Source organism: Oncorhynchus tshawytscha, linkage group LG07 (assembly GCF_018296145.1).
Source record: "Oncorhynchus tshawytscha isolate Ot180627B linkage group LG07, Otsh_v2.0, whole genome shotgun sequence".
Classification (NCBI taxonomy): Eukaryota; Metazoa; Chordata; class Actinopteri; order Salmoniformes; family Salmonidae; genus Oncorhynchus; species Oncorhynchus tshawytscha.
The window spans coordinates 21,802,211-21,936,657 of record NC_056435.1 but is presented as its reverse complement, the minus strand read 5'-3'; the positions used below and the strand labels follow the sequence as shown (position 1 = coordinate 21,936,657).

The window sequence follows — 134,447 nt, the reverse complement described above, 5'->3', positions numbered from 1 at the left end:
TTTAAACAGTTCTGGAAACAAAATTACTTCCAGAGTGCAGCAAACATGATTTAGACCTTGTTAATTAAAGTGGTTATTTCTGTATTTCAATGTTGCAACTTGCTGAAAATTGTCCACAGTGTACTAGTTTAAACAGTTCTGGAAACAAAATTACTTCCAGAGTGCAGCAAACATGATTTAGACCTTGTTTATGGTAAAGTGGTTATTTCTGTATTTCAATGTTGCAACTTGCTGAAAATTGTCCACAGTGTACTAGTTTAAACAGTTCTGGAAACAAAATTACTTCCAGAGTGCAGCAAACATGATTTAGACCTTGTTTATGGTAAAGTGGTTATTTCTGTATTTCAATGTTGCAACTTGCTGAAAATTGTCCACAGTGTTTAGACCTTGTTTAAACAGTTCTGGTTGTCCATTTCTGGAAACAAAATTACTTCCAGAGTGCAGCAAACATGATTTAGACCTTGTTTATGGTAAAGTGGTTATTTCTGTATTTCAATGTTGCAACTTGCTGAAAATTGTCCACAGTGTACTAGTTTAAACAGTTCTGGAAACAAAATTACTTCCAGAGTGCAGCAAACATGATTTAGAGTGCAGCAAACATGATTTAGACCTTGTTTATGGTAAAGTGGTTATTTCTGTATTTCAATGTTGCAACTTGCTGAAAATTGTCCACAGTGTACTAGTTTAAACAGTTCTGGAAACAAAATTACTTCCAGAGTGCAGCAAACATGATTTAGACCTTGTTTATGGTAAAGTGGTTATTTCTGTATTTCAATGTTGCAACTTGCTGAAAATTGTCCACAGTGTACTAGTTTAAACAGTTCTGGAAACAAAATTACTTCCAGAGTGCAGCAAACATGATTTAGACCTTGTTTATGGTAAAGTGGTTATTTCTGTATTTCAATGTTGCAACTTGCTGAAAATTGTCCACAGTGTACTAGTTTAAACAGTTCTGGAAACAAAATTACTTCCAGAGTGCAGCAAACATGATTTAGACCTTGTTTATGGTAAAGTGGTTATTTCTGTATTTCAATGTTGCAACTTGCTGAAAATTGTCCACAGTGTACTAGTTTAAACAGTTCTGGAAACAAAATTACTTCCAGAGTGCAATCAAACGTGATTTAGACCTTGTTTAAGGTAAAGTGGTTATTTCTGTATTTCAATGTTGCAACTTGCTGAAAATTGTCCACAGTGTACTAGTTTAAACAGTTCTGGAAACAAAATTACTTCCAGAGTGCAGCAAACATGATTTAGACCTTGTTTATGGTAAAGTGGTTATTTCTGTATTTCAATGTTGCAACTTGCTGAAAATTGTCCACAGTGTACTAGTTTAAACAGTTCTGGAAACAAAATTACTTCCAGAGTGCAGCAAACATGATTTTAGACCTTGTTTATGGTAAAGTGGTTATTTCTGTATTTCAATGTTGCAACTTGCTGAAAATTGTCCACAGTGTACTAGTTTAAACAGTTCTGGAAACAAAATTACTTCCAGAGTGCAGCAAACATGATTTAGACCTTGTTTATGGTAAAGTGGTTATTTCTGTATTTCAATGTTGCAACTTGCTGAAAATTGTCCACAGTGTACTAGTTTAAACAGTTCTGGAAACAAGATTACTTCCAGAGTGCAGCAAACATGATTTAGACCTTGTTTATGGTAAAGTGGTTATTTCTGTATTTCAATGTTGCAACTTGCTGAAAATTGTCCACAGTGTACTAGTTTAAACAGTTCTGGAAACAAAATTACTTCCAGAGTGCAGCAAACATGATTTAGACCTTGTTTATGGTTGGTTTTTTTTCAATGTTGCAACTTGCTGAAAATTGTCCACAGTTACTAGTTTAAACAGTTCTGGAAACAAAACATTGTTTCCAGAGTGCAGCAAACATGATTTAGATTTAGTTGTTTATGGTAAAGTGGTTATTTCTGTATTTCAATGTTGCAACTTGCTGAAAATTGTCCACAGTGTACTAGTTTAAACAGTTCTGGAAACAAAATTACTTCCAGAGTGCAGCAAACATGATTTAGACCTTGTTTATGGTAAAGTGGTTATTTCTGTATTTCAATGTTGCAACTTGCTGAAAATTGTCCACAGTTTAAACAGTTCTGGAAACAAAATTACTTCCAGAGTGCAGCAAACATGATTTAGACCTTGTTTAAAGGTAAAGTGGTTATTTCTGTATTTCAATGTTGCAACTTGCTGAAAATTGTCCACAGTGTACTAGTTTAAACAGTTCTGGAAACAAAATTACTTCCAGAGTGCAGCAAACATGATTTAGACCTTGTTTATGGTAAAGTGGTTATTTCTGTATTTCAATGTTGCAACTTGCTGAAAATTGTCCACAGTGTACTAGTTTAAACAGTTCTGGAAACAAAATTACTTCCAGAGTGCAGCAAACATGATTTAGACCTTGTTTATGGTAAAGTGGTTATTTCTGTATTTCAATGTTGCAACTTGCTGAAAATTGTCCACAGTGTACTAGTTTAAACAGTTCTGGAAACAAAATTACTTCCAGAGTGCAGCAAACATGATTTAGACCTTGTTTATGGTAAAGTGGTTATTTCTGTATTTCAATGTTGCAACTTGCTGAAAATTGTCCACAGTGTACTAGTTTAAACAGTTCTGGAAACAAAATTACTTCCAGAGTGCAGCAAACATGATTTAGACCTTGTTTATGGTAAAGTGGTTATTTCTGTATTTCAATGTTGCAACTTGCTGAAAATTGTCCACAGTGTACTAGTTTAAACAGTTCTGGAAACAAAATTACTTCCAGAGTGCAGCAAACATGATTTAGACCTTGTTTATGGTAAAGTGGTTATTTCTGTATTTCAATGTTGCAACTTGCTGAAAATTGTCCACAGTGTACTAGTTTAAACAGTTCTGGAAACAAAATTACTTCCAGAGTGCAGCAAACATGATTTAGACCTTGTTTATGGTAAAGTGGTTATTTCTGTATTTCAATGTTGCAACTTGCTGAAAATTGTCCACAGTGTACTAGTTTAAACAGTTCTGGAAACAAAATTACTTCCAGAGTGCAGCAAACATGATTTAGACCTTGTTTATGGTAAAGTGGTTATTTCTGTATTTCAATGTTGCAACTTGCTGAAAATTGTCCACAGTGTACTAGTTTAAACAGTTCTGGAAACAAAATTACTTCCAGAGTGCAGCAAACATGATTTAGACCTTGTTTATGGTAAAGTGGTTATTTCTGTATTTCAATGTTGCAACTTGCTGAAAATTGTCCACAGTGTACTAGTTTAAACAGTTCTGGAAACAAAATTACTTCCAGAGTGCAGCAAACATGATTTAGACCTTGTTTATGGTAAAGTGGTTATTTCTGTATTTCAATGTTGCAACTTGCTGAAAATTGTCCACAGTGTACTAGTTTAAACAGTTCTGGAAACAAAATTACTTCCAGAGTGCAGCAAACATGATTTAGACCTTGTTTATGGTAAAGTGGTTATTTCTGTATTTCAATGTTGCAACTTGCTGAAAATTGTCCACAGTGTACTAGTTTAAACAGTTCTGGAAACAAAATTACTTCCAGAGTGCAGCAAACATGATTTAGACCTTGTTTATGGTAAAGTGGTTTTTCTCTGTATTTCAATGTTGCAACTTGCTGAAAATTGTCCACAGTGTACTAGTTTAAACAGTTCTGGAAACAAAATTACTTCCAGAGTGCAGCAAACATGATTTAGACCTTGTTTATGGTAAAGTGGTTATTTCTGTATTTCAATGTTGCAACTTGATTTAGACTTGAAAATTGTCCACAGTGTAAAATTGTCCACAGTTTAAACAGTTCTGGAAACAAAATTACTTCCAGAGTGCAGCAAACATGATTTAGACCTTGTTTAAAGGTAAAGTGGTTATTTCTGTATTTCAATGTTGCAACTTGCTGAAAATTGTCCACAGTGTACTAGTTTAAACAGTTCTGGAAACAAAATTACTTCCAGAGTGCAGCAAACATGATTTAGACCTTGTTTATGGTAAAGTGGTTATTTCTGTATTTCAATGTTGCAACTTGCTGAAAATTGTCCACAGTGTACTAGTTTAAACAGTTCTGGAAACAAAATTACTTCCAGAGTGCAGCAAACATGATTTAGACCCTTGTTTATGGTAAAGTGGTTATTTCTGTATTTCAATGTTGCAACTTGCTGAAAATTGTCCACAGTGTACTAGTTTAAACAGTTCTGGAAACAAAAAATTACTTCCAGAGTGCAGCAAACATGATTTAGACCTTGTTTATGGTAAAGTGGTTATTTCTGTATTTCAATGTTGCAACTTGCTGAAAATTGTCCACAGTGTACTAGTTTAAACAGTTCTGGAAACAAAATTACTTCCAGAGTGCAGCAAACATGATTTAGACCTTGTTTATGGTAAAGTGGTTATTTCTGTATTTCAATGTTGCAACTTGCTGAAAATTGTCCACAGTGTACTAGTTTAAACAGTTCTGGAAACAAAATTACTTCCAGAGTGCAGCAAACATGATTTAGACCTTGTTTATGGTAAAGTGGTTATTTCTGTATTTCAATGTTGCAACTTGCTGAAAATTGTCCACAGTGTACTAGTTTAAACAGTTCTGGAAACAAAATTACTTCCAGAGTGCAGCAAACATGATTTAGACCTTGTTTATGGTAAAGTGGTTATTTCTGTATTTCAATGTTGCAACTTGCTGAAAATTGTCCACAGTGTACTAGTTTAAACAGTTCTGGAAACAAAATTACTTCCAGAGTGCAGCAAACATGATTTAGACCTTGTTTATGGTAAAGTGGTTATTTCTGTATTTCAATGTTGCAACTTGCTGAAAATTGTCCACAGTGTTCTCGTTTAAACAGTTCTGGAAAAAACATTGCATCCAGAGTGCAAGCAAACATGATTTTAGACCTTGTTAATGGTTATTTCTGTATTTCAATGTTGCAACTTGCTGAAAATTGTCCAAACAGTTCTGTAAAATTACTAGTTTAAACAGTTTGACCTTGTTTATGGTAAAGTGGTTATTTCTGTATTTCAATGTTGCAACTTGCTGAAAATTGTCCACAGTGTACTAGTTTAAACAGTTCTGGAAACAAAATTACTTCCAGAGTGCAATCAAACGTGATTTAGACCTTGTTTAAGGTAAAGTGGTTATTTCTGTATTTCAATGTTGCAACTTGCTGAAAATTGTCCACAGTGTACTAGTTTAAACAGTTCTGGAAAAAACATTGCATCCAGAGTGCAGCAAACATGATTTAGACCTTGTTTATGGTAAAGTGGTTATTTCTGTATTTCAATGTTGCAACTTGCTGAAAATTGTCCACAGTGTACTAGTTTAAACAGTTCTGGAAACAAAATTACTTCCAGAGTGCAGCAAACATGATTTAGACCTTGTTTATGGTAAAGTGGTTATTTCTGTATTTCAATGTTGCAACTTGCTGAAAATTGTCCACAGTGTACTAGTTTAAACAGTTCTGGAAACAAAATTACTTCCAGAGTGCAGCAAACATGATTTAGACCTTGTTTATGGTAAAGTGGTTATTTCTGTATTTCAATGTTGCAACTTGTTGAAAATTGTCCACAGTGTACTAGTTTAAACAGTTCTGGAAACAAAATTACTTCCAGAGTGCAGCAAACATGATTTTAGACCTTGTTTATGGTAAAGTGGTTATTTCTGTATTTCAATGTTGCAACTTGCTGAAAATTGTCCACAGTGTACTAGTTTATTACTTCCAGAGTGCAGCAAACATGATTTAGACCTTGTTTAAGGTAAAGTGGTTATTTCTGTATTTCAATGTTGCAACTTGCTGAAAATTGTCCACAGTGTACTAGTTTAAACAGTTCTGGAAACAAAATTACTTCCAGAGTGCAGCAAACATGATTTAGACCTTGTTTATGGTAAAGTGGTTATTTCTGTATTTCAATGTTGCAACTTGCTGAAAATTGTCCACAGTGTACTAGTTTAAACAGTTCTGGAAACAAAATTACTTCCAGAGTGCAGCAAACATGATTTAGACCTTGTTTATGGTAAAGTGGTTATTTCTGTATTTCAATGTTGCAACTTGCTGAAAATTGTCCACAGTGTACTAGTTTAAACAGTTCTGGAAACAAAATTACTTCCAGAGTGCAGCAAACATGATTTAGACCTTGTTTATGGTAAAGTGGTTATTTCTGTATTTCAATGTTGCAACTTGCTGAAAATTGTCCAGTGTTCTCGTTTAAACAGTACTAGTTTAAACAGTTCTGGAAACAAAATTACAAAATTCCAGAGTGCAGCAAACATGATTTAGACCTTGTTTATGGTAAAGTGGTTATTTCTGTATTTCAATGTTGCAACTTGCTGAAAATTGTCCACAGTGTACTGTTTAAACAGTTCTGGAAACAAAATTACTTCCAGTTTAAACAGTTCTGTTGCAAAAAATTGTCAAAAACAGTTCTGGACTTCCAGAGTGCAGCAAACATGATTTAGACCTTGTTTATGGTAAAGTGGTTATTTCTGTATTTCAATGTTGCAACTTGCTGAAAATTGTCCACAGTGTACTTTAGTTTAAACAGTTCTGGAAACAAAATTACTTCCAGAGTGCAGCAAACATGATTTAGACCTTGTTTATGGTAAAGTGGTTATTTCTGTATTTCAATGTTGCAACTTGCTGAAAATTGTCCACAGTGTACTAGTTTAAACAGTTCTGGAAACAAAATTACTTCCAGAGTGCAGCAAACATGATTTAAACAGTTCTTGCTGAAAATTGTCCAAGTGTACAAAACAGTTCTGGAAACAAAATTACTTCAGAGTGCAGCAAACATGATTTAGACCTTGTTTATGGTAAAGTGGTTATTTCTGTATTTCAATGTTGCAACTTGCTGAAAATTGTCATGTATTTCAATGTTGCAACTTGCTGACAGTGTACTAGTTTAAACAGTTCTGGAAACAAAATTACTTCCAGAGTGCAGCAAACATGATTTAGACCTTGTTTATGGTAAAGTGGTTATTTCTGTATTTCAATGTTGCAACTTGCTGAAAATTGTCCACAGTGTACTAGTTTAAACAGTTTAAAAACAGTTCTGGAAAAAAAATACTTCAGAGTGCAGCAAACATGATTTAGACCTTGTTTATGGTAAAGTGGTTATTTCTGTATTTCAATGTTGCAACTTGCTGAAAATTGTCCACAGTGTTACTTCCACAGCAAACATGAGACCTTAAACAGTTCTGGAAACAAAATTACTTCCAGAGTGCAGCAAACATGATTTAGACCTTGTTTATGGTAAAGTGGTTATTTCTGTATTTCAATGTTGCAACTTGCTGAAAATTGTCCACAGTGTACTAGTTTAAACAGTTCTGGAAACAAAATTACTTCCAGAGTGCAGCAAACATGATTTAGACCTTGTTTATGGTAAAGTGGTTATTTCTGTATTTCAATGTTGCAACTTGCTGAAAATTGTCCACAGTGTACTAGTTTAAACAGTTCTGGAATGAAAATTGTCCACAAAATTACTTCAGAGTGCAGCAAACATGATTTAGACCTTGTTTATGGTAAAGTGGTTATTTCTGTATTTCAATGTTGCAACTTGCTGAAAATTGTCCACAGTGTACTAGTTTAAACAGTTCTGGAAACAAAATTACTTCCAGAGTGCAGCAAACATGATTTAGACCTTGTTTATTTCTGTATTTCAATGGTAAAAATTATTTCTGTATTTCAATGTTGCAACTTGCTGAAAATTGTCCAAGTGTTGCTGAAAATTGTCCACAGTGTACTAGTTTAAACAGTTCTGGAAACAAAATTACTTCCAGAGTGCAGCAAACATGATTTAGACCTTGTTTATGGTAAAGTGGTTATTTCTGTATTTCAATGTTGCAACTTGCTGAAAATTGTCCACAGTGTACTAGTTTAAACAGTTCTGGAAACAAAATTATTTGCAGCAAACATGATTTAGACATGGTAAAGTGGTTATTTCTGTATTTCAATGTTGCAACTTGCTGAAAATTGTCCACAGTGTACTAGTTTAAACAGTTCTGGAAACAAAATTACTTCCAGAGTGCAGCAAACATGATTTAGACCTTGTTTATGGTAAAGTGGTTATTTCTGTATTTCAATGTTGCAACTTGCTGAAAATTGTCCACAAAATTGTCCACAGTGTGGTCATTTCAAAATTGGCTTCCAGAGTTTAAACAGTTCTGGAAACAAAATTACTTCCAGAGTGCAGCAAACATGATTTAGACCTTGTTTATGGTAAAGTGGTTATTTCTACTAGTTTAAACAGTTCTGGAAACAAAATTACTTCCAGAGTGCAGCAAACATGATTTAGACCTTGTTTATGGTAAAGTGGTTATTTCTGTATTTCAATGTTGCAACTTGCTGAAAATTGTCCACAGTGTACTAGTTTAAACAGTTCTGGAAACAAAATTACTTCCAGAGTGCAGCAAACATGATTTAGACCTTGTTTATGGTAAAGTGGTTATTTCTGTATTTCAATGTTGCAACTTGCTGAAAATTGTCCACAGTGTACTAGTTTAAACAGTTCTGGAAACAAAATTACTTCCAGAGTGCAGCAAACATGATTTAGACCTTGTTTATGGTAAAGTGGTTATTTCTGTATTTCAATGTTGCAACTTGCTGAAAATTGTCCACAGTGTACTAGTTTAAACAGTTCTGGAAACAAAATTACTTCCAGAGTGCAGCAAACATGATTTAGACCTTGTTTATGGTAAAGTGGTTATTTCTGTATTTCAATGTTGCAACTTGCTGAAAATTGTCCACAGTGTACTAGTTTAAACAGTTCTGGAAACAAAATTACTTCCAGAGTGCAGCAAACATGATTTAGACCTTGTTTATGGTAAAGTGGTTATTTCTGTATTTCAATGTTGCAACTTGCTGAAAATTGTCCACAGTGTACTAGTTTAAACAGTTCTGGAAACAAAATTACTTCCAGAGTGCAGCAAACATGATTTAGACCTTGTTTATGGTAAAGTGGTTATTTCTGTGGTTAATGTTGCAACTTGTAAAATTGTCCAATGTTGCAAACAGTTCTGAAAAAAATTGAGTGCAGCAAACATGATTTAGACCTTGTTTATGGTAAAGTGGTTATTTCTGTATTTCAATGTTGCAACTTGCTGAAAATTGTCCACAGTGTACTAGTTTAAACAGTTCTGGAAACAAAATTACAGAGTGCAGCAAACATGATTTAGACCTTGTTTATGGTAAAGTGGTTATTTCTGTATTTCAATGTTGCAACTTGCTGAAAATTGTCCACAGTGTACTAGTTTAAACAGTTCTGGAAACAAAATTACTTCCAGAGTGCAGCAAACATGATTTAGACCTTGTTTATGGTAAAGTGGTTATTTCTGTATTTCAATGTTGCAACTTGCTGAAAATTGTCCACAGATTTAGACCTGTTTACTATTTCTGTTTAAACAGTTTGTCTGGTGTACTAGTTTAAACAGTTCTGCAAAAAACATTTCATCCAGAGTGCATCAAACATGATTTTAGACCTTGTTTTATGGTAAAGTGGTTATTTCTGTATTTCAATGTTGCAACTTGCTGAAAATTGTCCACAGTGTACTAGTTTAAACAGTTCTGGAAACAAAATTACTTCCAGAGTGCAGCAAACATGATTTAGACCTTGTTTATGGTAAAGTGGTTATTTCTGTATTTCAATGTTGCAACTTGCTGAAAATTGTCCACAGTGTTCTCGTTTAAACAGTTCTGGAAAAAACATTGCATCCAGAGTGCAGCAAACATGATTTTAGACCTTGTTTATGGTAAAGTGGTTATTTCTGTATTTCAATGTTGCAACTTGCTGAAAATTGTCCACAGTGTTCTAGTTTAAACAGTTCTGCAAAAAACATTGCATCCAGAGTGCAATCAAACGTGATTTTAGACCTTATGGAAAAGTGGTTATTTCTGTATTTCAATGTTGCAACTTGCTGAAAATTGTCCACAGTGTACTAGTTTAAACAGTTCTGGAAAAAAAATACTTCCAGAGTGCAGCAAACATGATTTAGACCTTGTTTATGGTAAAGTGGTTATTTCTGTATTTCAATGTTGCAACTTGCTGAAAATTGTCCACAGTGTACTAGTTTAAACAGTTCATGGAAACAAAATTACTTCCAGAGTGCAGCAAACATGGAAACAAAATTACTTCCAGAGTGCAGCAAACATGATTTAGACCTTGTTTATGGTAAAGTGGTTATTTCTGTATTTCAATGTTGCAACTTGCTGAAAATTGTCCACAGTGTACTAGTTTAAACAGTTCTGGAAACAAAATTACTTCCAGAGTGCAGCAAACATGATTTAGACCTTGTTTATGGTAAAGTGGTTATTTCTGTATTTCAATGTTGCAACTTGCTGAAAATTGTCCACAGTGTACTAGTTTAAACAGTTCTGGAAACAAAATTACTTCCAGAGTGCAGCAAACATGATTTAGACCTTGTTTATGGTAAAGTGGTTATTTCTGTATTTCAATGTTGCAACTTGCTGAAAATTGTCCACAGTGTACTAGTTTAAACAGTTCTGGAAACAAAATTACTTCCAGAGTGCAGCAAACATGATTTAGACCTTGTTTATGGTAAAGTGGTTATTTCTGTATTTCAATGTTGCAACTTGCTGAAAATTGTCCACAGTGTACTAGTTTAAACAGTTCTGGAAACAAAATTACTTCCAGAGTGCAGCAAACATGATTTAGACCTTGTTTATGGTAAAGTGGTTATTTCTGTATTTCAATGTTGCAACTTGCTGAAAATTGTCCACAGTGTACTAGTTTAAACAGTTCTGGAAACAAAATTACTTCCAGAGTGCAGCAAACATGATTTAGACCTTGTTTATGGTAAAGTGGTTATTTCTGTATTTCAATGTTGCAACTTGCTGAAAATTGTCCACAGTGTACTAGTTTAAACAGTTCTGGAAACAAAATACTTCGAGAGTGCAGCAAACATGATTTAGACCTTGTTTATGGTAAAGTGGTTATTTCTGTATTTCAATGTTGCAACTTGCTGAAAATTGTCCACAGTGTACTAGTTTAAACAGTTCTGGAAACAAAATTACTTCCAGAGTGCAGCAAACATGATTTAGACCTTGTTTATGGTAAAGTGGTTATTTCTGTATTTCAATGTTGCAACTTGCTGAAAATTGTCCACAGTGTACTAGTTTAAACAGTTCTGGAAACAAAATTGGACATCCAGAGTGCAACAAACATGATTTAGAGCTTGTTTATGGAAAAGTGGTTATTTCTGTATTTCAATGTTGCAACTTGCTGAAAATTGTCCACAGTGTACTAGTTTAAACAGTTCTGGAAACAAAATTACTTCCAGAGTGCAGCAAACATGATTTAGACCTTGTTTATGGTAAAGTGGTTATTTCTGTATTTCAATGTTGCAACTTGCTGAAAATTGTCCACAGTGTACTAGTTTAAACAGTTCTGGAAAAAAAATTACTTCCAGAGTGCAGCAAACATGATTTAGACCTTGTTTATGGTAAAGTGGTTATTTCTGTATTTCAATGTTGCAACTTGCTGAAAATTGTCCACAGTGTACTAGTTTAAACAGTTCTGGAAACAAAATTACTTCCAGAGTGCAGCAAACATGATTTAGACCTTGTTTATGGTAAAGTGGTTATTTCTGTATTTCAATGTTGCAACTTGCTGAAAATTGTCCACAGTGTACTAGTTTAAACAGTTCTGGAAACAAAATTACTTCCAGAGTGCAGCAAACATGATTTAGACCTTGTTTATGGTAAAGTGGTTATTTCTGTATTTCAATGTTGCAACTTGCTGAAAATTGTCCACAGTGTACTAGTTTAAACAGTTCTGGAAACAAAATTACTTCCAGAGTGCAGCAAACATGATTTAGACCTTGTTTATGGTAAAGTGGTTATTTCTGTATTTCAATGTTGCAACTTGCTGAAAATTGTCCACAGTGTACTAGTTTAAACAGTTCTGGAAACAAAATTACTTCAGAGTGCAGCAAACATGATTTAGACCTTGTTTATGGTAAAGTGGTTATTTCTGTATTTCAATGTTGCAACTTGCTGAAAATTGTCCACAGTGTACTAGTTTAAACAGTTCTGGAAACAAAATTACTTCCAGAGTGCAGCAAACATGATTTAGACCTTGTTTATGGTAAAGTGGTTATTTCTGTATTTCAATGTTGCAACTTGCTGAAAATTGTCCACAGTGTACTAGTTTAAACAGTTCTGGAAACAAAATTACTTCCAGAGTGCAGCAAACATGATTTAGACCTTGTTTATGGTAAAGTGGTTATTTCTGTATTTCAATGTTGCAAAATTGTCCACAGTGTACTAGTTTAAACAGTGAAAATTGTCCACAGTGTACATGATTTAGACCTTAAACAGTTCTGTAAACAAAACAGTTCTGGAAACAAAATTACTTCCAGAGTGCAGCAAACATGATTTAGACCTTGTTTATGGTAAAGTGGTTATTTCTGTATTTCAATGTTGCAACTTGCTGAAAATTGTCCACAGTGTACTAGTTTAAACAGTTCTGGAAACAAAATTACTTCCAGAGTGCAGCAAACATGATTTAGACCTTGTTTATGGTAAAGTGGTTATTTCTGTATTTCAATGTTGCAACTTGCTGAAAATTGTCCACAGTGTACTAGTTTAAACAGTTCTGGAAACAAAATTACTTCCAGAGTGCAGCAAACATGATTTAGACCTTGTTTATGGTAAAGTGGTTATTTCTGTATTTCAATGTTGCAACTTGCTGAAAATTGTCCACAGTGTACTAGTTTAAACAGTTCTGGAAACAAAATTACTTCCAGAGTGCAGCAAACATGATTTAGACCTTGTTTATGGTAAAGTGGTTATTTCTGTATTTCAATGTTGCAACTTGCTGAAAATTGTCCACAGTGTACTAGTTTAAACAGTTCTGCAGCAAACATGAAACAAAAATTGTCCACAGTGTTACTTCCAGAGTGCAGCAAACATGATTTAGACCTTGTTTATGGTAAAGTGGTTATTTCTGTATTTCAATGTTGCAACTTGCTGAAAATTGTCCACAGTGTACTGTTTATTTCTGTATTTCAAGTGTTGCAACTTGCTGAAAATTGTCCACAGTGTACTAGTTTAAACAGTTCTGGAAACAAAATTACTTCCAGAGTGCAGCAAACATGATTTAGACCTTGTTTATGGTAAAGTGGTTATTTCTGTATTTCAATGTTGCAACTTGCTGAAAATTGTCCACAGTGTACTAGTTTAAACAGTTCTGGAAACAAAATTACTTCCAGAGTGCAGCAAACATGATTTAGACCTTGTTTATGGTAAAGTGGTTATTTCTGTATTTCAATGTTGCAACTTGCTGAAAATTGTCCACAGTGTACTAGTTTAAACAGTTCTGGAAACAAAATTACTTCCAGAGTGCAGCAAACATGATTTAGACCTTGTTTATGGTAAAGTGGTTATTTCTGTATTTCAATGTTGCAACTTGCTGAAAATTGTCCACAGTGTACTAGTTTAAACAGTTCTGGAAACAAAATTACTTCCAGAGTGCAGCAAACATGATTTAGACCTTGTTTATGGTAAAGTGGTTATTTCTGTATTTCAATGTTGCAACTTGCTGAAAATTGTCCACAGTGTACTAGTTTAAACAGTTCTGGAAACAAAATTACTTCCAGAGTGCAGCAAACATGATTTAAACAGGTAAAGTGGTTATTTCTGTAAACAAAATTGCTGAAAATTGTCCACAGAGTGCAAACAGTTCAAACAAAATGATTTAGACAGCAAACATGTTTATGTTTATGGTAAAGTGGTTATTTCTGTATTTCAATGTTGCAACTTGCTGAAAATTGTCCACAGTGTACTAGTTTAAACAGTTCTGGAAACAAAATTACTTCAGAGTGCAGCAAACATGATTTAGACCTTGTTTATGGTAAAGTGGTTATTTCTGTATTTCAATGTTGCAACTTGCTGAAAATTGTCCACAGTGTACTAGTTTAAACAGTTCTGGAAACAAAATTACTTCCAGAGTGCAGCAAACATGATTTAGACCTTGTTTATGGTAAAGTGGTTATTTCTGTATTTCAATGTTGCAACTTGCTGAAAATTGTCCACAGTGTACTAGTTTAAACAGTTCTGGAAACAAAATTACTTCCAGAGTGCAGCAAACATGATTTAGACCTTGTTTATGGTAAAGTGGTTATTTCTGTATTTCAATGTTGCAACTTGCTGAAAATTGTCCACAGTGTACTAGTTTAAACAGTTCTGGAAACAAAATTACTTCCAGAGTGCAGCAAACATGATTTAGACCTTGTTTATGGTAAAGTGGTTATTTCTGTATTTCAATGTTGCAACTTGCTGAAAATTGTCCACAGTGTACTAGTTTAAACAGTTCTGGAAACAAAATTACTTCCAGAGTGCAGCAAACATGATTTAGACCTTGTTTATGGTAAAGTGGTTATTTCTGTATTTCAATGTTGCAACTTGCTGAAAATTGTCCACAGTTTAAACAGTTCTAGTTTAAACAGTTCTGGAAACAAAATTACTTACAGAGTGCAGCAAACATGATTTAGACCTTGTTTATGGTAAAGTGGTTATTTCTGTATTTCAATGTTGCAACTTGCTGAAAATTGTCCACAGTGTTTAAACTAGTTTAAACAGTTCTGGAAACAAATTGTCCACAGTGTACTAGTTTAAACAGTTCTGGAAACAAAATTGCAGCAAACATGATTTAGACCTTGTTTATGGTAAAGATTACTTCCAGAGTGCAGCAAACATGATTTAGACCTTGTTTATGGTAAAGTGGTTATTTCTGTATTTCAATGTTGCAACTTGCTGAAAATTGTCCACAGTGTACTAGTTTAAACAGTTCTGGAAACAAAATTACTTCCAGAGTGCAGCAAACATGATTTAGACCTTGTTTATGGTAAAGTGGTTATTTCTGTATTTCAATGTTGCAACTTGCTGAAAATTGTCCACAGTGTACTAGTTTAAACAGTTCTGGAAACAAAATTACTTCCAGAGTGCAGCAAACATGATTTAGACCTTGTTTATGGTAAAGTGGTTATTTCTGTATTTCAATGTTGCAACTTGCTGAAAATTGTCCACAGTTTAAACAGTTCTGGAAACAAAATGTTTGCAACAGTTCTGTTTATGAAAAAAATTGCAACTTCCAGAGTGCAAACAGTTCAAACAAAATTTTCCAGACAAACTGTTTAGACCTTGTTTATGGTAAAGTGGTTATTTCTGTATTTCAATGTTGCAACTTGCTGAAAATTGTCCACAGTGTACTAGTTTAAACAGTTCTGGAAACAAAATTACTTCCAGAGTGCAGCAAACATGATTTAGACCTTGTTTATGGTAAAGTGGTTATTTCTGTATTTCAATGTTGCAACTTGCTGAAAATTGTCCACAGTGTACTAGTTTAAACAGTTCTGGAAACAAAATTACTTCCAGAGTGCAGCAAACATGATTTAGACCTTGTTTATGGTAAAGTGGTTATTTCTGTATTTCAATGTTGCAACTTGCTGAAAATTGTCCACAGTGAAAAGTTCTGTCCACAGAGTGCAGCAAACATGATTTAGACCTTGTTTAAAAAGTGGTTATTTCTGTATTTCAATGTTGCAAAAAACAGTTCTGAAAATTGTCAAAAACAGTTAAAATTACAGAGTGCAGCAAACATGATTTAGACCTTGTTTATGGTAAAGTGGTTATTTCTGTATTTCAATGTTGCAACTTGCTGAAAATTGTCCACAGTGTACTAGTTTAAACAGTTCTGGAAACAAAATTACTTCCAGAGTGCAGCAAACATGATTTAGACCTTGTTTATGGTAAAGTGGTTATTTCTGTATTTCAATGTTGCAACTTGCTGAAAATTGTCCACAGTTATTTCTGTATTTCAATAGTTTAAACAGTTCTGGAAAAAAAGAACAAAATTACAGAGTGCAGCAAACATGATTTAGACCTTGTTTATGGTAAAGTGGTTATTTCTGTATTTCAATGTTGCAACTTGCTGAAAATTGTCCACAGTGTACTAGTTTAAACAGTTCTGGAAACAAAATTACTTATTTCAGAGTGCAGCAAACATGATTTAGACCTTGTTTATTGTTTATGGTAAAGTGGTTATTTCTGTATTTCAATGTTGCAACTTGCTGAAAATTGTCCACAGTGTACTAGTTTAAACAGTTCTGGAAACAAAATTACTTCCAGAGTGCAGCAAACATGATTTAGACCTTGTTTATGGTAAAGTGGTTATTTCTGTATTTCAATGTTGCAACTTGCTGAAAATTGTCCACAGTGTACTAGTTTAAACAGTTCTGGAAACAAAATTACTTCAGAGTGCAGCAAACATGATTTAGACCTTGTTTATGGTAAAGTGGTTATTTCTGTATTTCTTGCTGAAAATTGTCCACAGTGTACTAGTTTAAACAGTTCTGGAAACAAAATTACTTCCAGAGTGCAGCAAACATGATTTAGACCTTGTTTATGGCATTTCTGTATTTCAATGTTGCTGAAAATTGTCCACAGTGTACTAGTTTAAACAGTTCTGGAAACAAAATTACTTCCAGAGTGCAGCAAACATGATTTAGACCTTGTTTATGGTAAAGTGGTTATTTCTGTATTTCAATGTTGCAACTTGCTGAAAATTGTCCACAGTGTACTAGTTTAAACAGTTCTGGAAACAAAATTACTTCCAGAGTGCAGCAAACATGATTTAGACCTTGTTTATGGTAAAGTGGTTATTTCTGTATTTCAATGTTCAACTTGCTGAAAATTGTCCACAGTGTACTAGTTTAAACAGTTCTGGAAACAAAATTACTTCCAGAGTGCAGCAAACATGATTTAGACCTTGTTTATGGTAAAGTGGTTATTTCTGTATTTCAATGTTGCAACTTGCTGAAAATTGTCCACAGTGTACTAGTTTAAACAGTTCTGGAAAAAAAATTACTTCCAGAGTGCAATCAAACGTGATTTTAGACCTTGTTAATGGTTATTTCTGTATTTCAATGTTGCAACTTGCTGAAAATTGTCCACAGTGTACTAGTTTAAACAGTTCTGGAAACAAAATTACTTCCAGAGTGCAGCAAACATGATTTAGACCTTGTTTATGGTAAAGTGGTTATTTCTGTATTTCAATGTTGCAACTTGCTGAAAATTGTCCACAGTGTACTAGTTTAAACAGTTCTGGAAACAAAATTACTTCCAGAGTGCAGCAAACATGATTTAGACCTTGTTTATGGTAAAGTGGTTATTTCTGTATTTCAATGTTGCAACTTGCTGAAAATTGTCCACAGTGTACTAGTTTAAACAGTTCTGGAAACAAAATTACTTCCAGAGTGCAGCAAACATGATTTAGACCTTGTTTATGGTAAAGTGGTTATTTCTGTATTTCAATGTTGCAACTTGCTGAAAATTGTCCACAGTGTACTAGTTTAAACAGTTCTGGAAACAAAATTGACAAAATTACCAGAGTGCAGCAAACATGATTTAGACCTTGTTTATGGTAAAGTGGTTATTTCTGTATTTCAATGTTGCAACTTGCTTTGTCCACAGTGTAATGTTTAAACAGTTCTGAAAACAAAATTGTCCAGAGTGCAGCAAACATGATTTAGACCTTGTTTATAAAAGTGGTTATTTCTGTATTTCAATGTTGCAACTTGCTGAAAATTGTCCACAGTGTACTAAACAGTTCAAAAAAATTACTTCCAGAGTGCAGCAAACATGATTTAGACCTTGTTTATGGTAAAGTGGTTATTTCTGTATTTCAATGTTGCAACTTGCTGAAAATTGTCCACAGTGTACTAGTTTAAACAGTTCTGGAAACAAAATTACTTCCAGAGTGCAGCAAACATGATTTAGACCTTGTTTATGGTAAAGTGGTTATTTCTGTATTTCAATGTTGCAACTTGCTGAAAATTGTCCACAGTGTACTAGTTTAAACAGTTCTGGAAACAAAATTACTTCCAGAGTGCAGCAAACATGATTTAGACCTTGTTTATGGTAAAGTGGTTATTTCTGTATTTCAATGTTGCAACTTGCTGAAAATTGTCCACAGTGTACTAGTTTAAACAGTTCTGGAAACAAAATTACTTCCAGAGTGCAGCAAACATGATTTAGACCTTGTTTATGGTAAAGTGGTTATTTCTTATTTCAATGTTGCAACTTGCTGAAAATTGTCCACAGTGTACTAGTTTAAACAGTTCTGGAAACAAAATTACTTCCAGAGTGCTATATGTTCTACATATAATTAAAGATACACTGGTTCTTAATGCAACCGCTGTGTCAGATTTTTTTTAAACGTTAGGGAAAAACCTAACATTGTAATCTGAGACGGCGCTCAGACGTAACAATATTTCTCCGCCATGTTGGAGTCAACAGAAATACGAAATTACAACATAAATATTCCCTTACCTTTGATGATCGTCCATCAGAATGTAGTGCAAGGAGTCCTAGTTCCACAATAAATCGTTGTTTTGTTCCATAATGTCCAATACTAGTGTCCAAGTAGCTGCATTTGCCATCACTTTCAGCGTGTGTCCAAAAACTGACTGCTGGTCCAAGATAACTTGCACGAAAACTTCCAAAATATATATTCCAGGTCGAATAAACTGGTCAAACTAAGTACAGAATCAATCTTCAGAATGTTATTATCATATATGTCCAATAACGTTCCAACCGGATCATACGTTTTCATCTGGAGCCAAATGGAACAGCGGTAGCAACCACAGAGAAATGCGCCACAGCAAAATGGCTTACTGTTGCGACACCGACTATTTTCCGTCCCATTAGGTCAAAGTTCACGGCAAATGCTCCATTACACTTTCTACTGAATGAGGACATCTAGTGGAAGGCATAGGAAGTGTTTGCAGATCCATATCATGTTGAAAAAGGAGATGATGTCAAAGTTGCCCAGAATTTCAGAATTTCAAAACTTGTTTGGAAGATTGCCTGCCCTATGAGTTCTGTTATACTCACAGACATAATTCAAACAGTTATAGAAACTTCAGAGTGTTTTCTATCCAATAGTAATAATAATATGCATATATTAGCAATCTAGGACAGAGTTTGATGCAGTTCACTATGGGCACGCAATTCAAGAAAATAGCTTGAATGGAATTGTTGGACATTTTTGGTCAGTATGTGCGAGAATATTTTACGATTTACAAGATGTGATATGGACAGATCATGCCTGCTTCAATGTTCCTAATATTTTTGGCAAAATTGTATTTGTATACTGTAAAGATAAGCTGAGCTTTGACTTAATTGTTTTTCATGACTGTATTGTATGTTCAATGTTTGTGTTCATTGCTGTGCTATTTTGTGTTCATTAAATTGCTTTGTGACAGTGAGGCCTTCACGATTTTACTGGAGGTCACTGGAGCAGAATGTACTGTTTTCTCTGATTGAAAAGTATATTGTCACACCCTGACCATAGTTTGCTTTGTATGTTTCTATGTTTTGGTTGGTCAGGGTGTGATCTGAGTGGGCATTCTATGTTGGATGTCTTGTTTGTCTATTTCTATGTCTGGCCTGATATGGTTCTCAATCAGAGGCAGGTGTTAGTCATTGTCTCTGATTGGGAACCATATTTAGGTAGTCTGGGTTTCACTGTGTGTTTGTGGGTGATTGTTCCTGTCTCTGTGTTTTGCACCAGATAGGACTGTTTTAGGTTTTCGCACGTTTGTTGTTTTGTTAGTTTATTCGTGTACAGTTTCTTTATTAAAGTACAATGAATAACAACCACGCTGCATTTTGGTCCGCCTCTACTTCACCTAAAGAAAGCCGTTACAATATTATTACACGGTAGGCACCTAAACTTACCACAAATGAGATAAACTAGAATCACTTGCCTCCAACCAAATAAATGTTACAATTTTAGTCAAGGCCAAGTGAAAAATTCGAATTTCATGTATTTTTTGTAACATTTTTTTGGGGGGGGTCCTGTTCAGTTGTAAATAATTAAAATACACGTGTGAACACCAACGTTTTAGAAAAAATAGTGAATCGTGCAAAATATTTGGCCGCAGCTGTATGTTAAAAAAATATAGAACTTTCCACACGATATAAAAATGTATCACTTTTGCATTGTTAATTGTCATTGATTGCAAATTAAAAGCAAAAACAGAAAACATTTCAAATTAAATAAAAATAACAACTGTGAACTCATTAATGGGAGCTGTGCTTATGTATGGAACTTAATCATATTAGGCCTCTTACCCTATTGTGCAGATGCAGTATTCTCTTAAGTAGAATATTTGAAAACATAGGCCTATGCAAAACAAGGAGAACTGAATATGCACTGAATGTACAAAACATGAGGAACACCTGCTCTTCCCATGACATAGACTGACCAGGTGAATCCAGGTGAAAGCTACGATCCCTTAATAATGTCACTCGTTAAATCCAGATTGAAGTGCCTTTTGAACGGGGTATGGTAGCAGGTGTCAGGCGTACAGGTTTGAGTGTCAAGAACTGCAACGCTGGTGGGTTTTTAATGCTCAACAATGTTCCGTATGCATCAAGAATGGTCCACCACCCAAAGGACATCCAGTCAACTTGACACAAATGGAGGAAACATTGGAGTCAACATGGGCCAGCATCCCTTTGGGATGCTTTCGACACCTTGTAGAATCCATGCATGCCCTGACTAATTGATGCTGCTCTGAGGGCAAAAGAGGGTGCAACTCAATATTAAGAATGTTCCTGTTTTGTACACTCAGCGTATGTATGATACTGATTATTGTGAACTGTTTCTTAGTACAGCAATATTCCAGTTGTTTTCTCATAAGTGCACATATATCTTAATTTGAACTGTAACATTTGAACCAATCAACAGTATGTCATAGAAATTAGAATTATGTCAAAGTTGATTTCAGGTATACCTTGCAAGCAGTTCAATTGCAATGGTCATGAGCAATTAGAATCCTAAAGGGTATCTCTGAGACAAGGAAAATGCATCTTATCAACAATTGCAATTCCATGTTGGCAGAGACTTAATTTCCCGAATTCCCTCATCTTCCAGTGCATAACTTGGACAATGCAAGGTCTCTGTATTATGTAGCTCTCCAATGTATCGTTGGAAGGGATAACATCCATGTGGAGGTACTTATGCTATGTTTATTGTATCTATCCAGTGTCGTGTTTGTCTCAATGAATTCACTTTTTTTTCTATAATGTAACAAAGGACTATTGATAAAGAACAAGTCATTTCATTACCAATTAGATTGAATGGTCTGCCTCATTAAAATGTCATTTTTCATTTAGTCTTGTCTATCAACACTGACTTCACTCCAGTTAGTGGATTAACATAGTGATATAAATTTATCCTTCCACCCACCACTCTTTGCACATGTACGCTTCAGTCCCTTGGCCTGCTTCATTTAACAGATTGGAAACTACAGGGGGTACTCTCACCAAATAAAATCTATCAATGTGAACAGGAGAGACTAATACTATGCACAAGGTTTTAAGATTCTGGGCCAGCTTTACTAAATCCTTGCACCCGATGCAAACAAACCAAAAAACATGAGCATGTCTTAATTTACACTTGCTTTATCAATCTTGTTCTTTCTGTAAAACCTTTCTTTAACCTTTTTCAATATTTAAGTCCCTTTAAAAAAACATAGAAAGCTTTATTTTTTCGATCCACTATCAACCTTTTTAAAGCAACACTGGATATGTACTGCTGTAAAGATCACATCTACCCATGGAAAACTGTCTGTTCCCTATAGGACACACATACAATAAGCAATAATCAGTGCTCAAAATATAATCTTGAAAATGGGTTAAAACCAAAAAGAAATTACACAGCATAATCATTGCATTTGTGTCTCTATGTTGGACAATTTCAACTGTTTTAAAATGACTGTTATTTAGTCTGGATCCTTATGACATTATATAAATAACGTAAAGCACACAATTTCTCTTAAAAGGTATTACATCTGAAAACATGAACCAGTCTTCAGCTACAACCAAGTAAGGAGTTAATATTGTGGTGTGTTGTGCTACCCTCTGGTGGCAAAGTCAGACACATTGAATACACTACAGCTTACCCTGCATGGCCTGCAGAATTTCAAACATTATCACTTGCAGTAGATGCATGGTGGTGTTTTGATATTTTGTCTTGAGTGATATTTTGACTTGCATGTCCATTATCTCATATGCTTATGTGTCCAAGAGTGAATTAAATTCCCACACCAGTAGAGATCTTATTTTTCAAGCTAGAAGACGATGGCCAGAGCTTACCCATGATGTTACAAAACAATTTAAGTCAATAGGTCATCGTTTTAGTCAAAGTACGATATATTTGGGCTTGAAGTGACACATCTGCCTACTTTATTCAAATCCATGTGAATGCGATATCTTTTCAAAAGATACAAAATATTTTGTATCTGGGTTTGGGCTGGGTTTATTTTAATTTTACCACCCATTGTTTATTAATCAGAAACATCTGCAAAGTTATTCTTTCCAAATGCCAAACACCCACATGGCCACCTGAGCAATGGAGAAAATTAAAATAGGGGGTGCAAACATGTTTTTGCACCCCCTATTTTGTTTTACCAGAAAATATTCTAATCCATTGGATAATTTTCACTTATATTTAAGCTACTCTGTATTAAAATATATCTGACCATTTTATAAATGTTATAATTGCATGATATGATAGCATTTTTCAAAGCTGCTCCCCCCCATCGCCCCAAGATGAATGGTTTGACCACTAAAGTTGTACTCCTCTACTTCGGTGTAACATTAACTAGAAACCACAAGTGTCTATCTAGAAAATTAAACATGCTTAGCAGCCTACCTACCAAAGGTTGCACCATGCCTATTACAATATAGAAAAATTTATATCAGCATATTTTTTACCAGGTAAGTTGACTGAGAACACATTCTCATTTACAGCAACAATCTGGGGAATAGTTACAGGGTTGAGGGATGAATGAGCCAAATGTCACGCCCTGGTCTAAGTATTTTGTGTTTTTCTTCATGTATTGGGTCAGGCCAGGGTGTGGCATGGGGTTTTTGTATTGTGGTGTGTTTTGTCTTGGGGTTTTGGTGTGTATGTATTGGGATTGTAGCTAGTGGGGTTATCTAGCAAAGTCTATGGCTGTCTGGAGTGGTTCTCAATCAGAGGCAGGTGTTTATCGTTGTCTCTGATTGGGAACCATATTTAGGCAGCCATATTCTTTGAGTTTGTCGTGGGTGATTGTCCTTAGTGTCGTTGTTCCTATCTCTTTATTTATTTACACAAGTATAGGCTGTTTCGGTTTTCGTTACGTTCTTTGTTTTGTAGTGTTTTGTGTTTATTCGTGTTTCACGTTGTTCATTAAACATGGATCGCAATCTACACGCTGCATTTTGGTCTGACTATCCTTCACACCTAGATAACCGTAACACCAAATGTAAGCTGGGGATGATTAGGTGACAGCTTGGGAATTTAGCCAGGACACCAGGGTTAATACCCTTACTCTAACGATCAGGGCCGTGGGATCTTTAGTGACCACAGAGAGTCACGGCACCCGTTTAATGTCCCATCCAAAAGACGGCACCCTACACAGGGAAATGTCCCCAATCACTGCTCTGGGGCATTGGGATAAAAAATGTTAGACCTGAGGAAAGAGTGCCTCCTACTGGCCCCCCAACACCACTTCCAGCAGCATCTGGTCTCCCATCTAGGGACCGACCAGGGCCAAACCTGCTTTGCTCCAGAGAAAACCAGCAGTGGGATATACTGCTGGTAAATCTTTCAATAGTTATCCGTATTACCAGCGCTTCATCTTATTATTTTGAACTATTTCTATGGTGGATTCGTGGCCGCAATGTATGTAAGATAGCAAAACTTTGGATATAGCAATAGATGGCGAAGTCAAAGATCCATCTATGGCAAAGTTTTCCATGGATCAACGATAATGATAAATCCAGTTCCAGAACCAGCCATAAAGCCAGCTGGCTAATCTTTTGAATATAGTCTAGTAAAAACAGCAACAACAGATAACATTTGCTTGCTAGATAAGGTTAGCATGCTAGCTAGCTACACTGACAGCTGTCAGTGGCCTGTTTGTTGATGTTTACCAACTCCATGTGGAAATTCACACACCCAATTGGTGAATATGTATAAGTAGCCTTCATCATTATTGTGAGGTGGAACCTAAATGTGCATTCCCTCTCTAGGACAGGAAATTGTGTCAAAATAGTGGCAGCAACTTCCTCTGGTAGGGTACTTTTAAAGAGTTTAAGACTGAGAGTGTGTGATATTAACAGGGCAGAAATTGAAGCTTTTACCCAGGCTACATTTGAAGTCTCAAGTGTAGCCTGTGAAAAAAATACTTTTTTGGTCTCATTTGCAGTGGCTCTCTTTTTCTGAACTCAATTATTTTAGAATCCCCCCACCCACCCACCCGTTCCCTCTTCCTCTAGAGGCACTGGACAGAAATCTAGGTTAGAAATCTAAGTCTTGCTCGTTTTTTAACATCACATCTTTGGTTTTGACTATGTGAACCCGAAGCACGCTATACATGAATTAAGTTGAGTAGTAACACTGTAATTACTATGTAACTATAGCGTAACTACACAGGAATAAGAACTAACAATTCTGCAGTTACTACATCAATTTTTAGACTCATAAATTGATGATATGTACCCCTTGATTCTTGAAAGAATATAACTTATAAATGCCTCATGAGCTTAGTTCAACTGGCGTACCCCATCAGAACCTAAAATATATGCTCGTATTACTCCAATGTTTGTAAACAATGTAAATGTAAACACACACACTGTATAGCCTAAAAACATGGTTAAACTATAATTTTGATATCATGGATGGTCAGCCCCATCCCTCAGCTTTATACTGTAACAAGGGCAGGGATAATGCTTTGTTATTGTTTCAACTGCTGATTGCCGCAATAATGTAAAGTGTTACCAAATAGAGTAGGTTTAAATTATACCTAATATACATTTCATTTGACATTTTAATAATTGAACAGACATTCTTATCCGGAGAAACTTACAGGAGCAATTAGGGTTAAGTGCCTTGATCAAGGGTACATTGACAGATTTTTCCCCTAGATGGCTCTGGGATTTAAACCACTGACCTTTCGGTTACTGGCCCAACGCTCTTAACTGGTAGGCTGCCAATGTATTACTGTATCTCCTACACCCACTGCACTACTGCCGTACACATGTACCGTCACCTCAGTGTGCTCCTACCCATAAGCCACTGCATTACTATAACATGGCCAGTCATCAATACATACAGTGTATTTGGAAGTTTTTGAGACCCCTTCCCTTTATCCACATTTTATAACGTTACAACCTTACTGTAAAATAGTTTAAATAATTTTTTCCCTCCTCAAGCTAAACACAATACCACATAATGACAAAGCGAATAGTCAGGTTTGCGGGTAAGATGAACGTAGCAAGTTTCAAAGATATCTTCAATGAAAACCTGCTTCATGGCGCTCAGGACCTCAGACTGTGGTGAAGGTTCACCTTCCAATAGGACAACAACCCCAAGCACAGCCAAGACAATGCAGGAGTGGCTTTGGAACAAGTATTTGAATGTTCTTGATTGGCCCAGCCAGAGCCTGGACTTGAACCCAATAGAACATCTCTGGAGAGACATGAAAATAGCTGTGCAGCGAAGCTCCTCATCCAACCTGACAGAGCTTGAGAGAATCTGCAGAGAACAATGGGAGAAACTCCCCAAATACAAGTGTGCCAAGCTTGTAGCATCCTACCCAAGAAGACTCGAGGCTGTAATCGCTGCCAAAGGTGTTTCAACAAAGTACTGAGTAAAGGGTCTGATACTTATGCAAATGTTATATTTCAGTTATTTATTTATGCAAACATTTCTAAAAATCAGAATTTGCTTTGTCATTATGGGTATTGTGTGTAGATTAATTAGGGGAGGAAAAAACGTTGTAATCAATTTTAGAATAAGGCTGTAAGGTAACAAAATGTGGAAAATGTCAAGGGGTCTGAATACTTTCCACATGGACTGTACATAACAACCCACTGGGCACAGACATCAGATCAATGTCTATATTTGATTTACATTTGGTTGAGTTGTCAACTAACGTGAATTCAACGTGAAATCAACAAAAAACAATTACCGTCATTGGATTTAGCTTAGAAATTGGGTAAAAAAAAAGACTTACGTTGGTGACTTTTTACAAATCCAAAGAGTTTTCTATGTTATTTCAACTCTATCTGTCACGCCCTGACCTTAGTTATCTTTGTTTTCTTTATTATTGTGGTTAGGTCAGGGTGTGACGAGGGTGGTATATGTGTTTTTTTTGTATATCGATGGGGTTTGGTATGTCTAGATAAATGTAGGTCTATGGTGGCCTGAATTGGTTCCCAATCAGAGGAAGCTGTTTATCATTGTCTCTGATTGGGGATCCTATTTAGGTTGCTATTTTCCATGTTGGTTTTGTGGGTTATTGTCTGTGTAGTTGCATGACAGCACTCGTGTTATAGCTTCACGTTCGTTTTGTTATTTTGTTTAGTGTTCTTCGTTTAAATAAAGAATGTATTCATATCACGCTGCTCCTTGGTCTCCTCGTTATGACGAACGTGACACCATCACATGCATTATTTTGTTGAAATGTTGGGAAATGTTTTTGCCCAGTGGAGGGCAGCTTAGCAACAGGCAATGCAGGCTTTCCAACTTTCCTGCAGGTGTACGGTCATAACCTCTGGTGAAAGACTGCCCAACAACATGCTTTTGACAGGGAAAGAAAGAGTTATGTTGGGCTCAAAGCCTTTTTCCAAAACACTCAGGAGGAGGGGGGGAGGGGTTGGGTGTTAAAAGAGTGCAGCTGTCCAGGCCTGTCACTGTCACCATCCCTGAATCTCCCGAGACCGGCGTCACAGGATTGGCAGACCCAAAGTAGCCGCCGTCCTCTGTGTCCCCATGCAGACACTGCAGACAAACAACAGCCTTCACACTTAGTCATCTTCAGCTCTATGCGTAAGTCTGCTCTCTACAAAATGTTCTGTATAAATTAAATAGAATTAATACAAATATAGAAGAAGCAATATATATCCACTGGTATTTAACACTATGTGATAGTGAGTACGGTACAATTAGTACTTTCTGGTATGGTACTTACTTACAAGAATTTGACACAATTGCTTACTATCTGGTATCAAATGCTGCATAGTTGTGCTTGTTTTAATGTATCCCAAAGAAGCAAAAGGTAAATAATAGTTTATTACAGTATAATGACCATTTTACCATGTGAACTCTTAGTAATTGCTAGTAATTTCTGTATTGTCAAATTCTGCAAATATATTATTTGATCATCTCCAAGACATGCTTCATGGATTTAAATATTCTATTAAATATCATTACCAAAAATTATGTAAGCTACATGCATGCCTTAAAATAGTGACATGACCATAAAACGTAATTGTGTCCCACATTAACTTTCTCAGACTGACAGCTTGATTTATATTAGCTTAATAATGAATGAACACGACTCCCATCATTATACCACACTGACTCTCTCCATGTAGCAGAAAGGAAAATATGTACTCTAACATACCGCAGATTGTGGCCGTGGCAGCAAAAAAATACAATAAGAGCATCTACATTACAGACAAACAAAGCATTTTCTCTTACGTAATGGTCTGATGAATTTCTGGACATTTCTATGTTGAGAGTTATTTCTGAACCAGTTTTAAATCTTTGTGTGTCTGCTCAGAGGCTATAGGTGAAAGAAATGCAAGCTATTTTGAGCATGGATGTGCTAGTGGCCCAGTTGTCCCTGTATTTAGTCATCCTGGGACGGTGGATGGCCCATTTCCAACACTTTGCCTGTTTCCCTTGTGGCTTAGACCAGGATTATACCACCACGGTTCCTAAGGAGGAATGATTAGCCTGGAAACTGAACAGGGATACTGTGCCCCTCTTCGAGTCTCTAGTTGTGTTTCTGCTTCCAATAACTTGCTTTATGTAAGGCATTAATTAATTCATCCATTCTTGTTCGGTAGTGGTGATGTATGGCATAAACGGGCTTGAAATAAATGCATTCACATTGAAAGACTGTTATTTACAAGGAAACTGCATCCTGATTGATGAAGCATTAATGTAAATATCCCACATTACACCCAGTGTCACGCCCTGGTCTTAGTATTTTGTGTTTTCTTTATTATTTTGGTCAGGCCAGGGTGTGACATGGGTTTATTATGTGGTTTGTTTAGTCTTGTTTTTTTTGTAGGTATTGGGATTGTGGTATAGTGGGGTTTTCTAGAAAAGTCTATGGTTGCCTGAAGTGGTTCTCAATCAGAGGCAGGTGTTTATCGTTGTCTCTGATTGGGAACCATATTTAGGCAGCCATATTCTTTGAGTGTTTTGTTGGTGATTGTTCCTGTCTCTGTGTTTATTGTCACCAGATAGGCTGTCACTTTGGTTTTTCTTTTTTCATTGTTTTGGAAGAGAAGAGAACGTGAGCCGAGTGCGCCATTCTCCTTGCGGAGATGGTGCTAAATCCATTAACACGGTCGGTCCCTGGGATTGGGCTGGCCAACACGATTCGGTTTGCTTGGAAGGAAAAGGAGTTGGAGCCTTTAGGACGGGAAACTTTTGGAAGGATTATATTGATGGGGAATCTAAAGCTGACGGTGAAGGACGTGTTTTGTTTCCAAGGCAACTCGTTGGAGGGAGCATACGACGTGGCACTATATACAGAGGAGAAACACGATGATATCCTGAGAAGGGCAAGAGCAGTGGGAGGTGAGAGGCCGATGAGCCACTATGAAATAACAATTCTGGCGAAGAACAACTTTAGGGTTGTAACTATCAACATTTACAACCCATACGTTAAGGACGAAGAGGTGAGGGCCTTTCTGGGGAGATGCATGGATAACGTCTCCTCAGCAAGGCACCTCAAAGACTCCCTTGGGTTTTGGAATGGGAGGAGAGGCATCCAGGCCCTCCTCAGGGAGGACCCAAAGGGACATGGTGGCTACCTCCATCCTCCTGCTATGTTCTCCCTAGGGGCTGACAGGGGGACGTTGTTTTATGCACGTCAGCCCCCATTTTGCAGGCGCTGTATGGCCTACGGCCACATATTCGCCTCGTGCAGTACAAGAAAATGCAGATTTTGTGGATCTGAGGAACACGAGGCGAGGGATTGTGACAAGCCTAAGGCGTGCCACAGGTGTGGCTCGTCAGCACACCTGTGGCGGGGGTGCCCGGATCGTCAGAGGTCATATGCGTCTGCGGCTGGGGGGGAGCAGGAGCGGGGGATGGGGGAAGAAGAGGAGGGGTATGGTGGAGGAGCTGGCGGGGGGAGGGTGGTATCTCTCCACTGCCGCCATCACCAAAGAAGAGAATGAAGAGGAGGGTGCGATTGGCCGACAGTGAGAGGGAGGGGATGGTCAAGAGAGTGATGGGGGTGGGAGAAACCTCTGGGTTGATGCTGGTTTCCCCAGGCCCTTAACTTCTGTTGGGTGGGGACACACCTAACAATACTCAGGACTGGGTACAGGAGGAGGTGGGGAGTTTTTTGTTTGGGGACTCAGCCTCCCCGATTTTTTTTCCAAACCAGCTGCAGCACTGGGGAGGGGGAGGAGTGTGGGGGTAGACCCAGGGTGCAGGGCACCCCGGAGCCAAACACTATTCCTGCATCCTGGGTTGGTGAGATGGAGGAAGAGGGGGGATGTCGGGAGTACGGATGGTGTTCTCACCGGTAGATATGGAGCAGGGGAGCATCGGGTGAGTCTCCTGTTTTTGTTTTTTTTCTGTCTGGGTTTAGAATTTGAGTGTATTACATGTTTTTATTTTATTCTTTCATGGGGTCTAATTTTACTTTTGTTAGTTTAAATGTAAGGGGTTTAAGGGATTTTGTTAAGAGGAGGGCGGTTTTTAGTTATTTGGAGGGTGTGGAGTTTGATTTTTATTTTTACAGGAGGTTCACCTGAGGGATGGAGGGGATGTTAGTAGGTTTAAGAGGGAGTGGGACAAGGGGGAGTCAGTTTGGGGTATTGGAGGGGTGCAAATTGGAGGATTCTTTTGTGGTAATGCAGGGGAGGGTTATAGGGGTGGATGTCACGATAAGGGATTGTAAATTTAGATTAGTGGTGGTGTATGGGCCACAGGTGGTGGCAGACAGGAGGGAGATGGTGGACTGTCTGACGCCCCTGTGTGTCACAAATAGGAAATTAGTGATAGGGGGGGAATTTAATACAGATTTAGGAATAGGGGGGGATAGCAGTGCAGGCGCCATTACCGGGCTAATGGCTTGCCATGGTCTGGTTGATGGTGGTCTACACACTACTCCGAAAATGGCCGGTCCTACATGGCGCAACTCCAGGGGGGGTTGAGCGGAGGCTCGACTATATTTTTGTACCCAGGTCTTTGAGTAAGTTGTCTGGGCGGCTGTTGCCTGTTTTCTTTTCGGATCACGACGGGGTGCTCCTGCAGGTGGGGTCGCCAGTCTGCCTCTTTGGTAGTTAGATCGGGATGTGCTGGAGGAGCAGGCTTTTGTTGACGGGTTTTATGGTTTCTTTTGGAGGCTTGAAGGCCTCCGGTCCATGTGCGAGGGGGTGTTAGAGTGGTGGGAATTAGTGAAGGTGAGGATTAGGGCTTTTATAATAGGGTATTGCAAGAGGAAAAAAAGGGAGGAGAGGAGGGAGGTGGATCGTATCCAAAGGTTAATTGAACTCGAGTACGAGGCAGGCAACCTCGGCGGGTCGTTTGACTGGGAGAGATCCGCTACCCTAAAGGCGCAGCTCAGGGAGTTGCAGGAGCGGAAGGCTCGAGCTTTCCTGGAGCGTGAGCATAGTGGCTTTCTAGAACACAATGAGACTTGTTCTGCTATGTTCTTTAAGTCGGTTAGGGCCAGACAGAGTAGGAAGGTAATGCATGGCGTTAGGGAAGAAAATGGTAGTATAGTTAGAGAACCAGAGGATATGGTCAGGGTGACAACTGATCATTTCCAAGGTTTATTTAAGGAAAGGGAAATAGATGTAGAGCAGGGAAATGTGTTTTAGAACACTTGTCCAGGCGGTTGCCGGAGGACATTAGAGAAGTGATGGAGGCCCAGATTTCACTAGAAGAGGTTGAGAGCGCTCTTAGGAGGATGGGAAAAGGGAAGGTGCCTGGGATGGATGGGCTGCCGGCTGAGTTTTATCTCAAGTTTTGGGGTATACTTGGACCAGTGGTCCTCGAAGTCTTGAAGGCCATCCTTGAGACGGGGTCCCGGGGGATCAATGGCTGTTGGTGTGCTGTCACTTTTATATAAGAAGGGGGAAGTAACAGACCTTGGCAACTGGCGGCCGTTGACCATGCTGTGCGTAGATTACAAGCTACTTGCAAAGGTTTTAGCAGACTGGTTGTGCACAGCCCTTCCCTACGTCGTCCATGAGGATCAGACGTGCGGGGTAGAGGGCCGCTCTATTAGATGGAACCTACAGTTAATCAGGGACTCCATCGCTTGGGTTGAAGATAGAGGACTGCCTTTAATGGTAGCAGCGCTAGATCAGGCGAAAGCCTTTGATCGCGTGAATAGATCCTTTTTATTTAGAGTGTTAGGTCGATTAGGATTTGGGGAGAAGTTCATAGGATGGATTCGTACATTGTATGTCGGAGAGGGGTGCCGAGTTAGTGTAAATAGTCACTTGGGTGACGTTTTTGACCTCTCGCCTGGGGTCAGGCAGGGGTGCCCACTCTCAGCTCTCCTCTTCGTTCTGTACATGGAGCCTCTGGGGGCTGCCATTAGGGCAGACACAGGGGTGGAAGGCTTGTTGATCCCTGGAAGTGGTGGGCTGCGTGTTAAGATGACGCAGTACGCCGACGACATGTCCTTGCTGCTGTGCAAGGACTCGTGCCTGACAAGGTCCCTTGCCATCTTTGGGGATTTCACCCGAGCGTCGGGAGCGGTTCTGAACCATGCAAAGTCTTCCGTCAAGTTTTTCGGAAGATGGCGCGGTAGAACGGATGTGCCTGGGGGGGTTATCTCTCTTTGAGGGGGCCCTGAGGATTCTCGGGGTCCATTTTGAGACCTCCGGCTCAGCGACGCTAAACTGGAACATGCGTATCGCAGTGGTACAGAGGAAGCTAGCAATGTGGAAGGCTAGGTATTTGTCTTTTTTGGGCAAAGTCCTGGTCCTAAAGGTGGATGTGTTGCCGTCTCTTTTGTATTTGGCATACATCTACCCATTGCCGGCTTGTCTGAGGAGGCCTCTAGTGAGGCTTGTGTTTCAGTTCATGTGGAGTGGCAGGTGTGAGTGGGTCGCCAGGGCACGCATGCTCTGTCCCATCAGGGAGGGAGGTAGGGGGGTACCACATTTCCCCCTCAAGCTGGACACAATTTTTGTTTCTTTCTTGTTAACGGAGCTTGCTCATCCAGTGATACACCCGTCCGGTTACCTCCTGCGGGTGTTCTTCTCGTATCAGGCGAGAAGCGTAATGGTGTGGTCTAACACGGGTCCTCGGGCGGAACAACCGAGGTGGTACTTTGGTCATGCGGCCAAGTGGCTGCGTGCGCACCCTGAGGTTGAAGTTGCCCGAGTAGGTTTAGATCACAGGCACCTGTACGAGGAGGTCAGAAAGGCAGGGAGTCCGGCGCCTGTAGTGGGCATCTCGGAAGTGGTCTGGGAGGGAGTGCAGGTGCGGGGTCTGGACAACAGGCTCAAGGACCTGAATTGGTTGAGCCTCCATAAGTGCTTGCCGGTACGTTCCATCATGTACCGGTATAGTTTGGTGCAATCCCCCAACTGTCCAAGATCCTCTTGTGGCAGGGAGGAGACTGTGCGCCATGTCTTTTGGGACTGTGCCTTTGCCGGAGTAGTATGGGCTAGGGCACGGGTGTTGTTAGGTTTGGTAAGGGGGGATTTTGTATTGACTTGGGCCAGGTTAGAGAGAGGTGTAGGGAGAGCGAGAGGGGCGGATAGGGACAGGTTTCTGCTCTGGCTTCTCATGAGTCTCTTTAAATGGGGGCTGTGGGAAGCCAGGCAGAACATGGTGAAGACAGGGAGAGATTGGGGGGTGGAAGGGATAGTGAGGAGGATGGAAGGAGATTTGAAGGGGAGGATGAAGAGGGAGGAGAGGAAGTGGGGGCAGCATGCTGCTCGGGAAAGGTGGAAGGGGGGTTTAGGGCTGGGTGTCATTTAGATTTGTAAGGGGATAGATTAGGGACGGGGAGATAGGGAAAGGTAGTTTGTAGGGTGACGGGGAGGAAAGATGCTCCCCTGAGGTTTTGTTTGGGGTTTTTGTTTAGTTAAATTAGTTAAATTAAAATACAATTATTTGAGTATGTATGAAAATTATGAGTTGTAAAGAATGAATGGTATTGAAGATAATAAATTATAAAAAAATTTAAAAAAAGTTTAGGCTGTTTCGGTTTTCACGTTACGTTTATTGTTTTTGTATTGATCGTGTTTCATCTTCATTAAAGATGTATCTAAATAACCACGCCGCATTTTGGTCCGACTCTCCTTCACCGCAAGAAAACCGTAACAGAATCACCCAACACAACAGGACCAAGCGGCGTGGTGACAGGCAGCGGCAGAAGGAGCAGCGATCACAGGACTTCTGGACTTGGGAGGAGATATTGGACGGTAAAGGACCCTGGGCACAGCCTGGAGAATATCGCCGCCCCAAAGAACAGCTGGAGGCGGCGAAAGCGGAGAGGCGCTGGCATGAGGAGGTAGCACGGCGACGCGGATGGAAGCCCGAGAGTCAGCCCCAAAAATGTATTGGGGAGGGGGGGGTTGTTACGGTTTTTACGTTTATTGTTTTTGTATTGATCGTATTTCATCTTCATTAAAGATGTATCTAAATAACCACGCCGCATTTTGGTCCGACTCTCCTTCACCGCAAGAAAAACCGTAACACCCAAGTTCAAACGTGTGTTTGTTGCTTTCTGTGTACATATAGCAATTACCAGGCACTCTTCTATATCAGCTTCCCACGGCACATTTAAATATAGCCTCCATTCTCCTCACCTTCATTCCATGTTTCCAATCTGCTCTCTAGAGGTAATAAAGGTAATATATGAGAGGGGTTACTGTGGGTAAAGAAATAAATCAACTAGATGGGGGTTTCTCTTGGGCTGCTACAGTACTCTGCATACCTGGAAGGGTATCTGTAGGAACCATTTCTGACTGCGTTTTTCATGACAAAATGTTTCCATGTGTATCAAGATTGGTCCACCACCCAAAGGACATCCAGCCAATTTGACACCACTGTGGGAAGCATTGGAGTCAACATGGGCCAGCATCGCTGTGGAATGCTTTTGACACCTAGTAGAGTCCATGGAACGAACAAATTGAGGCAGTTCTGAGGGTGAAAGGGGGCTGAATTCAATGTTCCTAATATTTTGTACTCTCATTGCGTAATACTGTATAATGTGTTGGGATGTTCTCATACAGTACCAGTCAAACATTTGGACACACCTGCTCATTCCAGAGTAGAGTGTGCAAAGCTGTCATCAAGGCAAAGTGTGGCTATTTTGAAGAATCTAAAATCTAATATATATTTTGATTATCACTTCTTTGGTTACTACATGATTCAATATGTGTTATTTCATAGTTGTGTTGTTTTCACTATTATTCTACAATGTAGAAAATAGTATAAATACAGAAAAGCCCTTGAATTAGTAAGGCTGTCCAAACTTTGACTGGTACTGCTTTTTGCACACTAGGTGTATAGGCCTACACATGTACACACAGGTGACCTGAAAATAGCACACACAGATATAAGATTTTACGTTTACCAGAATCACCACCTTGCACTCAAAGCAATTTTCGTCTGCACAAAAGTTGAATCTCATCCCAAACTCGAGTGGGTTATGCGAGTAGATTATGCTTAAAATTGGAGAATTTCGCATTTTTAAAACACCTGAAACAGCTTTTTCCTGCAATCGAGAGCCATTATCATTAAGTTTAACCCACTAGAGTCAATTGATGCACCGGCGTGTCAATCGAATTAACATAATGAAGAAAATTCCCACCAAATCAGTGAATTCAATCTAAATATATAAAATCATTTGCATAGGATGAGTCTCAATCTATCGCATCCACTTATGTCGCACTTCCGCATCTGTGGTGAAAGGTGGCAGAGCTAGAGCGGTGTTTTTCAGCCCATGAGACATCCTGAAAATCGGTCTTCTCACAAAAATGTCTTTATAGCATCCGTCCGGTTTGACTTACAAATGATTATGATCCCTCTATGGGAAGGGGACACCCTCACGAACAAGATGGTGTTCTCCATTTTGTGTCATGGGACTAGTCTGAAGGTAACCAGTCCCGGTTTGAAAAAATGTATGGAAGATGCCTACCCAAAAAAAGGGTAAAATATGTGTATAAAAAAAAATATATATATATATATATATTTCCTGAGCTTTCTTATATCTCCTAGACACTCTATAAGGACAGACATTTCAAAACCTTGTTTGTTATGATTTATTCTTTGATTGTCTTTTTTGCCATTTATGAATGTGTTATTCAATACGTTTCTCTGAGCTATAGTAGTAAAGGCTAAAAACAATTATTTATATATATATATATATATATATATATATAATAATTTATTTTTTAATACCTAAAGTTCAAAATGTGATAGCTAAATGATCCATAGTATGACCATCTTAAAACAATTCCATTTGTTAGCTTAGAACTCCCATCCCAGGGCTTAGACTTCGAAGAATTCATTCTTTATATCTAAGCATACCTCTTGAGCTGTCTGTATCCTCCTGATTGATATATTTTTTGGGGACTAAATATGCTTCTCTGCATTCATTCATTCATTAATTTAGTAATTGCTTGCTTTTGTAGAGTCTGCTAACCTTGCCAGCAGGCATGCCAGCTAAACAGGCATGCCCAAAAAACAAAAAAACAAGCTAGCTACTCTAACTTGATTGATAGCCTAAAATGTCTTCTTGGTAGCTAGTTATGATAGCTAGTTATCATACAATTTCTAGGTGGCTAGTAGTATTACAGAAAAACAAAAAAAACAAATTTCACAGACAGAAAAACATCTGAGGGGGCATGAGCCCCTGAGCCCCGTAATGGCATTTATGCCTCTGGATGTTTGGATAGGGTTGAGGTTAGGATATCCGTTAGTTTCGGTTTCATTTTGACTGACGCCTGACAGGAGGTGTGGACATAGGGATTGTTGTTTGTAGGGAATTTTGTTTGTATTTCTAAAGTTTGAAATGAAATGTCATAATTCTAGAGAACTTCTGGAGGTTGAGTTGATTAATCCATATTGCCTTCACATGAAGAATTGCTTTATATTTTTATTTCTGCAAATAAATGGGTAAACAACACTCAACCAAAAATTCTGGTTCAGACAGCGGTTGTATTTGGCTTGAACTTTTGAATGAATCAAATCAAATCAAATGTATTTATATAGCCCTTCGTACATCAGCTGATATCTCAAAGTGCTGTACAGAAACCCAGCCTAAAACCCCAAACAGCAAGCAATGCAGGTGTAGAAGCACGGTGGCTAGGAAAAACTCCCTAGAAAGGCCAAAACCTAGGAAGAAACCTAGAGAGGAACCAGGCTATGTGGGGTGACCAGTCTTCTTCTGGCTGTGCCGGGTGGAGATTATAACAGAACATGGCCAAGATGTTCAAATGTTCATAAATTACCAGCATGGTCGAATAATAATAAGGCAGAACAGTTGAAACTGGAGCAGCAGCACGGTCAGGTGGACTGGGGACAGCAAGGAGTCATCATGTCAGGTAGTCCTGGGGCATGGTCTTAGGGCTCAGGTCCTCCGAGAGAGAGAAAGAAAGAGAGAAGGAGAGAATTAGAGAACGCACACTTAGATTTACACAGGACACCGAATAGGACAGGAGAAGTACTCCAGATATAACAAACTGACCCTAGCCCCCCGACACATAAACTACTGCAGCATAAATACTGGAGGCTGAGACAGGAGGGGTCAGGAGACACTGAATGAAAAAAGCCTCTATTGAGTATAAAATGTGTTTGTTTTCATGCATGTAAAATTAATTTTGGCTCTGTACTGCATGGATGCCAATCTAACTAAACATTTAATATCATATGTGTCGGGTATAAAGAAAGAAGAGAATACAAATGTGTTTTGGACATTGCTGCATCATTGCCTATATTTCATTTTCCACATCTCTGCATTCTTAGACAGGCATTCACAAGCCTGTGGGTGCCCAGTCTATTATTACAACGTCTGTTTGAGGACACATGCATCTTGAACAGGTGTTCTCGCCATGTTTGAAGGAATTATTCAAGGTGTCAGGATCATCAACTGAGTCACTGTTTGAATGACTCATTGAAAACACTAGCAACTTTCATTTTTCATTTTTGCCTCATGCAATGCAAGATACACTGTAGTTTGTCTAATGAACACCTTTTCACCTCCCAGGGTGAATCCTTATTGTGGAACATAATGGCACTGTAAGAAGACTGAATAAAGATTTATGTCAACACCATGCTGATAATATGATAATGAATGATGTTATTTAGTAAATATAACACCTCTGTCATCCAGGTTGATTGTGAGTCACCTGATGAGACACTGCTTTCTGTGAGTCACCTGACGAGCCAGTAAACCGGATCTTTTATTTTCACAGTATCTCACGAGAATTTGTGACTTGAAGAATTTTTCTCATCCCGAGACATAAATGTTTTATTTTTTATTTTTTTTATTTCACCTTTATTTAACCAGATTGGCTAGTTGAGAACAAGTTCTCATTTACAACTGCGACCTGGCCAAGATAAAGCATAGCAGTGTGAACAGACAGCAACACAGAATTACACATGGAGTAAACAATAAACAAGTCAATAACACAGTAGGAATTTAAAAAAATTTTTTTTTTAAAGAGTCTATATAACATTATGTGCAAAAGGCATGAGGAGGTAGGCGAATAACAAATAATTACAATTTAGCAGATTAACAGTGGAGTGATAAATGATCAGATGGTCATGTGCAGGTAGAGATACTGGTGTGCAAAATAGCAGAAAAGTAAATAAATAAAAACGGTATGGGGATGAGGTAGGTAAATTGGATGGGCTATTTACCAATGGACTATGTACAGCTGCAGCGATCGGTTAGCTACTCAGATAGCAGATGTTTAAAGTTGGTGAGGGAGATAAAAGTCTCTTTGGCTTGAGTTGTCCTTGCGGTGGAGCATGGCGTTGGGGAAGCCCAGTCCATCTGTCTGAGAGTCCAGACTCCGACCACCGCCCGGATCACAGTCGATTTTTGCAATTCGTTCCAGTCACTGGCAGCAGAGAACTGGAAGGAAAAGCGGCCGAATGAGGTGTTGGCTTTAGGGATGATCAGTGAGATACACCTGCTGGAGCGCGTGCTACGGGTGGGTGTTGCCATCGTGACCAGTGAACTAAGGTAAGGCGGAGCTTTACCTAGCATGGACTTGTAGATGACCTGGAGCCAGTGGGTCTGGCGACGAATATGTAGCGAGGGCCAGCCGACTAGAGCATACAAGTCGCAGTGGTGGGTGGTATAAGGTGCTTTGGGAACAAAACGGATGGCACTGTGATAGACTGCATCCAATTTGCTGAGTAGAGTGTTGGAGGCTATTTTGTAAATGACATCGCCGAAGTCAAGGATCGGTAGGATAGTCAGTTTTACAAGGATATGTTTAGCAGCATGAGTGAAGGAGGCTTTGTGGCGAAATAGGAAGCCAATTTTAGATTTAACTATGGATTGGAGATGCTTAATGTGAATCTGAAAGGAGAGTTTATAGTCTAGCCAGACACCTTGGTATTTGTAGGTGTCCACATATAAGTCAGAACCATCCAGAGTAGTGATGCTACTGATGAGGATTGGTAGGATAGTCAGTTTTACTAGGGTAAGTTTGGCGGCGTGAGTGAAGGAGGCTTTGTTGCGAAATAGAAAGCCGATTCTAGATCTGATTTTAGATTGGAGATGTTTGATATGAGTCTGGAAGGAGAGTTTACAGTCTAGCCAGACACCTAGGTACTTATAGATGTCCACATATTCTAGGTCGGAACCATCCAGGGTGGTGATGCTAGTCAGGTGTGCGGGTGCAGGCAGCGAACGGTTGAAAAGCATGCATTTGGTTTTACTAGCGTTTAAGAGCAGTTGGAAGCCACGGAAGGAGTGTTGTATGGCATTGAAGCTCGTTTGGAGGTTAGATAGCACAGTGTCCAAGGAAGGGCCTGAAGTATACAGAATGGTGTTGTCTGCGTAGAGGTGGATCAGGGAATCGCCCGCAGCAAGAGCAACATCATTGATATATACAGAGAAAAGAGTCGGCCCGAGAATTGAACCCTGTGGCACCCCCATAGAGACTGCCAGAGGACCTGACAACATGCCCTCCGATTTTACACACTGAACTCTGTCTGCAAAGTAGTTGGAGAACCAGGCAAGGCAGTCATTAGAAAAACCGAGGCTACTGAGTCTGCCGATAAGATTATGGTGATTGACAGAGTCAAAAGCCTTGGCCAGGTCGATGAAGACGGCTGCACAGTACTGTCGATGGTGGTTATTATATCGTTTAGTACCTTTAGCGTGGCTGAGGTGCACCCGTGACCAGCTCGGAAACCAGATTGCACAGCGGAGAAGGTACGGTGGGATTCGAGATGGTCAGTGATCTGTTTGTTGACTTGGCTTTCGAAGATAGGCAGGGCAGGATGGATATAGGTCTGTAACAGTTTGGGTCCAGGGTGTCTCCCCCTTTGAAGAGGGGGATGACTGCGGCAGCTTTCCAGTCCTTGGGGATCTCAGATGATATGAAAGAGAGGCGGGTAATAGGGGTTGCGACAATGGCGGCGGATAGTTTCAGAAATAGAGGGTCCAGATTGTCAAGCCCAGCTGATTTGTACGGGTCCAGGTTTTGCAGCTCTTTCAGAACATCTGCTATCTGGATTTGGGTAAAGGAGAAGCTGGGGAGGATTGGGCGAGTAGCTGCGGGGGGGGAGGGGGGGGGGTGGAGCTGTTGGCCGAGGTTGGAGTAGCCAGGAGGAAGGCATGGCCAGCCGTTGAGAAATGCTTGTTGAAGTTTTCGATTATCATGGATTTATCGGTGGTGACCGTGTTACCTAGCCTCAGTGCAATGGGCAGCTGAGAGGAGGTGCTCTTGTTCTCCATGGACTTTACAGTGTCCCATAACCTTTGGGAGTTAGAGCTACAGGATGCAAATTTCTACTTGAAAAAGCTGGCCTTTGCTTTCCTGACTGACTGCGTGTATTGGTTCCTGACTTCCCTGAACAGGTGCATATCGCGGGGACTATTCGATGCTATTGCAGTCTGGCACAGCATATTTTTGTGCTGGTCGAGGGCAGTCAGGTCTGGAGTGAACCAGGGGCTATACCTGTTCTTAGTTCTGCATTTTTTTTAACGGAGCATGCTTATCTAAGATGGTGAGGAAGTTACTTTTAAAGAATGACCAGGCATCCTCAACTGACGGGATGAGTTCAATATCCTTCCAGGATACCCGGGCCAGGTCAATTAGAAAGGCCTGCTCGCAGAAGTGTTTTAGGGAGCGTTTGACAGTGATTAGGGGTGGTCGTTTGACTGCGGACCCATAGCGGATACAGGCAATGAGGCAGTGATCGCTGAGATCCTGATTGACGACAGCGGAGGTGTTGGTCAGGATAACGTCTATGATGGTGCCCTTGCTTACAGATTTAGGGTTGTACCTGGTGGGTTCCTTGATGATTTGTGTGAGATTGAGGGCATCTAGCTTAGATTGCAGGACTGCCGGGGTGTTAAGCATATTCCAATTTAGGTCAGCCAACAAAACAAACTCTGAAGCTAGATGGGGGCGATAAATTCACAAATGGTGTCCAGAGCACAGCTGGGAGCTGAGGGGGGTTGGTATAAGCAGGCGGAAACAGTGAGAGACTTAATTTCTGGAGAGAATAATTTTTTAAATTAGAAGTTCGAACTGTTTGGGTATGGACCTGGAAAGTATGACATTAACTTTGCAGGCTATCTCTGCAGTAGACTTCAACTCCCCCTTTGGCAGTTCTATCTTGACGGAAAATGTTATAGTTGGGTATGGAAATCTCAGCATTTTTGGTGGCCTTCCTAAGCCAGGATTCATACACAGCAAGGACATCAGGGTTGGCAGAGTGTGCTAAAGCAGTGAGTAAAATAAACTTAGGGGGGAGGCTTCTGATGTTGACATGCATGAAACCAAGGCTTTTTCGATCACAGAAGTCAACAAATGACGGTGCCTGGGGACATGCAGGGCCTGGGTTTACCTCCACATCACCCGCGGAATAGAGGAGGAGTAGAATGAGGGTGCTGCTAAAGGCTATCAAAACTGGTCGCCTAGAGCGTTGGGGACAAAGAATAAAAGGAGCAGATTTCTGGGCGTGGTAGAATATATTCAGGGCATAATGCGCAGACAGGGGTATGGTGGGGTGCGGGTACAGCGGAGGTAAGCCCAGGCACTGGGTGATGATGAGAGAGGTTGTATCTCTGGACATGCTGGTTGTAATGGGTGAGGTCACTGCATGTGTGGGAGGTGGGACAAAGGAGGTATCAGAGGTATGAAGAGTGGAACTAGGGGGTCCATTGTAAACTAAAACAATGTTAAATAACCTGAACAACAGTATACAAGGCATATTGACATTTGAGAGAGACATACAGCGAGGCATAAAGTAGTCACAGGTGTTGATTGGAAGAGCTAGCTAAAACAAAAGGTGAGACAACAACAGCTAACACAGCTAACACAACAACAGCTAACACAACAACAGTAGGTAACAGCAGGTAAAATGGCGATGACTAGGCAGAGATGGTCGGATTAACTACACACAGAGCCTGAGTTCGTGGCTGGGGCCGACAGATAAAAAATAAATAAACAGAATGGAGTAGTACCGTGATTAATGGACAGTCCAGTAGGCATCAGCTATGTAGCCAAGTGATCATAGTGTCCAGGGGGCAGCAGTAGATGGAACAGGGGAGCCCCACTACCCTAGCGACACGGCGTTTAAAGTTAGTAGCGTCTGCTCCGACGGAGGCCGGATGAAGGCACAGTGGATGGATTATTAGTCGGCAGACCAGTCGTGGTGGTGCGGCGGGGCGCCGTGTCGACAGAGAAACCAAGACAGACGGTGAAAGAGCTATTGTGGAATTTAGTTTGCTAGCCGGGAGATGTGCCTGGCTCACGGCTAACTGGTGCTAGCTTCATGGCAGTGGCGTTAGCCACTATATCCAATCGGTAGCAGCGGTGATCCGGTGCCAAGGTCCAGAGTTTACAGCAAGGATCCGGTGGAGTTTTGGGCTCTAGCCATGTATGAGTGGGGTTCGGGTGAAGAGCTGAGTAGGCCGTGAGGTGGGCCTCAGGGAATAGCTTCGGTACTAGGTGCCACGGTGAGTGAAAGCTAGTTGTGAGCTAGCTAGCTGCAAGCTAGCTGTGAAGATCAGAAGTAGTGGTCCAGGGATTCCAGCAGGAATCCGGCGTTGTTGTGGAGAGACAGTCCGATATTGGTAGACAAGTGATATTGGTAGACAGGCGAGTATTATCCAGGCTAAAAACAGGGCTGGTATCTGTGCAGAAGATAAAAGCTGCTAGCAGTGGCTAACAATGACTAAATAGCTTGTAGCTAATTAGCTGGTTAGCTTCTGGAGATTCTTGAATGTGTTCTAAAATTGAAAATAATAGCGATGCCGTATCACATTGGGTGAGGCAGGTTACCGGAAGGTATAATCGAATAAAAAAATCGAGAAGAGATTGAAAATAAATTGAAATATATATACAAAAAATACAAAAGTACACGAGAGGGCAAAACAAACATGTCTTCACTGCTACGCCACCTTGGACTAAATAGATACACGCATGCCAAAAAAAATGATATTCACAATGTTACCAAGCAAAAAAACTAAGAAAACATAAACATTCACTAAAATGTCAAAACGAAAGTTCAGTACCATTTGCTTGATTTTGCGGAATGATGGCTATGGTATATCGACATTAGCTAGCTAGCTAAGGTTAGCATTCTAGCAACGCTAGTCAGCATAGGCTACTACATGATAATCAGCTCACGTTAGCTAGCTAAATAGCCAGCTTTAGCTACCTAGTTAGCCTGCCTAGCAAGCTCTAATTCAATGGAAACTGATGCGACCATGCTGGCTAATGGCTAGCTAGATGACTAGTGGTGACAGTGAGGTCCTTATGAGATTCAAGGCTTTAATAAGTGCCAATGTGCAGAAATAACAAAGACAATACTGGTTGGTGAACTAGCTAGCTATCTAGCAAGATCGCTATGACAGTTACTAATGTACATGCAACAAATTAGGTTTGGCCAAATAGGGGCGGGGGCGGGGGCGTATGCCTTATGGCTAACGAGACATGGTGTGATGAAAGAAACATACAGGAACTCAAATCCTTCTGTTCACCTGATTTAGAATTCCTCACAATCAAATGTAGACCGCATTATCTACCAAGAGAATTCTCTTCGATTATAATCACAGCCGTATATATCCCCCCCCCAAGCAGACACATCGATGGCTCTGAACGAACTTTATTTAACTCTTTGCAAACTGGAAACCATTTATCCGGGGATTTTAACAAGGCTAATCTGAAAACAAGACTCCCTAAATTTTATCAGCATATCGATTGCGCAACCAGGGGTGGAAAAACCTTGGATCATTGTTACTCTAACTTCCGCGACGCATATAAGGCCCTGCCCCGCCCCCCTTTCGGAAAAGCTGACCACGACTCCATTTTGTTGATCCCTGCCTACAGACAGAAACTAAAACAAGAGGCTCCCACGCTGAGGTCTGTCCAACGCTGGTCCGACCAAGCTGACTCCACACTCCAAGACTGCTTCCTTCACGTGGACTGGGATATGTTTCATATTGCGTCAGATACCAATATTGACGAATACGCTGATTTGGTGTGCGAGTTCATTAGAACGTGCGTTGAAGATGTCGTTCCCATAGCAACGATTAAAACATTCCCTAACCAGAAACCGTGGATTGATGGCAGCATTCGCGTGAAACTGAAAGCGCGAACCACTGCTTTTAATCAGGGCAAGGTGTCTGGTAACATGACCGAATACAAACAGTGCAGCTATTCCCTCCGCAAGGCTATCAAACAAGCTAAGCGTCAGTACAGAGACAAAGTAGAATCTCAATTCAACGGCTCAGACACAAGAGGCATGTGGCAGGGTCTACAGTCAATCACGGACTACAGGAAGAAATCCAGCCCAGTCACGGACCAGGATGTCTTGCTCCCAGGCAGACTAAATAACTTTTTTGCCCGCTTTGAGGACAATACAGTGCCACTGACACGGCCTGTAACGAAAACATGCGGTCTCTCCTTCACTGCAGCCGAGGTGAGTAAGACATTTAAACGTGTTAACCCTCGCAAGGCTGCAGGCCCAGACGGCATCCCCAGCCGCGCCCTCAGAGCATGCGCAGACCAGCTGGCCGGTGTGTACGGACATATTCAATCAATCCCTATACCAGTCTGCTGTTCCCACATGCTTCAAGAGGGCCACCATTGTTCCTGTTCCCAAGAAAGCTAAGGTAACTGAGCTAAACGACTACCGCCCCGTAGCACTCACTTCCGTCATCATGAAGTGCTTTGAGAGACTAGTCAAGGACCATATCATCTCCACCCTACCTGACACCCTAGACCCACTCCAATTTGCTTACCGCCCAAATAGGTCCACAGACGATGCAATCTCAACCACACTGCACACTGCCCTAACCCATCTGGACAAGAGGAATACCTATGTGAGAATGCTGTTCATCGACTACAGCTCGGCATTCAACACCATAGTACCCTCCAAGCTCGTCATCAAGCTCGAGACCCTGGGTCTCGACCCCGCCCTGTGCAACTGGGTACTGGACTTCCTGGGCCACCCCCAGGTGGTGAGGGTAGGCAACAACATCTCCTCCCCGCTGATCCTCAACACTGGGGCCCCACAAGGGTGCGTTCTGAGCCCTCTCCTGTACTCCCTGTTCACCCACGACTGCGTGGCCACGCACGCCTCCAACTCAATCATCAAGTTTGCGGACGACACAACAGTGGTAGGCTTGATTACCAACAATGACGAGACGGCCTACAGGGAGGAGGTGAGGGCCCTCGGAGTGTGATGTCAGGAAAATAACCTCACACTCAACGTCAACAAAACTAAGGAGATGATTGTGGACTTCAGGAAACAGCAGAGGGAACACCCCCTATCCACATCGATGGAACAGTAGTGGAGAGGGTAGCAAGTTTTAAGTTCCTCGGCATACACATCACAGACAAACTGAATTGGTCCACTCACACAGACAGCATCGTGAAGAAGGCGCAGCAGCGCCTCTTCAACCTCAGGAGGCTGAAGAAATTTGGCTTGTCACCAAAAGCACTCACAAACTTCTACAGATGCACAATCGAGAGCATCCTGGCGGGCTGTATCACCGCCTGGTACGGCAACTGCTCCGCCCTCAACCGTAAGGCTCTCCAGAGGGTAGTGAGGTCTGCACAACGCATCACCGGGGGCAAACTACCTGCCCTCCAGGACACCTACACCACCCGATGTTACAGGAAGGCCTTATGGCATCAAGGACATCAACCACCCGAGCCACTGCCTGTTCACCCCGCTATCATCCAGAAGGCGAGGTCAGTACAGGTGCATCAAAGCTGGGACCGAGAGACTGAAAAACAGCTTCTATCTCAAGGCCATCAGACTGTTAAACAGCCACCACTAACATTGAGTGGCTGCTGCCAACACACTGACACTGACTCAACTCCAGCTACTTTAATAATGGGAATTGATGGGAAATGATGTAAATATATCACTAGCCACTTTAAACAATGCTACCTTATATAATGTGACTTACCCTACATTATTCATATCATATGGATACGCATATACTGTACTCTATATCATCGACTGCATCCTTATGTAATACATGTATCACTAGCCACTTTAACTATGCCACTTTGTTTACATACTCATCTCATATGTATATACTGTACTCGATACCATCTACTGTATCTTGCCTATGCTGCTCTGTACCATCACTCATTCATATATCCTTATGTACATATTCTTTATCCCCTTACACTGTGTATAAGACAGTAGTTTTGGAATTGTTAGTTAGATTACTTGTTGGTTATTACTGCATTGTCGGAACTAGAAGCACAAGCATTTCGCTACACTCGCATTAACATCTGCTAACCATGTGTATGTGACAAATAAAATTTGATTTGATTGAAAAAAAAATAGACAACTAGAATGGCATTCTAGTTCTGGTTGGACAGCTGAAGTTGTACTCTACACAACTTATTTTTATTTGCTAAGTAAGTCTAGGCATACTGTCTTTATAACAGCAGAAAATGTTTTGTCTTTGTAACACAAACACACCCATACATTTTATGTTGATATGTTGATAAATGTATATACACTCAAGCTGAGCAATGTTTGTGCAATGTCCACATGTAGCCTACACCCGTAGGGGTGTTAGTAGTTCTGGGATTTGTCCCCTGGGAAATATCTAACAGTGGAGAGAGACGAGACAAGACAAAACTAGCCAGTTATAGAATATTGTGTTGTAGGACAGCTGTGCCAACTGGAGACCATGGGCATTCAACTCACAGTTGATATCTTTTTCACAGTAGCATGTCTTCACATGACGTGATGAAAGTTGCCAGCTACCTTTGTAGCAAGGTGTTGTAGAACGAGTGTCTTATGAAACACATTCCAGGCACTGGTTCTTGGTATCTTGGCAAAAATGTGATTTGACAGAGAAATATCAGCTAGCTAGATAGGCTAGCCAGCTACAGCTATCCCCAAGCTATGCTTGCGAGCTGCTGTCAGCTTGGCTAAACACAAGGTCAGTGCAGGCTTTAGCTGAATTACTGAATTAACTGACCATCAAGGTGGCGAGTCAGGCAGGAGGTGAGATCTTCTAAACTTTTCTCCGTTTACTTCACTGTCACTGCTCACTTCTGCCCTTGTTTGTTGTGAACAAATGGCAAAGACACATGCAAGAAACACCCACATCAAACCACACCCCAACTCTTGTTTGGCTTAAGATAGGCAACTAGCATTTCTTAATGAGTGATATGAAAATCAGGAAGTTCAGTCCCCTTTTAAATGCCACAATATATGAGTTTGATGATATCAGTTTACCCTCAAAATAAATGTGGAAGTTATGAATACTGAAAAATAGATGTTCATTCAGTGTGGAACTTTGTATCCTAGGAATATCTGATAATGCATTATAATCGTCACAGGATCTCTGTGAAGTGTTACCTTAAGCCCTGAAAGAAATCAAACCAAATTGAACCAAACTAAAAGTTACACCAATTTAAGCCATGGCACAAGTGAAAGGAAGCTCAAATAACAAGAGACAGGTCTGATGATGGCCGGCTGTGAAATCCTTTGTCTGCTGTCATCTCTGACAGGAAGCTGAGAGTAGGGCAGTGTATTGCAGTGCGCACCAGAAAATAATCTCATCCAATTCTACTGACAAAGCAAGTTATAAATAACAATGGTGTATATAGTTCAAGGGCACTTTTTGTGGGTCAGGTTGCCTTGAATGCCTTCTAATAAGAGCAAACAGCTAATGATAAAAATTACTCCTGCTAAATTATGTCACCTGTACAATAATAACACCAATGATAATACTATAAGCTTAGGACCTTGTCATAATTAGAGTTACTATAGACCAATTAATTCACTGTTATCAAAACAGTTATTTTTATTGACCAACATTTTTTGCGGTTGCCCAGTCATTACATTCAATTACACTTTGTGGAGATTAAAGACAGTCCACTTCTAACCTTCTAAAATGGAGCTGTTAACATGTCCATAATATAATCAGTATCAGTGATGGTTAATAACAACAAGCTTGCATTAAAACTTAGGGATAGCCCCCTTTTTTTACATTTTCGCCTAAAATGACAAACCCAAATTCAACTGCTTGTAGCTCAGGACTTGAAGCAAGGATATGAATATTGTTGGTACCATTTGAAAGGAAACACATTTAGGTTTGTGGAAATGTGAATTGAATGTTGTAGAATATAACTAAATTGATCCGGTAGAAGAAAATACAAAGAAAAAAACAATACTTTTTTTGTATTTTTTTCTACCACAATCTTTGAAATGCAACAAAAAGGTCCCAGATCTAGCCATCCCTCTGGTTGTAATTCCAATTGTGTTCACAAGATGGAAGCAGTGTATGTGCAACTTTTCAGACTGATAACTTGTATGAGCAAGCTACATGACACAGTGTGAAGTCACCCAGGTACATTTGGGCAAATCGTGAAGGACACATTTACATTTACATTTTCTGCAAGAATATTGCCAAATCGGTATACTTGGACTTTGATTTAGGTTTTCCAATATTTGTAGCCATATTGTAAGTTCAACATTTGCAAAACACCCAGATTTCATAACTACAGCCCAGCTCATTGGCTATCTAGCTAGCTTTGTTTGACCCTGATTGGTGCTTATTTGACAAAGTCAATCAAGTGAAGACCGCCCGTGTCATCGGCACGCCATGAAGGCATTGCTCTCTGACCAAATGTGGTGTCCTATAGGATATACTACACTCCTAATGAGTGGGTTAGATTTTCACAGATTCCTTTCTTTGTAAATTGAACAATTGGAAATACAAAATCGATCGTACATGCTATATGGACCTTTTTAGGATATGAAAAAGGATTTTACCTAACAAAACTAGACGTTATCTCTGGGACATTTGGGATGATAAATCAGAGCCAGATTTCAGAATGTAAGTACACATTTCACCTTCAGAGGGGAATTTATTAAAGTATTTTGTTGTTAGGAGCTCTCCTCAAACAATAGCATGGCATTTTTTCACACAGCGCTGCCCCATTCACGGGATGCCTATCCCTAAAAAGTTTTAAGAATGAAGGGTATGATATACCAGACAGTGCAAAGTAAGTGACAACTACAACAAAAAGTGACAAAAAATGACTTTCAAGAGATAGTTATCCCAGATTACAAGATGATGTAACAGTTTCCTTACCCCGTTTAGCAGTATATGGACAAAGTACTGTTTTTGACAGTTGTTATGGACGGGTGTTATAGTCTCCAAATGCTAACCTCTTAAGCATGTTGTCCAGCAAACCAATGCAAGTCAACATCCCAATATTACAACAGCAATTTTTGCACTTCATGCTCAAATGATCTAAAAGTAACTTTATTGAGCTCACAATCACACTTTGAGTTGAATATGAATTTGGGTCAACTATCTCTTTCACTTATGCCAGTCCCCATTTGTATTTGTATTTATTATGGATCCCAATTAGCTGATGCAAAGGCAGTTATACATTTGAAAAACATTGCAATGCATTCAAAACAGAGATCTCAACATAGTAAGTGTGTGCCCTCAGTCCCCTACTCTACTACCACTGAAAAATAGGGGTAGGGTTGCAGAGAATGAAAGATGTCCACATTCACACACACGTCACACACATATCTGACCACTCATGGTTCAGAAAGCTGAGAATCATGTCCAGTGATAACTAACATTAACTATATGTTCCTGAAAGGAAAGAGGAGAAAGAAAACTTAGGCTATAAAACTGCTATAATATGAATGGCATGGCTGTAAGGTAAATATATAACAGCAAGGGCTATACACTACAGCAGGCATAAGGCCTACTGTAGTCAGACTAAACAGCCAATTGGACTAAACAGCTTATTGGACTTCTACACATGAAACTCAGTCAAATGTGCTAAACATTACAGTAATGTTGAAATATATACAAAATATAATTACAATGAGCACAAGTGATATACAGTACCAGTCAAAATTTTGGACATACCTACTCATTCCAGGGTTTTTCTTTATTTGTACTACTTTGTACATTGTAGAATAATAGTGAAGACATCAAAACTATGAAATAACACACTGAATCATGTAGTAACCAAAAAAGTGTTAAACAAATCACAATATATTTTATATTTGAGATTCTTCAAAGCAGCCACCATTTGCCTTGATGACAGCTTTGCACAGTCTTGGCATTCGCTCAACCAGCTTCATGAGGTAGTCACCTGGAATGCATTTCAAATAACAGATGTGACTTGTTAAAAGTTCATTTGTGGAATTTCTTTGAATCTTTGAGCCAATCACTTGTGTTGTGACAATATAGGGGTGGTATACAAAAGATAGTCCTGCTTGGTAAATGACTAAGTCCATATTATGGCAAGAACAGCTCAAATAAGCAAAGAGAAATGACAGTCCATCAGTACTCTAAGACATGAAGGTCAGTCAATCTGGAACATTTCAAGAACTTTGAAAGTTTCTTCAAGTGCAGTCGCAAAAACCGTCAAGCACTATGATGAAACTGGCTCTCGTGAGGGCCGGCACAGGAAAGGAAGACACAGAGGTACTGTCACTGCTGCTATGGAATCCTGACCCATTCGCCGGACGTGCTACCTGTCCCAGACCTGCTGTTTTCAACTCTCTGGAGACAGCAGGAGTGTTTGAGATACTCTTAATGACCGTCTATGAAAAGCCAACTGACATTTACTCCTGAGGTGCTGACTTGCTGCACCCTCGACAACTACTGTGATTATTATTACTTGACCATGCTGGTCATTTATGAACATTTGAACATCTTGGCCATGTTCTGTTATAATCTCCAACCGGCACAACCAGAAGAGGACTGGCCACCCCTCATAGCCTGGTTCCTCTCTAGGTTTCTTCCTAGGTTTAGGCCTTTCTAGGGAGTTTTTCCTAGCCACCGTGCTTCTACACCTGCATTGCTTGCTGTTTAGGGTTTTAGGCTGGGTTTCTGTACAGCACTTGTACGAAGGGTTATATAAATACATTTGATTTGATTTGTTGTTTATTAAATGTTTTACTCCCCGTCCTCTCCTCCTTCGTCTCTCCAGCGTCATCCCTTGTGACAGAATGCAGAAGCCATCACACAAAGCATCGGGGAGTTCTGGCGTTCCAGTTGGTATGGTCAGCTCTGGGTCGCCACTGATGGAACCGGGGGTGCCTAGCCAGCTCGTCGGAATTAGCTGGCTCGAGAGGTTTCCTTTCCCCGGTTGGCTCGGATGGCGCCCATCCCATGTCGGGCCTCAGCCGGATCATCAGTTCTTGTTCGCCCAGCCGGTCCAGAAGTATTTTTGTTTGTTTTCTGTTTTGTTGGTGACGTCGGGGTGGATTCCGCCGCCGATGGAACCGGGGGTGCCTAAGCTAGCCCTTCAGGCTTTCACGCCCTGGCTGGCTCAAGAGGTTTCCTTGCCTCGGTTGGCTCGGCAGCTTCCCATCCCACTTCACTCCACGGGATCGACAGGCGTCTTGCCTCAGCGGGATCGTAGGGCTTCCATGCCTCAGCCGGATCGCCAGGCTCTCACACTCCTGCCGGTTCGTTGGGCTTCCACGCCCCAACCGGTTTGCCCAGAGCCCATGTCTCGGCCGGTTCTCCCAGGTGGAAGCCGGGTGGCACCCCTAGAGGAGGGTACTGTCACGTCTGCTCTCCTTTACCCCCCGGCGCTTGAGGGAGCCAGGCTGCCCTGCATCACGCACTCCTATCATCCATTACGCACACCTTCCTTCCCACGTCACACACATCAGCAATATTGGACTCACCTGGACTCACTCATCACCTGTTATTACCTCCCCTATATTTGTCAAATCAAATCAAATGTATTTGTTACATACACATGGTTAGCAGATGTTAATGCGAGTGTAGCGAAATGCTTGTGCTTCTAGTTCCGACCATGCAGTAATATCTAACAAGTAATATAACCTAACTATTTCACAACAACTACCTTATACACACAAGTGTAAAGGAATGAATAGGAATATGTACATAAAAATATATGAATGAGTGATGCCCGAACGGCATAGGCAAGATGCAGTAGATGGTATAGAGTACAGTATATACATATGAGATGAGCAATGTAGAGTATGTAAGCATTATATAAAGTGGCTAGTGATAAATTGATTACATATATAGATTTTTCCATTATTAAAGTGGCTAGAGTTGAGTCAGTATGTTGGAAGCAGCCACTCAATGTTAGTTTGAGATAGGGGGCAGCATTTTCATGTTCGGATGAAAAGCGTGCCCAGAGTAAACTTCCAGCTACTCAGGCCAAGTTGCTAATATATGCATATTATTAGTAAAACTGTTTGAATGATGTCTGTGAGTATAACAGAACTCGTATGGCAGGCGAAAACCTGAGAAAAATCCAACCAGGAAGTGGGAAATCTGAGGTTTGTAGTTTTTCAACTCATTCCCTATTGAATATACAGTGTATATGGGGTCATATTGCACTTCCTAAGGCTTCCACTAGATGTCAAAAGTTGAATGAGAGCTGATTGAGTAAGAGGTCTACCCGAGTGGCATGAGCTGATCACACGCGCACCCGTGAAAGCGACCTGCGTTCCACTGCATTTCTAAAGACAAAGGAATTCTCCGGTTGGAACATTAATGAAGATTTATTTGAACCTCTTGGCGCACCCATCCCGTTAGCGGGATCATTTTCGTCAACATCTGCTGAATTGCAGAGCGCCAAATTCAAATTAAATGACTACAAATATTTAATTTTCATTAAATCACAAGTACAATATAGAAAAACATAGCTTAGCTTGTTAAGTCATGGCAACGTATGTAGAATTTCTGGAAATTTGCTTTAAAACTAAAAGGCTAATTTCACAATCTAAAGTGTTAGCTGACATGGCTAATTGAGAAACTGTCAGTGACTGACATGAGACAAAAATCGCTGATGCACCACAAAATTTCTTACTTGCACCTTGTGTATTCTACTATTCTAACTCTACCATGGAAAATGGGTAGAATTGCACAACATGTGCAATTAAACTGCAATTTTTTCTTTGTGCCACATGGAGAAATTAGTAGAATTCCATGAAATGTGTCGTAAAATTGAAAACATTTATCTCTGCACCATGGCATCATGTATAAAATTGCAAGAAATTCACTTAAGAACCTAAAAAAAATGTGCGCCTTCAAGAGGGGTTTATTGACAGTTTAATGAGAGATCAGCTGCCGGTACTCTATTGGCCGTCAGTGGTTGCAATTGGCCCATAACGTTTTTTAAAGTAGTGCACCTATGATAGTTATGACGGATGTGTATTATAATGTTTTATATTAATGTTGCATAACACTATACAAAATAGCATATTAACATATGTAGGGCATTAATACTCTATGTTTTATGAATGCTTTATGAATGCTGCATTATCACCACTCTAAATAAAGTGATACCGAATAATAGGAATTCACCTTGTTGGAATTATCTTTTCACTTAGAGTTTTCAATTGCCTTTGTTACAATATTCACACGTACAGTATGTGATAAATTCTAATAATGCTTAGTAATAAAACTCAAAACAGATCATCAAAAATGCTTTTGTTTCAAAACTCAAAAGTACACTCTCTCTTAGAGAGAGCCTCTGTGTTACGGCTTTCTTCCGTCGAAGGAGAGTCGGACCAAAATGCAGCGTGATTAAATCGAGACATCTTTAATGACGATAAATACGAAACATACAAAAACAACAAACGGAAATGTGAAAACCTAATACAGCCTGTCTGGTGACAAATAACACAGAGACAGGAACATTCACCCACAAAACCCACAGTGAAACCCAGGCTACCTAAATATGGTTCCCAATCAGAGACAACGAGAATCACCTGACTCTGATTGAGAACCGCCTCAGGCAGCCATAGACTATGCTCGACACCCCTACTCAGCCACAATCCCAATACCTACTAAAACCCCAATACAAAAACACAACACAAAATAAACCCATGTCACACCCTGGCCTGACCAAATAAATAGAAAACACAAAATACTAAGACCAGGGCGTGACACTCTGAGATTATTTCACAAGTTAGGTGCAAAAAAACTGAAAGCAGATTTACTTAACTCAGTGGAAATCCAAGGGATTTCCAAAGCCAGCCATCTCTGAGACCGGGTATGGTATCTCGTACATCTGTAAGTTAACAATAAAGTAAGGTATAGTGGAAGTTTGCGCAGGAGGTCTTTATAAACATAAAAAGTGCAACGCATCAATCTACGAGACTTCAAATAGGGACCATCCTACTTTCCGATACAGAATGCTGTAATCTGTGTTTCATCTAAAAACACATTTTTCACAATGCACTACAGTGCAGTATTCAGACCCGTTGAATTTTTCCACATTTTGTTACGTTACAGCCTTATTTTTCCTTATCAATCACACACAATACCCGCAATGACAAAGCAAAAACAGGTTTAGACATTTTTGAAAAAGTAAAACAAAATATATAAAAATACCTTATTTACCTTATTTACATTCAGACCCTTTGCTAGGATACTCGAAATTGAGCTCAGGTGCATCCTGTTTCCACTGACCACCCGTGAAATGTTTCAACAACTTGATTGGAGTCCACCTGTGGTAAATCCAATAAAATTGACATGATTTTGAAAGGCACACACCTGTCTATATAAGTTCCCACAGTTGACAGTGCATGTCAGATCAAAAACCAAGCCATGAGGTCGAAGGACTTGTCCGTAGAGCTCCGAGACAGGATTGTGTCGAAGCACAGATCTGGGGAAGGGTATGGAAAAGTTGCTGCAGCATTGAATGTACCCAAGAACACAGTGGCCTCCATCTTTCATACATGGAAGCAGTCTAGAACCACCAAAGAGTCTTCATAGAGATGGCCGCCCGGCCAAACTGAACAATCGGGGGAGAAGGGGGGTGACCAAGAACCCAATGATCACTCTGAATGAGCTCCAGAGTTCCTCTGTGGAGATGGGAGAATCTTCCAAAAGGACAACCATCTCTGCAGTAAATCCACTATAATCAGGCCTCCTCAGTTAAATGCACATGACAGCCTGCTTGGCATTTGCCAAAAGGCACCTAAAGACTCAAGATTCTCTGGTCTGATGAAAACAATATTAAAATCTTTGGACTTAATGCCAACTGTCACATCTGGAGGAAACCTGGCACAATCCCTACGGTGAAGCATGATGGTGGCAGCATCATGTTGTGGGTATGTTTTTCAGCGGCAGGTATTGGGAGACTAGTCAGGATTGAGGGAAAGATGAACAGAGGAAAGTACAGAGAGATCCTTGATGAAAACTTGCTTCACAGCTTCAGGACCTCAGACTGGGGCGAAGGATCACCTTCCAACAGGACAACGACCCTAAGCACACAGCCAAAGACAACGCAGGAGTGGCTTCGGGACCAGTCTCTGAATGTCCTTGAGTGACCCAGCCAAAGAAAAGAACTTGAACCTGATCAAACATCTCTTGAGAGACCTGAAAAAAGCTTGAGAGGAGCTCCAGAGAAGAACAGGAGAAACTCAAATTTTATTTTACTAGGCAAGTCAGTTAAGAACAAATTCTTATTTTCAATGATGGCTTAGGAACAGTGGGTTAATTGCCTGTTCAGGGGCAGAACGACAGATTTGTACCTTGTCAGCTCGTGGATTTGAACTTGCAACCTTCTGGTTACTAATCCAACGCTCTAACCACTAGGCTACCCTGCCGCCCCTTCATACTGAAGAAGACTCAAGGCTGTGATCACTGCCGAAGGTGCTTCAACAAACTATTGAGTAAATGCTCTGGATACTCCTTCTTGTCTTCGTGAGCAATGGAACACAAGTGACTACCATGAGGAAAAAGTGGGATCACAAAATGTCTGCTTGATGGACAGCTGATATATTCTGCTCTCATTCACTCCCACAACAACATAGAAGCCTCATTATAATTTCTATTGATGGTTGACATCTAGTGGAACCCCTAGGCAGTGCAACATCCTTCATATCTCAATGAGATTTCATTGAGGACTCTGGTGAATACATACAAGCTCACATTTCTGACTTCCTGTTTTGATTTCAACTCAGGATTTTGCCTGCCGATATGAGTTCTGTTATACTCACAGACATCATTCAAACAGTTTTAGAAATTTCAGAGTGTTTTCTATCCAATACTAATAATAATATGCAAATATTAGCAACGATGACTGAGGAGCAGGCCGTTTGAAATGGACACCTTTTTATCCAAGCTACTCAATACTGCCCCTGCAGCCATACAAAGTTAAGCATGTGAAATGTCAGAATAGAAAGAATAATTTATTTCAGCTTTCACATTCCCCAGTGGGTCAGACGTTTACATAGTTAGTATTTGGAAGCATTACCTTTAAATTGTTTAACCTGGGTCAACCTTTTCGGGTAGCCTCCCACAATAAGTTAATTTTGGCCCATTCCTCCTGACAAAGGTGGTGTAACTGAGACAGGTTTGTAGGCCTCCTTGCTCGCACACGCTTTTTCAGTTCTGCCACACATTTTCTATAGGCTTGAGGTCAGGGCTTTGTGATGGCCACTCCAATACCTTGACTTTGTTGTCCTTAAGCCATTTTGCCACAACTTTGGATGTATGAGGTCATTGTCCATTTGACAGACCCATTTGCAACCAAGCTTTAACTTCTTGGTGATAGGGGGCAGTATTTTCACGTCCGGATGAAATGCATGCCCAAATTCACCTGCCTGCTACTCATCCCCAGAAGATAAGATATGCATATTATTAGTAGATTTGGATAGAAAACACTCCGAAGTGTCTAAAACTGTTTGAATCATGTCTGTGAGTATAACAGAACCTATTTACCAGGCGAAACCCCGAGGACAAACATTCAGATTTTTTTCGGGGTTGTCACTCTCTTTTCAATGAGGTTTCATTGGGATTCCAGATTTCTAAGGGACCTTCTTGCAGTTCCTATCGCTTCCACTGGATGTCAACAGTCTTCAGAAATTGGTTGAGGTTATTCCTTTGTGTAATGAAGAAGTACGGCCATCTTGAACGAGGAACGTGACCAGAAAGCTAGCTACAGTTTGTTTTCCTCCTGTATTGAACACAGATCATCCCGTCTTCAATTTTATAGATTTTTTACGTTAAAAAAGACCTATAGTTGTATTACAAAAGTAGTTTGAAATGTTTTGGCAAAGTTTACAGGTAACTTTTGAGATATTTTTTAGTCATGTTGCGCAAGTTGGAACCGGTGTTTTTCTTGATCAAACGCGCCAAATAAAATGAATGCACAATAAAATGTTTTTAATGTAGGACTTGCTGCGTTACAAGTGTTACCAGTTTGGAGCTTTTTATTAAAAGTTTAGAAAATTCCACACTTACTTGGAAATAGCACCAAAGCGATTGACAAAAACTGTAGTATAATTAAGCAATAAGGCCCGAGGAGGTGTGGTATATGGACAATATTTTCAATAGCTAAGCTGTCCCCTGCATGACACAATGCAGAGTGCCTGGATACAGCCCTTAGCCATGGTATATTGGCCATATACCACAAACACTCGAGATATCTATTTGCTATTATAAACTGGTTACCAACGTAATTAGAGCAGTAAAAATAAATGTTTTGTCATACCTGTGATACACGGTCAGATATACCACAGCTGTCATCTAATCAACATTTAGGGCTCAAACCACCCAGTTAATAATGAATAATAGCATACATTGGACTGGATAAATGCTACTTTTTGAAAACAATTGATAACTATCCAGAAAAATGTCACCTTTGTGTTGTTGTATTTGTTTTTGCCAAGGCAGAAACTATTCTTCCTGGAGTCCGTCAAAATTAAGGCAGTTATACAATTTTAAAAGCATTAAAATACATTCCTAAACTTTTTCACAACACACCAAGTGTGTGTCCTCAGGCCCCTACTCTACTACCACATATCTACAACACAAAATCCATGTGTACGTGTGTGTATAGTAAGTATGTTATCATGTGTGTGAATGCATGTGTCTGTGTCTATGTTTGTGTTGCTACACAGTCCCTGCTGTTCCTTAAGGTGCATTTTTATCTGTTTTTTAAAATCTGATTCTACTGCTTGCATCAGTTACCTGATGTGGAATAGAGTTCCATGTAGTCATGGCTCTATGTAGTACTGTGTGCATCCCATAGTCTGTTCTGGACTTGGGGACTGTGAAGAGTCCTCTGGTGGCATGTCTTGTGGGGTATGCATGGGTGTTGTTAGTGTACACACAGCCAATAAGGACTCCTTGTCATGAACTATTCAAGCCCATATTTCCCATACTTATTTTTCTTCAAAACTCATTGAAACCAATTTTTTATATGCATACTAGATGACTGATAGGGGGCGCTGTGTTGAAGCCATCGTGACTCCGTCTTGGCACTCCACCACCGTTGTAAAAAAATATATTTGGGAAGCTATAAAAAATCCAATAATTAATAATGTCTACGTTCGTTTTTGCCATATTTATTCTGTTAGAGATACCTTAATTAATGCAACTTTTCAATTATATAATGTCAGTTAAATATCAACATAAATATCTATTTATATACATAAATATCCTTACGGTAAAATATACTTAAATGCATGTAATTTTGTCCCTCAAATATTTAATTGAAATACTATAGAATTCCATTCATTCCTATGGTGGACTGCTCCTACTGGGGAGTGCCAATTTGTATACATCATTGCTTGAGATATGATAAGAGGACAACAGAAGGCTGTTTCGACTTACTACACACTTCAAAGGAAATATGTGTCAGTCAGAGAGTAAGAGGAGCCAGCATATCTTACTAACTCTGATGTTAAAATCTGTTTAAGTACAACACACACCACCACTGTGAATCACTCTTCATCCATTCACAGATAAACCAAAATGAGCTGTGAACACCAATCAGGCTATTGTGAACACCAATCAGTTTATTTCTGTTTTGCAGTGCATACAGAATACATACAAGGCACTTGTGTGGAAGATTATGAAATAATATGAATCAAAAGGAAAATAATATAGACTGGTGGATTTAAAAAAAATCTTCACCACATGCCTTATGTCTGAATAACGGCTCAGTGAGGAAGATGAGCGATGCTTATTTTAAAAAACCTTAGTCAATCTAAATTGCACAATAAAAAAAAGCTCCATCAAAATATGTCTGTTTTAGCTAAGGATAAGATTTTTCCACCACATTCCACCCACGTCTCAATCCACCACATTTCCTTTTCGGGTATTATATAATTGATATATATAGATATATCTAGTGTAATTGTTGCATATTGATGGGTTCATGCAGGTCTCATCTGCGAAAGAGACCATGTTCTCAGCATGACTCCCTGCTTATATAAATGTTAAATAAAATAAAAATATAAATAGGCAGAGGTTTGGTCTTTCTCATCTGCGATGGAAGTGGGCAGAGCCGCAGCGGTGTTTGTCAGACCACAAAAACGTCTGACGCATCCGAACGGTTTGGGTTACAAACTTATATGACCCCACCATTGAAAGCTAAGACTCTCACGAACACGTTTTGCTCTACGACTCCCACAAGCCTCACAAGACTCGTCTAGGGGTAACCCGGTATTAATTGTAGTATGGAAGTACTTTAGTGCCAATAAAAGGGGTTAATAGGCGGGCGTGGGATTTCAATAATTTCCTGAGTTTTCTTATATCTCGGCTATAGGACAGACACTTCAAAAGATACTTCCTTTTGATGTATTATTTGACTATGTGTTTTGCCATGTATGAATATGTAATTCAATGCGTTTCTATGAGCTAATAGCAGTAAGGCCAAATTAAATGTTTCATCAAATAATAATAAAACATAATAATTTGATACCTACAGGTGTCCTAAAATTCTAAATCAAATAGGTAAATGATCCTTGGTATGACCATCTTAATAAAACAATTCCATATGTTAGCTTAGTAGAATGCTTAGAGATAAGACACCACTTTTATCATTGTAATCATGTTGATGTCATCTCCATGGTTTGTGGTGAGAGAGAAAAATTCCTCCATGGAGGCCCAATCTGTTCTCTCGCAGTCATACACTGCCAGGTTTTTTCCCTGTGTCCACGTTGAAGCTTGGCCGCCTTCTGTGGAGGATATTTTTACAACCATGCAAAGAACAAACAAGTAACAAGATCTCAATTCTGGCTCCCTTGAAGTGTACGGCAATGACTCATGAATTACATATTAAACAAATTTAAATGAAAGGACATGTGTGGAATGTGTTGTGAGAAATACATACAAATGGCAGTTTTGATAAAGGTGTTAAAACCAAATCATCTTTATTGCTCAATGGAAATCTTCCATTGATACGACCCAGATGATTGAAATATCAATTTATGGCTGTGAGTTTAGAAATATTAGAAATCCTTTGAAGCCTGTTATACTTTTCATATGAGTGTTGCACCTTCATGTCAGCGTTCATGTTAGTGCAAAATGTATCATCATAGGCACACTGATTGAGTGAGCAAATTTTCAAGTGTCTACCAAAGATTTATTTTTCAAGCAGACCTCATCAGAATTCATACACTGTTGATTTCATTAGATTTTTTAAACATTTTTTTTTTAAAGATTTTTTTTCTACAATCTTTGTTTCTGACACAAGTGGACTTTTTACAAACAACAAACACACAAAGGATATTGCACAAATATAATTAGATTTTTGGTTGCTGCGACAGAACTACAATATGTTTGATGGCCAGACAAAGCGGGCGTCCTTTTAGACCTGTGTGCGTCTCCCCAAAATAACCCAGCTCAAGTTCTCTGTCCAGACCCATGCATCAATCAGCAGTAACCTCGCATACACACTCCAGCAGGCTCGCTCCAAAATAGAACAACACAGCGAACTGTCAAGCTATATGCAACACTGCATGAAAATAAATTATAGCATGACCCAAAAGTATTGATATCACCATTTTAGCAGATGCTCATTATCCAAGACAATTAGTAGCTACGTAACACATATCCTCTATCAATGTGGGTTAAGCAGGAATTTGCCTTCAAAATAGAAATACAGCATTTATAAATCTAGCAAAAAAAATAAGAATGATGTATTCTTATGTTTGTGTGAGCAATTACTTTGTAGATCAGACACTCAAACGTAGGGATTGTTAGAGGTTTGTTTCATCATGTATTTTTGTGTATATGCGTACGAGGGCAGAACCCTTGTAGACTGTCATTCATTGCAGAGAGTGACCATCTGTTGCCTGGCTCTCTTGAGGGGAAATTCCACCAATGTTTTGGGGTCGTGGTAGGCATCCATGTACGTAGAAAAAAATGTCACACGTTCGGCCTGTGACTGCTCTCCACGACAGTTTATTTAAAGCGGAGCAAAGGCAGCGAAGGATTATTTCAACTCACTCACTCACTCACTGACTTTCCCTACAACATCAACACAATATCTTGTAAGCACAGGAGCCATGATGAGTACCAGCCAGGAGGATAGACCCTTTGTTAGGGCTGTGAGGAAGATCAAATGTGCCGCCATGGTCCACAGTCTTGCCAAGAGCTGGCAGGGCTGGGCCGACGAGAACTTGGTCAAACAAGAGACCATACCCTCTGGGTGGATGCCCACCTCCATCATTGAGGACGAAGAAAAGGAGAAGCAGAACGAGACAAAAATCCTAGTCAAGACACGTGTGGTCGAGGCGGACACCGACAGCGGCAGTCTGATCCGAACCAGTGAGGTGACCAAGAGCCACATGCCAAAGTACAGTGAGTACAGCACTGACCTGGTATGCTCAATCAAGGACAAGTTCCAGATGGCACCTGAGGATGCCAACAAGCCCTTCCTGGGCAACGAGTCACCCACCCGGAGACGTCTGGGTGTGAGAGCTCAGGTACATCTGGGTAGTCAGGAGCGGAAGATGGGCTCCCGTAGCAGCAGCCTGGACACAGAGGACAGCGGGTTGGGGGAGGAGGCCGGACTCAGCGACAACAGCGACCAGAGCGACCTGAACCAGCTGAAGAAACAGATCGATAGGCCCAAGGTACAGTACCATTCTTTTATTGGACCTTCATTTTGTGCGGCCATTCATAAAAATACTAAATACACAAATCAATGCAATACAGTAGACACACTTCAAAGGTAAACCCTCTTTTGTTTCTCAACAATCTTGCATGGGGGATATGATTTAACATCAGAATAAAAATGTTGATTTCATATTGGCAAAGTTAACAGGAAATGTGGTTGGCTGAAGAAAGGTACAACTCTAAAGTAAATTAAATAATTAGTATTGCTATTTTTGCACCATCACTAGTATCAACAAAACCACTGACTGTGCTTTTCAGATATTGGAATATCATCCAAAGACGTATTAGCAATCATGTAGGTGCACATCAGGATGTGTAAGTTTTGTAGATCATGGTTGGACTTGGGTAAAAATGTATGGGAGAGGAGTTCCCAGATCACAGGGGGATTTTCCCCCAAAACTACCCACTTAATTCCACAATGTTTGCCCTATTTTCATGCCTAAACATACTGTTATATTGCAGCTGCAGCCACTCTACCTGGTGATGTTCAGGAGACAATAAACAGGAGCAAACATTCACAGAGGCTGAGTTGAACTTAAAATATCTTTGCCTTTGTTATTGTGATATTGGGGAATGGACTTTGGTTCATATTGTCTGGCCTTCAAGAAAATACACAGATTTATAGGTATTGTATCTTCAAACTGTAGAATTTTTAGCAACTGAACAAGACCAATGAGCCCTCTGTTCACCCTAGCAAAGAGTTGCATAACTTGGAGGGATATAAGTCCTTAAAAAGGCATGAAAATGTATTTTAAAACTCCAACACCTATTCTGGAATATACAGTAAATAAATAAATATATTCACACATGCCTTCCCCCTGACCTTCAGGGATAATTACGAGGTATTGATATCCTTGGTCAGGTGCAAGATTTATAATGGTGTTCGTCACATTACTAATTTGGCTCTGGATGTGTAAGGCTTGGGCCTCAGGTTTCACAATGTGCATTCTCCATGGTTTAAATGACTCTGTTGTGGAAGATTCGCCTGCCAGGGACCTCTTTGGAAATGCCAAAGCAAGGATCCCTTACACCGTGTTATATTTTAATGGTGTGGCAAAATGTAGATTTCCACCTAAATAGACATACCAAAAATGTATATTTTTTAATGAGATGGTCATAAACAATAACTAGAAATGCGGCAAACTATAGTCTTGGCAAGTTGGTTAGGACATCTACTTTGTACATGACACAAGTAATTGTTTACAGACATATTATTTCACTTCTAATTCACTGTATCACAATTCCAGTGTGTCAGAAGTTTACATTCACTAAGTTGACTGTGCCTTTAAACAGCTTGGAAAATTCCAGAAAATGATGTCATGGCTTTAGAAGCTTCTGATAGGCTAATTGACATCATTTGAGTCAATTGGAGGTGTACCTGTGGATGTAATTCAAGGTCTACCTTCAAACTCAGTACCTCTTTGCTTGACATCATGGGAAAATCTTAAAAAATCAGCCACGACCTCAGTTTTTTTTTTTGGACCTCCACAAGTTTGGTTCATCCTTGGGAGCAATTTCCAAAACACAACAAAATTACCACAATCATCTGTACAAACAATAGTACACAAGTATAAACGCCATGGGACCACACAGCCGTCATACCGCTAAGGAAGGAGACGTGTTCCATCTCCTAGAGATGAACGTACTTTGGTGCGAAATGTGCAAATCAATCCCAGAACAACAGCAAAGGACCTTGTGAAGATGCTGGAGGAAACAGGTACAAAAGTATCTATATCCACAGTAAAATGAATCCTATATTGACACAACCTGAAAGGCTGCTCAGCAAGGACGGAGCCATTGCTCCAAATCCTCCATAAAAAAGCCAGATTACAGTTTGCAATTGCACATTGGGAAAATATTGTAATTTTTGCCGAAATGTCCTCTCGTCTGATGAAACAAAAATTGAACTGTTAGGCCATAATGACCATCGTTATGTTTGGAGGTATAAGGGGGAGGCTTGCATGCCGAAGAACACCATCCCAACCGTGAAGCACGGGGGTGGCAGCATCATGTTGTGGGAGTGATTTGCTGTAGGAGGGACTGGTGCACTTCACAAAATAGATGGCATCATGAGGAAAGAAAATGATGTGGATATATTGAAGCAACATCTCAAGACATCAGTCAGGAAGTTAAATTCACCCACCTTATTGTGGGAAGCTTGTGGAAGTATACCCGAAATGTTTGACCCAAGTTAAACAATTTAAAGGCAATGCTACCAAATACTAATTGAGTGTATGTAAACTTCTGACCCACTGGGAATGTGATGAAAGAAATAAAAGCTGAAATATCATTCTCTCTTCTATTATTCTGACATTTCAAATTCTTAAAATAAAGTGGTGATCCTAACTGACCTAAAAAAAAGATTTTTTTTACCAGGATTAAATTTCAGGAATTGTGGAAAACTGTGTTTAAATGTATTTGGCTCGGGTGTATGTAAACTTCCAACTTCAACTGTAGGTAGGGTAAGAGGGCTTTTCAATGTATATGCTTTCTAAATATACTATTACTAACAATCAAGTTATTAACAACTTATTTTAACATTTCACCTTTCTTATAACTGTTAAATAATAATTATCATATGTAGTGAAAATACAAATTTGGCCCCATTTCGTAACTGATGACAGAGCATTTTATACATTTTCTAAGTGTCCTCAAATGTCTGCAGACTTATAAATTCAGTTTTACATAGAAGGTGATTTCATCCCCCTGTGACCAGGTGGTCGTGTTTCAATTCTACAAAATTATTCCGTACTTTTTCATGTTGAGAGCTGGATTCGATCGACTTTCCCTTTTAACATGCTTACACCCAGGCTGAGCTACGTTGCTCAGGGGCAGGTGAAATCTTTGTCTGGATAGGCCAGAAAATGTGACACGTCACTCCCTATGCAAATATCACGTGTGAAACCTGACACTTCACGTCAGCTCAGCTGACACAGTGGTAGCGGAAAGCAGACAGATGGGGCTTCCTGACACTATAAGGCACTGGACCCTGCGACATTCACATAGCGCTTTGTACCCCAAAATGTCAGTAGGAACCGGTTCAGAACCATTCAAAGTCCCCTAAATAAGGGACTCGAAATTTAAGAGAGAAGTGGGGCTACTAATCAAAATAAATATGAGCCAGTTTCCTGGACTAAAAAGTACTGGAGATTCTCCATTGAGCATTAAATGGAGAATCTCCATTGAGCATGTTTTTTGGTCAAGGATTAGGCGTAGCCCTTTTCTGCAGTCATTGACGCTCTTTGGCCTCGTGGGTGGAATGTTATTCATATTTTTTATAATTTCATAATTATTCAAGATTATAAACAAAAAAACTGAAGAAAATCCGGTGTTTCTATCTCAAACAGTGTTGTTAAAACCTGCAGTAAAAGGTTAATATGGGTCCTGTGTCATTAATACATTGGAAAACTTGTAGTGTTTGTCGTGAATTTAGTAGTGTTAGTCGCGTAACTTTTCTTTGTGTTATTGTAATTTTACTTTCAGTGACAATCAAATGAAGAGATTGCCAATGCAAATAAACCCACTTTATAATCTGAGCTAATCTGACATGCCTTCCTATTCTGCAGATTAGAGTCACCACCATGGGTGACATCAAGAGCAGGTGGCAGCAGTGGTCCCAGCAGCACGTAGAAGGTCAGAAGCTCAACCCCTTCAGTGAGGAGTTTGACTATGAGCATGCCATGGCCCAGCGGTTGCAGAAGGGTGATGAAGGCTACGGACGCCCCAAAGAGGGATCCAAGACAGCCATGCGTGGCGACCGAGCCCAGAAACATGTGTACAAAGAAATGGAGGAGTTGTGCTGGATCGTCAAGGACATGGGCCTCAAGGACAAGAACGGAAAATCCTACATAACTTTCGGCAGGCTGTTTGACCGCTATGTCAAAATCTCGGACAAAGTGGTGGGCATAGTTTTGCGCTGCCGCAAACACAAAATGCTTGACTTTGAGGGAGAGATGCTGTGGAAAGGCCAGGATGACCATGTCGTCATTACTCTGAGAGATGTGAAAGAAGACTGAACCTGCAGATGATCTCGACTTTGACCTACACCTCTCTCCTCACAATTTACCTAGACCCACAAGTGCCTTTCATGTTCTGACCAGCAACAGTCCAGGAGTAGATGTCTTAAGCATTCTAACCATGATAGCCACTGGTCATGAGTTCAACCTCAGTAGGATATTCTAAACATGCTGCAGGCCATTTTTAAAAAATTACATGACAAAATAAAGTCAGAAAAAAATATGTGGTTTGTGGACACAATAGTGATGTGTGGGTTGACTCAAAACCCGCAGTCGATGCATTTATACAAAGAGAAAACAATACATTAAAAAATCCATAAATGTATAACTCTTGTGAAATTTATATCTATAGGCTACACTGAGTTTTTTCATTAGTGTGTAAGCCTAAGCTTTAGGACCTAACTGTTCGTGCTCCAAATAGCCTACCCTCCTTTCGCCAAATGCTTATGGTAACGGGCAGAAAGAGTTATTGTTGATCCACTGATTAAATAAGAGAAACGTTTGCGAAAATGGAGAGTTGAAAATAAAGAAGTGGTAAAAAAAATGGTGAAGTGGTAAAAGAGGATGAAAGCAGTGTTACTGTATGTTACTGTATGTCTGATGATTGTGAGGCGCTATACAAATTTGACAGTCACAAGACAGGTACTTATAAAAGGCCTATGGCACATCATGGGAACTGTAGCCTACTGTTCAGGTGGGTTAAATGGAAACTGAAATCTGGACACTGACTGTAGGTCTATAACCTTTGCTAGCGGTTAGAAGCATTGGGCCTGTAACCGAAAGGTCACAGATTCATATCCCAGAGTAGACTAGGTGAAAAATCTGCCGATGTGCCCATGAGCAAGGCAATTAATCCCAATTGCTCCAGGGTCGCCATCAATAAATGGCTGATCCCTAGCTCTGACCCCACTCTCATGGGGAGTAGGATACGCAAAAAAGCGAATGTCCAATTCACACGTGTGAAATAGGAAAAATGTGTACATTTTGATTCGGGAAGAGGAGTGGAGAAAATGATTTCTTTCAGGATCTTGAAAGAATTTCAATGTGTAGTTAGTGACCTTCTGTAGAGGTGCTACATAAAATGTGGCTCCAAGAAGAACTGAAATCTTATCAGTGTCAAATGACCAAATCTTATTTGGTCATTTTCACAGCTTTCTATTTCCTTACGAGCGTGCAATGGCCAAGAACATACTTCCATTTTATTGCATTTTCTAGATTGTAGCCTTCATTCTATCGATGTATTACATTATTCTTGTCACGCCCTGATCTGTTTCACCTGTTCTTGTGATTGTCTCCACCTCCTCCAGCTGTCGCTTATTTTTCCCAGTGTATTTATCCCTGTGTTTCCTGTCTCTCTGTGCCAGTTTGTCTTGTATGTTTTCAAGTCAACCAGCGTGTTTTTCCCATACTCCTGTTCTCCATTCTCTTTTTCTAGTCTTCCCGGTTTTGACCCTTGCCTGTTTTTTCTGGACTCCGTACCCGCCTGCCTGACCCTTCTGCCTGCCATGACATCTAGCCTGTCTGCCACTCTTTACCTCTTGGACTCAGAATCTGTTTTTGACCATTTGCCTGTCCACGACCATTCTCTTGCCTACTTTTGGATTAAATAAACAACAATGACTGCCAAAGACTAACCATCTGCCTCCTGTGTCTGCATCTGGGTCTCGCCTTGCGTCCTTATTGTACGAACTGGCCATGACAGACCCAGCAGACTTGGACCAGCTCCGCCACGCTGTCTCCCTGAAGGGAGCCACTATTGGGAGACATGAGGAGTTGTTACAGGATCTTCTGGAAGGGCTCCGTTCCTTGACGTAACTCCACGACCAAGGGTTTAAGGAGATTATGGAGAAAATCAGGGAGTTAGCTCAGAGGCTGCCTGGCACCTCTTAGAAACCCCAACCACCCAGTAATGTTTTTCCTAGTAGTGGTAAGCTTGATCAGCCTACCCCGGTTCACCGATAATCTCGCTTACCTCCTCTGGAGCAATATTCTGGTGATCCTGGTACCTGCGGGGTTTTTTTTCTCAGTGCTCTCCTATTTTTGATCTACAGCCATCTTCGTTTCCTTCAGACCGATCTAACCGATCTATGTTATTACGCTAATGTGGGGAAGGGCGCTCTCCTGGGCTACGGCAGTTTGGGAGCAACAATCCGTCATTTGTTGTCATCTGGAAGATTTCATGGCAGAAGTGAAGAAGGTATTCGATTCTCCGGTATCTGGGAGAGAGGCGGCCAGTAAACTTCTGGATTTATGTCAAAACTCCCATAGTGTGGCAGACTACGCGACTGATTTTCACACATTGGCCGCCAAGAGTGCCTGGAATCCAGAGTCTCTTTTCGAAACTTTTCTTCACAGATTATCTGAGGTGGTAAAAGATGAGCTAGCTGCTCGGGAACTACCAGTGGACCTTGACTCTCTCATTGTCCTCACCATTAGAATTGATGGACGACTAAGGGAACGCATGAGTGAGAGGACTTCTGGTCTCTGGCACACTCGTTCATCCGCAGTGGCTCGCTCACCTCCGAGGGAACCCAGAAGTCCCCGAGGATGGTTTTTCCAAGAGGATCCGAAGCCACCCGAGCTCATCGACGACGGGTGAATCGGATACACCAGAACCTATGCAACTGGGAAGAGCTAGATCCTGGTTGACGACATCCTGGTTTTCTCCCGTTTTGCCCAGGAACACGTTCTCCATGTGCGACAAGTTCTTCAGTGCATTCTGAAGAACCAGTTGTTTGTTAAAAACTTCTCAGGGATAGGCGCCCCATCAACGCGACAGTCGTAAATCATGCTGTTACGGTTTTCTTCCGTCGAAGAAGAGTCGGACCAAAATGCAGTGTGGTTAATTCGATACATGTTTAATGTAGACAAAACACGATCAATACAAAACAACAAACGGAACGTGAAAACCTATACAGCCTATCTGGTGAATACAAAACACTGAGACAGGAACAATTACCCACAAACACACAGTGAAACCCGGGCTACCTAAATATGGTTCCCAATCAGAGACAACGATAATCACCTGACTCTGATTGAGAACCGCCTCAGGCAGCCATAGACTTTCCTAGACAATCCTACTCAGCCACAATCCCAATACCTACTAAAACCCCAATACAAAAACACACCACAAAATAACCCAGGTCACACCCTGGCCTGACCATATAAATAAAGAAAACACAAAATACTAAGACCAAGGCGTGACACATGCAGAGCCTTTTGTCACCATTGCAGATTTTAGAGAAACAACAAATGTCGGTACATATAAATGTCTTATATCGGCTGAAAGCTTACATTCTTGTTAATATAACTGCACTGTCCAATTTCCAGTAGCTATTACCTCGGGGAAAAAATGCTATGCTATTGTTTGAGGAGAGCTCCTAACAACCAAACACTTTTTTTCCACCGCGATAGGGTTGATAAATTCACCTCTGAAGGTGAAATGTGTACTTAGATTCTGAAATCTTGCTCTGATTTATCATCTGAAGGGTCCCAGAGAAAACATGAAGCATTGTTTTGTTAGATTAAATCCTTTTCATATCCTAAAAGGTCCATATAGCATGCACAATCAATTTTGTATTTCCACTCGTTCAATTTGCAAAGAAAGGAGTCTGTGAAAATCTAACCCTAAACATTGTTTCAACCAGTCAAATCACGTTCGTATTTAGGTTGTTTTGTTCTTTGTATTTTCTTCTACCAGATATATTGTGTTATATTCTCCCATATTCACATTTCCACAAACATCAATGTTCTTCCTTTCAAATGGTATCAACAATATTCATATCCTTGCTTCAGTCCTGAGCTACAGGCCGTTAGATATGTCATTTTTGACAAAAATTGAAAAAAGGGGGCTATCCCTAAGAAGTTTTAAAGTGGAGAAGAGCAAGTTCCACCGCTCCACAATCACTTTTCCGGGATACATAATAAAACATCAATAAACCACCCATTTCATCCCTTTTCCTAAATTACCTTCCGCCAAGGAGACGGCCCAGCTCATGGTGCATGGTGCCAGGAACACTCTCCCCTGCTCGGGTACTGGACTATCCCCCTTCGAATGCTCCAAGGGATATCAGCCCCCACTCTTCCCAGTGCAAGAAGTGGAGGTCAACCCATCTTCCCCCCAGATGTTCGTCCGTCGCAGTCGGCGTACCTGGAAAAGAGATCCGACGGCTCTTCTCAAGACAACCTCCAGGTATCGTCCACAAGCAGATTGCCACCGGACTCTGGCTCCCCACTGTCGGGAGGGTATGGTTATCCACTCAGGACCTACCCCTACTGGTAGAATCCCATAAACTTTCCCCCCATTTCATTGGTCTCCATTCTCTTTTTCTAGTCTTCCCGGTTTTTACCCTTGCCTGTTCTGGTCAGCAAAGGTTAATTTTGTCTTCTAAGGCAACATATTATAACAGGAGAGATGCTGCATATATCTAGTTACAGACAAGTTGTCTAACAAATAGTCAAAAAATTGTTCTGCCGTCTCTGACTGTAGCCTACAGCGCATTTTCAATATTTCCTGGTTAGAGTCAGGTGCGGTAAGATTTTCACTTCGTCACATATAGTTGGGTGGTTGCGGAGGTTTATTAGCAAATGTGGGCGGGTGCAGGTGAACAATCAGCTGACACCACTAGAACACACGCTTGAACAAGTCACATCTGAAAAATGTCACGTGGATATTTTGTTTACATGAGTCAGACATGGTTTTCCTTGGTTTCACATTGATTTTCACATGTACATTTGTTTGTACACAAATAATCATTTGCAAAATGTTAACTATGCAAGCCATCATGCAAACAATGATAGCCATTGAACATGAGTAGAAAGATCAAGGGAAAGTCAAGTCTGAAATTTCAAAGTGGAAATTACAAACTTCAGAAGCCTTTTTAAACCTTAAATACACTACAAGTCAAAAATGTCCTGCATTGCATGAAAGTGCTCCTGCAACATTGTGATCAAATTAAGATCTGACATCTGTATTGGACATAAGTGGTTGCAGTTCCTGAGTTTCGATTACCATTTATGCTAGAAGCTGGTTTTGAATAGAGCCTAACGATGCTCTATTAGATATGGGAGGCAATATTGAGTATGCTGAACATGATATGCTAAACATTTAAAACATTATAAGATCATGTTACTGGAACGTACAATAAGCTATCAGCAATCAGTGTAGTTTTTTCATTCCATGATTGAAATATGATATGCAAGAAACAGCTCACATCTTTATATTAACAGGGACAGTTGCTTAACGTGAACATTTATTTCAAAATTAAAGCATGTAAGTCTTCTTACAGAAAGTCAATGTGTACATTTCCAGATGTGTATACAGTGATACAGGTTATTTATTTGTTTGTTCTTGACTGTATATATTTCCCCCAAACAGCTGTATTTATAATGAAAATATTTTTGTGTTATTTGAAATATGTTTTTGGTGGGAAAATGTTGGTTTCCCTCTCTTTGATCATCTTTGACTTGTGGGTGACAGGTCTTTGGTTGTGAGCCAAAAGCCCCTTATCTAAGAATTGTGTGTGTGCGTGGGTGCATGTCTCTATGTACGTACAGTACCAGTCGAAAGTTTGGACACACCTACTCATTCCAAGGGTTGATCTTTATTTTTACTATTTTCTACATTGTAGAATAATAGTGAAGACATCAAAACTATGAAATAACACATATGGAATCAAGTAGTAACCAAAAAAGTGTTAAACAAATCAAAATATATTTTAGATTTTAGATTGTTCAAATAGCCACCATTTGCCTTGATGACAGCTTTGCACACTCTTGGTATTTTCTCAACCAGCTTCATGAGGTCACCTGGAATGCATTTCAATTAACAGGTGTGCCTTGTGAATTGTCTTTCCTTAATGTGTTTGAGCCAATCAGTTTTGTTGTGACAAGATAGGGGTGGGATACAGAAGATAGCCCTATTTGGTAAAATACCAAGTCCATATTATGGTAAGAACAGCTCAAATAAGCAAAGACAAATGACAGTCCATCATTACTTTAAGGCATGAAGGTCAGTCAATCCAGAAAATTTCAAGAACTAACATTTCGTCAATTGCAGTCACAAAAATCATCAAGCACTATGATGAAGCTGCTCTCATGAGGACTGCCACAAGAACAGAAGACCCAGATTTACCTCTGCTGCAGAGGATAAGTTCATTAGAGTTACCAGCCTCAGAAATTGCAGCCCAAATAAATGCTTCACAGAGTTCAAGCAACAGACACATCTCAACATCAACTGTGCAGAGGAGACTGTATGAATCAGGCCTTCATGGTCAAATTGCTGCAAAGAAACCAGTACTAAAGTACACCAAAAAGAAGGGACCTTCTTAGGCCAAGAAACACGAGCAATGGATATTAGACCGGTGGAAATCTGTCCTTTGGTCTGATGAGTCCAAATTTGAGGTTTTGGGTTCCAACCGCCATGTCTTTGTTAAATGCAGAGTAGGTCAATGGATTATCTCCTTATGTTTGGTTCCCACCATGCAGCATAGAGGAGGTGTGATGGTGTGGGGGTGCTTTGCTGGTGACACTGTCTGTGATTTATTTAGAATTCCAGGCACACTTAACCAGCATGGCTACCACGGCATTCTGCAGCGATACACCATCCCATCTGGTTTACGCTTAGTGGGGCTGTCATTTGTTTTTCAACAGGACAATGACCCAGCACACCTCCAGGCTGTGTAAGGGCTATTTGACCAAGAAGAAGAGTGATGGAGTGCTGTATCAGATGACCTGGCCTCCACAATCACCTGATCTCAACCCAATTTAGATGGTTTGGGATGAGTTGGACTGCAGAGTGAAGGAAAAGCAGCCAACAAGTGCTCAGTATGTGTGGGAACTCCTTCAAGGCTGTTTGAAAAGCATTCCAGGTGAAGCTGGTTGAGAGAATGCCAAGAGTGTGCAAAGCTGTCATAAAGAGGAAGCTACTTTGAAGATCTAAAATATGAAATATATTTTGATTTGTTTAACACTTTTTTGGTTACTACATGATTTCATATGTGTTATATCATAGTTTTGATTCCTTCACCATTATTCGACAATGTAGAAAAAAGAACAAATAAAGAAAAACCCTTGAATGAGTAGGTGTGTCCAAACATTTGACTGGTACTCTATATGAGGTGTGTATAGTCGGGTGTGTGGATGAGTGTGACCTTACTGTACTACACACTAATCAAATCACAGGAAGTTGAAGCAGATCTTAAAAGAGACTGAGAGCCAGGAAGGCTCCCAGACACAAGCAGAAGTCTGTTGTGTTGACATTCACACGAAAAAGGACTAGAGGCCAAATTATTCCGTGACCTTCGGAGGTCTATTCAAACAATTCAAACAAATCAATTAAAAAAGTAAGTTCCCTATGTATGTTCATCCACTTCAAAGTAATTCCAGCATCCAAACTGCACTGTGCACTCACAGCATTTGATTTACTGTATGTAACAGCTCAAAAAGTGTAATGACATTCAGCAATTGTCTTTGGGTTTACACTCTTGTAGCCTGAAATAATTTATGTGTCTTGCTGACAAAAGGATATTTTTGTTGAAAGAAAAGTTGGGAAACCTGAAGAGGGGCTGAAATACAAGACTGTCCTGGGAAGACATGTGCAGCCACATGGAATTCATTTTTTAAAACCATGACACAGAGTAATGTGCACTCTGCAAAGGACAACCAACAACCAGGCTGTGCTCTGTCTATGACCGCCATGGAGTGCCCTATACAGTCTACAAATGCTGTAGGTAACTTTATTCCTCAGGCCAAGAGTCTGAAAATGCAGAAAATATGACTTTAGGCTAGGTTGCATTGTTTACATAATCCGTTCATAAATAATTAACATTGATGTATCGGTATAGATTTGATTGCTTACCATAATCTGTTGATTTCATGTTGTCTGTCAAAGATACACACAGGAATGTTCACAACATGTTGTTACAAATAGGAGTAAACTATTTTATTGACAGTTGGAATAGAATAATAATTCACCAAATTGTGCATTACTCAACAATTAGTTTGAAAGAATTTCAAATATTCATGTTATAAATTATTGTGAATAAACCAAGGATCCACATGTTTAACAGCATCAGAAAGGATGTGTTCCCCATTTCATCCCACACCTCTGCACAAGAAAATGATATGCTCTGGGTGTAGTTGAAACACCCCCATGTATTTCACGAACATAAAACAGTGCTTTCCTCTTTTAAATACCCAAACCCGCAAAGCAACAGAGACGCATGGGGCAAATGAAACTGTGACAAAATAAGCATTGGACAAAATTGAATTCAAAATAAGTTGAGACATCGAAGAGAAAAAAAACAGTTCACATTTTCACACTTTTTTTCCCCTTGAATTACATTTTAGGATTGTTAAGTCATCTGGTATGATTCTTGTGTTTTTAAGGCCTCTACTTGCATCACAATTGATGGTAATGAATTTAGATGTGCATGACAGATACGAGTAAAACAAAAGGGATAAGGATTCTGATGATAGCACATTTTTTTGTGTTTTTGACATTCTCCACCAATTAACCATATTGAAACATCTCATTACAACAAACTCAAAGTCACACACCACTGCATCAGACCCATGAATTAAACTGTTGGATAGGCGATATCATACCTCTATGGCTGAGATACAGTATATGAGACAACCACAAGTTAAATTTGAAATCGGGTTGCACTTGTAAGTAGTTACATGGTTAATATTTTGAGCATTCTTCAAACATTTCCTTCAATACCAATGTTTTTCATTCAATCATAACATTTATTTTTTATTATATCACAGTTAGTGAATTTTACAATAAACCATGTTCCATTCCATTTGGAAATCCAAAATGGTACACCGAAGTACTAAAGTAGGTGAATGACAACCATGCAATGTCAATATTATTTTCTTTTCTTAATTTTTCATATAGCTACTTTAAATTGATTTTGAAAGTAATGGAATAAGGAACAGAAGCCTGGAATCTATTGTCTTTAATTGATAAAGGTTATTCCTCAAACTAAAACCTTCCATCAGTTTTTGATTGGAAAATGACTTCAGTTTTAAAATGGAGATTATTTAATGCCATGTGTATCTTTCAGTTGACATGGTACTAAATAATATCAGTTATTTTTGAAAACATAGATTTTTCCCCAAAGGTTTGTTTTACATATAAAAAGAAAATATTTTGGCACAAAGAAATAAAAAATACAAAAACATTCCATTTAAGATAAGTAGATTGATTTGATCTATACATTTTTTCATGTGTGAAATGTACAAAATACAATCGTACAGTACAATGCACTTTTTTACAAATGTTTTAAATCCTTAACTAGTTTTTCCAATATTCTTTAATAATATGGCGTCTTTCTTTTCATGTCTCTTCTATATAATATGTTCAGGCTAGTAAAGGTTCAATCCAAATGTTTTCTTGTTTGATTGTAAACTTGGTACAATGTGGTAAATGAGTTTTCTGGTCAGACTATGAGTGAAACTGTTTCTCAACATATCACCAACTCTGTTTAATGTTGTCCTCTTGTCCTATTGGGCCATCCTAATGATGTAGCATTTGTCAGTTCAAACACATGCATACACTTATACACTCACTCACACAAATGCATGCATACATACATACATACAGTACATACATACTTTACACACTTATTGTCTACACTGGATTGCATATAAATTACTTACAGGTTGTATTAGCTTAATAATAGTTTTAGCCTTATACATCACACTTCGAGGGACATAACATGGAGGTTTGTTGTGGATTGTTGTGGATGGGTGCTGCGCTACTTATTGCTTTACAAAATTAAGATATTGGTTGGAAAAATACATGTTTCAAAACAGTAAGTCTTGGTATCATATTCCTGTACCAGTGCTACCTGCTCTAGTGAGCTCTTATCTTTATCACTTTGATGCTGTGCCTACAATTTAATGTTCATCTTAAGACTTGAATTTAGTCTTCAAGTTAATTCAGCATTTTCAAAATGTTGTCTCCATATTATTTTTATTTTTTTACATTTCATAAAAATTTGACTTAATACATTATACACAACATGTAGGCTCATTCTAGCTAGACCCAGGTGTTCTGTGTAGTACTTAAACGGACCAAATACACTTGTTTCTTAATAGTTAATACAGCTATTCTGTTTTCAACAGTAGCACATAAGTCAGAATTGCAATAATCTTCATAAATCTGAACTGAACTGCTACATGTTAAGGACAATACACAATGTTCCAGTGAATGGTTAAAAGCCTATCCCCTCTGACCAGAACATTGGCCATAATCTTCTGTTTATTTCCCGACCATTCTACAGGTTGAACCACTTTTAACTGTTCGTTGGCACTGTGTGTGTTTTGTCGTTTAGTTCCTCAATCAATTTACAATTGAGTTTTAACCAACTTGTGTTGTTTCACTTCCCCTTGTAATATCTCATGCTTACTATTATTATTTTGTGATAAGCTAATACGGTATTCTGTCATGCAGATGCTACCACCTAATGCTACAACCTTACTATGCTACCAAGTTCTGCGTCTCTGCCCTTTGAACATTAATCAAATAAATCAGAAAACACACTTTGGCTCACTCAAGACTAACATTCATAGAAAAACATCTATAATAAAGCGGCCAAATAAAATACATGTTATTTTCATTACCCTACAGCTCTACAATTTTCTGTAAATTCCTTTGATTTAATTATATATCTGTCATATTTCCTCTCAGACCTTTGTAGATGATGAAAAAATATATTTCAAGCTTTCCTCACTGCTTCACTTGTGGAGTTGTGTTAATCACTACCTGCTTTGACAGTGTCATAATGATCATTGTAATTTAAAAAAGGACAGCTCTAACTGAATCTTCAGTGCCCCTGTCACGAGCTGTAATCAGATGTTTCCTTTCCAAAATTACCCTTTTGAACAATGGCACAAGCCACAAAGTCAAGACACTTACTGGTAAATTGGCACAGTTGAAACTGTTAAAATATTAGACAAGCTTCAAAGACAATCTTAAATCTATTCAAACAACACTTAAGCTCAATTTAAATTTGAATTCTCAGCTCTTTATTTAATTGTAGAGAGAATCTGCTTTCCTTGGTGGTAGATGTCTAGAACTTGTGTTGGCTTATTTGCTTCTGTACCAGCTACATTACAACCATGATATTGCACATTTCCCTCTGTGTTGCAACCTTCAGCTTCAGACCCAATGGCTGCCACCAGAACACAGGAATGAAACATCCCCAGAGGAGGGTTGCAAACCTCTCTCTTGCTCCCATGACATGCATTGACATATTATCTGGGGCCATGTAAAAAAAACAGCCCAAGTCAAGAGTAAGAATAAGGAAATCCTATTCTCAAAGTCTTTCTAGAACTTTGGTGCCCCCTTTTTCTGCTTGTTTAAAAGATTTTTTTTTCTGAAAAACAGTGCAAGGCCAGTGTCACTAACCATCTCAGAGCAGTACACTATGGTCAATATATGTCCCTCTGAAGGGGTAGTGCATTTCTTTTGGGGGGCACACAAAGGGAAGGGTGTGTTCAAAAAAGAGCCTGTTAGCAAAGTTCTTAAGAGCGCTCAAAGGATGGGCCCACGGTGCTCTCCAAGGACAGTTGGGAAGAGTGCCGGATCAATGGTGCCATCGTGGGGTCCACCATGGACGAGGTGGGGAAAAGCTTGTACCAGCCAATCACCATGCTCGTCAAATCCAGCTCCTCCAATAAGATGCGGGCGACACCCATGAAGCATTTACGATCCATGCGTCCGTAGTTTCCCCAAACAATCACCTGTTGGAGAAATAAAATGGGAATGTCAGTGAGACAAACAGAGATGCTATTTCCTGCAGGACAAAATAATCAATGACCAAAATTGATTTCCTCTGTGACTCAGTAGACAAATCACTTCTACTAATGTCTCTCAATCTTTGGACGGAAGATTGTTTCCCTGCCTCGGCATCCACTACAAATATGGTTCCTCCTCAACCTCAGGTTTCCAGAGGACATTTTGCAGAGGGGCTGGGTTCTATTTAAGCCTATAATGTTTGTTATGACAGAAAGGAGTAAATGTTCTCCTCTGAAAATGTTATTTCAGATGAATGTTCAACATCCCCTTTCCTTTCTAATACCATAAAACCAGGCAGTTTATCCCTGTGTTCCCATGCCAAGTCTCTTAGAGGCAGAAATGTGTCTGAACAGAATGATAAGGAGGGAGGTGCAAAGATCTAATTATGCAGTGATAGGACACCAAATCATTGCTGGGATTATTCACAAGCTGTCAAGTAAACAGTGACTGTTTCGAAAGGCTATTAACCTCTCTGTTCTGTTCTAACCTGCTAGGGCATGACTTTAGTTAGCCATATCCATGCAGAGCCCTTTTGCGGCTTCAATAGAGAAACTAAACTTGGGAAATACAGAGCCTGGCTCAAATGGATAAGGCTATCAAAATATGAAAATAGGGCAGTCACTATACTTTATTCTTTCTTTGGCACAGTCACTAATGAATGTCGGTGGAGTAAACTCAGTATGCCTTCAGTCCTTCCATTGTGCTTGTTCTCATAGCCGAGTGGGCAAGCCTGATCCCATACTAATAGAAACGGATTTTGTATGTCTGTACTGCCACAGGTGTGTGTGTGAGAAGTAAACAGGAAGAAGGTGTGAAAGGGAGCAGGGAGGAAAGAATGAGTGGAGAAAAATCTCCCGTGGACTTGTATATCAGGCTTCCTGGAGCAATCGTCCAAATCATCACTTTTCATCGTCTGATTGCACCTTCGGGGCAAGGAATTTGTTCCACTGGTAATGGTAGATGGTAGCTGACGCTACACTTATAGATATACTTTACATGATGTTGTCTTTACATCTTTATAGGCTAGTCTACAAAATTAGACAACAACACTAGTTAACATTAGCCCGGTGTCCTGCATTTGAGGTTATCGTCAACAGGAGTAAATATTCAGAGATACAGTATCTTTGATTGCCGCAGTCACTGCCATTGTAATTATCGTAGAGACCACCAGGGCCATGTTCATTGGGCACCAAGCGGAAGAAAACAGATGGAAAAGGGGAGGGACTACCTGGACCTGGATACTCATGATCAAAACATTTTTAAACATTTTCCATTGCGTGCCCTTATGAACATGAAACTGATGAACATATGGAGTGAATAGTGACTGAAAGACTGAAAACTGTTTTACCTTACCTGAACGACTTTCGCCTGTGGACTCTCCGAGAACACCAGCACTTGGTTATACAGAGGGTCCAGGGATTTCCTAACCGACTTTGTCTTCTTTTTTGCAACACAGATCCCCTTTTCAAGTAGGTACACTTTAATGTAAGCCGCTGGCAACAAGAGAAGACAGGTATTATTGCATTGTGTGTCTCTGGGGAACGCGTAATACCTCAAAGCAATCAGATCACACAGATACGCTTTTCATCCCCCATTTCAGATTACAAGATTAAAGATTAGACTTTGACATCTTGAAATCTACCATGAGGAACAAGGTTTGCAGTGTCTCAAAAATTGTTTTGTTTCTTCCTCCACTGTAGCAATATATGGTTTATTTTGAGTTCTGATTGGATATCATCTCCCAGAGAACTAAAGGGATTAGATGATGGTTGCATCTCCTTGCTCACCTGGAGGTCCTTTGGATCCAGGTTTCTGTGTGAGTCCTCTGGCCTGCACAATCTCCACCTCCAAACCACCATTTCTCTCCAACAGGCCTATTTCAACATCACCTGGATAATTATAAACATATCTATGACTATAGTCACTCACTCACACTCACAAACTTTACTACTATTGAATGTTGGCTGTATGGTTCATACACATTACCTATTTTAATACATGTCCTAACTCATGAAACCACACAAATCTTTTTACTTTAAGACAAACAATATATATTTTGCTCATGTGGTGAAGTGTGGCCCCTTCTGTCCATTACTGCACAATATATCTGTCCAGTTAAATAAAGGTTAAATAAATCAAATCAAATCAAATCAAATTTAAGGGACTTATTTTGGCTCCAGAGCTATCTCAAGCACAGCGTTGTAACTCTCACCCAATGATGTTGTGGCTAATGTCTGTCGCCCAACAAACTGTGCAGGGCCCATCCCATCTAGGAAGTCACTGAATTGGGCGTCAGAGGCAAGGCACATCCCACTGTAATTTAGACTGGCAAAAAGGAGAAAGAAAAATAAATGGGAGAAACTGTTAGCTTCGCTTCTCTAAAGAGCAATCCTAGTATAAGGCTTTATTTAATTAAGCTTTGTTTTACAGCTCCCTGCCAGGTAGCTATGTAGGAATTACATTTTGGTTTCTTTGAGATTCTGTGACACAACTTTTGTTGAATTCTTAGTTAATAATACCTTGTAAATAAAAGATAAGTATGAGTAAGCACCAGTGTTACCCTTTATTTTATGAGTATTTCTGAAAAATCATCGGATGTTTTGGAATCAAAACATTACTGCACGTAAGGCGCCAATCTAAAGTGAGATTTTTGGATATAAATATGCATATTATCGAACAAAACATACATGTATTGTGTAACATGATGTCCTATGAGTGTCCATGATCCATGAATGTCCATGATGTCCTATCCTTGTCTGGAAAAAAGGCTGTTTTTTTTTACTTGGCTATGACCTAACATAATCATATGTTCTGCTTTAGCTGTAAAGCATTTTTGAAATCGGACATGATGGGTAGATTAAAAAGGATGTTTATCTTTCATTTGCTGTATTGGACTTGTTAATGTGTGAAAGTTACATATTTCAAAAAAATATTTTTGAATTTCGTGCGCTGCCTTTTCAGCGGAATGTTGCCGCTAGCGGAACCCCTGCACTAGAAAAGTTCAAACTTGTTTTTCAACCACTCCACAAATGTATTTTTGGCAAGTCGATTAGGACATCTACTTTGTGCATGACACAAGTCATTTTTCCAACAATTGTTTACAGACAGATTATTTCACTTATACTTCATTGTATCACAATTCCAGTGGGTCATAAGTTTACATACACTAAGTTGACTGTGCCTTTAAACAGCTTGGAAAATTCCAGAAAATGATGTCATGGCTTTAGAAGCTTCTGATAGGCTAACTGACATCATTTGAGTCAATTGGAGGTGTACCTGTGGATGTATTTCAAGGCCTACCTTCAAACTCAGTACCTCTTTGCTTGACATCATGTGAAAATCAAAAGAAATCAGCCAAGCCCTCAGAAAAGAATTGTAGACCTCCACAAGTCTGGTTCATCCTTGGGAGCAATTTCCAACGGCCTGAATTTACCATGTTCATCTGTACAAACAATAGTACGCAAGTATAAACACCATGGTTTACGCAGCCTTCGAGACCTATATCGACACAACCTGAAAGGCCGCTCAGCAAGGAAGAAGCCACTGCTCCAAAACTGCCATAAAAAAGCTAGACTACAGTTTGCACTTGCACATGGAGACAAATATCATACTTTTTGGAGAAATGTCCTCTCGTCTGACGAAACAAAAATAGAACTGTTTGGCCATAAAGATCATCGTTATGTTTGGAGGAAAAAGGAGGAGGCTTGCAAGCCGAAGACCACCATCCCAACCGTGAAGCACGGGGGTGGCAGCATCATGTTATGGGGGTGATTTTCTGCAGGAGGGACTTGTGCACTTCACAAAATAGATGGCATCATGAGGTAGAGAAATGATGTGGATATATTGATGCAACATCTCAAGACATCAGTCAGGAAGTTGAAGCTTGGTCGCAAATGGGTCTTCCAAAAGTACAATGACCCCAAGCATACTTCCAAAGTTGTGTCAAAATGGCTTAAGGACAACAAAGTCAAGGTATTGGAGTGGCCATCACAAAGCCCTGATCTCAATCCCATAGAAAATGTGTGGGCAGAACTGAAAAAGCATGGCGAGCAAGGAATGGGCCAAAATTGACCCAACTTATTGTGGAAAGGTTGTGGAAGGCTACCCGAAACGTTTGACCCATGTTAAACAATTTAAAGGCAATGCTACCAAATAGTAATTTAGTGTATGTAAACTTCTGACCCACTGGGAATGTGATGAAAGTAATTAAAGCTGAAATAATTTATTCTCTCTATTCTTATTCTGACATTTCACAGTCTAAAAATAAAGTGGTGATCCTAACTGACCTAAGACAGGGAATTTTTACTAAGATTAAATGTCAGGAATTGTGAAAACCTCAGTTTAAATGTATTTGGCTAAGGTGCATGTAATCTTCCGACTTCAGCTGTAAAATGTCTGCTAAATGGCATATGATAATTAGTTTTGAATAAAATTACTATTTTACTTCTTCACCCCCCTCACTCAATCACAGTGATTGGAGAGGCACCTGAGCTCTTATACTCAGCTCATCCCGATTTCCTTTGTATTTTATTCCGTCAGAGACAAAATGCTGCCAAAAATCACACATCAAGTAATTCCCTTAATTCTGCCTCCAGGCTGGTGGTTTAGCTGCTCCTCAGTGCTGGCCTGCCGCCAGAGGACCACTCTGTGCTGCTTCCTGCCATAGACAGGCCGCCCAAACTCCAGCCTCATTGTCAGACACCATTAAGCCAAAGCTGCCGCTATTATATAAGAGCACTGAGTTCCACTGCACCAATACAGTGGCAGTTCTCTATCGAATGTTTAATTGACATGAACCCACAGCCTTGAATATTGGAGGGGGTAAGGCTGATGTTGTGTTGAAGGGAGGTGTATGAGGAGAGCATTTGTTATCGCTTTACTAGGGGTGGCCATTGCTATGTTTAGATGTTGTCATTGAATAACTCAGTCCATTACAGGACATGGCAACTAACATGCTGTAATAAAGTGTAATGCAGTGTGTGTTGTTGTGGCTCCCAGGTCAGTGTTACAGACTGCTGACATTGTGACTGCAGATACAATTAAGGTTCACAGGTGCATTTGATTTTACTGTGGTATTTACATTTCACTATATGTACACCATTGCATCCAAGTTCAGCATTTTAAAAGGCTCATCAGGATCATCACAGAAAACCCTTTTGCAATTATGTTAGCACAGCTGAAAACTGTTGTTCTGGCCTTCTTAAGACTAGTTGAGCATCTGGAGCATGGGATTGATAAAGGCTCAGAATGGCCAGAAACAAAGAACTTTCTTCTGAAACTCATCAGTCTATTCTTGTTCTGAGAAATGAAGGCTATTCCATGTGAGAAATTGCCAAGAAACTGAAGATCTGGTACAACGCTGTGTACTACTCCCTTCACGGAACAGTGCAAACTGGCTCTAACCAGAAATGAAAGAGGGTTGGGAGGCCCCAGTGCACAACTGAGCAAGAGGACAAGTACATTAGAGTGTCTAGTTTGAGAAACATATGCCTCACAAATCCTCAACTGGCAGCTTCATTAAATAGTACCTGCAAAACACCAGTCTCAACGTCAACAGTGAAGAGGTGACTCCGGGATGCTGCCCTTCTAGGCAGCATTGCAAAGAAAAAGCTATTTCTCAGACAGGCCAATAAAAATAATAGATTGAGATGGGAAAAAGAACACAGACACTGGACAGAGGAACTCTGCCTATAAGGTCAGGATACTGGAGTCGCCTCTTCACTGTTGACGTTGACACTGGTTTTTTGAGATATTGCTTGCCTGAGGTAGAGTACCTCATGATAAGCTGTAGACCACACTATCTACCAAGAGAGTTTTCATCAGTGGTGTAAAGTTTTTTGGGGTATGTGCACATTCATTTACTATTTATATTTTTGGCAACTTTTACTTTACCTTCACTACATTCCTAAAGACAATAATGCACTTTTTACTCCATACATTTTCCCTGACACCCAAAAGTATTCGTTACATTTTGACAAGAAAATGGTCCAATTCACACACTTATAAAGAGAACATCCCTGGTCGTCCCTACTGCCTCTGATCTGGCAGACGCACTATACACAAATGCTTCATTTGTAAATTATGTCTGAGTGTTGGGAGTGTGCCCCTGGCTAACCATCAATAAAAAAAGCAAGAAAAGTGTGCCGTCTGGTTTGCTTAATATAAGGAACTTAAGTACATTTTAGTAATTCCATTTACTTTTGATAATTAAGTATATTTAAAATCATATACTTTTAGACTTTTACTCAAGTAATATTTTACTGGGTGACTTTCTCTTTTACTTAGGTCATTTTCTATTAAGGTATCTTTACTTTTACTAAAGTATGACAATTGAATAATTTTTCCACCACTGGTTTTCATCTCTATTTTTTGTAGCCATCTATTTACCACCCCAAACTTGGACTAAGACCGCACTCAGCGAGTTGTATAAGGCCATAAGCAAACAAGAAAATGCTCATCCAGAAGCGGCACTCCTAGTGTAGAGTGTTTAACACAAAATCTGGGGAGGGGTCAGCTGAGTTTAAGACTGCATCATCTGCATTTAAATGGATAAGAGAGCTTCCTACTGCCTGAGCTATGTAAATTGAGAAGAGCGTTGGGCCTAGGATCGAGCCATGAGGTACACCATTGGTGACAGGCAGTGGCTGAGACAGCAGATGTTCTGACATTATACACTGCACTCTTTGAGAGAGGTAGTTAGCAAACCAGGCCAAAGACCCCTCAGAGACACCAATACTCCTTGTTCGGCACACAATAATGGAATGGTCTACTGTATCAAAATCTTTGGCCAAGTCATTAAAAATAGCAGCACAACATTGTTTAGAATAAAGGGCAATGGTGACATCATTGAGGACATTTAAGGTTGCAGTGACACATCCATAACCTGAGCAGAAACCAGATTGCAAACCAGAGAGAATACTATAGACATCAAGGAAGCAAGTCAGTTGATTATTGAAAAGTTTTTCCAACACTTTTGATAAACAGGGCAAAATAGAAATAGGCCTATAACATTTAGGATCAGCTTGATCCCCCCCCCCCTTTAAATTAAGGACGAACAGTGACTGCCTTCCTAGCAATGGGAACCCCCCAGAGAGAAGAGCCAGGTTAAGAAAGTCAGAGATAGGCTTGGCAATTATAGGGGCAGCAACATTAAAGAGGAAAGGGTCTAAACCATCTGACCCAGATGTTTTTTGGGGGGGTCAAGTTTAAGGAGCTCCTTTAGCACCTCGGACTCAGTGACCGCCCGCAGGGAGAAACTTTGTTAGCTGAGCAGGGGAAAAAGAGGGAGGAGCATCAGGGCTAGTCACATTAGAAGGGTGAGAGATGAGGAAATGTTGGACAGGCAAGGGGGCATGGCTGAGTAAAATAGGAATCCTGACATAATGAAGTGGTGGTTAAAAAGCTCAGCCATGTGCTTCTTGTCAGTAACAACAACATCATCAACTTTAAGGGACATGGGCAGCTACGAGGAGGAGGGTTTATTCTCCAGGTCTTCAACTGTTTTCCAGAACTTTTTGGGGTTAGACCCACAGAGAGAGAACTGCTCCTTAAAGTCACTAACTTTGGCTTTCCAGATAGCCCGAATGGACTTATTTTTCATTTTCCTGAACGAGAGCCAGTCAGACTGAGTATGCATGTGCCGAGCATTTCGCCAAATGCAATTATTGAGGTGGAGTAACTCTGCAAGAACACGGTCGAACCAGGGGCTGAAGCTGTTATTAATTCTAATTTTCTTCATGGGGGTGTGTTTGTTAACAATATCAATGAAAATATCAAGGAAGAAGGTCGAAGTGACAAACTATCATGGCCCAAACACATCAAGAAAGTCGTGAAGAGGACACGACAAAACCATCACAAATTTTTACAGATGCACAATTGAAAGCATCTGGTACAGAAAATGCACCGCCCTGCAAGGCTCTCCAGAAGGTAGTGTGGTCTGCCCAATGCATTACCGGAGGCAAGCTAGGACACCGACAGCACCCGATGTGACAGTTAGGCCAAAAAGATCATCAAGGACATCAGCCACCCGAGCCACTGCCTGTTCACCCGCTATCATCCAGAAGGCGAGGTCAGTACAGGTGCATCAAAGCTGGGACCGAGAAACTGAAAAACAGCTTCTATCTCAAGGTCAACAGACTGTTAAACTTCCATCACTAGCACATTAAAACTTGTTGAGGATAGGGGGCAGTATTTTCACTTTGGATGAATTGCGTGCCCATAGTGAACTGCATCAAACTCTGTCCTAGATTGCTAATATATGCATATTATTATTACTATTGGATAGAAAACACTCTGAAGTTTCTAAAACTGTTTGAATTATGTCTGTGAGTATAACAGAACTCATAGGGCAGGCAATCTTCCAACAAGAAGTGAAATTCTGAAAGTTGGGGCAACTTTGACGTCATCACCCCCTCCTTTCCCAACAAGATATGGATCTGGAAGCACTTCCTACGCCTTCCACTAGATGTCCTCATTCAGTAGAAAGTGGAATGGAGCATTTGCTGTGAACTTTGACCGAATGGGAGGGGAAATAGTCAGTGTCCCGACAGAATGCCATTTTCCTGTGGCGCATTTCTCTGTGGGAGATACCGCTGTTCCATTTGGCTCCAGATGAAAACGTATGATCCGGTTGGAACGTTATTGGATATATATGATAATAACATCCTGAAGATTGATTCTCTACTTAGTTTGACCAGTTTATTCGACCTGGAATATATCTTTTGGAAGTTTTCGTGCGAGTTATCTTGGACCAGCAGTCAGTTTTTGGGCACGTGAGCTGAAAGTGATAGCAAATGCAGCTACTTGGACACTAGTATTGGACGTTATGGAACAAAACAACAATTTATTGTGGAACTAGGACTCCTTGCACTACATTCTGATGAAAGATCATCAAAGATAAGGGAATATTTATGTTGTAATTTCGTATTTCTGTTGACTCCAACATGGCGGAGAAATACTGTCTGAGCGCCGTCTCAGATTATTGCAATGTTAGGCTTTTTCCGTAACGTTTTTAAAAAATCTGACACAGCGGTTGCATTAAGAACCAGTGTATCTTTAATTATATGTAGAACATATATCTTTAGTCAAAGTTTATGATGAGTATTTCTGTTATCTGGCGTTCTATAATTCCTCCGGATATTTTGTAGGAATTTCTGAACATGGCATCAATGTAAACCGAGATTTGTGGATATAAAAATGCATATTATCGAACAAAACATAAATGTACTGTGTAACATGTCATATGACTGTCATCTGATGAAGATTTTCAAAAGGTTAGTGATTAATTTGATCTCTAATCCTGTTTTTGTGATTTTTATCTTTGGCTGGAAAAAATGGCTGCTTTTTTCCATTGATTTGGTGGTGGTCTAACATAAATATTTGTTGTGTTTTCGCTGTAAAACATTTAAAAAATCTGACATGATGGGTAGATGAACAAGATGTTTATCATTCATTTGAGGTATTGGACTTGTTAATGTGTGAAAGTTAAATATTTCTAAAGAATATTTTTGAATTCCTAGCGCCACCTTTTCAGCTGAATGGGGGGGGGCTGCTGCCTATGGGCATATACTAGGAATTACTGGCCACTTTATGGTATCTTAGTCACTTAATGTTTACATATCTGGCAATACTCATCTCATGTGCATATACTGTTTTCTATACTATTCTATGGTATCTCATTCACCTAATAATGTTTACATAACTTGCATTACTCATCTCATATGTATATACTGTTTTCTATACTATTCTACTGTATCTTAGTCCATTCTGCTATGACATCGCTCATCCATATGTATATAGTCTTAATTCATTCCTACTTAGATTTGTGTGTATTGGGTATATGTTGTGTAATTTGTTAGATATCTACTTGTTAGATATTACTGCACTGTAGGAGCTAGAAACACAAGCATTTCGCTACACCCACAATAACATCTGCTAATCACGTGTTAATCATGTGTATGTGACCAGTAACATTTGATATGATTAGATCAGATTTTTCCACCTCAGGAGACTAAAAAGATTTGGCATGGGTCCCCAGATCCTCAAAAAGTTATACTGCCGCACCATCAAGAGCATGGTTGCATTCACCGCCTGGTATGGTGGTGAGTAAGCATTTCATGGTGGTCTACACTTGTTGTATTCTGCGCATGTGACAAATAAATGTGATTTGATTTGAATTATGGTCTTGATTATGATGAAGCAGCTTGACAGGAGGTTGGTGGCACCTTAATTGGGGAGAACAGACTTGTGGTAATTGCTGGAGCAGAATCAGTGTAGTGGTATCAAATACATCAAACATGGTTTCCATGTGTTTGATGGTATTCTATTTCCTCTGTTCCAGCCATTATTATGAGCCGTCCTCCACTCGGTAGCCGGCTATATAGCGGCTATACGACTGAGCTGATTAATGATTCATTTCTACTCATTAGCGGGCAATCCAGGACTCACTTTCTATAATTAGTTAACGCTGTTGTTACTTATTGTTAGATGATAGGGACATTTTGACGGTACATGTGTGCAATTAATTCAGTACAAACAATTAAAGCCACAATCTGTAATTTCAACTGCCTGACCCTGCCACAATGTTTAGGAAGTAGAGGGATGGGGGTGTGGAAATGTAACCACTCTCAAATGGATTGCTATGGGTCACTGAGTATAAATCATAACCTGATAGTTCAAAGATGTACTATGCCTTCAGAAAGTATTTTGTTGTGTTACAAATTGGGATTAAAATGGATGTTAATTTTTTTTAACAATCTATACAAAATACTCTGTAATGTCAAAGTGGAAGAAAATAAACTATTAATGAAAAATAAAACACTAATATATCTTCATTAGATACGTTTTCAACCCTCTGAGTCATTACATATTAGAATCACCTTTGGCAGCAGAGATGTGAGTCTTTTTGGGTAAGTGTCTAAGAGCTTTGCACACCTGGATTGTACAATATTTTCCCAATATTGTTTTTTAAACTCTTTAAGCTCTGTCAAGTTGGTTGTTGATCATTGCCCAGACAGCCATTTTCAAGTCTTGCCATAGATGTTCAAGCCGCTTTAAGTCAAACCTGTAACTAGGCCACTCAGGAACATTCAATGTCGTCTTGGTAAGCAACTCCAGTCTATATTTGGCCTTGAGTATTAGGTTTAAGTCCTGCCGAAGGTGAATTTGTCTCCCGGTGTTTGTTGGAAAGCAGACTGAAACAGGTTGTCCTCCAGGATTTTGCCTGTGCTTAACTCTATTCTGTTTATTTTTATGGTAAAAAAAAACCCTAGACCATGCCGATGATGAGCATATCCATAGCAGGATGCAACCACCAATATGCTTGAAAATGTGAAAATACTCATTGATATGTTGGATTTGACCCAAACATAATGCTTTGTACTCAGTACAATAAGTCAATTTCTTTGCCACATTTTTTGCAGGATTACTTTCGTGCCTTGTTGCAAACATATGCATGTTTTGGAATATTTTTATTTGTACAGTCTTCCTTCTTTCACTCTGTCTTTGTGGAGTAACTACAATGTTCATGATCCATCCTCAGTTTTCTCCTATCACAGCCATTAAACTCTGTAACTGTTTTAAAATCACCATTCGGTCTCATGGTGAAATCCCTGAGCAGTTTCCTTCCTCTCTGGCAACTGAGTTAGGAACAACGCTTGTATCTTTGTAGTGACTGGATGTAATGAAACACCTTCCAAAGCGTAATTAATAACTTCACCATGCTCAAAGGGATATTCAGTGTCTGTTTTATCTACCAATAGATGCCCTTCTTTAAGAAGCAAAAAAAAAAAAAACTCCTTGGTCTGTGTTAATTTTTTCAAAAATCTAAATTTCACTTTGACATTGTGGGTTATTGTGTGTAGATCTCCATTTCATGCATATTCAATTCAGGCTGTAACAACAAAATGTGGAGAGAGAAAAAATTAAGGGGTGTGAATACATTCAGAAGGCACTTTCTGAATATTCAAATGAAAACAAAAACAAAAACACTAGAATAAGCAAACCCCCCACCCCCCACCCCTGTACCAACCTTGCTCATTGAGCTGAACATAGGTGCTGAAGACGCATAATGAATTTCCTCCCTGTGTTAAAGTTATGACCTCGATTCCTCGTTTTTTTCCCCCTTCTCTCTGGTTCTTCGCTGATCTATTTTTAAAGCACTTCAGGGACAGTCCAAACCAGCTGCCACACATTTGGACAGGCAGTCTTGGGAGATTTCTCACCCTATCTCATCTATCTTCTGCCATCACTCTCGACTCAGGTTCACTGTTTCTTTATCAAATAGCGCTTGAAGAAACACGGACATTCTGGGTAATGAGTGGGATAACAAAATACAGACTGACCCAATAACTCTTTTGCTCTCTGTTGCTATTATGCATTACATCCTGTTCCACTGAAATTAAAGTTTTACTCTTGATAAATGAAAATGATTACCCCTGTGTCTCTAATGTACCGTATATTCTAGTTGGCAATGTATGAACACAAAATATATTATAATTTGACTAACAGGTCTATTTTCATGCATTAATAATGATCCTGTGCCCATTACCTTATTAAAATACACATGCTCAATCATCATGCTTCATTACTTTGCCAGCTGAAATATGCAGAGGTACACTATATGACCAAAATTATGTGGACACCTGCTCGTCAAACATCTCATTACCAAATCATGGGCATTAAAATGGAGTTGATCCCCCTTTACTGCAATAACAGCCTCCACTCTTCTGGGAAGGCTTTCCACTAGATGTTGAAACGTTGCTGCGGGGACTTGCTTCCATTCAGCCGCAAGAGCATTAGTGAGGTTAGGCACTGATGTTGGACAATTAGGCCTGGCTCGAAGTCTGCGTTCCAATTCATTCCAAAGGTGTTCGATGGAGTTGAGGTCAGGGCTCTGTGCACATCAGTCAAGTTCTTCCACACCGGTCTCGACAAACCATTTCTGTATGGACCTTGCTTTGTGCACAGGGGCATTGTCATGCTGAAACAGGAAAGGGCCTTCCCCAAACTGTTGCCACAAAGTTGGAAGCATAGAATCGTCTAGAATGTCATTGATGCTGTAGCGTTAAGATTTCTCTTCACTGAACTGAGGAGCCTGAACCATGACAAACAGCCTCAGACCAGTATTCTCCTCCACCAAACTTTACAGTTGTCACTATTCATTCGTTCTGTGAGCTTGTGTGGCCTACCACTTCGCAGCTGAGATGTTGTTTCTCCTAGACGTTTCCACTTCACAATAACAGCACTTACAGTTGCCCGGGGCAGCTCTAGCAGGGCAGAAATGTAATGAACTGACTTGTAGGAAAGGTGGTATCCTATGACGGTGCCACGTTTAAAGTCAATGAGCTCTTCAGTAAGGCCATTCTACTGCCAATGTTTGTCTATAGAGATTGACTGGCTGTATGCTCGATTTTATACACCTGTCATCAACAGGTGTGCCTGAAATTAACGAATCCACTCATTTGAAGGGGTGTCCACATACTCAATCACATTTTAGACTTCCATGTTTGTTTGTTGTGACAAAAACTAAGTCAACATATTTCAGCGACACTGAAACAAATACTATGGTCAAATCCTGCGATTTGTATCTAATGTTGTACGTCAGGGATTATGTACATATTTTTTAGAAAACGAGAGCCAATCTCATGCAACCTATGGTATATAAAATAGCTTTTGAAATTAGATTGGGTGAGTTGACTGAGAATACATTCTCATTTGCAACAATGACCTGGGGAAAGGTACAAAACATAGGCCTAGTTACATACAAGATCTAAGCAAGCAAAAAAAACACAACACAATACAAAATAAAAAAAACTTAAGATCAATCATAGAAATATAAAAAACAAACACATTATTCCTTAAAAAGGTTCTCACATAGCTCTCTGACTGCATCAGAGGCACCAATTCATGAAATTTAAACCATTCCACAAGCAACGTGCAAAATAGATAAAGACAGATTTACATATCTCTGTCAAGATCGAAGGGACCTCTAGAGTTTACCGTTCCCGAGATCTCTAGAGTTTACCGTTCCCGAGATCTTGTCTGATAGCTTGTATCTCTATAGGTTACCAGAGAAGTAAGGTAGGGTGGTAGTTTACACAAGAGGGCTTTATAGACAAAAAAGCTTAATGCATAGATCTGTGAGACTTCGAATAGGGCCAGCCTACTTTCTCATACAGAGTACATTGATGTGTGCTGAACCTACTGCCCGTAAAGAAGCATTATGCACTATTATATACAGTGGCTTCAATACAATGGCAGCTGCATTCATATAAATTATATTGCCATCGTTTAAAATCGGAATGAATATCGACTGAATGATTTGTTTTCTGCTATTTACCGTAAGGTACAACCTATTCCTGTAAAATAAGCCAATTTTTATACTTAACTTTTTAACAACTCATTAACATGTATCGGGATATCCAGATATTTACACTTTGTTTAACCTGCATTAAGCACTAACTTTAGTTCAACAAAGGCCCTCTGCAGGGCAATAAAGACAGACTGAAAGAGCCTGGTCAGCCGTGGGGGCAATAGCATACACAAAAGTGTAATCTGCATACAGGTGAAGGTTGAACGTTTTTACAGATGAACCAATATTGTTAATATAAATCGTGAAAAGAACTGACCAAGACTTTAACCTTGTGGGACACCCTCTGTTATGTCCACAAAACACGATTTAACACCATCAGTAAATACACTGTGTTCTGTCCTATGAATAATTTTCAAAACCTGCAACATGCAGCCTGGTTCAGACCAATTATTGTAAGTCTCTGAATAAGTAATGAGTGACCCACAGTGTTGAAAGCCTTAGACAGGTCAATAAAAAGGGCTCCACAATGTTTTTTCCTATCCAAACAATTAAAAAACGTAATTTAGCAGAAGCAGAGATGGTGGTGTACATTTAGAATACATCTTAAGTTTAAAAAGGATCTAAGTTGAGTATTTACCAAGGATTCTAAAATGTTTGCTAGGGAAAAGGGCCGGTAATTATTTTGGTCACAAGGGTCACCACCTTTGTGAAGGGGTATATGTGCTGCCTTCCAGACCGTGGGGATGATACCAGAAGTAATCGTAAGGGTACAAATATGTGTTAAAGATTCTGCAATCAGAGCAGAAGAAAGCTGCAGCAAGAAGGGATCACGGAAATCTGCCTCAGTGGATTGTTTTTACATCAATCTCCAAGCAAGGCATATAGCACATGACAAGTACAAAGTTGTTGAAATGAAAACATAGATTCACCAGAAGTTGCCTGATCCTCCATCAATCCAACTGGGGGTTGGGAGAGGGAGGAGCCATCTACTGACTGACCAGGGCCAGCTAAACCAATATTTATTTCAAATTAAAATTGTACTGAGATAAAATCATGATTAAAAGCACAACTTATTTAATTTTTCCCAGTAATGATGCCAGAGTCTGACAGAATTTGCTTAGGCAGGGAAGGAGGGGAATTCCCAAACTTCATTGCATTTACTGTTTTTAAATATTTGGACGGATCACTAACAGTCAGAAATAGAACTTAGAAAGTAGCTGGATTCAACTTTCTAAATTGAGCAAGTACATGTATTTCTCAATTGTCTGAAAAGCTGCCAATTGGCTAACAAGTCTCTTTTTTGTCTTTGCTCAGGCCTGATTTCTCATCATAATGAGATCTGAAAGTTCTATAGAGAATCATGTATTAGCTATATTTGTTACTCTAAGGTGTTTAAAGCGGGCGTTTGTCACCCTGAGATATACAAAGAGATTAGAAAATACCTGCTATAAACAAGTAACCAGAAATTCAAACTTTTTGGGAATAGTGACACTTAGGGAACATGATGCTACAAGAGTCAATTTCCCATACAGTACCAGTCAAAAGTTTGGACACACCTACTCATTCAAGGGTTGTTTTTACTATTTTCTACATTGTAGAATAATAGTGAAGGCATCAAATTATGAAATAACACATATGGAATCATGTAGTAACCAAAAAAGTGTTAAACAAATATATTTTAGATTCTTCAAAGTTTTGCATTGACAGTTTTGCACACTCTTGACATTCTCTCAACCAGATTCACCAGTAATGCTTTTCCAACAGTTTTGAAGGAGTTCCCTCTTATGCTGAGCACTTGTTGGCTGCTTTTCCTTCAATCTGCGGGTCAAACTCATCCCAAACCATCTCAACTGGGTTGAGGTCGAGTGATTGTGGAGGCCAGGTCATCTGATGCAGCACTCCATCACTCTCCTTCTTGGTCAAATATACCTTACACAGCCTGGAGGTGTGTTGGGCCATGGTCCTGTTGTAAAACAAATTATAGTCCCACTAACGCAAAACCAGATGGAATGGCGTATCGCTGCAGAATGCTGGGCCTTGAATTCTAAATAAATCACAGACCGGGTCACCAGCAAAGCACCCCCTCACCATCACACCTCCATGCTTCACGGTGGGAAACACACATGCGAAAATCATCCGTTTACCAACTCTGCATCTCACAAAGACACAGCGGATGGAACCAAAAATCTATAATCTGGACCAAAGGACAGATTTCCACCGGTCTAATGTCCATTGCTAGTGTTTTCTTGGCCCAAGCAAATCTCTTCTTCTTATTGGTGTCCTTTAGTCGTGGTTTCTTTGCAGCAATTCAACCATAAAGGCCTGATTCTCACAGTTTCCTCTAAACAGTTGATGTTGAGATGTGTCTGTTACTTGAACTCTGTGAAGGATTTACTTGGGCTGCAATCTGAGGTGCAGTTAACTCTAATGATCTAATGAACTTATCCTCTGCAGCAGAGGTAACTCTTGAGTCTTCCTTTCCTGTGGTGGTCCTCATGAGGGCCAGTTTCATCATTGCGCTTGATGGTTTTTGCGACAGCACTTGAAATGTTCCACATTACCTGACCTTCATGTCTTAAAGTCATGATGGACTGTCGTTTCTCTTAGCTGTTCTTGCCATAATATGGACTTGGGTCTTTTACCAAATAGGGCTATTTTCTGTATACCACCCAGTGTGTTATATGTGAAAATGTGATTGTATTATAAATTGTATTTTGATGTTTAAGGACTCTTGTGAGATTAGTCCAAATGAGGACTTAAAGAGATCCTAATAAAATCCAATAAAATCAACCCCTACCTTTTCACAACAAAACGGATTGGCTCAAACGTAAAACACTAATTAACTTTTAACAAGGCACACCTGTTAATTGAAATCCATTCAATGTGACTACCTCATGAAGCTGATTGAGATAATACCAAGAGTGTGCACTTCTGGGACTATTCTATCGGTTTCATTATACATGCAACCTAAATTAAGCACAGCTCAAGTATTTAAACATTATTATTCTGCAATGTAGAAAATAGTAAAAATAAAGAAAAACCCTTGCATGTGTTTGTTTGTCCAAACCTTTGACTTGTACTGTATATAGCCACCCCTACACCTTTTTTCAGTCTATCACACCTGAAAATTTTGTAATCTGTTATTTCAATGTCCTTATCCATAATCAAGCAATTAACCAGGTCTCTGTGAGAACCAGAGTGGCAGGGTTAGTGTCATGCATGCAGACATCTATATGGTCCATCTTTGACATCAAGCTTCACACGTTTCTGTAGAACCATCCAAGCCCTCTACGTGCTTTGAAAACAGCAGGGGTATCCTTATACTGTAGGTATTTTTAAATAATAGCATTGGGTAAGCTGACCACAGCAGGCCTCTCGTTTTGGCTAACAGCAACATAGTTAAACTTTATGGGTACAAGATTACTACTGACAATACCCCAGGGAGTATGGAAATCCATAGCAGTACGATGATAATGCTGTGAAATAGTTGGAATTGGAAGAATTACCTGAACCGGGGATCAGCTGAGTAAATGTGTGATAAGAGCCTCTTCGATATTTTCTGAGGGAACTTTTGCACCTCTCATATTTAGATGCAAGCCCTTGTGAAGCTGGGGCCTCTCCCAGAAGTGGTCCAAATTGTCAATGAATTCCAAATCCATGGTGGAACAGTAGGATTTAACCCTTGTGTAGTCTTAACATTCTGTATACTCCCCTTGTCCTAAGGTTAAAAAATGACAGGCCTTCACTAAACCCCTAAAATAAAGCAACTTAATTGAATTTTAAACCCCAAATATTTTGCATGAAGAAACAACCTGTCATTCATCACAAACGTTGTGAATATCTGGGTTTTCTCTTTTCACAATTCAAAAAGACTGCATTTGATCAGTGGACACCACTTGTTTTTATTAAAACATACCTGTCATAATGTTTTCTTTACTAAAGTAGAGGTTTATTATTATTATTATTGCTAAAGGTGCTGCATAGGTGTAAACATTAATTTTGTAGCAAGAGGTAGCACTTGTATAGCCTAAGAAAGTAGCAGAAATGTGCAGAAAGTAGTTTTGAACGCATTTTATTGAAGGGAAATAAAAGTCTTGAACTTTTTTGGGCAACATAGTGATATTCTTATATACTGTACAATGAGGAATTCAACAACAAAAAAGTAGTCTTCTCCCATTTTTTAACCATTTTCCCCACCAACAAGGTGTTTAAACAACAACAATAAAAAATAATAAAATATGATAATAGATACAAAACAAGAAACTTGATGAACATAAATCAATCAACTCTAATTATGACATGAAGGACAATACGCACGTGTGTGTGCATGGACTTTGCAGATGTATTTCTCACATGTGCAGCACATGGTATTTGTTTTTACAGTCCTTCTTTGGGGGACAGAATTGGCATCTCCTCCTCTTGCCTGCCCCAGCTGCAGCCTCAGGTGGATCAGGACAAGATTCAGCCCCCTGAACAGCTTTCACAAGCGCTGCAGAGGCTGCTGTTCAGGGGAGGCGCTCCCTTCTTTGAATGTATGGGGTTACAGTTGCCTTTCCCAGCTGCTCCAGGAACACCCTCCTCTTGTTCCACTAATCAGGCATCCAAATGGGGGTTATCTTGTTCCATATCACGAAGGCATTGTATGAGGACACATCAACGATGTTATGAAAGATGAGGGGGCCAGTGGGCAGTCATCCTCCTGCAGCTTGTCCAGGTTGTCCATGCCTCCTTTCTTGTTTTATTTTAATTTTACCTTTATTTTACTAGGCAAGTCAGTTAAGAACAATGGGCCTAGGAACAGTGGGTTAACTGCCTTTTCAGAACGACAGATTTGTACCTTGTTAGCTTGGGGATTCGAACTTGCAACCTTTCGGTTACTAGTCCAACGCTCTAACCACTAGGCTACCCTGCCGTCCAGGATGATCGCTGGCTTCCTGTCCTCACGATCACTGATCTCAGCCATTTTGTGTAGTGCGCTCAGGAGAACCACATTCTTCTTCCTCTTTGGGAGGTAAGAAACTAGAGTGGTGGTGGGGGTGAAGGAAAACTTTGATGAGAAGGCCTCTCTCCCCCTTGTTGCAAGGACTGTGCCAACCATGGTGATCTTTCTCTTCTGGAGCTACTGGCTGAGTTCATAAGAGGTGAAGAAATTGTCACACTTGACATTGTGCCCCCTCTGTCCATCTATCACATCCCCTGGTTCTTCTCTGGGCCTCCACTAGTCGGCTTCCCTGTGTAGACTTGCATCTTCCAAGCGTAGCTGGATTGTGCGTCACAGGCCACCCATATCTTGATGCCATACTTTGCTGGCTTGCTGGGCATATACTGCCGGAAAGGATAGCAAACTGTTAACAAAAGAGATTGCTATCAGTAATTAGTATCAGTGTCACAGAAAACAAATCACATAAATCAATTATATTACAGAAATACATAATAAAATGAACAGTGAAAATCACTTACATTTACAGATATGAAAATTAAAATGTACCTCTGAATGGAACCAGTTGCTCATCCTCTGTTACTTCAGGCCCAGGGTTGTAGAGGTACGACAGACGCTCTACCCACTTCTCCCAGACCTCTCTTATGGCCACCAGTTTGTCTCTCACACATCTTGCAGATCTTGACTCACGGTTACAGATTGTAGCATTCTTGAGAAAGTGTGAAAGACTTTCAGTGGTACCGTGGCACGGAAAATCGCCCTTCTACTCTCTGCATGCCAGGGACTACATGTAGCCTCACCTCGGGACCTATACACACCCGCTAAGATTAGCAGCCCTATGTAGGCATGCAGGTCCATCTTATCCATCCTTTTCCAGTTGTCTCCATATTTACAGAAACACTCCAAATTTGTAATCTCCAGGATGATTTTTTTTAAGGCTGGTGTGATTAACATGTAGCATGTTGAGGCGATGTCCTGAGCATGGGCAACTGCTTGTCTTGTGGGCCCTGGGGTCATGATTGTTACATTTTGTGCTGACATCCTGTCATGGTTGTTATATGGTAACAAGGACCATGTTATTTTGCTGTAATTTGACAAAAATGTATCTCTTTCAGCTTGGGGGATTTCATCTTTATCTGAAGATGATGCATCGTGCTCTGGGTTGTATTCTTCCCCGTCTTCTTCTTCAGATACCTCCTCCTCTTCTAAATCATTGTTCTCTTGTTCCTCCTGGACATCTGAAAATTCAGATCTATGACCTGTTGGGCACTGAAACATGCACTCCTGGCTTCAGCAAAGAGAGAACGGGGGGGGGGGACTGTCATCTGCAGCACCTTTACAGCCTCTGACTGCATTACCAATTAGTAAACAATGCGTTCAGAAATGTTTATTTTGTCTGAAATATTGTTGATTTTTTTCTGTGAACTTGAGTCATATATGGTCTCGTGGAGGGGAGATGCTGCAGATGCACAAGAACGTTTTCATTTTGTCTGAGTTCACTCAGCAGCACTCAATCTCAATTTTGTGTGCGTGTGTGTGCACGTGTGTGTGTTTTTTGTTGTGTTTAAATTATTTTATAACTGCCGGGTCAAAAATGACCCTAAGACATTTTTTGTACCCTGGTGGTGTACAGCTTTCATGGAAATATGAACATAGTGATGTTTAACTGGGTTAAACCAGCAGTGTAGACCGAGGAGACAACCAAAGCCATCAACTATGCAGCCTATTTTTGGTCCATGCCCAAGATATTATATGATCTACATTGTCGATGATCTACATTGTTCTTTAATCTCTGTTTGACCTCATCCCACCCTAACACCATCTTTGCCCTCTATTCTCATTGCTTATAGGACGCTGGGGGACTGGGGAAAGAAATATCAACAGAGTAGCAATTGATAGTTCATAGTTTGAGTATCTGTAGATCATCTATTGGGGATTAACCAAATATCTTTCCAGCATCAACATAAGGTGCTGACTTGTATAAACCTAAATTGATAAGAACGGAACTCACCTACTATAGAGGTTGCTCCAAAAAAGTTACTATTCATTTGGCTGTATAAGAGCCTCAGCCTATACAATCAAAACTGCAAACCATGCTTTCAGGTGAGATGGAAAAAAACAATGAAATTGATTGAATAGTGTGAGTGTTTGTTCATGTTTTGCATGAGTCCTCATCTGAACCGGAGCAGTCTTTTTGTTTGGATTGTTCAAATTTCACCCATTTCTTTGCCTTTCAAGAATGAACTTTCAGAGAGAAAACCAAATCAAGGTAATAGCCCATTTTTCCCTCGCCGGTCGGCCCCAAGTTTTTCGACGGCTTGTTTATGTAAAGATGTTATGTATTCTGTTCATGAGATCCAATAAAATATGGTGAACCATCCTCTGTGCCAAAAAAAGTAATCCCCGACTGTTCAATTCCCTGTAATCCAGCTTCAATGAGGTTGATTTCCCTCCCTGATGCTGTTTCCCCTGTCGGAGTAGCCACATATGTTACGTAACACTACAGTGTGCATGCAGTGGTCATCCCTGGTCCTTTGATGATGGCTCACTTTGCAGAGTACAGAGCTTGCTCACGTTTAGTAGGCGGCTGTCAACAAGGGAAACTTCCATAGAGGAAAGAAATACTGTATTTTCCTCTTACTCGTGATAAAATTAAAGCAAAAAAGGGCACCGATAATGCCACCCTTTTTCCCTTCTTTTGTGTAATGTGTGTAAGCATTGTTCTTTTAATAACACCACAGGACTAGGACGCTGTTACACCAGCTACCATCGGTGTTAGTCTGAGCCAGCCAATCCACATGTTTTGTGTGGTATAGATCAAAATCACACTGCACCTATCCACATTACATTCCCTATGGTTTAGAAAAAGAACTGCAACATTGGATACACAAAAGCTTAGCAGAGGCGTTTTGCATTCTGACTCTGGATTAGTACTTGTAAGTGCAAATAACTTGTATTGAAATCACCGGTTCATCGGTTCACAACAATTCTTCAGGAATATTTATATTATAGCCACAACATTTCGGCCGGATCTCCTTCAATGATTTTAATTTTAGGCATGAAAGAAGAAAATCATGTAGTGAGATGACAATTTATGTTCTGCTTTGTTTGTATTTTTGTTTATTTTCAAATTGTTTTTGGGATGTTTTTTTGGGATGTTTGTAAATCGGAGCAACCTCAATGTAGGCCTGAAATCCAGAACCTGTTTTGTGCTGACATTTCACTCCTCTTACCCCATGTCATTGCCAAATAGTCTAGCCTTTCTGCAATCTCAACGTTCAATATGCAGCTGGATTTTGTGCATGATCCCTGATTGGTTGTTAAACATAACATAAATAATTTCATGACAATCACTGCACCAAATACACTAGTTTCAGTCTCCTAACTAGTCTTTCACCTCTGAAGACTAGATACTTCTATGCCAATTTTGGTGTTTTATCTCTGAACACTCAAAGCTTGTTTCTCCACCGACTGTTGGTGGGGAACCATGGGGTATTAACAATGCTCGGTGGAGACTAGAGATCCTGACCGCCAATGTGTCTAGGCTGAGACATGCCATGTACTGTAGATATCACCACACTCACACCTGACCATTGTTACAGCCCCCATCTCCCTTTATGGTCACAGCCCCCCACCTCTCTCTTTATTGTCACTAATTCTGTCATCAATTCAAGGAAAAGTCACGTGTTTACTATTTAAACATTTAAACATGCTTTTTTTTGTCAAAAACTAAAAACAAGTATTCAAAAGTCAAATGATAAAATACAACATCTCTAATTAAATAAACAATGTACAAGGAAAGCCAAGAAAAAAATACTCCCAACCCCCTTCCAAAAAAAGAAGTAATGAAATAACAGCTCATAATGGTGCAATACACATTTATGATAAAAATGCACGATATTAAGACATTTCTCAAAAAAACAATAAGGAGTAAAGAATAGTAAAAAGGGTCATGTTCTGTGTGTGGTGTGTGTATATATATATTTAAAAAAATATATATACATATATTAGTTTGGATACACGTATTCATTCAAGGGTTTTTCTTTATTTTGACTATTTTCTAATTGTGTAGATACCAAACTATGAAATAACACATATGGAATCATGTAGTGACGAAAAAAGTGTTTCCAAATTGGCCTACAGTTTCCAAATTGGCCTACAATCTAATTAGGAGCTATGTTTTTCAATTTTGAATGTTGGATGCTTAGGAATATTAAAATTGTGATGTGAGTTCCACAACCAACAAGACAGGTCGGTTGAGGGATGAGCGGTGACGCTCATGAGGAGTGACGCATCCTGTCGGAAGACAATGCTATTCTCCTCGTTCATTAATGATATAATGTTTATATTAGAAGGCCTTTCTCGGCCAATTTGGAAACTGTAGAATGATTTCCCAAAGTCTTATCTGCTTCTATTCCATTATGCGCTGTATTTAAATGCATCATAATGGATGCATCTTAATACTTTTGATAAAATGACCAAACTATCGCAGGTGTTGGGGGTATAATGTGTCCACTCCCAAATCAACAACTGCATTTCATGGCCTATAGCTGCTCTGTTTTATCCTCTAATCCCTACTAAATAAAGCAAGGTTCAAAATATAGACATCAAACGTGAGCTAGTAGATTAGTCAGCCCACACTGGGGAGAGGGAAGTTTGACACATTGCATTTCCAAGAGAAAGCCAGTGCCATGATTCCACAGGATTTATGGGAGTTTTTTCAAGATGAGAGATGAGAGATGAGCGCATCAGCGGCATATGCAGACACCAAAAAGCTGAACAGATAAACATATTTTTGAGGAGGGGGGAATTGCATTGAATCAAATGATTAATTACCAATGATTTACCGCCCGTAAGGGCGGGTGCCACTAGTAACAATATACTTCACTATACTATACTTCACCTCACTTAGCAGATGGTTTTATCTAGAGGGACGTACAGTACAGTAAATGCATACACATTTAGTATGTTTATGTGATTTGCGCTGGAATGGACCCACAAGCTTGGCTTTGTTAGCGCCACATGCATACCAACTGATCCACACAGAACAACTGTGAACAGTGGACGCCCCAAGTGCTAATGGTGCTGGTTATGTTGCTGTACTCACTTGCCCTCTGAGCCGTAGCTGTTCATGCTGTCTTCAATGGACTCGTGGCTGGCTTGGCGTACAGTGCGGCTGGGCATCTCTACAGCCAGTCCCGTCTCAGTGCTCCTTTGGATCCCCTTTAGCCTTCTACCCTCAGCATCTACAATTCACACAGGGAATAGACATGTTTGGTAAACAGAGGTAACACTTCACTGGCTAACTCTAGAGGTCCCGTTGATCTCTAGAGAATTAAGTAATTCTGCATTCCGTTTTTTGGCACCCCGTAAATGGAATGATGTGCAGAGCTCTCTGCACCTTGATACTCTGGTGCATCTAGGGCAGTTCAAGCTATTAATGAAGGACCTCATTGTTAAGGAATGTGTTTGTTTCTTAAAGGTCAACTGCCCCTTGGAACCAATCTCTCTGGTTTTAAACAGCCAATGTGGCATTGACATGAGTCAGAAACATTCATTATAGTGTAAAAATGTACTACAAAGTGTAAATAGGATAATTTTGTTCATAAAGTCAGTCTCTTCCAAAACAGATTTTGGTAACTGACTTACCTGAGGGTTTGGTTTGGATTACAATTATGTCATCAATTTATGCTCCCTTTTGCCTATTAATATGTGGTGGCGCCTTGTTTTCTGGGAAAAGTCTGGGAGATTTCTATTTGCATGGCCGCAGAGCTTTCCTTAGGAGGACCAATGGAATGGTTGAAATGGAGCAAACCCCGCCCACCCGGCTTGATTTGCAATGCACATATTGATTGGGAAATAGCTACTCTAGTGAAAATGGGCTTCCGTAAAGTTCAACAATCAGATGGCCAGGATATGATATTACATCCAACGCTAGATACAAGTTCTGCGGGCTGTCAACCGTCAAACTTGAGACTATACGTGGTGTTGGTGACGCTCAGTTGGTTACGCATGTCTTGTGGGGTATGCATGGGTGTCTGAGCTGTGTGCTAGTAGTTTAAACAGACACCTCGGTACATTCAGCATGTCAACACTTCTTACAAAAACAAGTAGCTATGAAGTCAATCTCTCCTCCACTTTGAGCCATGAGAGATTTACATGCACATTATTAATGTTAGCTCTCTGTGTACATTTAAGGGCCAGCCGTGCTGTCTTGTTCTGAGCCAATTGTAATTTTCCACGGTGACTCTTTGTGGCACCTGACCACACGACTGAATAGTAGTTCAGGTGTGACAAAACTAGGGCCTGTAGGACCTGCCTTGTTGATAGTGTTGTAAAAAGGCAGAGCAGCGCTACATTATGGACAAACTTCTCCCCATCTTAGCTACTGTTGTATCAACATGTTTTGACTATGATAGTTTACAATCCAGGGTTACTCCAAGCAGTTTAGTCACCTCAACTTGCTCAAATTTCATATTATTTATTACAAGATTTAGTGTTGAGTCATCTGCATACATAGACACACCAGCTTTCCTCAAAGTTAGTGGCGTGTCATTAGTAAAGATTTAAATTAATTGTTTATTATGTTGGAGAGACTTCTATAAAGAACAACCTCTCTTTATCCACAATATAGCAGGGGGTGTAAAGCCATAACACATATGTTTTTCCAGCAGCAGACTGTGAACGATAATGTCAAAACCCACACTGAAGACGAACAAAACATCTGCCACTATATTTTTATCATAAATTTCTCTTAGCTAATCATCAGTAATTTGTGTAAGTGCTGTGCTTGTTGAATGTCTTTCCCTATAAGCATGCTGAAAGTCTGTTGTCTGTTGTCTATTTTTAGTTGAATCCTGGAATTTAAACAACAGCTATTGATGACTTCCCAAATGCTATATAGGCCTAAATAGCAATATTGATGATATATGATTGATAAAGTATGGTTACATTTAATTTGCTCTGTTAAATCTAACCTTTGGAATTAACTAACCTTTGGAATTCGATAGCAATGGTAAATCTATTAAATGGAGATCTCTCAACAATCAATCTCAGGATTGCACATTGGTAATAGTCAGTTATAAATATGAAAGCTAAGCAGTGCTGGGCTTGGTTAAAACCCTGGATGGGAGACCAAGGGGATAGCTGTAGACAGATCAACTCTCCAGTAGAAGGTACAGCCCAGCCTATTGTTTTTTTGCTTATGGTGGATATTATGGCTATTATGTTGAAGAGCTGTTGTTTCAAAGGTACAAATTCAACATATTTTATACAAGGTTTGTTTATGTTTAAAATTGGTACCATGATGACCTAATTAATAGTGTGTTGGAAATTCCACCCTCAAAACAATAGTTAATATTTTAAAATCCAATGTCTTTTTCACATAGATTCCACATCACAAGGTGTTGACAAATTACATTAAAACAACATAGATTTAACCAGTTTGTGCCTGTGTGGCAAGGGTCAATGGGTCATTTGAGGTTCATTATGTGCATCTGTCCATTTCACATATGATCTTGTTTATTATGTAAGGATTTAGCCTGCATCAAAGTGTCAATGTTACATTCAAATCTCCACCCAAACCTCCTTTTCCAAAACCTAAAACAAAACAACATTATACTAGGCTATATCAATAATAGGATAATGTTTGCTCCACATACTAGCTCATGAATCACTTCCTTGATTTAGCCTCCAACTGCAAACACACTAGCAACATTTAAAAACAGGGCTTTGATTTTTCAAAAGGCAGTATTTCTTAACTCAGAGGGAGAATTTTTCCAAATTGAGCTGTTGATGTACTTTAATTTAATTTGGAAATCTACAGAATGCCAGAACTGTTGTATAACAAGTGCCAACCACACAGCCACATTATTTACAGTAACAATTCATAGTTATTCCTGTCCATCAACGCATAACAATTAATTAAGAGGAACCTTACCGGTTCATAATGTCAAGGTAATAATACATTGGCTACCTTGTCCTTGTGCAAAGTACAAGGTTATAGAGACAAAGGTAGTTTTAGTTATAGAGACAAAGGTCATTTTTTTCTATTTCTAATTCTCAGTAAATACAAGATGTTCACAGTAGTAGCCTCGCCTACCTAACATTTCTCATTCTAAGCAAGAGACACTTTTTGATAGAGTGCTCCAACAGGCTTGATAAAAAGTCTTTGACATCGTCAATCTATTATTAAGGACAGGAAAATGTCCCCTTTTTACAACCTGGTGGAGCAGACAGAGCGCAGTATCAGTTGCAGGTCATCCTAGTCTATGTTAACTTTGTACAGTGCCATTGTCTCACAACCATGCAGTACAGTACTGAACACTATAGACACCTTACCCAAAGATACAGAGAATTGGTCCATAGTCTTCCGTGCAATAATCATACTATTGAGATTTGATCATTTGGTGCGTGTAAAATAACTGTGATATCTGTACATGGCCCAGTTTTACATAGCAACTCCAGTAGGGGGTGTCAGGGATTAGGTTTTTAATATTGCTCAGATGTGACCCAGAACATTGCTATTTTCATGCTGTTCACTGGGAAATTAAACATAGGCATATTGGGGTTACTCAAAGACTGGTTTCAAATAATTGTGCATTGATATGCATCCTGTCTGCAGGTAACCGAATTCCACTCATTAAGAATGGGAATAAAATCATGTTCAGCATTCAAATCCTGAATCTTAGACACATTTCATATACTACCTGTACATGCTGTCTGAAACCATATCATCCCGAGTGTATTATATAAAAGCAATGAGCAGCATGCTGTCCTAACAACTTCTCTAAAGCTATGTCTGAAAAAGGACATTCTGCCACAAGAAGTATGAAAAGGATGTTGTTGCTATGGGAAACCACACCAAAGACATTCTGGAAGTGTGTCCTGTGGCTTTGAAAATGTTTTAACCCTGTTAAAATTTTAGAGAAGGATCATTATGTCTTACTTATACTCTCTTAGAGTGTAACACTATTTCACCTTTCCAGCAAGATCCAGCTGAACAATAGTGTTATGCACAGCAGGTGTGGTATAATGGTTCTTGCAAGGTTGAGACAGATGTACAGTACAAATGGAATAAGAATTCATATACCATAGAAAGGGACAATAAACATTCAATAAACCCTGAATACAGAGACCTGTTCTGTTGCAAATAGTATAATAAATGACTTGCCATTAAAAATAGTGCTATACACTGAAGGAAAATACACAGGCTCATTGATTTCTCATCATAAAAAGCATTATTGGTACAATGTTATGTGTGCTCTAGTCTATGAACATTACATTATCTGGCAACAGCTCTGTTGGACAGTCCTGCAATCTGCATGTCAATTGCACACTCCCTTAAAAGTTTAAATATCTGTGGCATTGTGTTTTGTGACAAAACTGCACATATTAGAGTGGCCTTTTATGGTCCCCAGCACAAGGTGCACCTCTGTAGTCATCATGCTGTATAATCAGCTTCTTGATATGCCACACCTGTCAGGATGATGGATTATCTTGGCAAAGGAGAAATGCTCACTAACAGGAATATAAACAAATCTGTGCACAGAATTTGAGAGAAATTCCTGGGATCTTTTTCAACTCATGAAACATGGGACTTTACATGTTGTGTTTATATTTTTGTTTAGTATAGCAGCAATATAACAAATTGATAATGTATTCAGTATGTAAATACATTTAAATTCTCTGTAACAAATGTACACTCAAAAACAGACTCAGAAAGCAATGCATTTTCAGCTGATTACCTTGTTTTGTCATTTCAACATAGGTTTGTTTTCAAGCATCTGCTTTTTTTTCACATGAAAAGACTTTGTCTTTACTTAGAGGCCTCTAGGAAACCACCAATCTACAATGCTTGCATATGAAGACAAGAATCGGGACCGTATGACACACATACCTTCCCATCAATGTGAACCAGATTGATAACTTTGGTGTCCAGTCTAATGTAGCACATGTACAAGTAGGTCTCATTACAGAGGTCCCTAGTGTGGGGATATAAATGAAATAGAGCACATTGATTAAGTTGGCTGAATTAATTTAGCACATACATTTGAAACAGGGAAAGGGAGAGAAGGGGTAGTTTTAAAGCACCTGCTGATAATTTTGCTTATTAAATGGTTCACAAGATAGCAGTAGCGGTACATGGGTAAAATCACTGCTGAAGCCAAGCCAAGCCTATGTTGTGATAATTGCAATTTTTGCTCTTTAACCCATTTGTTCATACGCCACCATGATATACAATAAGGCCAAGACAACAAAAAGACAACAGTCACACAGTGGCGGTTTTGTGTTTCATTATAAAACCGGAGAGCAACATCTGTCCAGTGAAGTCCACAAAGCAAATATCGCATGGTCAAGCAACATAATGTTTTCGACAGTTTACTAAACAACTACTGATTTAGAACAACGAAGTTATTGCAAGTCAGCACAAAGTCCACTGCCACAGCTATTCCAGCACCATTTCAACTTAAACGTCATCAAATAAACAAGGCTATATATGCTTAATTTAATACAAACAAAACAAACTTAAAAATACTGAAAACTATTTAGTCCAATCAATGTTCCTAAATATGGTGTGGCTGTCCATGGTACTGATTTGTGTGTGTGTGTGTGTGTGTGTGTGTGTGTGTGTGTGTGTGTGTGTGTGTGTGTGTGTGTGTGTGTGTGTGTGTGTGTGTGTGTGTGTGTGTGTGTGTGTGTGTGTGTGTGTGTGTGTGTGTGTGTGTGTGTGTGTGTGTGTGTGTGTGTGTGTGTGTGTGTGTGGACTACTTGTAGGCTAGTTGAACGCCAATGCCATCCTCCTCACTTTCAGGTTGGCAAAACGGTCTATGGCTCTATCATAAAGTACACTTTTAGTTTTTGGCTACCTAGCTTAAATGCTTGCAAGCCTAACTTCGTCGCATAGGAAACAATGAACCAGCTAAGTTAGCTAGTTAGTTGACATGAGCCTAGGTAGGCTACATATTGAACATATCGTCTCAGGCCAGAGGCACAATATATGATTCAGGCACTTGTGAATTGAAGGAAAATTATCCAAACAGTCTTTTGTCTGCAATGTATTTTTCGTTATGTGTTAGATCCCAGTAAAACTAGCAATCACTAATGAGGATCATAATAAAAACATATAAAATATATACATTATTTTATCATCTTTATTTTTTATTTGTCAAATATTTGGGAATATTTGGGGCTTTCCTTGGCATCCTTGAACACATGACACTACAAAACAGGCCCAGGCCTTGTAAATGCCTGTGGTGTGAAAATCCCATTGATTGATGAAATACATTCTAGTTTTTTAAGTTCACGAAACTGAACATTGTATTTCTTATCTTCAAAAACTCATGCATCAGAAACAACATGTTTTATCACTATCTCTATCTACATCTGTATCTGCTTCTCCTCCCACAGAGAATGGCTTGTGAAATGGATATTTTCTAATGTTTTAATATAATTAAATGTACCATTCCTATCACCATTCCTATCACCTGTTATCGATCCCAAACCCCAGTCGTCAATGCTCTTTTTAATTCTGATCATTGATTGGGCCATCATATAGCACTCCATTACTCACTCTTCCATTAATTAACCATTAAGCAGGTGATGGATTGGTGGTGCCTGTAACTCATCAATCCCTAATGATTTCAAGGAATGGTCTGCCAGAGATAAGGGTATTGCTGTAGACCACTCTGCCTCTGGGGTGTCTTCTGTGTTAGATGGTTTGATCAGATGACCCAGGTCATGAAGTTTGAAAGGCACTGAACAGAATATGCAATCCTACATCTGATGAAGGATATACACAGGGTTTCAGATGTCTCTGATGAAACAGACTCTGATCCTATGTTTGGAACTCATCCATACACAATATTACAATTTCCCAACCTGTGCAACTCTATTTTGTTGTAACTTGTCTGACTTGATATAGTCATTCTGGTCAATGGCATCTAAATCAAATACCATGAGTAATAACATCCCATAATACACTAGAAATGAAACTTGACATTGATGTGGAGGATACAGATGTCCTAATAACAATGCTGCAGTAAGGCCAATGGGTTTGGGATGGGCTCATTGTGTTAAGCCCTAAGTAGTCCCATTTTGCAAAGCCGATAAGAGCATGTTATGTAAATGCCTAAAACAAAACAAGCAGCCATCCTAATAGACGGCCAAGAGAAACATATGATTTAGGTCTGTCACACAGTCCTGGGCCACATTCAGTAGGCTAACGCGGAACATTGCAGATAGAAATGTCATGAATAGTGCCAACATGATTCCTCATTCTACATCTAAGAGAGGCATGTTTGTTCTACATCATATATTTATATCTGAATGTTCCACAGCTCCTGTTATAGGCTAGCTCTGAATGGGGAGGTTTAGCGGTAGCACACATTTGCTTAAAGGTCAGATCAGTGCTTGTTCTGTACAGACCTTGCTTTCATAGAACACATGTTTGAGCATATCCACAGCATTGTATTAGCTGGAACAAAGCAAGCAAGGAAATGAGGAGGAGGTGGAGGGGTTGATGCAGGCAAGCTGCATGAATGGGTTTCACATGGCTAACAAGAGAACATCAATAGATTGCTAACAGGGTTACTTCATCTCATCTATCTCATGTTTGTGTAAATCAAATATGGATTTGCCATTTTTAGAGGATTGCTCTAGGATGAAATCTCATACATAGTGACAGATTATATAAATCGTGGAAGGATTATACACTTGATAAAGCCTAAAAAAGTCACATTACCACTGAGTAACTTCAGATACACATATTTTTTCATTCAAAATCCATTAGGGGCTAAGGGATATTTACCCCCTACACACACATGACAACTTGACAACATGAATTCCTCATTGTTCAATACAATGCAGACTGCAAGTGCATAGGTATGGGAACTACATTTCTCGAGACAGTGTCTATTTCACTCTCTATCGTTCTCTCTATTTCTCTCTCTCTCTCAGTCTCAATAATATTTTGAGAGGCATAAAACCAGGCTTGACAGTGAGGGAGTGGTAACAAGCATTAGGAAGTTCTGAGATTTTTTTCAATAGATCCCAGTTCCTCTCCTGGAGGCGCTAGAAAACAGGCTTGGCATATAGATCCTTAGTAGTGCGTCAATACGAGTGGTAAACACAAACATTTGAAGTAAAAGATGATACTTTAAATACATTGGGAGAAGGTTGTGCGGTGGGTTGGATCTGAATACACATTTCTTACATGTAGGCCATTATGGGACCCTATGAACACAGCTGAGACACTGACCTTGGGAAAGGTAATAGATACTTGACCTTTGAGGCATTGGTTGAGCTGAGGACCCAATAGAGAGATTATTCATTCATGCCATGAGGCTATGAAGTGAACATGGAGATAACTGTAAACTGACCCAGAAAAGACCATGCATTTCTGAATCTGGATGACAGTACTTCTAGGTCTCAGGATGGCAGTAGTGATGCACTTAGCCATCCACCACACTTTGGCCTCATCTAGCAGCAACCCCAACAGTCAGATGAAACCCGACTGTGTGATTTGAGTCAAGTGCACCAGGGCATGAACTCACAACCTTTCGCACCGTAACATAACATGCCCAAGAAGCACCATCAATCTCACTGACCACGAAAAGCCAAGGCATTTCTGTTACCGCAACAGTAATTCTAGGTGTCATGAAGGCAGTAGTGATGCACTTAGCCATCTGCTGCATAACCAGAGGCGCCTGAGCAATGGAGCCAATGGAGCAGCTGCACTTCGACTTTCAAAATAAGGGTGCAAATGTATTGTTTTGCAGATTATCATATTCCATTGAGAGATCTGTCATTTTTTAAATATTTGTAATGTTTTGTAATGTAATGTAATGTAATACTATAGATATGACAATTTTATATATGATTTTATATATGATTTGTAATGTAATGTAATACTATAGATATGACAATTTTATATATGATATAAAAATGAACAGGCACCTGCAAAATAAAATGGTTTATACATTTTTTTGTGCTGTTGTTACATTTTTATTGATGGTGTTGGTCCAAAGGTGCTGTTACATATAATTTGAGCTGCGTGCACCACCAGCAAATTCATTGTATCGTTTCACTCTGCCTGTTAGAACCATGATGAGGATGGGCATGTCTGATTAGGCTTCACTGTAGTGCAAACTCTGCCTGTCCGGTAGCACGCAGGCTGTCAATGAGTAGCTTGCAAGTAGATAGTGATATTAGGCCTAATATTACATCATTAAATCAGATAAATAATTTTCCTCCCAAGTTGTTTACAGGCATTTAACAGCATTCTGCCTTTTTGACATCTACTAATGATTATTTTAATGATTTTCATGATTATGATGTTTCTTCAGCATTTGTTGACAGATATGTAGCCTACTCACGGTGGTTATTGTTCAAGAGGCCACTATTAAACAGAACGACAATTTAACAATAATTGGAAAATAATTGATAGTAGCCTTGTCCTGCAGGGACTGTTCAAACCAGTTTGTTCTCTCATCTTAAAAAGGCAAGATTCTCAATGTGGGCTACAGTAGAATGATTTTTGTAAAAACAATGTGTGGTTTTAAGAACCAAAATGCAATTAAGTTATGAATGTTCTTTGTTTTTAGTCATCAAATTTGGCCTACACAATAACAAAATATGCAAGCTGTATATGATTAGCTTGCGAAAACATGTTTTAGTATGAAGTAGCTTTTATGAAAGAGAAGGTTGGAGAACCCAGCTCTAGCCCAAACTGTTCAAATATGACCCATATTACCGGAGCAACATTTTATTATTTCTATTGCAGATTCAGGGCCGCAAGTTATGGATATTTATATAGTATAATATGTTTGCAATATTTTATGTGAACATAATCAATTACCAAATTTAAATGCAAAACTCCAGTTTGCATTTTCAAGTTGACAGTTCTTTTTCAATGCCCTCACATGTTACACTGCCTTATTTAGAAAGAAAATTGTTAAAAGATCAATCAAAGTCACATTTGTAATTATACTGCATTATTGTGACTGCATTATTTGTGACAAAAAAAGATGACAACTTAATGTACAATTTAAAAATGTTTTTTTTTTCTGAACCTACCATGTACAACATTCTAATTCAAATCCATTTTGGGTAAAACAATATTATTCCTCCCATTTTGCCATGGCAAATTCTCTCCATAATAGTGATCATAAATGTTGACACTGTAAATTACCTGAGTTTTATGATATGGAAATGTGAAGTGCACATCTCGACTCACAGGTTTTTGGCTTGTTTGTATGACATCAAAGCAGTATTTACTATAATTCTCAATGTCTCATCTTTCAAAATACATGGAGTCCTCTTAATTTACGGCATTTCCCTCACTCAGACAATAAAAATTTGCAGAAATTGCTGAAATTAGCGGGAGGGATGGGGGCAACTTCTTGTCATGCTCAAGTTCAGAATGGCTGTCAATCAAAACCCATACAGTGTTGTGAATCGCAGAGCCAGAGCTCTTAACCATGACAAGGTAACTGGGAATATGGCTGAATACAAACACTGTAGTTATTCCCTCCGTAAGGCAATCAAACAGGCCCAAGAACTGTGGGCCTTCCTTCTCCGTGGCCAACATTTAAGCGTGTTAACCCTTGCAAAGTTGCCAGCCCAGACGGCATCCCTTGCGGCGTCCTCAGAGCATGCACAGACCAGCTGGCTGGAGTGTTTACGGACAAATTCAATCTCTACCTTTCCCAGTCTGCTGTCCATGCTTCAAAATGTTTGTTCCTGTACCCAAGAAAGCAAAGATAACTTATCTAAATTACTATTGCCCCGTAGCACTCACTTCGGTCATCATGAAGTGCTTTGAGAGGCTAGTTAAGGTTCATATCACCTCTATCATATCACCTCTACCTTACCTGACACCCTAGACCCATTTCAATTTGCATACCGCCCCAATAGATCCACAGACGATGCAATCGCCATCGCACTGCACACTGCCTTATCCCATCTGGACAAGAGGAATACCTATGCAAGAATGCTGTGCTTTCTATAGCTCAGCATTCAAGACCATAGTACCCTCCAAGCACATCATTAAGCTCAGGCCCTGGGTCTTAATCAGCCCTGTACAACTGGGTCCTGGACTTCCTGATGGGCCGCCCCCAGGTGATGAAGGTAGCAAACAACACCTCCACTTCGCTGATCCTCAACACAGGGACTCCACAAGGGTGCGTGCTCAACCCCCTCCTGTACTCCCTGTTCACCCATGACTGCGTGGCCACACACGCCTCCAACTCAGTCATCAAGTTTGCAGACAACACAACAGCCTGATTACCAACAATGACGAGACAGCCTACAGGGAGGAGGTGAGGGCCCTGGGAGAGTGGTGCCAGGAAAATAACATCTCACTCAATGTCAACTAAACAAAGAAGCTGATCATGGACTTCAGGAAACAGCAGAGGGAACACGCCCCTGTCCACATCGACAGGACTGCAGTGGAGAAGGTGGAAAGCTTTAAGTTCCTCGGCGTACACATCACTGACGATCTGAAATGGTCCACCCACACAGACAGTGTGGTGATGAAGTCGCAACAGCGCCTCTTCAACCTCAGGAGGCTGAAGAAATTTGGCATGGCCCCTAAAACCCTCACAAACCTTTACAGATGCACAATTGAGAGCATCCTGTTGGGCTATATCACCGCCTGGTATGGCAACTGTACCGCCTGCAACCCCAGGGCTCTCCAAAGGGTGGTGCAGTCTGCCAAACGTGTCACCAGAGGCAAACTACCTGCCCTCCAGGACACCTACAGCACCCAATGTCACTGGAAGGCCAAAAAGATCAAGGACATCAACCACCCGAGCCACGGCCTGTTCACCCATTATATTCCAGAAGGCGAGGTCAGTACAGGTGCATCAAAGCTGGGACCAAGAGACTGAAAAACAGCTTCCATCTCAAGGCTATCAGATTGTTAAATAGCCATCACTAACCGGCTTCCACCTGGTTACGCAACCGTGCACCTTAGAGGCTGCTGCCCTATATACTTGGAATCACTGGCCACTTTAATAATGGAACACTAGTCACTTTAATAATAACTTTAATAACATACTGCTCTGCTCATCCCATATGTATATACTGTATTCTATTCTACTGTATTTTAGTCAATGCTACTCTGACATTGCTCAATCTAATATTTATATATTTCTTAATTATATTATTTTACTTTTAGATTTGTGTGTACTGTTGTGAATTGTTAGATGTTACTGCGCTGTTGGAGCTAGGAACACAAGCATTTCTCTACACCCGCAATAACATCTGCTAAATCTGTGTATGTGACCAATCAAATTTTATTTTATTTGATGTATAGCATGTTACTGCACAGCCTCTACATTCCAATTTAGGCATTTATCAGTGCCCAAATCTGCCATTTTCAACCCATATACTGGAACAAGTCTAAAGGGTTAAGAAAAACAGTGTAGAAAAAACATTTAAAATGCAAAAATAGTCTGGGTGCACCACCAAGAGTTTTCACCCCCACTTTCAGACAGTCAGGCGCCCATGTGCAAAACAAGATGTTAATAATGTTAGTGTTGTTACTGCTATACTACACAGATATAAGAACAACTTAGTGCAAAGTGTTAGAGTATATGTAAACAAAGCTTACTGAATGCATAAATGGCAAACAGTTAATAACACTATCACTAGATTGTTAAGTGATTATTTCATTTTTAAGCCCACCCTTAAGGAAATCAACTCTACCGACACTGAAAAACGATGCAATGCAAAATATCACAGGAATCGGTAGATATAATGTACAGTATGTTCTTCAATGGATTGCCTCTTTTCACCACTAACTAGAACTACTTTTCTGCAAATAAACTTTTTATTGGTGACTTTTCTGTTGTTGTTTCTCCAACATGGCCGCCAAGGGAACCTTTTTTCCTCCATGTTCTAGCACTGTCTAAAACATAGACCTGACTGATTGAACAACATAAAATGTTCAGTTTCCTCTGGATATAACTGATGTGTAATTATTAGCTTTGTCATTACCTGCACATTTATAGATCACCACAACCAATACAACAGTTGTTTCATTTTTTCATCAATGTGTGTTTCTATATTGTGCCCAATTTCTCCTCTTAGAAATTGATTTATGGTAGGTATTAGTAGGAGGGTGCCCTGGGGTTATTTCCCTAATTAGTCCAATGTTGTTGGTTTCTGCTGTTGATTCATCCAATGTTCTGTTAGAAACGTCACAGCGTTCTTCGACTCCTGTTTAAGGTTAATTTGTAGATATTTAGAGTTGCTGTTTTACTTTTATGTCAAACCAAATTTGACAGATTTGGTGGATTTAGAAGCATCCCTCATCCATATGAAATGGCATATAGTACTGCATCTATATGACAGTATCAAATATTATGAAACAGGATTCTTTCCATGACCGTTTAATTTCCTCCGTCACTCTGTTTGTCACTGTTTTTATTTGTTCCCCATTTTCCTCACTTTTGGCATTAAAATGCTGCTCGTAACAATTGGGCCCCAGATATATTCCCAAATACAGTATATTCATATTTATTCACTTCTTCCCCTGGCTGAGACATGGTGACAGGGGTCAGCGAAGGTTTTCAAGCTGTAATCAAGGCTGAGTGCCAGTACATGTCTCAACAGGCAATAATCCTCCTCTTTGGCTCACAGCACCACTAGGTTCGCTACGCTATAGCCACAGCAATGCATTCTGCCAGCATTAGCTTCACAGTAGCATCACTACCATATGCTCACCTGCTGCATTCTATTCCGGTGATTCTTACAGTACACGCAAGAAAATGACCATGATGAAAAGTCTATGTCTGCTGTCTGACAAGATTAAGTCTAATGAGATGCGAGTTATGGAAAGCGGATGAGATCCTGAAATAGAGAAACATATAATACATGTAGGCTACATACGTAGATCAGTGACCATGGGTTTAGCTATACATGCAAGGATTCAATCATGTAATAAAACGTCTGCCATTTTTATCGAGTGTAATGACATACTAGCGTGGAAGGGCTGATGATGAAATCCCAGAGATTTCTATCTGTGAAAAATCTGTGACAACGGGCTGCTGTGTGTGACTCTTCTGACTGTACGTAGAGCTAGAGCTTGATGGGGAGGTGCAGTCTGATGTGCTGTTCCTGTTGGCGGTGAGGTTTAGCTGGGGAGATGTGATGTCTGGCCTGGTGGCACTTTGTCTCACATGCAGATCCCCACAGGCTGACAGTCAGAGAGGGGAGAGGATATGGAGACATATACAGATACTGTATACCTGTACAATCCCTTCAGAAAGAATTTACACCCCTTGACACATTTTGTTGTGTCTTTAAAATGGAATAAATTAAGATTTTGTGTCATCAAAACATCAATGTGGAAATATGTTAGATTTTTTTTTTATGTATATAAAAGGAAAAGCTGAAATGTATTCAACCCCTTTGTTATGGCAAGCCTAAATACATTCAGGAGTAAAAATGTGCTTAACAAGTCACATAAGTTGTGTGGACTCAATCTCAATAATAGTGTTTAACATGATTTTTGAATTCATCTCTGTATCCCACACATACAATTATCTGTAAGGTCTGTCAGTCAAGCAATGAATTTCAAACACAGATTCAACCTCAAAGACCACAGAGGTTTTTAAATTCCTCGTAAAGAAAAAAAATAGCAATTTAATAAATGTGGAATCCAGGCTGTAATAGAACAAAATGTTGAAAAAGTCAAGGGGTAGGAATATTTTCTGAAGGCACTGCATACAGTGAAAGAGAGTGGGAGATAGAGACATAAAACTGAGGAGATTATGGAGATTGAGATATACAATGAAAGTGAATGGGAGAGAAGGAGATGGAGACAGTGAAAGGGAGGGGGAGATGGAGAGAGTGAAAGAGGGGGAGATGGAGTCATGAAAGAGAGGGGGAGATGGAGACAGTGAAAAAGAGGGGGAGACGGAGACAGAACACACAGTAAAAGAGAGGGGAAGATGGAGACATACACAGTGAAAAGAGAGGAGGAGAGATGAGATAAAACAGCGACAGTAGTGATCTCACAATCAATTCTCCTCACCGTCACACGTTTGGCTGGCAATGTGCACCAGGGAGAGTCCAAATCAGCCTAAATATAATGACAGCGATAGATTGAATGAGAAGTGAAATGATGAGGGCATATTTGTGGCTCAACTCAACAGAGGAGAGATGAACCTGTAATCAGTGGGTGTTGAATTTGAGAAGTGTAGTTTGTCAAATCACAAAGGAATTAGCATTTCAATTGCCATTCAGACACAGAACTACTACTCTCTTTTCCATGCGTCCATCTGATAGTAGTTAAAGTAGCCAACTTTTGTGTGTGTGTTGGCAGCAGTCATGGGAATAGTTGTGCTTATGCATCCAGCCATTTATAATGAGATTGGGGTGGATAAATAATTTCTCAGTCAGAGAGAGACTGAATTGCTTTGTGCTCAAAGCTCCACATTACAATGGCAGTTCTAATATTTGCAATGCATCAAGTTGGGTGACACCTATAATATTCATTTTGGAGTTGTTAACAGTCACCAATCAGCCATTTGCAAATGTATTACACACTTACATCGTGGCAACATTTGATCAGAAGCTATGTTCATTATACATCAAAATATCGGCACAAATGGTTTATTAGACATGCAAACCACCACTAAAACATAAGACTCACAAATACACTTGAATTGAGTTCAAGAGAGGGATACCGACATGCATAACCATGCTCCTCTCACAAACTTTCACAACCTTGTCTACCAACCTGTCACAACAATTATGATCTACTACGAGAAGCCCACGAGCAGTGAAGTTGGAAATGATGGAAGTAGTGAATGAGGAGGCCCGTGGAGGCTGCTTCTAGCACCTTTAGGCTGCTTACCGACATCGTCCTCATCAAAAGAGTTCATACAGGGGAAGTAGATGGCCAGGGCCTCGAAGGAGGCCGACAGGCTGATCCGACTCTGCGAGCGCTCCATGTAGAGCCCAGGTGTTGGCGCTTGCTCAGCCGGCTTGGCCATCCTCGCCTGGGCATTCTTCACGCGGAGCACGGCACGCGGCGTCTTGACAGACTTTCACAGACCCACCAGAAGAGAGAAAAATCCCTAAATCCCCTCTTTCTCTCCCCAAATGTCACTCTCTCTCTGCACTGGAAGGCCACCGTATATCCGGCCGTAAAGATAGGCTTCTCTCCAAAGTTGATAGGTTTCCACAACTTTTGTTTGGTCAGACTGGGGTGTCCTGGTGTGTTGTGGGAGTGTCTGCTTCGAGGGTAGTCGCTGAGGAGAGGAGCAATGCTGTCCTAGAATGAGAAAATAGAATAATTCTGGGGAGAATTGAATGGAAAAACAGACTCTCAGTTCAGTGGAGTCTGTTGTTTTGTTGAAGAGAAGGTATATTCCTACGTAGCATGCTCTATTGATGTAGCTTCACCCAGGGTAGTGTTCTCCTGTGCACAGCAATGGCGTCGGTGTCTGTCTGGTTGCTCTGGGTGATAAAGATCGGCGGAGAGAGGCTTTTACGCTTTCAACAGCTTGTGCTTGACTCAGTTCATTCACTGGTAAGTCCTTTGTGGAGAAAGAGAGGGGAGGAGAGAGAGCAGGCTGTTGCTGGGATTTTGTGGATCAGCCAATAGGAAAGCCGATGTGGGAAACTGGGTGTGGTTTAGTGCTGTCAGCAGAACTCCCCCGGCACAATGGGGCTGCACAAATTTATTACATCCCCTATCCATCTTTCGCTCTCACTGGCTCTCTTTTTCTCTCTCTCTCTCTGCATCTGTCTTTCTCTCTCTCACTCCCCTTCTCTCTCTCTCTTTTCTGGACTTCCATTTGTCTCCTTCTCTCTCGCTTGCTCTGTCTCTCCTCTTTCTCTCTGTTACTATTTTTCAGTACCTCTATCTCCATCCGTCATTGTTTAGCCCAGTGTTGCTCAACCACCTCCATGTCAACATTCAAACACCGCGCCTTCACTTTCGAAAAGTTTGCTCCGCTGAATAGCGTATCACATCCAATCATCCGCCTAGCGTTCCAGCAGCAGCCTAACGTGTCACATGTACTGTCCATTTGGAAAGTATTCAGACCCCTTGACTTTTTCCACAATTTGTTATGTTGCAGCCTTATTCTAAAATTGATAAATAAAACAATTTCCTCATCAATCTACACACAATACCCGATAATTTCAAAGCAAAAACAGAAAAACATTATTTACATAAGTATTCAGACCCTTTGAGAATCGAAATTGAGCTCAGGTACATCCTGTTTCCATTGATCATCCTTGAGATGTTTCTACAACTTGATTGGAGTCCACCTGTGGTAAATACAATTTATTGGACATGACTTGGAAAGGCACACACCTGTCTATATAAGGTCCCACAGTTGACAGTGCATGTCAGAGCAAAAACCAAGCCATGCGGTTGATGGAATTGTCCGGAGAGCTCTGAGACACGATTTTGTCGAGGCACAGATCTGGGGAACGGTAACAAAACATTTCTGCAGCATTGAAGGTCCCCAAGAACACAGTGGCCTCCATCATTCTTAAATGGAAGACGTTTGGAAGCACCAAGACTCTTCCTAGAGCTGGCCGCCCAGCCAAACTGAGCAATCGGGGGAGAAGGGCCTTGGTCAAGGAGGTGACCAAGAACCTGATGGTCACTCTGACAGAGCTCCAGAGTTCCTGTGTGGGGATGGGAGAACCTTTCAGATGGACAATTTCATTTCTGCAGCACTCCACCAATCAGGCCTTTAAACCACTCCTCAGTAAAAAGGCACATGACAACCCATTTGGAATTTCTCAGACAATGAGAAACAAGATTCTCTGGTCTGATTAAACCAAGATTAATCTTTTTGGCCTGAATGCCAAGCGTCACGCCTGGAGGAAACCTGACACCGTCCCTACGGTGAAGCATGGTGTTGGCAGCATCATGCTGTGGGGATGTTTTTCAGAGGTAGGAACTGGGAGACTAGTCAGGATCGAGTGAAAGATGAACGGAGCAAAGTACAGAGAGTTTTTATTTGATTAAAACCTGCTAGGACTGTCTGGGAGTGGTCTGAGTGGGGAGGTGAAAACAGAAAATGTGCTGTTTTTGACAGAGAGGTTTGGAACTCTCTTTCTTATTGGTCTATTAACTTGTTTAACGCATGGTGATGTCACCAAGGGAGGCCAAAAATCCATCCCACCAAATCGGGCTGAAATTTCAGGCAGTCTTTTCAAACAGCGCTTACACTAACATGGTATTTTAGTGTGTAAATATACACTGAGTGTTCAAAACAATGAGGACACCTTCTCTTTCCATAACATACACTGACCAGGTGAATCCAGGTGAAAGCTATGATAGCTAATTGATTTGTAATTTGTTAAATCTACTTCAATCAGTTTACTGTAGATGAAGGGGGTGGGGGAGGCTTTTTAAGCCTTGAGACCATTGAGACATGGATTGTGTGTGTACCATTCAGTGTGTTATTAGGTAAAACAAAATATTTAAGTGCCTTTGAATGGGGTATGGTGGCAGGTGCCAGGCGCACCTGTTTGTGTCAAGAACTGCAACGCTGCTGGGTTACTCCCGCTCAACAGTTTCCTGTGTGTATCAAACACAGCAGGGGTATAGACTGTGGAACCCAGTTCCTACATCTAAATATAAAAATGGATTTTATCAAATAGAACTATGCTACATTTTTATCTCTGTGACCCTCAGGATGACAAATCAGAACAAGATTACTGAATGTAAGTACATAATTTACTTTCAGAGGGGAATGTATCAAACCAGTTGTCATGATAAAAGTGTTTAGTGCACTCTCCTCAAACAATAGCATGGTATTTTTTTACTGTAATAGCTACTGGAAACTGGAAACGTCAGTTAGATTAACACGAATTTAAGCTTTTAACGACTGAGGTTGTGATGTGACAGTTTGTTGGCAAATGAGCAAATGACCATCTATGAAGTTCAGGGGGAAATGGGTTCGTGTTGACATACCTTGCATAATGGAGAAGATCTGATATCCTTCTTTCCAAAGTCGCAAAATACTTTATTTTCAAGGGGAGCCAAATACTTAGCAAAGATTTGATTTTGACACGGATGCTGGCTCATTTTGTGTCACATTTTGACCAACTACTGTCTGATGCCAGCATCTGCAGTGCAGTTGTGCTATGGCACAGTGTCACTCATACCAATGCAGAATCCAATTAAAGGATTAGGTGAACATTGTGTCCGTTCACTGGCAAATCCTCCAAACAGATTTTTCTGTAGTAACAGCAGACCAGGAGCATTTGGATTACTCCTGGCCTCTGTACCTAGTTACCGGCAGGTCCCTTTCCCAATGGAATTTCAATGGGACTCCATAGAGCGAGTGGAGTAGAAGAAACTCAGCTAAGATTTACAATGTGCAGGTCCATTGTCTGATCCAAGTCTTTAAGGGCCTCTCCAACACCACATAACTCTCAGTTCATCAGCCAACACTGCCCCTGTTTAGCCTGTGGGGATTATGCAATGAAATGTTTGTTATTTCCAAGTAATCCCGATCCTGTCGGTATTAACATTCCAACTTTTGTATGTATGTAGAGCAGTTCAACAGTTTTTTTGCAACCTTGGGAAATTGTAACCTGCAGGCTTACTGCAATGTTTGGTTCAGTACAAGATTGTTATTGTGTATGTACAGTGTAGTATGTTAAAAAAGTGCCATTTTGGGTCACACAACACAATGCGATTGGCTACATGCAATTTTCAAATTTCTCTAACATTGCAAGACAGTCAAGTAAGTTTTGATACAAGTTGCAAAATGCAAGGAATTTACTGTAGAACATCTGCATTTGCATTGGGGACAACATTTAGGGTAACACATGAAGGGTAACAAATAGAACAGGGCAACTGTAGGCTAGCATTTCAACTGGATCTTGCAAACTCACTTAGATTCTTGACAACGTGAAAATGGAAATGTCAAAACTGGCACAAATGTGAAAATGCTAGGCTGTCAAATGTTTGTGAAGAAAGAGGACGCAAAATCCTCAAATAAGGTTAGGCAAAACCCCCTAAATGGCTAAGTTATGGTACTCTTAAACCTGCAAACCACAGCTTGCGCTCACCGTCCAACACAACTCTAGAAAACAAATCTGCTACAACAAGGTGCTCGGCCACCCTCTCATGGACGAACTGCCTCTTCGTGTCCCTACAATACGTAAAACGACCTTAAAACATCTAAAAACACAGTTTAAAGCTCAGAGACCAGGCATTGCATTGGCCTACACAAATGTTATTCATGGGGGACCAAATCAACACAAAAGCTAGTTACACCATCTACATTTTTTAAGGTTTAGTTTATTGTCATGGTCAACAACATTGGCGGAGCTGCATTATTTTTTTTTGCCCATGCTATAAATGACTATATTGGTCTGCTAATCCAGGTCTAGTAATATTTTTTAATTTTTTATTATTATTATAACATTTTTTGAGCATGCTGCAGCACCCCTACTTCCTGCGGCTATGCAAGGCATGTTATACAGCAGCACACTTTACCATACGCAGCATTTACTGTGAATGCAATATCTGCAAACATTGTGGAAATTTACTGTGAATGCAATATCTGCAAACATTGTGGAAAAGGGTGACTGCACTTCCTGATTTGGCCTCGTTTTAGATTTGGTTCATTAAGAAATTCTAGCAGCCATGACTGAATTCAAACGTGAGTTGGTTTTGGGGTGTAGTTTGATGTGGGTGTCTCGTGTGTGTGTGTTCCCACGTGGGAAGAGTTAGCCCAATGATTTAGCCAATTAGCTTTAGCCGGCTGGTGTGCGACCGTGGCAAAGTTGGCTTAACTTTGGATAGCCTTCCTCCGGGGCTAGTTAGGGACCATCAATAAATGATTTATTTATTCATTTTTATTTTACTTTTATTTAACTAGGAAAGTCACAATGTAAATGAGACAATATTTTCATGTTGCACACCTTTTTGTTTTCTCATTATTAATAAATGCTTTCAATATTTGTATATGAATTCTTACAATTTATAGATGTTTGAGGTTTTTAAGTCATTGAAATTTGGAGCCATTGGAATTTTTACATGTTGTCCCATGAACATTAATTCCAACCTTCATTTAAATTGTGACATACTGTCACGGGTTACTAGGAGTGAAAGTTAGGAGTCAGGCACAGAGAGCAGAGGGTTCAATGATTCATAATAATTTAATACTCCGGAGAAAACGGTCACGCCAAACACAGGGCGCATACACACTGACCAACCCAAAACACAGGGCAAACGATCCAGAGAACAAAAACACATCCACAATCGACAGAGAACACAAAATAATCCCGCACAAACCTAGGCGAGCCTAACAGGCTTAAATAGACCAAAAATCAAGAAACACAAAGGAACAGGTGCAACTAATAAGACTAAACAAACAGAAAAGGAAAAAGGGATCGGTGGCGGCTAGTAGACCGGCGACTACGACCGCCGAGCAGGCAGGGGAGCCACCTTCGGTGGGAGTCGTGACACATACTCATGTATTTTTTAAAATTTAATTGAACCTTTATTTAATTAGGCAAGTCACAGTTAAGAATAAATTCGTATTTACAATGACGGCTTACCCCGGCCAAACCCTAACGGCGCTGGGCCAATTATGCGCCGTCCTATGGGAATCCCAATCACGGCCAGTTGTGATAAAGCCTGGAAATTAACCAGGGTCTATAGTGACGTCTCTAGCACTGAGATGCAGTGCCTTAGACTGCTGCGCCACTCGGGAGCCCTATAAAAACTAATCTCAGACGAGACTGTCTTTAATGACCAAAATGAACCTAATAACACTTTGTATTAAATAGTTACAGTAGAATTAATGTTTCTGACTCATATCGATGAGACTATACATTTTCTAAATGACAAGTTTGTTTTTAGGGGCAGTTGCTCTTTAAAAGGTGCAATGTTGACTGTCTAGTGCACTGCTCCAGAATGTTTCTTAGATTGAATCCCGGCCTTGATAATTTACACTGAATGACGACTGTGTGATTAATTCAATTTCAATTAATAACAAAAAGGCTAGTATGCACCAGAGGAGGCTGGTGTGAGGAGCTAGATGAGGACAGGCTCATTGTAATGGCTGGAATGGAATTAATAGAACTTGTGGTTTCCATGTTTGATGTGTTTGATACCGTTCCATTTAATTCAATTTCAGCCATTATAATGCGCAAGTCCTCCTATAGCTCCTCCCGCCATACTTTGCCCCCTGCAGGTAACAACATCCTGAAATTAATTCATTGAGAGAGTAGTGTTTGTCCTTCTTTAAGGACGAGCCTTCAGTGGTTTATTGTTCAAATGCCAGGCATGTTTGACGTTTTGGCTAGGCAGTTCCGTCATTTTTTTATGTTGGTTCTCGCTGTGCTCAGTGACTCAGCCATGCTTATAGGCCTCAGGTAATTTCTACCCAGTATTCTTCCTCTAGATGCCGTTTGACATCCGAGACAGGCTTTAATTCTGGAATCATATCTGATTCTCTGCTCTGTCACAGTAGCTGCAAAACAACCCTGTCATTGTTGCATAAATCCTCCAGCTGACTTGTGCTGGGTGTCACCTGTGTACAAAAATGAATGGCATCATATAATATTCCACTACTCTTTAATAACTTTTTCATTAGTAAATGCTGTCCATGTGCTTGTTTGTATTTATGAGCATCCTATCATTCTTGGAAGGGTTTCTATTTATTTTTGGTAAATTATGTGAATAATACTTATGTAACAGCTACTGGCATTCACAACCATTACTAAATCAAGGAGCATTTAATCCAGAACTACTGGTTTGCCCCGATTTTGAATATTCTAATTTGTTGTTTTACAATATCTGCTGTTGGTGAGACATGCTGAGCTTTATGTGAGGCAAAGTTGTAATCATATTTCTGTGGCGCCAACACTCACGGATTTTCTACCTGTCCTGTTTAGTATGGTAATTAATACTGTCAAGGGACGAGTCACATTTCAATAATGTCATTGAAATGTGAAAATCATAGATCATTCATTGACAGGACAGTTGTAGACCACTCTACAATACCCAGAGAACGCAAGCAGCCACAGACATCCTGTATTTTCCAAGCTACATTTTTTAAACTGAAGTCTGCCCATACTGTAAATGAGCTCTGTAGAAAACAATTTTGGACCCCAGTGAACTCTGTTGCATCAACAATAGCTTAAATAAAACCCTGCTAATGTCCAAGCCACACAGAATCGTACTTGCCGACGCAAATCTCACAATAGACAAGATTAGAACATAGATACACAGAGTCCTTTAATCTAACCACAATGTTTCAGTCTAGTCAGTCCTTTCATGTGACCAGTGTTGCACCTCTTGCCAAACAGAGACATTATTTTGGCAACTCCTGTCACGCCCTGACCTTAGTATTCTTTGTTTTCTTTAATATTTTGGTTAGGTCAGGGTGTGACATGGGTGATGTATGTGTTTTTATACTGTCTAGGGGTTTTGTATGTTTATGGGGTTGTTTACCATCTAGGTGTTTATGTATGTCTATGTCTAGTTGCCTGTGTCTGCACAAGTATTATATAGCTTCACGTTCGTTTTGTTATTTTGTATAGTTTGTTTAGTGTTTCTTCATTCATTAAAGTAACATGTATTCACATCACGCTGCGCCTTGGTCTCCTCCGTACAATGAACGTGACAACTCCATTGAATCATTTGGGAAGTTGTCCAAGAGTGAACAGCACCAATAATTAGAAAGTACAGTAAGTACAGTGTACTCCTGACCACACTCTCAATCAACAGAGCAGCCCTTGAGGGTATTGAGATTATGGTGTCTATAAATAGAGAATATGGTGTTATTTGGGACACAGTATCTATCTCCTGGTAGTCAGGTGAAGGAACAAAGGGTGAATGTGGAAGGAGGGGAAGGGGGGTGGTACATAATCAAATCATGATAGATCAGTGGTTTAAGGACCAGTCGCACCAAACTAGCATCTCTGGTCCTTCCTGCAAGAGTGGTCAGAGCCGATCTGCCTCAAACGCATGGCTTCACAGCAGTGCCTCTGCTCGAGAGTATGTGACCTGACTGCATAGGCTCCAGTGCAGTGGTGGTGGGAAAAGTAACCGGGTGTCATACTTGAGTAAAAGTATAGATACCTTAATAGAAAGTTAAATAAGTAAAAGTGAAAATCACCCAGTAAAATAATCCTTGAGTAAAAGTCTAAATATACTTAAGTATCACAAGTAAATCTAATTGCTAAAATATACTTATCAAAAGTAAAAAATAATTTCAAATTCCTTATTATGCAACCCAGATGGCACCAATTTCGTTTTGGAAATGTACGTATATCCAGGAGCACACTCCAACACTCAGACATAATTTACAAACGATGCATTTGTGTTTTGTGAGTCAGAGGCAGTAGGGATGACCACGTGTTCTCCTGATAAGTGCGTGAATTGGATGATTTTCCTGTCCAGCTAAGCATTAAAAATTTAACAAATACTTTTGTGTGTCAGGGAAATGTATTGAGCAAAAAGGTTATTTTGGGGGGGAATGTATGTATTCAGCAAAAAGTCCATTTTTGGTGGGAATGTGGTGAAATAAATGTAAAAGTTGTCAAAAATATAAATAGCAAACTAAAGTACAACTACCCCAAAAAACTACTTAAGTAATACATTAAAGTATTTTCAATTAAGTACTTTACCCTACTGCTCCAGTATGCACTCCTCTTCAGCTTACCTGGCTCTACCTCAGCACTGAAAACAAAAATGCATTTTATGACAGCTGCCCATATGTATTTGGTTTCAATTGGGATGATAATGTGCAATTTGCATTATTATATTTTGATTACAGCATTATTTGACCAACTTTTTTTTCTTCATATACAGTACCAGTTAAAAGGATGGACACACCTACTCATTCAAGGGTTTTTCTTTATTTTTACTATTTTCTACATTGTAGAATAATAGTGAAGACATCACAACTATGAAATAACACATGGAATCATGTAGTAACCAACAAAGTGTTAAATTCTTATGGCTGCAGGGGCACTATTTTGAGTAGCTTGGGTGAAAGGTGCCCAGAGGTGCCCAGAGTAAATGGCCTGCTCCTCAGTCTCAGTTGCTAATATATGCATATTACTTTTGGTGTTGGATAGAAAACACTCTGACGTTTCTGAAACAGTTTGAATGATATCTGTGAGTATAACAGAATTCATTTGGCAGGCAAAAATCTGAGAAGAAATCCAAACAGGAAGTGAGAAATCGTAGGTTGGTATATTTTCAAACTATTGAAATCCCTGTTAGATATGAATGAAGATTCACTTCCTAGGGCTTCAACTAGATGTCAACCGTCTATAGAAATTTGAATGAGGCTTCTACTGTGTTGTTGGACTGAATAAGAACAGAATGCATCAGACTACTAGCAGAGAGCCAGTTCCAGGTCATGCGCATAGCACATGTTATCTTCCTAAGTTCCGTTCCTCCTCAAGACACAAAGGAATTCTCCAGGTTGGAACTTTATTGAAGATATATGATAAAAATATCCTAATGATTGATTCTGTACTTAGTTTGAAATATTTCTTCGACCTGTAATATAACTTTTTTAAGATTTTGTCTGAAAAAATGGTCGACCAGCACCAGCGTTTTGATAGGTGTACCAAACGCGCTAACGAAAGTAGCTAATTGGACATAAATAAAGGACATTATCGAACAAATCAAGCATTTATTGTGGACCTGGGATTCCTGGGAGTGCATTCTGATGAAGATCATCAAAGGTAAGGGAATATTTAGCATGTAATTTATGGTTTATGTTGACCACAACATGGCGGCTAATTTGACTATTGTTCTGAGCGCCGTCTCAGATTATTGCATGGTTTGCTCTTTCCGTAAAGTTGTTTTAAAATCTGCATTAAGGGCAGGTATATCTATAATTCCATGTGTATAACTTGTATTATCGTCAACATTTATGATGAGCATTTTTGTTGAATCAAAATGCCTATGCAAAATCACTGGATGTTTTTGAAACAAGTGAATGTAACGAGCCAATGTAAACTCAGATTTTGTTATATAAATATGAACTTTATCAAACAAAACATACATGTATTGAGTAACATGAAGTCCTATGAGTGTCATCTGATGAAGATCATCAAAGGTTAGTGATTCATTTTATCTCTATTTGTGCTTTTTGTGACTCCTCTCTTTGACTGGGAAAATGGCTGTTTTGATTGTGGTTTGGTGGTGACCTAACATAATCGTTTGTGGTGCTTTTGCTGAAAAGCATATTTGAAATCGGACACTATGGTGGGATTAACAACAAGACTACCTTTAAAACGGTATAAGATACATGTATGTTTGAGGAATTTTAATTACGAGAGTTCTGTTATTTTGAATTTGGCACCCTGCACTTTCACTGATTGTTGTCATATCATCCCGTTAACGGGATTGCAGCCCAAACAGGTTTTAAACAGGTAAAAATATATTCTTGCCTTGATGACAGCTTTGAACACTCTTGGCATTCTCTCAACCAGCTTTATGAGGTAGTCACCTGGAATGCATTTAAATTAACAGGTATGCCTTGTTAAAACCTCTTGCAGCTCCCCCCTACTTTGTGCAATTTCCAACTGAAGACATACCCAAATCTAACAGCCTCTAGCTCAGGCACAGAACCAAGGAAATGCATATTCTTGGTACCATTTGAAAGAAAACACTCTGAAGTTTGTGTAAAAGTGAATTGAATGTAGGAGAATAACACACAATAGATCTGGTTTAGATAAAACAATGAAAAAAACATACGTTTTTTATTTTTATTTTTGTATCATCATCTTTAAAATGAACAAGATAAAACAAACATTCAGATAGGATGATGGGGACAATTTCAGTGAAAAATATAAGAGGGCAACAGTACTTGTGCAAAGTTTCAGAACGATAACTTCCAAAATGAGTGTGCTACATGACATTTATCATGAAGTCACCCAGGTGTCCCACACAAGTAGCCCAAATGTACACAAGTGCCAAATTGGTGAAGGTATACATTTTGAAACAAATAACTATATACAAAATACCCCCCCAAAAAATGGAGAAAAAAAATGGAAAGATTTTTTTGTATTATTGATTAAAAAATCTAAGAAAAAAAAAATATATATATATATATATATACATTTACGAAATAACATGGGTAACTATTTACACACTTTCAATATTTGGAAGACCCTCAGTCCTCTATCAAATCAAATCTATTTATATAGCCCCAGCCTAAAACCCCAAACAGCAAGCAATGCAGGTGTAGAAGCACGGTGGCTAGGAAAAACTCCCTAGAAAGGCGAAAACCTAGGAAGAAACCTAGAGAGGAACCAGGCTATGAGGGGTGGCCAGTCCTCTTCTGGCTTTGCCGTGTGGAGATCACAGTGGTTGTAGAGGGTGCAACAGGACAGCACCTCAAGAGTAAAAATGAACAGTTTAGGGTTCCATAGCCGAAGGCAGAACAGTTGAAACTGGAACAGCGGCAAGGCCAGTTGGCTGGGGACAGCAAGGAGTCATCATGCCAGGTAGTCCTGACGCATGGTCCTAGGGCTCAGGTCCTCCGAGAGAGAGAAAGAGAGAATTAGAGAGAGCATACGGATCAGACTCCCATTCGGAGTCAGTGTCACTGTGAAAGAAAATGTTCAGTTAGAATAGTTTCACATATGAGCCCTGTATCAACAGGTATAAAAAACAGATATATATAGAGAGTTGAAGGTTGAAGGTTGAATATATTAGGTTGAATATATTATTATATTATTACCTACTAGATCTACTGTTTCTTTTATAATATGACAGACCAGCTAGATCGACTGTCTCTATTATATTTTGACAGACCAGCTGTAATGCTCCGGGTGTCGTGGGTGGGGAGTCAAATGCAGGAAACAGAATTTCAATGCTGTGCGTCTTTTAATAGCGCTTAACACACCACAGGGTGCTCACAAAAGTAACGTTCCAAACACAACAGAGCCGAAGGTTACATAGAAATAATCCCGCACAACAACCAGGCGGGCCGGCTGTCTAATAAAGACAAACTAATTAACCCTACACAGGTGCTACCACTAAACATACAAGGAGGGGGAGGAAAAACAATCAGTGGCAGCTAATAGGCCGGTGACGACGACCGCCGAGCGCCACCCGCCCGGGAAAAGGAAACACCCTCGGTCGTACTCGTGACAGTACCCCCCTGACGCGCGGCTCCCGCAGCGCGCCGACACCGGCCTCGAGGTCGCCCCGGAGGACGAGGTGCAGGGCGATCCGGATGGAGGCGATGGAAATCCCTCAACATGGAGGGATCCAAGATGTCCCCCACCGGTACCCAGCACCTCTCCTCCGGACCGTACCCCTCCCAGTCCACGAGGTACTGCAGGCCCCTCACCCGGCGCCTTGAGTCCAGAATGGCCCGGATCATGTACGCCGGGGTCCCCTCGATGTCCAGAGGGGGAGGGACCTCCGGTACCTCACTGTCCTGCAGGGGACCAGCCACCACCGGCCTGAGGAGAGACACATGAAACGAGGGGTTAATACGATAATAGGAAGGGAGTTGTAATCGATAACACACCTCGTTTATTCTCCTCAGGACTTTAAAGGGCCCTACACACTGCGGACCCAGCTTCCGGCAGGGCAAGCGGAGAGGTAGGTTTCGGGTCGAGAGCCAGACCCTGTCCCCGGTACAAACACGGGGCCTCACTGCGGTGGCGGTCAGCACTCCTCTTCTGCCGTCCACTCGCTTGTCGTAGAGAGTCCTGGACGGCCCTCCAGGTCTCCTTGGAGCGCTGTACCCATTCCTCCACCGCAGGTGCCTCGGTCTGGCTCGGATGCCATGGTGCCAGGACCGGCTGGTACCCCAACACACACTGAAAAGGGGACACGTTAGTAGAGGAGTGGCGTAGTGAGTTCTGAGCCATTTCAGCCCAGGGAATGTATCGTGCCCACTCCCCTGGCCGATCCTGGCAATATGACCGCAGAAACCTACCCACCTCCTGGTTCACTCTCTCCACCTGCCCATTACTCTCGGGTGATAACCGGAGGTCAGGCTGACGGAGACCCCCAAGCGTTCCATGAACGCTCTCCATACCCGGTGAGACGTGAATTGGGGGCCCCGATCAGAAACGATGTCCTCCGGCACCCCGTAGTGCCGAAAGACATGGGTGAATAACGCCTCCGCAGTCTGTAGGGCTGTAGTGATACCGGGCAACGGGAGGAGACGGCAGGACTTAGAGAACCGATCCACAATCACTAGAACCGTGGTGTTCCCCTGAGACGGCGGAAGATCGGTCAGGAAATCTATGGACAGATGTGACCATGGCCGCTGTGGAACGGGGAGGGGTTGTAGCTTCCCTCTAGGAAGGTGCCTAGGAGCCTTACTCTGAGCGCACACTGAACAGGAGGAGACATAACCCTTAACGTCTTTAGCCAACGTAGGCCACCAATACCTCCCCCGAAGGCTCCCCACTGTCCTCGTCACCCCAGGGTGACCCGAGGAGGGTAGGACGTGAGCCCACCGAATCAGTTTGTCCCGAACACCAAGCGGCACGTACCTTCGCCCCGCTGGACACTGAGGAGGCGCGGGTTCAGCCCGTAACGCCCGCTCGATGTCCGAGTCCACCTCCCATACCACTGGGGCTACCAACTTTGAGGCGGGAAGGATGGGAGTTGGTTCGGTGGACCCATCCTCCGTGTCGTAAAGGCGGGACAGTGCGTCAGCCTTTACGTTCTGGGAGCCCGGTCTATAAGACAAAGTAAACCGGAACCGGGTGAAGAAGATGGCCCACCTTGCCTGACGTGGGTTAAGTCTCCTAGCTGCCCGAATATACTCCAGATTCTGGTGGTCGGTCCAGATGAGAAAGGGGTGCTTAGCCCCCTCAAGCCAGTGTCTCCACACCTTCAGTGCCTTAACCACCGCTAGCAACTCCCGGTCCCCCACATCATAGTTACGCTCCGCTGGGCTGAGCTTCCTTGAGAAGAAAGCGCAGGGGCAGAGTTTTGGTGGCGTACCCGAGCGCTGTGATAGCACGGCACCCACCCCAGCCTCGGACGCGTCCACCTCCACTATGAATGCTAGAGAGGGGTCCGGATGCGCCAACACGGGCGCCTCAGTGAACAGCGCCTTCAACTTGTTGAATGCTCCGTCCGCCTCGGCTGACCACTGCAAACGCACCGGGCCCCCCTTCAGCAGTGAGGTAATGGGAGCCGCTACCTGGCCAAAACCCCGGATAAACCTCCGGTAGTAGTTGGCAAAACCCAAAAACCGCTGCACCTCCTTTACCGTGGTCGGAGTCGGCCAATTACGCACGGCACTAATGCGGTCACCCTCCATCACTACCCCCGAGGTGGAAATGCGATATCCCAGAAAAGAGACGGCTCGTTTAGAGAACACGCATTTCTCAGCCTTGACGTATAGGTCATGCTCCAGCAGTCTACCAAGCACTTTGCACACCAGAGACACATGCGCGGTGTGAGTGGCCGAGTAGATCAGAATGTCATCGATATAAACAACCACTCCCTGCCCGCACAGGTCCCTGAGAATCTCGTCTACAAAGGATTGAAAACGGCTGGAGCATTTTTTAACCCATACGGCATGACGAGGTACTCATAGTGGCCTGATGTAGTACTAAATGCGGTTTTCCACTCGTCTCCCTTCCGAATACGCACCAGACTATACGCGCTCCTGAGATCCAGTTTTGTGAAGAACTGCGCTCCGTGGAACGATTCCACCGCCGTAGCGATGAGAGGTAGAGGGTAACTATACCCCACTGTGATGGCGTTTAGACCTCTATAATCGATACACGGACGCAAACCTCCCTCCTTTTTCCTCACAAAAAGAAACTCGAGGAGACGGGTGAAATGGAGGGCCGAATGTACCCCTGTCCCAGCGACTCCGTGACATATGTCTCCATTGCCAACGTCTCCTCCTGGGACAGCGGGTACACGTGACTCTTGGGAAGCGCAGCGTCTACCTGGAGATCTATCGTACAATCCCTTCCCGGTCGATAAGGTGGTAATTTAGTCGCTTTCACTTTACTGAAAGCGATTGCCAAATCGGCATACTCGGGGGGAATGCACACCGTGGAACCCTGGTCTGGACTCTCCACCGACGTGGCACCGATGGAAACTCCCAAACACCTTCCAGAACACTCCTCTGACCACCCCTGGAGAACCCCCTGTCTCCACGAAATTTTAGGATTGTGCCGGGCCAACCAGGAGTCCCCAGCACCACTGGAAACGCAGGCGAATCAATAATAAAGAAACTGATACGCTCCCTATGATTCCCCTGCGTCACCATGTCCAGTGGGACCGTGGTCTCCCTGACCATCCCTGACCCTAATGGCCGGCTATCTAGGGAGTGCACGGGGAAGGGAGAATCTATCGGCACCAGCGGAACCCCTAACTTAAGGGCGAGTCTGCGATCCATAAAGTTCCCAGCTGCGCCTGAATCGACTAGCGCCCTATGCTGGGAAGAGGGAAAAAGTGAAGGAAAAAGGTTAAGACAAACATGTGGCCAACAAGGGGTTCTGGGTGAGTTTGATGCTGACTCACCTGGGGTGACCGAGAGCGTTCCGCCTGCCATCTCTACTCCCAGACGGACCCCCAGCACCGATCAGACGTGTGTCCTCTCCGACCACAGTTGGTGCAGGGAAGGCCTCCTCCTCCGGTACCCTCGGCGCAGCCCCTCCCAACTCCATCGGAATGGGAGCGGAGGGGCTGGGTGGTGGAACGCACAGGACCCTCTCTGAACGCCCGCGGGCAGCCAGCAGATTATCCAGTCGAATGGACATGTCAATCAGCTGATCCAGTGACAGAGTGGTGTCCCGACACGCTAACTCCCGGCGGACATCCTCTCGGAGACTACACCTGTAGTGGTCCATGAGGGCCCTGTCGTTCCACCCAGATCCGGCTGCCAAGGTCCGGAACTCCAGCGCGTAATCCTGGGCGCTCCTCCTCTCCTGCCTGAGATGAAATAGTCGTTCTCCCACCGCTCGGCCGTCTAGAGGGTGATCAAACACGGCACGGAAACGGCGGGAAAACTCTGGGTAGTGCTCCCGCGCTGAGTCTGGGCCATTCCAGACTGCGTTCGCCCACTCCAGAGCACGACCCGTGAGGCAGGAGATGAGGACACTCACCCTCTCTGCTCCTGAGGGAGTGGGTCTGATGGTGGCCAGGTATAGCTCCAGCTGAAGCAGAAACCCCTGGCAACCCGCCGCAGCTCCATCATAAGCCTTCGGTAGCGTCAGACGGAGGGTGCTGGAGTTGGGAGATGGAGAGTCCGGAACCGTGGGTGCCGAAGGTGGAGAGAGGAGACCACTCCTCTCCCATCGGTCCATTCTCTCCATCACTTGATCCATCGCGATCCGATCCGATGGAGGACGGTGGTGTGGTGGAGAACCCGTTCCTCCATCGATGGGAGAGGGTTGGCTGCTGCTCCTGCTGACTCCATTCAATTTGATAGGTGCGGGATTCTGTAATGCTCCGGGTGTCGTGGGTGTGGAGTCAAATGCAGGAAACAGAGATTTCAATGCTGTGCGTCTTTTAATAGCGCTTAACACACCACAGGGTGCTCACAAAAGTAACGTTCCAAACACAACAGAGCCGAAGGTTACATAGAAATAATCCCGCACAACAACCAGGCGGGCCGGCTGTCTAATAAAGACAAACTAATTAACCCTACATAGGTGCTACCACTAAACATACAAGGAGGGGGAGGAAAAACAATCAGTGGCAGCTAATAGGCCGGTGACGACGACCGCCGAGCGCCACCCGCCCGGGAAAAGGAAACACCCTCGGTCGGA

At 40.4% G+C, this 134,447-nt stretch overlaps 2 protein-coding genes across 2 annotated transcripts; one reads left to right on the top strand and one right to left on the bottom strand.

Moving 5' to 3' along the window:
• The first annotated feature begins 60,930 nt into the window (after window positions 1-60,930).
• On the top strand, window positions 60,931-65,976 carry abraa (actin binding Rho activating protein a). The gene is made up of 2 exons (XM_024426410.2): window positions 60,931-61,592; window positions 65,202-65,976. The coding sequence occupies exons 1-2, from the start codon at window positions 61,023-61,025 to the stop codon at window positions 65,649-65,651; spliced, it is 1,020 nt and encodes a 339-aa protein (XP_024282178.1). The 5' UTR covers window positions 60,931-61,022; the 3' UTR covers window positions 65,652-65,976.
• Window positions 65,977-73,571: 7,595 nt separating this feature from the next.
• rims4 (regulating synaptic membrane exocytosis 4) lies at window positions 73,572-118,256 on the bottom strand. The gene is made up of 6 exons (XM_024426409.1): window positions 117,577-118,256; window positions 101,818-101,956; window positions 79,673-79,785; window positions 79,248-79,349; window positions 78,814-78,953; window positions 73,572-77,405 (listed from the first exon to the last, which is right to left on the bottom strand). The coding sequence occupies exons 1-6, from the start codon at window positions 117,713-117,715 to the stop codon at window positions 77,187-77,189; spliced, it is 852 nt and encodes a 283-aa protein (XP_024282177.1). The 5' UTR covers window positions 117,716-118,256; the 3' UTR covers window positions 73,572-77,186.
• Between the last annotated feature and the right edge of the window lie 16,191 nt (window positions 118,257-134,447).

What these genes read in the sequence shown, in the direction of transcription:
- abraa (XM_024426410.2), top strand. Translation starts at nt 61,023, where the DNA reads ATGATGAGTACCAGCCAGGAGGATAGACCCTTTGTTAGGGCTGTGAGG. An exon ending in AACAGATCGATAGGCCCAAG is followed by an intron (nt 61,593 to 65,201) that starts GTACAGTACCAT and finishes CCTATTCTGCAG; the next exon opens with ATTAGAGTCACCACCATGGG.
- rims4 (XM_024426409.1), bottom strand. Translation starts at nt 117,715, where the DNA reads ATGGCCAAGCCGGCTGAGCAAGCGCCAACACCTGGGCTCTACATGGAG. An exon ending in TTTTGATGAGGACGATGTCG is followed by an intron (nt 101,957 to 117,576) that starts GTAAGCAGCCTA and finishes TGTGAATTGTAG; the next exon opens with ATGCTGAGGGTAGAAGGCTA. An exon ending in CACAGGCGAAAGTCGTTCAG is followed by an intron (nt 77,406 to 78,813) that starts GTAAGGTAAAAC and finishes TTTCTCCAACAG; the next exon opens with GTGATTGTTTGGGGAAACTA.